The 143,159-nt window shown below is 49.7% G+C and overlaps 6 protein-coding genes across 10 annotated transcripts in view; 3 read left to right on the top strand and 3 right to left on the bottom strand.

The window, feature by feature from the left end:
• The window catches only part of LOC116950602 (ceramide synthase 1-like), a 33,595-nt gene extending 4,842 nt beyond the window's left edge, over window positions 1-28,753 (bottom strand). The window contains exons 1-6 of the mRNA XM_032968507.2: window positions 28,268-28,753; window positions 22,481-22,640; window positions 18,559-18,739; window positions 16,829-16,999; window positions 4,550-4,697; window positions 2,879-3,039 (exon numbers count right to left, since the gene is read on the bottom strand). Of these exons, the coding sequence (XP_032824398.1) occupies window positions 2,879-3,039; window positions 4,550-4,697; window positions 16,829-16,999; window positions 18,559-18,739; window positions 22,481-22,640; window positions 28,268-28,516 (1,070 nt within the window). The 5' untranslated portion in view covers window positions 28,517-28,753. The remainder of the gene's footprint in view (window positions 1-2,878; window positions 3,040-4,549; window positions 4,698-16,828; window positions 17,000-18,558; window positions 18,740-22,480; window positions 22,641-28,267) is intronic.
• A 2,956-nt stretch (window positions 28,754-31,709) lies between these two features.
• On the bottom strand, window positions 31,710-43,307 carry CDK7 (cyclin dependent kinase 7). The gene is made up of 12 exons (XM_032968508.2): window positions 43,149-43,307; window positions 40,557-40,616; window positions 40,177-40,210; window positions 39,943-40,010; window positions 39,718-39,786; window positions 38,808-38,918; window positions 37,057-37,175; window positions 36,512-36,611; window positions 35,882-35,968; window positions 35,375-35,524; window positions 34,362-34,503; window positions 31,710-33,868 (listed from the first exon to the last, which is right to left on the bottom strand). Exons 1-12 carry the CDS (start codon window positions 43,254-43,256, stop codon window positions 33,840-33,842), a joined length of 1,077 nt encoding a protein of 358 aa, XP_032824399.1. The 5' UTR covers window positions 43,257-43,307; the 3' UTR covers window positions 31,710-33,839.
• A 4,603-nt stretch (window positions 43,308-47,910) lies between these two features.
• TENT2 (terminal nucleotidyltransferase 2) lies at window positions 47,911-60,440 on the bottom strand. Its single transcript, XM_032968671.2, has 15 exons — window positions 59,964-60,440; window positions 57,111-57,327; window positions 56,533-56,739; window positions 55,992-56,172; window positions 55,613-55,727; window positions 54,627-54,718; window positions 53,426-53,489; window positions 52,899-52,965; window positions 52,723-52,799; window positions 52,475-52,603; window positions 51,482-51,525; window positions 51,022-51,158; window positions 50,625-50,716; window positions 49,941-50,020; window positions 47,911-48,787 (listed from the first exon to the last, which is right to left on the bottom strand). The coding sequence occupies exons 2-15, from the start codon at window positions 57,284-57,286 to the stop codon at window positions 48,731-48,733; spliced, it is 1,518 nt and encodes a 505-aa protein (XP_032824562.2). The 5' UTR covers window positions 57,287-57,327; window positions 59,964-60,440; the 3' UTR covers window positions 47,911-48,730.
• A 19,407-nt stretch (window positions 60,441-79,847) lies between these two features.
• On the top strand, window positions 79,848-104,104 carry LOC142930501 (uncharacterized). Its single transcript, XM_076072986.1, has 11 exons — window positions 79,848-81,207; window positions 85,555-85,631; window positions 88,675-88,877; window positions 89,489-89,589; window positions 92,135-92,820; window positions 93,439-93,666; window positions 94,908-95,043; window positions 99,099-99,248; window positions 100,736-101,152; window positions 101,789-101,981; window positions 104,075-104,104. The coding sequence occupies exons 2-11, from the start codon at window positions 85,580-85,582 to the stop codon at window positions 104,102-104,104; spliced, it is 2,196 nt and encodes a 731-aa protein (XP_075929101.1). The 5' UTR covers window positions 79,848-81,207; window positions 85,555-85,579.
• Window positions 103,997-109,296, top strand: LOC142930520 (uncharacterized). 2 transcript variants are annotated; one of them, XM_076073038.1, is made up of 4 exons: window positions 103,997-104,567; window positions 104,975-105,951; window positions 107,349-107,651; window positions 108,024-108,318. In XM_076073038.1, exons 1-4 carry the CDS (start codon window positions 104,271-104,273, stop codon window positions 108,316-108,318), a joined length of 1,872 nt encoding a protein of 623 aa, XP_075929153.1. In that variant the 5' UTR covers window positions 103,997-104,270. The 2 variants fall into 2 exon arrangements, with proteins under 2 accessions (XP_075929153.1, XP_075929157.1); XM_076073042.1 differs by lacking the exon at window positions 103,997-104,567 and having other exon boundaries at window positions 105,443-105,951; window positions 108,024-109,296.
• A 795-nt stretch (window positions 109,297-110,091) lies between these two features.
• On the top strand, window positions 110,092-140,879 carry LOC116950683 (homer protein homolog 1-like). Of its 4 annotated transcripts, none has more exons than XM_032968640.2 (9): window positions 110,103-110,595; window positions 114,187-114,343; window positions 120,380-120,511; window positions 123,145-123,237; window positions 123,736-123,863; window positions 127,221-127,377; window positions 135,592-135,702; window positions 136,572-136,652; window positions 139,957-140,879. In XM_032968640.2, the coding sequence occupies exons 1-9, from the start codon at window positions 110,402-110,404 to the stop codon at window positions 140,140-140,142; spliced, it is 1,239 nt and encodes a 412-aa protein (XP_032824531.2). In that variant the 5' UTR covers window positions 110,103-110,401; the 3' UTR covers window positions 140,143-140,879. The 4 variants fall into 4 exon arrangements, with proteins under 4 accessions (XP_032824532.1, XP_032824531.2, XP_032824530.2 ...); XM_032968639.2 differs by having other exon boundaries at window positions 127,218-127,377; XM_076073043.1 differs by lacking the exon at window positions 110,103-110,595 and adding an exon at window positions 112,944-113,192 and having other exon boundaries at window positions 127,218-127,377.
• Window positions 140,880-143,159: the final 2,280 nt, after the last annotated feature.

Here is a 143,159-nt window from a genome sequence, read left to right as displayed (position 1 = left end):
AAGGCCTATGATACCATCAGTAGGCCTGGGCTCTGAGTTGTTCTTCGTGCTTTTGGAGTCACTGACCTTCTGCTCACGATCATTAAGGACCTTCATGATGGTGAGCGGGGCCGGGTAAAACTACGTGGCCGGAAGTCAGAGCCATTCCCTGTACACCTTGGGGTGCGACAGGGATGTCCTCTGGCTCCCACATTATTTAACATCTATTTTGACCACGTAGTTTGTGAAGCCTTCAATAGCTGTACCGGGGGAATCTCCATTTGGTACAGATATAATGGGAGGCTGATCGATGCCCGGGTGCGGTCAAAGGATGGCTCCCTATTGCTAAACCACGTTATGTATGCCGATGATTTGGTAATAGCTGCTCATTCAGAGGAGGAGTTGGAGACGCTGCTGCTGAGACTGGAGCGTGCCACTAAGAGATGGGGCCTTACCATCAGCCCCACCAAAAATAAGCACCTGCCTGGGTATTTTGTACCATCGGACACTCCACCCCCACAACTCCCAATCGGTGATGGGGCAGTTGTGGAGAGAGTGGAGAGTTTCCCATACCTGGGCAGTGTGCTTATGACCGGCTCCAGTTTAACAGCGGAGGTCTCACTCCGAATCAGTCGAGCGGCAATATCTTTTCATCGGTTGCGTAACGCTGTGTGTGGAAGCTACCTGGTCTGTCACTCCGCACTAAGCTTCAGGTCTTCTCAGCCACGGTCATTCCCTCCCTTCTCTACGCTTGCGAAACGTGGACCCCCTTAATGGAACATCTTCGCCGGTTAGAAAAATTTAGGCTAGCCTGCCTACGATCCATCCTGGGTTTAACCAGGCGGGATTGTGTGAGGAGCTCACAAATCTTTGAAAGATCTGGGCAAGGTCCCATTGGTGAGCTCCTCCGGCAGGCAAGGCTGGGTCATGTAGCCCACATGCCCAGCCACCGCATGCCGAAACAGCTTCTGTTCGGCCGGATCAAGGGGGCTAAACGGGCGCGGCACGGGCTAGAGAAGAGATGGAGTGATGTGGTACAGGAGGACGTGGAGGTGAGTGGACTTGCCGATGACTGGTACCAGCGGTGTCAAGATCGGCCTCTGTGGAGGAGGCTCGTGAAAGACGCTACTGGGCAGTTGGAGGCAGTCGCCCTCCAACAACAACGGAGGGCGGAGGAGCGACGCTCACAACAACGAGCGGAGCGCCGGGTGACTAAAGCACAGCAGGTTGGCACAGTAGGGGGCACAGGTGGTGCATCAGCCAGTCATCTCAGTCGACCCGTGGCACCTGGGTCTGCCCCGTGACCTCCTGCCAGCGGGCGTTCGACACTTCACGTGGCCTCAAGGTGCACATGGCCTGGCACAAGCGTCGTGGTGACGTCACCGCCACTTAGTGGCGAATGGCGGTTGTTGTTGTTGTGCGTGCGCGCGCGTGTGTGTGTGCGTGCGTGCGTGCGCGTGTATGCGTGCATGTGTATGCGTGCGTGTATATGCGTGCGTGCGTGTGCATGCGTGTGTACTTCGGGAGGTTATTGAAGGTGGATCGATTTCAAAAATGATGACGTAAGAGCCGGACGAGAGCATATTTGATTGATTTTGGAAAGCTGAACAGGACGGTGCAAAGTAAACATACCATTATCCCTAAAAAAGAGTGTTTAATCAGTGTATATTACTTGCTATGACGTATGAATTGGAAACACTGGACATTGACAAACAAAATGGAAAAAAAGCCGAAATGTGTTTAAAGGAGCGTGGAAAGTGTACGCTTGCGGTTACACCGAAAAACAGACAGAGGGTCGCGTGGATTAGAGAACATTTTTACGAAGGAAGAACGTTTATTTGCACCATACGTAGCCAAGCGTGCTAATAGGAGGAGGTGCGGAGGGGGGAAACAACAAACTAAACACAAAAATCAGTTCGAAAGAAATGAGTTTGCGATCTCGATGATTAAATAATGCGCAGCTGCAGTGGCTTCCTCACATCGGAAGGAGGAGCGTTCCAGACGGCCGCAGAAGCGCACGCGATGCGGCGACCGCCGCCGCCTTTGTTCGATGGCCAGCCAAAAATGCACGTTACAGACGTCGCGTTGGCCAACGAGGAAACAAAGTGGGCTGGGGCAGGACGCGGTGTCGCTGGAGCGGACGATCGACGGCCGGCGACGCGAGACCGACGACAGAGTGGCAGCCAAAGGAGGGAGGACGGACGCCCCGAGGCGACGTCCACCACGGAGTGACGGAGTGGTGAAAACCGCTCGTGCGCTGATGCTCAATCGCTCGCTATATATCGCAGGACCATGGCAGATGGCATTGGCCTGGGGAGGCATTAGTCCAGGGTAATGGAAGAGATCCGGGATGGTCGTGATTTGAATGCAATAATAAACAAACATTCTAAATCGTGACAATCGCAAAACCGGTACGCAGTTTCGGTGCTGTTGTCCAAATAAATAAAACGCGCCTCCACTTTTGGATTGTTCCGATGGCACAGCGGTGACAGCGCGAGTGGAAAAATTCGGGATGGAGGAGGGGGGAGTAAAAAGCCCAAAGACTAAAAAAAATAAGCATGCACATTTGGTATTTGGTCCATTCTGTATTGCGCAACGGCGGGTTTTTACGAGGCCGCTGTGGTCGCACTTTGCAATCTTTGCTCAACATTTCCGTCTCGAGTTGACAAGAGTGAGAAACAAAATCACCAACGGCGATGGGTGGACGTGCGGCCTGCGGTCTTCGGTGCGATCAACCTTCAAACGGAGGTGCGATTTCCTAACCATCACTGCCGATGCGCTCGGCCGATTTTCGCTCGATTCATCGACGGAAAAAACTGGGCAGAGCCGCGCCGGTGGTGCGGAGGAGCGAAAGACGGATTCGGATGGAATCTGCGGCGAAGCGGCCTCGCTCACTCACCCTTTTCCTTCGCCGCGTTTCGCACGAGACCGGCGCTCCCCCTGCTTCGCCGCCCCCCCCTCCGGCCCCGTGCTCACTCGCTCAGCCACGTCGAACTCGCGCAGATCGTCCACCTCCTTCATCTGCCCCGTCAGCACCTTCGCCACGAAGGCCACGATGAACTATGGGGCGAGGGGGCAGGGGTGAGGGCGCCGGTAACAGGGAACAGATCAGAAAATAAAACGACACCTCCGCCACGTGTTTATGGGCTTGGGCAGGTCGGAGTTCGTAGATTACTGTTGCCCCCGCCAACCTTGCGGTTAACTGACAGGCGATTTTCTTTGCTACGGTGTGCCCTTTGTATTTACCCGATAAGCTTATAGATTAATGCTAAATTTCCAGAACGCAACGAAACACCACATTCTGGGAATTCACCGCGAGTCCGTAACCTCGTTGGGTTTATTAGTTTTTTTTTTTCCAGCGCTTTGTCTATCCGCGGCTGCGCCACATCTGTACGGGTAAAATAATTGAGGGTTTTTGTTTCTTTCTCTTTCCACATTTGAGAGCCCAAACGGTTAAAACCGACAGTTATTACGGTCTCTGATTAGATGTTCCGATGTCGGCTGCATGGAGTCTACGCAAGCATGTGTTAGACAAGAAAGTTCAACCGTACATTTGTATCATTACCCACACACACACACACGCAATAGGTATCACGCTATCTACTGGACCGACTGTTCCTGTTAATGATGCAACGTAAAAAAAAGAATATCTATGGTCTATCAGTTTTGCCGTTGCAACAGCTCATTGTTGCATGCAATATTAATGGGGTACAAAGTGTGCCGCGTGTTTATGCATAAATGCTCTGGACACGCCACCCTGAAAATGCCCGATTTCGTCAGAACTCCGAAGCTAAGCTGGACTTGAACCTGGTTAGTTGCTGGACGTGATAGGCTGCGCCTGTGAGGTGGCCAGCAGGTGGCAGTACAGCAATGAATTATTGAATCCATCCGTACAAAGCTCTGCGTGTTACCCCCTGGGATGCACACGCTCGGCCGCCTCGGTCTCCCCAGTGGCGATGTTTACATACCGATCAGCACGGTTGGCTACGTACGGTGCGACAGAAGTTCAACGCGCATACACGCGCCGCACCGGGTACGTATTTAAGGCTGATTTGACCGAGGGAAGGGCCCAGAATCGGTTGAGATAATCGTCGCTGATGTTGGCGGCCGCGATCGGGAATCAAACTCGGGTCGCCCGGGTCCATAGCGCAGCGAGGTAAACAAAGACAGCGGTCACTGCATCGTGCCGCTTTCAGATGTCCTTCTGCGGCCGTCTGGAACGGTCTTCCTTCCGACATTAAGACGCCAATGTGAGCCATGCACTTTTAAATCGTCGTCGTCGTCGTCGAGATGCTTTTCGTGTTTAGTTTGCTGTCCCCGCCCCGCAACTTAGACTAGCGCGGTCGGCTACGTACGCCGCGAAAGAAGTTCTACACGCACACAAATACGTTACTAGCGGACTGCGATTAGGATACCGAGCGTCGCCGGTTCGACTCAATCTCCCGTGCTCGGCAGTTTAAATAATGGGGTGAGTTTATTTTTTATCTGACAAGAACCTGGGGGGGGGGGTGGAGCGGGGTGGTAGGGGGATGGCAAGGTGGGGGGGGGGGGGGGGGGAGCTCCGACTGACCGAGAACCAGTAGACGTTCATGCCGGTGAGTATGATGAGCAGAGAGTTGAACAAGAAGTAGAAGGGAAGGCCCGGGATGATGGCGAGCACCGTGACGGCGGTCGTGTGCACCACCTTGAGCGGGAACCAGTAGAGGCGGCACACGAACCTGCGTGGCCGCGGCACCACCGGGGTGGGTGGAGAGAGTGGGGGGGGGGGAGCGGACGGTGGGCAGAGGAAACGTGCGGCCAAATCCGCCAACCCGGAGGCGCATCGAGAAACTTACCACGGTGGGGGCAGTCGATAAATGTCAAGGTTTTTTAAATAGGGCCCCACGTGAATAAATAAAACGCACAATGCGAAGCGTTTTGTCTCGTAAATATCAATATTAGCAATTATAATAATTGCGTAGCGTCGTTTGTGCAAATTGCATCGCGACGTGCTGCAAGGCGAGAACCACACTGACGTAAAAAAATGGCATGACAACACCACAGAGACACACAACATGAACACAATACAGGGTACACAGGTGAACACAATACGATCCAGCAGGAACACCACAGAGACACACAACATGAACACAATACAGGGTACACAGGTGAACACAACACGATCCAGAGAGAACACCACAGAGACACACAACATGAACACAATACAGGGTACACAGGTGAACACGACACGATCCAGAGAGAACACCACAGAGACACACAATATGAACACAATACAGGGTACACAAGTGAACACAACACGAACCAGAGAGAACACCACAGAGACACACAACATGAACACAATACAGGGTACACAGGTGAACACAACACGATCCAGCAGGAACACTACAGAGACACAGCACGGACACGATCTATCGAACAGCAAGTAGTAATTTTGTCCATAATAAAGGTTTTTGGGTTAGATCGCGTTATTTATAAATGTGTCATAACCCTCCACCACCCGACACGGCCAAACAGTAAAAAAGTGTCACGTTTACAAAGGACAAATAGTTCACTACTTTAGCCCACCAGTGTATTGAAGAGTGAATGAACATCATTTAAAATTTGAGTACAACGTTTCGCTGGTAATTACATCCAGCATCATCGGCTGGATATGTTGTTGTTGTTGTTCTGACTTTATGGGAACGAAAAGACACAAATTCACCCATTTTCTCATTGAAAAGAGGTAAATTTCAAAATATCAGTGTCCTGGTCACAAAAGCAAAGTTTGTGGGGAATAACAGCCATTTTCTGTACTTTTGAGGCATAAGCAATTAGGAAATACCACTTACTACCCAGGAACAAAATGTTTTTGTGACACAGTGTAATGCGCGTCTTGGAACGTGTCACGTAATCCAAGCATCCTGGATGGTCTTTCCGAACACGTTTGCCCTTCTTTTATTGCACGTTGTTTGTTTTTATTCTCTTCTCATTTGGACACAGTTTGGTTCACTCCACGTGTCTACATAAATAACACCCGCGCACTACTTGATTGAAAACGTGCGTAAACTTTTTTTTACACCCTTGACTGCAGGAATTCATATTCTTTGGGTTTTTCGGTAAAGTCACGCAGATAGGTTCAAAGAAAACAACAACAAAAAGTAACAAGAAACTACGACGTTTCGATCACAACGCAAGCGGTCGTCATCAGGAGGAAAAAAAGAGAGGAAAGCTGCCGAGGGAGACTGTTTTAAATGTTTTGAAGGTTTAACCAAAACCTTTAAAACAGTTTTAAATGTTTTGAAGGTTTAACCAAAACCTTTAAAACAGTTTTAAATGTTTTGAAGGTTTAACCAAAACCTTTAAAACAGTTTTAAATGTTTTGAAGGTTTAACCAAATTTTTTAAAACAGTTTTAAATGTTTTGAAGGTTTAACCAAAACCTTTAAAACAGTTTTAAATGTCTTGAAGGTTTAACCAAAACCTTTAAAACAGTTTTAAACGCTTTGAAGGTTTAACCAAAACCTTTAAAACAGTTTTAAATGTTTTGAAGGTTTAACCAAAACCTTTAAAACAGTTTAAAATGTTTTGAAGGTTTAACCAAAACCTTTAAAACAGTTTTAAATGTTTTGAAGGTTTAACCAAAACCTTTAAAACAGTTTTAAATGTCTTGAAGGTTTAACCAAAACCTTTAAAACAGTTTTAAATGTTTTGAAGGTTTAACCAAAACCTTTAAAACAGTTTTAAATGTTTTGAAGGTTTAACCAAAACCTTTAAAACAGTTTTAAATGTTTTGAAGGTTTAACCAAAACCTTTAAAACAGTTTTAAATGTTTAGAAGGTTTAACCAAAACCTTTAAAACAGTTTTAAATGTTTAGAAGGTTTAACCAAAACCTTTAAAACAGTTTAAAATGTTTAGAAGGTTTAACCAAAACCTTTAAAACAGTTTTAAATGTTTAGAAGGTTTAACCAAAACCTTTAAAACAGTTTTAAATGCTTTGAAGGTTTAACCAAAACCTTTAAAACAGTTTTAAATGTTTTGAAGGTTTAACCAAAACCTTTAAAACAGTTTTAAATGTTTTGAAGGTTTAACCAAAACCTTTAAAACAGTTTAAAATGTTTTGAAGGTTTAACCAAAACCTTTAAAACAGTTTAAAATGTTTTGAAGGTTTAACCAAAACCTTTAAAACAGTTTTAAATGTTTTGAAGGTTTAACCAAAACCTTTAAAACAGTTTTAAATGTCTTGAAGGTTTAACCAAAACCTTTAAAACAGTTTTAAATGTCTTGAAGGTTTAACCAAAACCTTTAAAACAGTTTTAAATGTTTTGAAGGTTTAACCAAAACCTTTAAAACAGTTTTAAATGTTTTGAAGGTTTAACCAAAACCTTTAAAACAGTTTTAAATGTTTTGAAGGTTTAACCAAAACCTTTAAAACAGTTTTAAATGTTTAGAAGGTTTAACCAAAACCTTTAAAACAGTTTAAAATGTTTTGAAGGTTTAACCAAAACCTTTAAAACAGTTTTAAATGTTTTGAAGGTTTAACCAAAACCTTTAAAACAGTTTTAAATGTTTTGAAGGTTTAACCAAAACCTTTAAAACAGTTTAAAATGTTTTGAAGGTTTAACCAAAACCTTTAAAACAGTTTAAAATGTTTTGAAGGTTTAACCAAAACCTTTAAAACAGTTTTAAATGTTTTGAAGGTTTAACCAAAACCTTTAAAACAGTTTTAAATGTCTTGAAGGTTTAACCAAAACCTTTAAAACAGTTTTAAATGTTTTGAAGGTTTAACCAAAACCTTTAAAACAGTTTTAAATGTTTTGAAGGTTTAACCAAAACCTTTAAAACAGTTTTAAATGTTTTGAAGGTTTAACCAAAACCTTTAAAACAGTTTTAAATGTTTAGAAGGTTTAACCAAAACCTTTAAAACAGTTTTAAATGTTTAGAAGGTTTAACCAAAACCTTTAAAACAGTTTAAAATGTTTAGAAGGTTTAACCAAAACCTTTAAAACAGTTTTAAATGTTTAGAAGGTTTAACCAAAACCTTTAAAACAGTTTTAAATGCTTTGAAGGTTTAACCAAAACCTTTAAAACAGTTTTAAATGTTTTGAAGGTTTAACCAAAACCTTTAAAACAGTTTTAAATGTTTTGAAGGTTTAACCAAAACCTTTAAAACAGTTTAAAATGTTTTGAAGGTTTAACCAAAACCTTTAAAACAGTTTAAAATGTTTTGAAGGTTTAACCAAAACCTTTAAAACAGTTTTAAATGTTTTGAAGGTTTAACCAAAACCTTTAAAACAGTTTTAAATGTCTTGAAGGTTTAACCAAAACCTTTAAAACAGTTTTAAATGTTTTGAAGGTTTAACCAAAACCTTTAAAACAGTTTTAAATGTTTTGAAGGTTTAACCAAAACCTTTAAAACAGTTTTAAATGTTTAGAAGGTTTAACCAAAACCTTTAAAACAGTTTAAAATGTTTTGAAGGTTTAACCAAAACCTTTAAAACAGTTTTAAATGTTTTGAAGGTTTAACCAAAACCTTTAAAACAGTTTAAAATGTTTTGAAGGTTTAACCAAAACCTTTAAAACAGTTTTAAATGTTTTGAAGGTTTAACCAAAACCTTTAAAACAGTTTTAAATGTTTTGAAGGTTTAACCAAAACCTTTAAAACAGTTTAAAATGTTTTGAAGGTTTAACCAAAACCTTTCAAACGGTTTTAAATGTTTTGAAGGTTTAACCAAAATCTTTAAAACAGTTTTAAATGTTTTGAAGGTTTAACCAAAACCTTTAAAACAGTTTTAAATGGTTTGAAGGTTTAACCAAAACCTGTAAAACAGTTTTAAATGTGTTGAAGGTTTAACCAAAACCTTTAAAACAGTTTTAAATGTTTTGAAGGTTTAACCAAAATCTTTAAAACAGTTTTAAATGCTTTGAAGGTTTAACCAAAACCTTTAAAACGGTTTTAAATGTTTTGAAGGTTTAACCAAAACCTTTAAAACAGTTTTAAATGTTTTGAAGGTTTAACCAAAACCTTTAAAACAGTTTTAAATGTTTTGAAGGTTTAACCAAAACCTTTAAAACGGTTTTAAATGTTTTGAAGGTTTAACGAAAACCTTTAAAACAGTTTTAAATGTTTTGAAGGTTTAACCAAAACCTTTTAAACAGTTTTAAATGTTTTGAATGTTTAACCAAAACCTTTAAAACAGTTTAAAATGTTTTGAAGGTTTAACCAAAACCTTTAAAACAGTTTTAAATGCTTTAAAGGTTTAACCAAAACCTTTAAAACAGTTTTAAATGTTTTGAAGGTTTAACCAAAACCTTTAAAAGTTTTAAATGGTTTGAAGGTTTAACCAAAACATTTAAAACAGTTTTAAATGGTTTGAAGGTTTAACCAAAACCTGTAAAACAGTTTTAAATGTGTTGAAGGTTTAACCAAAACCTTTAAAACAGTTTTAAATGTTTTGAAGGTTTAACCAAAACCTTTAAAACAGTTTAAAATGTTTTGAAGGTTTAACCAAAACCTTTAAAACGGTTTTAAATGTTTTGAAGGTTTAACCAAAACCTTTAAAACAGTTTTAAATGTTTTGAAGGTTTAACCAAAACCTTTAAAACAGTTTTAAATGTTTTGAAGGTTTAACCAAAACCTTTAAAACGGTTTTAAATGTTTTGAAGGTTTAACCAAAACCTTTAAAACAGTTTTAAATGTTTTGAAGGTTTAACCAAAACCTTTAAAACCGTTTTAAATGCTTTGAAGGTTTAACCAAAACCTTTAAAACAGTTTTAAATGTTTTGAAGGTTTAACCAAAACCTTTTAAACAGTTTTAAATGTTTTGAATGTTTAACCAAAACCTTTAAAACAGTTTAAAATGCTTTGAAGGTTTAACCAAAACCTTTAAAACAGTTTTAAATGTTTTGAAGGTTTAACCAAAACCTTTAAAACGGTTTTAAATGTTTTGAAGGTTTAACCAAAACCTTTAAAACAGTTTTAAATGTTTTGAAGGTTTAACCAAAACCTTTAAAACCGTTTTAAATGCTTTGAAGGTTTAACCAAAACCTTTAAAACAGTTTTAAATGTTTTGAAGGTTTAACCAAAACCTTTTAAACAGTTTTAAATGTTTTGAATGTTTAACCAAAACCTTTAAAACAGTTTAAAATGCTTTGAAGGTTTAACCAAAACCTTTAAAACAGTTTTAAATGTTTTGAAGGTTTAACTAAAACCTTTAAAACAGTTTTAAATGTTTTGAAGGTTTAACCAAAATCTTTAAAACAGTTTTAAATGCTTTGAAGGTTTAACCAAAACCTTTAAAACAGTTTAAAATGTTTTGAAGGTTTAACCAAAATCTTTAAAACAGTTTTAAATGCTTTGAACGTTTAACCAAAACTTTTAAAACAGTTTTAAATGTTTTGAAGGTTTAACCAAAACCTTTAAAACAGTTTTAAATGCTTTGCAGGTTTAACCAAAACCTTTAAAACAGTTTTAAATGCTTTCAAGTTTTAACCAAAACCTTTAAAACAGTTTTAAATGTTTTGAAGGTTTAACCAAAACCTTTAAAACAGTTTTAAATGTTTTGAATGTTTAACCACAACCTTTAAAACAGTTTTAAATGTTTTGAAGGTTTAACCAAAACCTTTAAAACAGTTTTAAATGTTTTGAAGGTTTAACCAAAACCTTTAAAACAGTTTTAAATGTTTTGAAGGTTTAACCAAAACCTTTAAAACAGTTTAAAATGTTTTGAAGGTTTAACCAAAACCTTTAAAACAGTTTTAAATGTTTTGAAGGTTTAACCAAAACCTTTAAAACAGTTTAAAATGTTTTGAAGGTTTAACCAAAACCTTTAAAACAGTTTTAAATGTTTTGAAGGTTTAACCAAAACCTTTAAAACAGTTTAAAATGTTTTGAAGGTTTAACCAAAACCTTTAAAACAGTTTTAAATGCTTTGAAGGTTTAACCAAAACCTTTAAAACAGTTTTAAATGCTTTGAAGGTTTAACCAAATCCTTTAAAACAGTCTGCCCTCAGCAGCTTTCCTCTCTTTTTTCCTCCTGATGACGACCGCTTACACCCATTACATTAAAGACGGTCACTCATCGCGCTCTTTCAGATGCGCTTCCACGGCCGTCTGGAACGCTCTTCCTTCCGATATTGGGAAGCAACTGGAGTTCTGCACTTGTAAATCATCATCGAGATTGGAAACTCCTTTCTTTAGAACTCGTTTGTTGTAGGTTTTCCCCTTTATTGCTGGCAACAAAACAGCTGTGTTAAGATGTTACAACACCAAACGGAAACCTTTTACAAGGAATCATGTCTGCATTAACCACAATACTTGTGGTCAGAACGCAAACAAAAAACACTCTGATAATGTATACATTGTCTTTGAAACTGATTGGTCCACACACTTGTTTTGTTGCCAGAAAAAATAGGAAAACCTATTCTCATATTTTGGTACTGGCAAAGGAGGTCCCATGGTCGTTTGTTGTAGTTCATTGATTGGCCTTCCCTGCACCTCTGATTAGCAAGATTGGCTACGTGCGGTGCGAAAAAAGTTCAACATACACACATTATTCAGTTACTTCAAAAGGGCTTTCCCAGAGTTATCGGGGGGGGGGGGGGGTTGTTTAACCATACTTCACACCACGCTGGTCAGTGCAGGTTTAATCAAGAGCGGTGGCGGTGATGGCCAACATTGGTTAATATAGCTCTCGCCGTGGCTGGGAATCCAACCTCAGGTGGCCGGGTTCGTAGCACAGCCGCTAATCACTGCGACACTGCTCCGCTCTAGTCGGTAATGATCTGGACAAATCGTAAAGAAGAATTAGTTCTCACTGGCAACGTTCAATGCAATTTTCTCTTGAGATTAATAATCAATGAGTACGTGAATGTTTACTTGCCTAATCATTACATTCACTCACAGACAAAGATCCCCCATATAGCCTTCAACAGGTTACTTGGGCAAGTGCTGTTTGGCGATCACCCACGATGGCTGGCACGGCACACGAGGGAGTGATGGTGGCCACCTTTGTCTCACCTACTGCTGATGTCTCATACACACCACTCCGAGTACTCATTTAAGGCTGAGTCGATCAAAGGTGTCTCAGGACTGGCTTAGCCAAATCCCCACTCGATGTTGGCTGTGAGCGGGAATTGAACTTGGGTCGCCGCTGGGTCCCACACGCAGTGCGCTAATCACTGCGCCACTATTCCCCACACAAAAATAAAGATCCCCAGTATAGCCTTAACAGACTGTTGGGGTAAGTGCTGTTAGGGAGCACCTATGAAGATCGGCGCGGCACACCAGGGGGTGGGTGGCCAGCGCCAAGCCCGGCCGCCTTTGTCTCCCGAGTGGCGATGTTCACTACACACCGCACCAGGTACTCATTTTTGGCCGAGTCGACCTAGCGGAAGCCCAGGACCGGTTCAGATAATCGTCACCGGTGTTGGCCGTGAACGGGAATTGAACTCGGGTCATCGGGTTCATCGCGCAACGCGCTGACCGTTGCACTACCTCTCCCCACACGTGCACACGTACGCATGCGCACACACACGCGCACACACACATGTACCCATGCGAATCATAAAAAAAAAACTTCTAAGAAGCCGTGCTGGCAGTGGTGTAAAAGTGGTGTACAAGGGTCGGAGAGCTTATCACATCCAAAAGTCAACGTATATAAATATATATTTGCTGTCTTTCCGCTATGAAGTCCATTCCCTGAAAAGTTAACCGAGCATGTGTTTTTTTTTTCCCTACGTAATAAGAGTACATGCCCTTTTGTCAATTCCCTGGTGGGTTGGGCAAGAGACCGGGCCCACGGCCCGTTCGGATATCGCTCGCCACCCATGTCGGCCGGAGCGCAGCGACCACTGCCCCACCGCTTCGCCCCGAATGTGTGATACAAAACAATGATGAAGGTGAATTTTGTTAATTGTATGCAAGCACTTACATACATCAGTTCATATCTAGAAATATATACTAAGCGGTTTCCTGCTCAAATGAAAAATGAAGCGATGCTCAGCTCTCATTTACAGCCCTGAGCCAGTGGTGGAAATTCCACGTTACTTGGGGGGGGGGGGGGCGGCGGGACTTTCCGTAGGACAACCACTGCCAATCTTCCCCCGCATGGTGGTGTTCATTTGATCGACGATCCTGGAGGGTTCAGAATCATCAGAATATTTGTGTGGACTGCAGGAGAAATCCGATGAGCTATGAAGCTCTTTTTCACAGATGTCCAACATGGGCGAGTCATGTCGGGGTTGATCGTCCGAGTCAACCCCTCAACCTGGCGGTGGCTACGCTGCTACTGCTGCCCGTGGCTGCTGCCTGTAACCCAGCACCATGGAGGCAGCAGCAAGGGTTGGTGGATCACCGCACAGATGGGTTGTGAAGCTCCCTTACAGTGGACGTCAACGGGGTGCCATACGCTGGCTCGCCAGGCGAAGGTGCTACAAGCAAGTGAACTAACCCGCCATCTCTGCGGTTGGGGATAGAGCGCTGCCCCCTCGCACAAGGCGTGGGGTTTTTCTCCGGGTGCTCCGGTTTACTATTAAGCCCTTAGTTGGGTCCGCTGTGCCTGATAAAAACGTAAGGTAAGAAATAATAATCATCATTAATTATTTGAAAACATCTTAAGGTAAAAACCCAATTCAGCGTGACCTTCCTATAAATCCGTGTAGCTTCCTGGATATAAAAAAATGTACTTAACCAACCTAACCAGGATTTTAATTCGCAACCTTGCGAGTATAGACTGACATACACGCATGTGCACATACAAACCCATCTATACACACACGTGATAACACGTGATATACGTACAAACATGTCTACACGCACAATGAAAGCTACACTCGGCACAGCCATCAATAACGCTACCGTATAATATATAACTAGATCGTGAGCTGAACGCGTAGTAAGCTTGCGGAGACAATATAACGATTAATAATTGATTTTTGGGTTAGGCCACGCCAACGATCTGGCCATGATTCTTGCCGAGATGCTTGACCACCATTCCACGGGGGCCACCTCCATCCGACGCACCCAGTCACAAAACTGTATCGCGACCTAACAATTGGGGAATGCGGTCCCTTACTACTCAAAGAGGACGATGGGAAGCACGCTCACTGTCCTGACACGCAGGCATCCCCACAAACGTGCAGCAACGTAAGCACGCACGCACGCACGCAACAAACAATACAAAGGTTGTGTGTTTAGCCTCGCGGGCAGTTGGGAATAAGTGCGTTGTGTGAATGCCTGTTTAAGACCGGCACGACACACAAGGGTGGGTGGATGGAGGTGTGGTCAGCGCCACACCTCCGTCTCCCCACTTGCGGATGTTGCAACTTGGGTGGAGAGGTAAATATGTCGGGCCGTTGTCGTGTCCTGTTCGTTCATTTTGTTGGCCCATGTTCTTGACGATGGCGATCCACGGTCGCGTGTTTTGGTATAGTAACGCGTCGATCCATAATCTAACGCAGAGGGTTTCCTTGCCTTACCATATACATCCGGCAATTTTGGCAAAGATTCGTTTAAGCGCAACCAGACGGTTGAGTGAGAGAATGAAATGTTGAAACCGCTCCAAAGGTTGCTGCTTGCGTTAGAACCAAATTCTCCCAGAAGGCCGCGTGGCCTTCGAATGGGATGTTATGGTGGGGGGGGGGGGGGAAAGGGTTCAAGTTTTGAACACGTGGGAAGGGGGCGCACAGTGCACCGTCGGTCATTTTAGTTTACCAAGAAGGTGGCTCACAGCAGGCTCACGTGACAGAATGCCTGCAGTGCGAAAGGAGCCGTGGGGGGGGGGGGGGGGGGATGGTGGGGCTCGGACTGTAACGCAGTGGAGCAAACCACGGCGCCACCACTCCCCTGTACGCAAATATTTGAAATGCCGTCACTCGTCGCACACAAGCGCTCCGACGCCGTTGCCTCAAGGAGCTCGGGGCCCAGAGCTGACCCCTTGGAATGTGGCTCATCAGTGACCCCCCCCCCCCCCCTTAATAGAGGTTTAATTTTGAGTTAGATCAGCGTGAAATTCGAGAGCAGATCCACAACATTTACAATCTCTCCAACACACCGGTGTGCTGGACGAGTAACGACTTGGCATGTTCCCTTTACGTGACAAACCTTACTAATTGGCTGTGTCGGGTGGTGGCGGGTTTAACGACACATTTATATATTTACGCGATCTAACCCAAGAAACCCCCCCCCCCCCGTATTATGAATGATACTGATCGCGAAAGCCTCCTACTAGGTGTTAAACTGAACCCCCCCCCCACCCCCACCACTACCCCGAGAGACACCCCCTGTTGGGAATAGAGACCCCTCTCTCGCGAGACCTCCGGCAGCGGCACAGAGCCCCTCGCATCCACGGTGCTTCAACGACGACGCTGACGACGCTGGGACTCTTTCCACGACGGGGGGGGACGAGGAGACGATGGTTATGGCTGGCGTTTCGGGCGATGGACCTGCTTCAGAGCAGGCGTTTGCTGCACGTATATATACACACACACACACACAAGTCCAGCCGTCTGTGAGTGAGGCCAAACACAGCCTTTGTCTCCCGTCTACGCGTTCCATTAAGACGGGTCATTGACCGAAGTGGCACCTGCTATATGCGCTTCCTTCTAAGGCCCCACATGCGCGCCGCTTTACCGAACCTCCGGTTGGCTACGTGCGGTGCGAAACAAGTTCAACATACATATATAAACGTTATATGGACGTTACATAGACGTTAAGCTTGTTCTTTATTCTTTACTGTGATTGTGCACCACTGCCAACGCAGCAGCAGTAGCAGCAGCAAATGATTTTGTTCTTTTAAGCACCGTACTCTCCGGATTTTTTTTAAGATGCTCCGGAAAGTAAGATGCGTCCCAAACTTGTGCCCGGTGGCAATAAAGTTATGAAAATGTATACTCTCCCCACACACACACACACACGGCTACCGGATTGTAAGACACGATACTCTTTGGTTATTTTGTATAATTAACAGCTCAATCAAAAGTTGACGTACAGAAAGTCGTTTATTCTTGTCGGTCGTGTCTATTGCCTACTGTTTGTGCGTTGTTGTGCTGTACTTCCGTGCATTCCACTTCTTTGACCCATGCCTTCATCACCCTGGCACTGCCCAATGCGGTGAGGTATGTAAACAACATCACAAGGGTTTGGAAAGGCCCTCATCCAGCAGTGGATTGACAAAATGGCTGTAATATATACCCTGTGCAACATCATAACACACGCGGTGCATTTATGGATACTCCACTAAAATAATAGCGTAGCAAATTCGAGCAAACAACATTATATTTCAAAGCCTCTGCCTTAAATTAAATCCTTTTTAACAGCGCTCCTCTCCTGGGTGTGGAGCAATTGCTTAAGGTCAACCGGAATCAGTGGGCCATTGACAAATGGATACAAACACGTGTAACAGGTTCCATCCCTAGGGGGCTCGCATCAAATCGCGTCAGATAATGCCCACCGTATAATTGCATTGTCGCACGTGTCAACGGGAAAAGTCAGCCAAGTGAGTAAAAGCCGCGGGCAAGTGACAGAAACGAGTACCTCACACCCAGTGGGCCGTGGCACGGTTGCCACGGTCCACGGTGAAAATAATGAAGCCGAGGGCCCTCACCTGTCCGACGCCTCCCTTCTTTTGGCAGCCCGGCGCCCGGGCCCCCTCCCTCCGGCTCACGGGCCTCGGTGCGGTTGCCCCGCCTGCGTACTCGACAACTAAACCCCCGGCACGGTGCGGTGGTGGGGGAACCATGTCCTAATTCCCCCGCCGTCTGTAGGTCCGCGCCCGGGCCGCCCCCCCACGAGCCTCGGTGCGGTTGCACCGCCTGCGTACTCGACAGCCCCCCCCCCCCCCCCCCCCGCCAGTCGCGGCCAAGGGCTCCTCACCAGCTGGAGCCGAAGGCGGCGCAGCCGAGGTCGGCGATGCGAGCGTGGACCCAGCGCTGGCGTTCGCTGCCCCCGCCGCGGTGCCGCAGGTAGACGTTGACCTTGGTGAACTCCAGCAGGAAGTCGCTCGTGTCGTGCAGGAAGAGCACCAGCAGCCCGATGTTGTGGAACCTGCGGGGGTGCCAGCGGAGCGTGCACGGATAAATCACGCGCAAGCAAATGCACGCACTCGAATGCACGCACGCACTTACACGAATGCATGCACGCACGCGAATGCACGCACGTGCACGCACGAATGCACGCGAATGCACGCACGTGCACGCACGGATGCACGCGCAGCTTCGCATACTCCGAGCACGCAGAAACACAGAGACAAAGATGCAGCTGAGCCGACTGACCGGTTCAGATACACTGTATTCAGTGTGTACTGTAAAAGTAATCTGAAACCTGTTCCTAGAATACACATACATGTGTACACCGCGGGTGAGTTTTATTATTAATAATTTTTCATTTGTTGGAATTTCGAATTTTTTGGGCCAATTTCAGACATAATTTGCATTTTCCGTATTGAAACGAATGACGACTTTATTTACGTCATGCTTATGGCAGCAAATGTCACGATTTAAATAGTTTTGCGTGTTAAATTGCGGGCTCGTATACATTTACGTAACATTCCAACAGAAACACAATCATTTGATTAAATTTTTTACGCAACTACTTTAAATCATCCATCCACCTTTGCAGGATATGTACGGACGTGATGTCATCCAGTGATATCAGTTCCCATGACATCACGATTTTAAATCAGTTGGAACACATTTTTGTTTCCAGATCTTCCGAAACTTCGCTCCATTTTCGGATAATTTTGGAATGATCTAAAAAAACAGGAACGCATCTTCAGTTGACAACGGAGCCCCTTTGTAAAACCACTGCTGGATGGAGGAGACTCCTCAGGGCGTGCGGGTCATGGGGGGCTATCTTGACAAGATCTCACCACGCCGGTCGGTTGGCCGAGCATAGACGTGGGAGCACTCAAGCACAGAACAACAAGAGACTTTGCCTCACTGCCTCTCTGCTGCCCACGACGTAGCCCCGCAGCAGCCTACAACACCTGTTTTATGCACAGTGGCAGTCAGCCCATCCAAGCACAATCCAGGCTCCATCCCGCTTAGCTTCTGAGCTCTGTACATATGCGCGTTGAACTTCTTTCGCACCGTACGTCGCCAACCGCGCTAACCGGTGGCGCGGGGGGGGGGGGGGGAAGGACAACAAACTAAACGCAAAAGAAACTGAACTCTGATAAGATCGAGCACCTATTGATTGGTTGGTTTGGTCACAGGCGGGCGGCTGTGTTCGCAGGCACTCCATGACCAGGCATGGGACCGGGTGGACGGATGAGGACAGAAGTACGGGGTGGGGTCAACGCTACCGACCGACCGAAAACTATTTTATTTTACCAGGCAAAGGCCACTGAGCTATATTGCTCTTTTTTTCACAAGCGATCTGGTCACAAATGGTAGCTCAAATGAGTGGCTTATCATGTGGCAATTTAGAGCAGCGAAATCATCTCAATGGAAAAATCAGAGGACCCGGAGAAAAATCGACGCGACCACTTGGACAGCACGCAAACTCCAAATATGCGGCAGGCGTCGTCAGGGTCGGGATCGAACTCACGACCTCCTGCAAACCAGGCGAGGTAGTTAACATCTCCGAGCCGCCGATCGACTGACCTGAAGGCGTAGGAGAACCCAATGAGCGACAGGGTGATGATGTGGTGGAGGATCATGACGGGTGAGTCACGGCGCCACGTGTCCAGGCACAGCGTCCCGTACACCGAGTGGAGGTAGAAGCTGCCCTGGAGCATGTAGGCAAGGTGGATGTCGCTGGGCACCTCCATGCCGACGTACCAGCCTGCGCCAGGGAACGAGCCACCGGGTTAAAGTCGATTCCTACGCCCGTAGCGCACATGCAATGCGCGCGTGTGTGCTTTCGTCAAATTGTTTGGCGAGATGAGAATGAGTTATTTAAAAGAAAAATATTTTTTTAATTGTAGAACGCTGAATGGCCATGCACGTGGCCTGTAATCCGGCACAGTGGAGGCAGCAGCGAGGGTTGGTAGATCGCGATAACCTTGCGAAACTGCCTTCTTGTGGGCGTCGAGGGGTTGCCGTACCGTTGCTCGCCATGAGAATGCGGTACAGCAAAGTGCAGGCATCTGTCCCTTCTGCGTGGAATAAAACGTTGCCCCGACGCACGCGTGCGTTTACTCCGGGTTCTCCGCTTTCCTCCCGCGTGTATGAACGCTCGTTAATTGACGGAATTAACAAAGTGTTTATTCTCATTCTACGTGACTTTACCGAAAGAACCAAAGAAGATGTTCATACATATAGAGGACCGCAGACCTTTGGCAATTTTCGGCACCGAGCTCATCGCCTGGCTGTCCGTCCAGCTCGTCTGTGATTCCTCAGCGATTGTGAGATGCAAGTTGCTTGATGAACAATGGAATAACAAATTAAACATGATTCTTTTATGAAGTAGATTTTTTTTTCCTAGAGGAGAATGATTTTGAATGAATGAGACTAAGTTTGACCAACCTCTGAAATACACACCACAAAATATGAGTTGCAAAATAAATAAGCAGACAATATGCCTCCTTCCCATATCTGTCCCTCCACGTATATAACTAATGTGTTTTTTTAAACATCCCATCAGCCACAGGACCTTCTGGGTTTACATCATTTCAGCAGCATTAGCTCAGCACAAGTGAACTCTGGACCGCTTACGACATTCAGCGTCCCCTCATTCAATGATATTAAAAACGGCCGATGTTCAAAAGTATTAAAGGCTCCTTTGAGAAATAAAAAAAATAATAACCAAAAAAAGTCACAACCTCAGGTCCACCTCTGATGACCGCCTATTTCTGTCTAAAAGTAAACCTGCCCACTGTATCGTGCAGCGTCTTGCTCTGCAGTTGCATCTGGGAGACTATTTAAGTCCACATTGTGTTGACTCGCATAGAGACTGACAGACTCACATAGAGACCGGCAGACTCACTTAGAGATTTATAGATGACATAAACCTATGACTAGATACCTATAGACTCTAATAACCAAACTAAAACTTTTTCATTTTACCAGGTAAGGCCCACTGAGCTACGCAGCTTTTTTTCAGAAGCGCCCTGGCCACAAATGACAGCTCAACGAAGTGGCTTATCACCGTGGAAATTTATTGCAGCCAATTAGTCGAAACGCATATCTCTACATGTGGAGGGACCCGGGGGAGCAACATGCAAACTCCATATATATGCAGAAGGCGTCAGGGTTCGGGATTGAACCCACGACCTCCTGTATACCAGGCGAGGTAGTTAACATCTCCTAGCCACCGTGGCGCCCTCACAGAGACCCACAGACTTACATAGAGATCTACGAATGAATACCTCGCTCTATGAAATAAATACACCCACACTGTTTTCACACAGCTGCTATATGAAGACGCAATGTATAAATATTATGCTTTGCTACCGCCCTGCTCGGAACCACATTAATTCACGTCACCACGGCAGGTTTTTCGTAACTAGGTAGAGACTCTATCACGGCTACTGCTAATCGCCGTTGGCGGGCGCCCATTAGCGGTTTTATCGGGTGCGTCGCGTGTGAGCTATCGACGAGCGCTATCTTAGCGAAACGTCCCTGGGGAGTCCATCGTGTCCCGACCGCAGCCACCGCCGGTGAGACTTTGGACACGGCCGACACGAGTCGCGAATCCGCGGCTGCCACTTCGACGATCGCAGCACGGCAGCACAACCACCTCGCCCGTACGTCGCTTTTTTTTTCTTTCCCTCCCTCCCCCAGATTGGGTATCTGTGTGAAAGAGCTCCATAGCTCATCGGATTTCTCCGGAATAAATCAAGATTCTGATTCTGGGTCCCCATTAGCAAATCACCCACAATGCACCCCCCCCACCCCCCCGCCACCCGATCTGGTCAGATATCATTATTCTTTTTTAATGCTAAACGTTATATTTTTGTGACTTGTAAAACTGTAACCATAACTCACAGCCGAGCGGCATCAATTCCTCTGAAAATGAAAGGCACACTGGCCATCGCGGGATGCTTGACTGGTAAAAAATGTCAACTATGGCTGTGGGCGTGCACAGGCAGGTAGGAGTCCAAGGGTGTAAACCACACTCCGAATTACCACCACATCGTTACACTGTGACCAAATCACCCGGAATGCACCCGATTCTGTCATATCGCTGAAGCTAAGCAGGTTTTGAGCCTGGAAATGTATAGCAGCCAAATACTCTAAACGCCGTGACGTTGATTCTAAATGTGGAGGGGAAAACCCAGAGGACCCAGGAGAAAAATCCACGCGACCACGGGGAGAGAAACACCGCAGACTCCAAATATGCAGCAGCAGGCGTGAGGGTCGGGATCGAACCCACAACCTCGGGCATTCCAGGCGAGGTAGTTAATGTCTCCTAGCCACCGTGGCGGACGGTCTTGTTTAGCCGGTTGCCCGGCTATTCTGCGAGGGACATCCGTGGTGTACGAGCACAGCAGCAGCCCACACAGCAACAAAAGACAAACTCGCCCATGGGTGACCGGCCCCATGCCGCGCTGTGCGCTGTGCGCTTACGCGGCGGAGAGCAACATCGCTTGTTGTACTTGACTTCTATGCCCCCCCCTTCCCCCACACACGTCGATGCTCCCGTCTTCACCAACCGGCAATGACCAGTGCGGTGAAGTATGGGTGAGACAAGCCTCCAGACCTGCGCGTGTGGTGGGGGGGAGGCCCTCATCCAGCAGTGGATTGACAAAAAATGGGGCTGTCTGTGTGCATTCTAATTGCCCGCATGGCATCAAGCCAAGAGAACGAAGGAATTCCGTTCTCGAACTCTCACCCAAGGTGGCTGTGCACCACCTTGGGTGAGAGATCGGCTCGGGAAGGTGGCCAACTCCGAATTAACTCGCTTCCATCGGCATCTGGACATCTGTGAAGGAGAGCTTCATAGCTCGTCGGATTCCTCCTGGATAAATAAATATTCTGATTCTGTATCTTCGTTCACACCGTAGATGCATTCCTTTGATATGCACCTCCGATTAACACAGTCGGCTAAAGAAGTTCAACATACACACATACGCCTTCACAGCATTTTGCTGCACGTCCATGAAACCCAAACGTATCATTCCGAGAGCTGGAATTCGACAATTTTTTTTGTTTTCTTTAAATGAGGCGGTGAAAACGAGACTAAAGGGAAAAAGCGGAAATTTTCGAATCAAATTGTGGACCACCAATCGTGGCTCTCGCCGACTCGCGGAGCGGTGGTGACGGCCTGAGTCAGGGGTGGCAACCCAGGGCTCGGGAGCCGCATGCGGTGGCTCCTTCAGGACCGGTGCTTCATGACGTCACTCATCAAGGACCACCTCCGTCTCGTAATTCACACGCATTGGCGGCTCTTGAACCGTTTTGTGTTTTTTTTTTGTTCCCCCCCGAATATCGAAAAAAATGTCTCTTCTTGTTGTTTTGGTTGCCGAACCCCGGCCCAGAGCGAATCGCGAAGATCGCCGACGTTCGCGAAAGTTAACGTCGCGGGAACCGAATCGCCGCAAATCCCCGTCGCGGCGCCGGTTGCGCGAGCGGCCGCGCTCACCGGCGAACGCCGACAGCGGCTGGGAGAAGAAGTTGTAGTCGCGCATGAAGAGCAGGTAGCCGCTGTAGAGCCACGCGCCCAGGTAGAAGACGAGCTTCCACGCGTTCTCCGGGAACTTGGCCACGTCCTGGGGGCGCAGCCGCAGCTTCGCCGCCAGCGGCTGCGACAAAAACACGACGGAGCGGGCGTCATCGTTGAGCGTCACCGCGAGCGGCGTGCGCCGCGGCTACGCGCGTGGCCCGCAATCCGGCACTGTGGACGCCGGCAAGGGTTTGGTGGATCGCTGCGCACATTTTGAGAGACTCCCTTCCCCGTCGTGAGTCCAGGGTGCCACGCCCTGGCTTGCCGGGAGAAGGCGGCGCAGTCAGAGCGTGGACTGATCTCCATCCGTTTCATCGGGATGGGATTTTCCTCCAGGTGTTCCGGTTTCCTCCCGCACGCATAAACACTCGCTAATTGGCTGAAAATTCGTAAATATAAAAACCCAATACAACGCGCCTTAGGAATTGCGACGCGTCCTACCGTTTTTTCAGGATATCTGCAGTCGCATTCAGGGCTTCAGACACGGAAAGCTTCGCCACGCGGGGTCACGTGGGATCACGGGGGGGGATCGTGGTTTACTGGCGTTTGGGGATAAAACAGGAATGCATATAAATTCCACAAGACAGAAACAAGGGCGGTTGTTAAGTGGAGGGCGTAAATGCGGTGCTGTTGAGAGTTCGGGAGCACACAAGAGAGACGTGTGTGTGTCTCTGGCCTAGAAGTCACAAGCAAAACTGTCGAGCACCCGTTTCCTGTTCCACACGCACGCAACCGGCCCCACTGTTCACGCCGGGTTTTTACGCAGAGTCGGCAAATTTGGACAACAACAAGCCAGCCATCCACTTCCGGAGCGCGTGGCCCAAAAATACTTCGTCTAAAACTGTAATCACTTGAAGGGATTTTAATCGACTCCGTTAAAAAAAAACTGCTGTGCCGCTGGGGATTGTTTTAATTGCTATTGTTAGACATGATGTTAACTGTTTCTGCAATGTGCACGGATGGAGTTTTGTAAGGGAGTTCAGAAGGCGGCGTGGATGTTAAGGAACGCAAAGGACTTGCTCTCTGTCCGTCTCCCTTACAGTCGCTCCGTCAGCTACTGCTGCCGCCGCAGAGTCGGAACAAAGTTCAACGTGCTTATCGGCCTGTGTGCCGGTAACCCAAATACTGCGCTGGGGCGAGATAAATCCCTTCGTCCCCGCTTCACCCCTTAAACTCCATCAGCAGCCCCGCGCACCGCATAGCCACACTGCCAGCACGTGTCAAGGAATGATGCAACGTGGCGCGAGGGGGACATTGTCAGTGGTGAGAGGTGGCCGAAATTTGAAGTGGGTTTTTTGTTTTCTTTAAATCGTGACTCTTAACGCTTAGCTCCCCGACGTGTTTTCGGGTATCTGCCTTAGGCACGTGGAGCGAAACGTCAGACAACCCCGGCGAACAACGAGCAGTACCACCCGAAAACAGGGCAGAGAACTACAAAGCTGCACAACCGCAAAAACCTCCAAAGCAGAGTTGTCTCTTTTGTTTGCATTTTGACTGCTTGTGTTGTGGTTATTGCAAACATGATGCCTTGAATAAAGGTCAGTTTTTGTGCCAGTTAAAAGGGTAAAACCTATTTCTATACCAGTGTTTCTGTGTTTAAATTTTATTCAGCATGTTTCACGTGCAGTCCTGATGTGTATCCACTGCTGGATGAGAGCCTTCCTTGACCCCGTGCAGTTGATGGCGGTTATTTGACCATACTTCACCATGCTGGTTCGTGTGGCTTGGTGATTGCAGACAGCAAAGACGTTGATACGGTAATGCAATTACATTTTTGAGTTAGATCGCGTAAATATATAAATGTGCCGTTAAACCCGCCACCACCCGACACAGCCGACTAGTAAGGGTTGTCACGTAAACAGAACGTGCAAATTCGTCACTAGTAAAGCACACCGGTGTGTTGGAGAGCCAAGCCACAACAACCCTTACTAGTTGGCTGTGTCGGGTGGTGGCGGGTTTAACGACACATATTCACGCGATCTAACCCAAAAAACCTTTGTTATGGATGATATTGGTCGCGAAAGCCTACGTGTTAAACTGCAATGAAATTTGTTGCACTGCCCTCTGCCCACAATGTAGGCCCGCAGCAGCCTATAGCACCTGTCTTATGCGTGGCGGTCACCCATCAAAGCAGTGCGTAGGCTCAACTTAGCTTGGCTTGCAGAATATGTCCGCTTCGGGTGCAATCCGGGCGATTTTGTCGTAGGCTGACTACGCCGACACGGTATATTTAATCTTTTAGTAAATACGACAGCAACATAAACACAACGGGGAGGTCAAATGCAGTCGCTTGTCACGTGACAATGAAACCAAATGAGGCAGCAGTCTCCAGCAGAAGAGGTGATTGTGCCTGTGGCCCAACATGCCAGCGGCGCATGTTTTTGCTTTCTGGCAAGCGAACCGCGAGTGAGCCTCTTGGCCTCGTGAGGACAGGGGTCCCGAACACCCCACGGCGTTACGCTTTTTCATAATAAAAGGTTTTTGGGTGAGATCGCGTTAATATAAATGAGTCCGTTAAAACCCACCACCACCCATGACACGGCCAATTGATAAGGTTTGTCACGTGAACAAAACGTGCCAATTAATTGCTACTTCAGCACACCGCTTGCGTGTTTGGAGAGTAAACCCACAACATTTACAATTCGAGTATTGTGACGTTTCGCTGGCGATTACAACAACCACAACAACAACCACAACAACCACCACAACAACCACCTCAACCACAACCACCACAACCACAACCAGCAGTCTCGTCAGGCGATTTGCTTTGTAATCACCAGCGACACGTCACAATACTCAACTTGTAGACGTTGTGGGTTTAATCTCTAACACACCGGTGTAATGGAATAAGTAACTAATTGACACGTTTTATTTACGTGACAAACCTTACTAATTGGCTGTGTCGGGTGGAGGTGGGCAAAGGACATCTTTATATCTACTCGATTTAACACAAAAAACCTTTTATTATGAATAACAGTTGTCGCGAAAGCCTCCTCCTCCTGCGGCTGCTGTGCGTGAAAACACGTGGGCTCTCTGTGGCCGTGCTGTGGGGTCTCTGTGGCCGTGCTGTGGGGCCTCTGTGGCCGTGCTGTGGGGTCTCTGTGGCCGTGCTGTGGGGTCTCTGTGGCCATGCTGTGGGGTCTCTGTGGCCGTGCTGTGGGGTCTCTGTGGCCGTGCTGTGGGGTCTCTGTGGCCGTGCTGTGGGCTCTCTGTGGCCGTGCTGTGGGGTCAGCGCTCTCCGATTGTCTCCTCCTCTTTAGCAGCAGCAGATTGTTTAAGAGTGCCCAATATGAACTTCCGTCTACTGTATATGGGGTAAGCCTTTGGCGGGCCACCCGCCCATGCACTCCTCGTTGGTGGCGTTATCCTCAAGACGGAAAAACAACAACAACAACAATAATAATAATAAACATGCGGGGGTTCTTACGGCCACAGCGGTGCGTGCGCGCGGGCGCTCATCTTATTCGAGACACAACAGCGTTGTTGTTGTTGGTGTTGTCGTCGTTAAATTATTCCCTCTCGACTCCCCAGTTGGTGCTGCTCAGCACTGCCCGCCCGGCACAATAAAACTACAACACGACAGAATCTCTTTCGAGCGAGTGGCCAAGCGCGGTTGGACACGGGGCCCTGGCGCAAGACGCGACTTGGGACACCCCAACCCACCCACACCAAGCCACCCACACCCACACCAACCCACCCACCCACCTCCAACCCACCCACCCACACCAACCCACCCACACCCACACCAACCCACCCACACCCACCCCAACCCACCCACACCACCCACACCAACCCACCCACACCCACACCAACCCACCCACACCCACACCAACCCACCCACACCCACACCAACCCACCCACACCAACCCACCCACACCCACACCAACCCACCCACACCCACACCAACCCACCCACACCCACACCAACCCACCCACACCCACACCAACCCACCCACACCCACACCACCCACACCAACCCACCCACACCCACACCAACCCACCCACAGCCACACCAACCCACCCACACCCACACCAACCCACCCACACCAACCCACCCACACCCACACCAACCCACCCACACCCACACCAACCCACCCACACCCACACCAACCCACCCACACCCACCCACACCCACACCAACCCACCCACACCAACCCACCCACACCCACACCAACCCACCCACACCCACACCAACCCACCCACACCCACACCAACCCACCCACACCCACACCAACCCACACCCACACCAACCCACCCACCCACCTCCAACCCACCCACACCAACCCACCCACACCCACCTCCAACCCACCCACCCACCTCCAACCCACCCATCTCCCTCCAACCCACCCACCCCCCTCCAACCACCACCACCAACCCACCCACCTCCAAACCCTCCAACCCACCCACCCCCCTCCAACCCACCCACCCCCCTCCAACCCACCCACACCCACACCAACCAACCCACCCACACCAACCCACCCATCTCCCTCCAACCACCACCACCCACCCACCTCCAAACCCTCCAACCCACCCCCCTCCAACCCCCCTGCAACCCACCCACCCCCACCCACCCCCAACCCACCCTCCATGTCCAAATTCCATCTCCGGCCCTCCTCCACCGTGACCGCCCCCCCCCCTGCCGCTGCTGCTCCATCGCCTGCGCCCTCGGCGGCGGCGGCACGGGGGGCAGGCAGCGTCGCTGAGCCCCCCAGGGCGAGACAGTGTGGGCACGTCAATCACGAACCCTGAGCCCTACGCGCCCACAATCACCACCCTCGATCCCAACTCTGGCAGCCCTGACCTTGTTCAACCAGGGGTCGGCAAACCGATCACAACAAGATGAGGCTTCTTTTGTTTACGAATTCGGTGTAAAAAAATAAAAATAAACCCTCAATATTGTAAGGGTCTCAGTTGCTCGTGATGAGTACGAGACGGAGCGGGGGGGGGGTCCGTAAATGAAGCCCCGAAGCAGGGGCCTTGACACATCCGCAGGTCGCCAAACCCTGTGGCGAGAAACCTCTCCCCCTCACCTCGTATCACCTCATCCACAGTCTCCTACCCCTCGTATCAGCTCATCCAGTCTCCTACCTCATCCACAGTCTCCCCCTCACCTCGTATCACCTCATCCACAGTCTCCTACCTCCTGGACCCTAAGCGCCCAACCATGGATCAGACGCAGATTTGCTCCGATCTCTTGGCCCCCTCGTCACTTCCACCGCCCTCATGCCTCACCGATCCCTCCACCAGTCCCCCCAGACTCCACATCCCTTCCCCTGCCCCCCCCCTAGACTCCACATCCCTCCGCCAGTCCCCCCTAGACTCCACATCCCTTCACCTGCCCCCCTAGACTCCACATCCCTTCACCTGCCCCCCCCCCCTAGACTCCACATCCCTTCCCCTGCCCCCCATTCCCGTCCGGAACCCTGCCCGCATAACAAAGACATCCCCCGCGTAACCCGAACAGACTGTTGGGGGGGGGGGCAAGTGCTGTTAGCGAGCAGCACCTGTGAGGCTCCCGGCACCTGTGAATGCTCCCGGCACCTGTGAATGCTCCCGGCACCTGTGAAGGCTCCCGGCACCGTAAGCACACGCGAGGGAGTCCGAGTCGACCCGGACGAGGACCCCCACGAGCAGGCTCGCCACGACCCGTCACCGGTACAACAACCCCCCCTCCCCCCCCCCTGCGTGTCACCCCGGGGTTGGCCACCTTGAAGACGTGCGACGTGGCGAGGATGCGCGCCGTGATCCAGGCGAGCGCCAGCACGACCACGATGAGCGCGTCGCGGCGCCCGAACGTGGCCGTGTCCCGCAGCGTGCGAGCCGCCAGCGCGGCCCCGCAGTCCGAGCAGTCGCTCCACTCGCGGCGCATCCTCGAGTAGACGGCCACGGCAGCCTCCGCGTAGTCGGCCAGCAGACCCGAGCCGCCGGCGCCTCCGTCGCCTCCCGCTGCTGCCATCGCCGAGAGACGTTTGCAGCGAGGCTGGGCTGGGCTGAGCGAGAGGCGCGAGAGGGAGCGCGGAGCTCCAGAGCAGCTCCGACCCCGCGCGAGTAACGGGAACAGCTGCGCTGTGTCGAGCGAGGGGGTGTTAGGGAGGAGCGAACATTGGGGCTGGAGCGGGGCGGTGCTGCTCGCTCGTCTCGCCACCACCCCCAACCCCGCGTGTGTGATGGGGCTGTGTGTGTGGGGGGGGGTAGCGCCCCCTAGCAGCTGGTAGGGGGAGCGATGCTCAAGAACGGCTGCCCGCCCCCCCCGGCGAGACGCTCGCGCCGTGTCCTGGTTTGCACTCTTGTGCCACGCGTGCGCTGTGGCAACGCGTGCGGTGGCTGTGTTCCGTTGGTGGTGGTCGGTTGTGGTGCGTGTTAAACAGGGCTTCGTTTCAGCCAGCAGGAGTATTGCCCGGTAGAGATGCAACGTTAGGCCAACGTTAGACCGACAGATTTCCACGTTTTAATGGGGGGGTTGGCGACCCGAAAGATATCTCGATGGCACGCACACAACTCTGATGTTGCCCTCTCGCTGTGGTTACTCGTCACGTGTCACCTCCCGGAGTTTGGTGGTTTCCCCCAAAAACAAATTTTAAGACATTTTAACGTTGACCATGTAGGGGAGCTCTGTCGTGCATTTCATCCGAGTCTGCTAATTTGGTTGCGACCACGTCCAGTATCTACCTCGACGTGGCTCCGTCCAAGTCACATTCCATCTCCCAGAATTGTTCAACGACTTGGACTCTCGCGCCCAGTTGCTCGATTCCCACAGTTTGGTTCAAGGATAATTTTGCGTCTCGGTTTGCACCGTCGCATTGTGAGTGTTTTTGGTTCATTACATTTTGTTTGTGCGACATGTTCACTCCGTGAGCCGAAATGTATTGGAACATTTGCAAACTATATGAAATGCTACAACGTTAAACACGTTGTTTGGTGATGTAGCTGCAGCATTGGCAGTGGTGCACATGTATACATGACAATACACTCACACTAAACTAAAAACAAATATTTTACCAGGTAAGGCCCACCGAGTCATTGCTATTTTTCAGAAGCGACCTGGCCACAAATGATAGCTCAACAAAGTGGCTTATCACGTGGCAAATGTATTGCAGCCAAAATCTAAACGAGTGTTTCTAAATTTGCAAGAAAAACGGGAGGACCCGGAGAAAAATCCACGCGACCACGGGGAGAGATACATCGCAAACTCCAAATACACAGGCATCGGGATCGAACCCACGACCTCCTTTAAACCAGGCGAGGTAGTTAACATCTCACCACGGTGGCATAAAAATAACACCGTAGTCTTAAGCCAAAAACATTGTTGACGTTTCAGGCAATGGCCCTTCTGCGTTTGCCGGAAATGTCATCTACTATATATATTTTTTCATTTTATGACCACTGTTATTGACCGATGTGTTGAGTTTGTATTGTAAATCTAACATAATTTTAAAATAAAAATATGCACATAATTTGCATAAACCAGAATCACTTCGCACGCGATTCAACGATTGTCACGTGAGCGGAAGTTGATGAATCATTGCAGGCCGCGGGTTTAGATAGCACGAGTTCAACACACCATTTCCCAATTGTATGTATAGGTTAATTCATGTTGTAGAGCACTCTTTAGTCGTGTACTGTATAATGGTCTTGGGTCAGGTATAATATTGAGTCATCATACCTCCTTGAAGACGTGTACCCTGCTGCTCACCAGCTGTCTGTTGTATTTAAAACAGCTTAAGGGAATGTTTCCCAGAAGTACCCACGCCGGTATACATTATGCAACATTAGCCCAAACCCCCCAGTGATTTGATTAACTGCCGTTCCCAATGCTTAATGCGTTTTCTCATAACAGATCAATAACTGGGTTTTGCAATGAGCAGAAATCACTCCACTTACATAGACACAATATTATTTATCAGCACACTGATTCATGCAGTGCCATCAACACAGCGACCCGAGTGAAAATCCTGGCCACGACCTCATGCTGCGTATTGATGGCGTGCCTCCCCCAACCCGGACTGACCAGAGTGGTGAGGGGGATGGTTCAACACCCTCGCACGACCAATACGTCGTGGTACGGAATATGCCTTTATCGAACCAGCAGTGGACTCACAAAATTATTTTTCGTTTTAAAGCTTTCGTGACTGCAGGGATTCATATTATTGGTTCTTTGGGTAAAGTCACATTTTATTATTTCCCTTCTACGTGACTACCGAAAGAACCAAGAATGTCTAAATTATGTGCATGGTAATAACCCGTTGAATTAAACACCAAGTATTTCCCCTTCAACTTCGATCGGATGTATTGCCAAAGTGGAAATATCCACTTGAGTTGTCTAAGCAACTTGCTGAGCTTTTGTAAATAAAAACATGTTTATAAAATATATTTTCTGAATACTTGAGGTTTCCCTCGCTATTGCGGATTTGGTTTGTGTGACTTCGGGCTGCACATCCGGCTAACCAAAACATGGCTATATTCACTCAAATGCGACATTGTGCGTACTGTAGGCAGGCAGCCGTCTCGTACGGGTTTGCTTTTTTTCGAGCGTATCAACAGCATACAGCGAGGGAAACTTGTACTCGGCAGTTGATCAAGATGTCAATATCCGATAAGGCTGATTCACACATTTCCCGAAGGAAGTATGTGAAGGTTAATCCCAATCCTGACCTCTCCACTGTTGATCCCATAGCAATCATGCGAGACACATACAGCATAAGTGTGATGTAACAGAGCCTCCGTCTGGTTGAGCAAGGGCCATTAAACCTGAACGTTGTAAACTATTACGGCCTTTATAGTCTAAGAACTTCAAGAATGAATTTTAAACTCAAGAACCACAACTTTATTTTTGTAGTTTAACATCTTGTGACTGAATCGGGGCTTATTTTCCGAAAGATTTTAAATGTACCGAGACCACTTATCTTTTGCACATTTAACACTATAGTATGTCGTAAAACCAAACATCACATACCCACCCGAATTAACCACCAGTTCAATAGTTGCGCATGGACTATCCTACTTTTCTACATATCTGCCCATACCGCAGCCTCCAGTTGAGTTGGATATTCCTTTCACTCTGGAGGCTTCCGATAACACAGCGCACACTCGCAATCACAATCACGTAAATGTACACAATCGACCAGCAAACAAAAACCTTCTGCACGACGTTTGACAAGTGGGTTTGTATTTCATGCTATCCGTACATGGGAATTTATATACAGTACAAAGAGTATTTGCGAATGGATAAAAAAATATACATCTGAACTGCATTCAATATGCGAATTTACTCTTTAAGCTTGTGATTACCAATGCATGTGCTACCGAGTATCCGTATCGTTATTAGAATATATTCATCCAAGCCTAAACCAATCGCTCAACCTTACCGATTACTTGGGGGAGGCAACGGATCAACGTTGACGTCGCGCCACAACATCAGTACCGGGGGGGGGGGGGGCTCCCCCCAGCGACGCTAATGGCCCAACCAGCAGAGACCGAATTATGAAAGCTGGAAGTCTACGGAGGCTCCCGGTCTCAGCCAAGCCTGCAGCTCTTACGTCATGCGCCACCCCACTCTGGTTCCCAAAGCGGGGCCCCGTGCTGCGCGTTCTATAACTCGGCGGGTCTGTGGACAGCCAAGCGCAGCAACTGCTTACGAGACGTAAAAGGTACACTTTTTTAAAGTAATGTTGTTCTGTGAACAACAAAGAAACTCCACCCTCCTTGCTTTTATGAAAAACTTGAAAACTCAATGTGTACAACGCACTATCTACGACAGGGCTTCTCAAACGTCAGTCCTCACAACCCATCGCTATGCAATTTTCATGTGTACCAACCATGAGGGTGTGCGTGCAACGTGTAAAATGCCATGATTTGAATCAGAAAGGAAATAGTTTAGAGCACAACAGCGCAGCGGAGGATACTACAGCAAATCCATTGTTGTGCCGTACACACTTAGAGCTCGCTTAGTGCCCAAGATGTGTATTCTCACCTCGAAGCGCTTTTTAGATTTTAATGTTCAGTAAAAATGTTCTCCAGGACAAGCAGCGTGATAAAGAATCGGCGTTCTGCAGCCATAGCACGAAGTGAGGGGTGCCTGTAGTGTATACGCTCCAGCCACTATGCTCCCCCACCTATACTAACCCTCACACTGATCAAATAATCCGTGTTATCAAGTTAATTGCACGCTGATACAGGTCACCGTTCGTCGATGGTGATTAACTGTGAGCAGCCAATTACAGGAATTGCGATTTTTGGATCCGAAAACGACATAACGTACACACATAATGTATGTTTATTAACTATGAATAACCCAACTAAGAATAGATATTATTGTAATTCATTAACACATTAAACCCCCACCCCTCTGGTCTTCGCAACCATTTGGCTCAAGTGAAGACATCACATTTACCCCCTCTAAGACCGAAACAGGATTTATTCACAATTCTGGCTGTCGCCCGATGATGCTGGTTGTAATTACCGGCGAAACGTTGTACTCGAATGGTAAATGTTGTGGGTTTACTCTCCTACCCAGCGGTGTGCTGAACAAGTAGCTAATTGGCACGTTTTGTTGACGTGACAAACCTTGCTAATTGGCCGTCTGGTGGTGGTTGGTTTAACGACACTTTGATGTCTACGCGATCGAACCCCAAAAAAACCTCTTACAAATAATCCTCAACCGACGAAGGCGTGGGAAAGGCTCTCGTGTCCAGCAGCGGACTGGGCAATCCGGACATCTGTGAGAAATAACCTTACAGCTCGATCGGATTCCTCCAGTATAAATATTCCAATTCTGGACTGACAAAACGGCCGTACGTGCCAAGTGGCAGGATGTGAGGAGTGGAGTCTGCGAAGCTCTGCTCCAAAGCAGAGAATTCACACCGTACCGCGATCCGCTTGAAAATAATTTCTGAAATGCCCCGGACACCAATTAAATTCATCAGACCTTGGAAGCCAATAGGATTCAGCCCGAATGTGTGCGTGGACTGACGACCACCTTGCACTCCGGGTTGCTTATCGGCGGCTGGGGGTCTATGTGGTGGGCAGCGGGGGAGGGCCGTGCAGTAAAAACACATTTTTGTATTGTACTGTCTATGCTGTCATATCTATGCTCCCCACCTTCACCAACCCGCACTGACGGGCATCGTAAAGTATGGGCATATTAACAATCCAGCACTGGATTGACAAAAGGCCTGTGCGTCTTGTGGAGGGGGCTCCCGCAAAAGAATGTACGTTACGCGCTCATTCAAGCACTTCCATCTTCGGCGGTCAGTGGAGGCACCGTGGATCCCCGAGAAGACTCAGAAGATCAGCTTCTTGGCCAGGCACCCTGCAGCACCACCAACACGATGACGACAGTGTGAAGGACGGCCCAGTCAGTGACATTTACACTTCTAGAAGGCATGACAAATGTTAATCAACAGTGTCTAAATATTTGTCTGCTGCACTGCCAAGATGTGTATGGTAAAAGTCTAAGAGAAACCAGATATTGAGAGATATTTTTACAGTATTTATTCAGCACACAGTGTTCTTTACAATTAAAACAAAGCAGAGCACATGGCTAGACCAATTTACATTGCCTGCATTCAAGTTAATATAGACGGTGCACCAATGTCATTCAACATATGCACATTTTAACCACAAGCCAATCAAAATGTGGTCTAACAAGGAACTTACATTTGAAGTCGCTCTGGTGTCGTTTATTCCAAATGACCGTCACATCATTACCCTGAGCCTGCGACCAAATCACCCGGAACGAGCTCGACCTACTCAGATCTCGGACGTTAAGCAGGATTTGGGTGGCGCTGCGGCGGACGCGGTACCTGCTTCAGCGTCTTCGAACCTCTTCCGTTTGATGGTGCCACGCTCGTGCTCCTTCATGATTTCGCGGGCAAAGCTGGGCCGTGGCAGCTGGGCGGGAGGCGTGGGACCCGGCCTGTTGCTGAAGTAGGGCATCTGCATCGCCTGCACGTACGCAGGCGTTGATAAGGTGAACAAAAACGTTAGGAATAAATCGAGCACGAGCGTGGATTATCTAACTCTTTGCAACATGCGCTTGCCTTTGGAAGTGTGAAAGTAACATTCAATTGAATTACTGTTTTGTAAAAACCAATAAAGTAATATTGTTAGCAGAATGATAGCCGATTTGTAGCTATCAAGGTAAAATGCGTTTACATATTTGCAAACAGTCCATTGTGCTGTGGTTTGTGCCTTGATTAAATTGTCAACAATTTAATTGTCAACAATTTAATCAATTTGATCACTTTTCAATACGGTCAGCTTCTACTTGTAACACAACTCTAAACCACAGTTTGGTTGATAATGGATCATTTGTATGAGTTATCATGCACCTCTTATTACGCGTGGACGAACACAGAACTACAGTTTGAGGATGAAAAGTAACATGCAAACCCCAAGCTTGGGGTCGATTTAAAAAAAGGTGTTTTATAAATGGGAGAATGTGGTACTTTTTAGAGCTGATTTCCAGAAGATGATTGTGCCGTTTCCAAATGGGGAGAGATGTCTTCTGGAAGATTATTCTAAACGGCCGGTGGTGGCCTTCTGTTCTCTGTGTGGCAATGTATTGCTATGGAGAACCGTCTTTGGCAAGATGATTCTCAATTCTGCGCCTCCAACTTTTTGATTTTAAAATACTCTGCAGTGAGACAACAGTGTCTCATAATCCGGAAACTACAGTGATACATAAACGATTTAACCCGAGTTGGAAAGCGTGAATAATGAGTTAACACGTTCAACGCAACCAGAGGCAGGCCTTTACAGTCGTTTCACAACGCTCCCGACTAGGCCAGACTGGCCGTGCTGCCGAGGGCATCACCTGCGTGGCAGTGAGGCGGGCAGCAGGGCTGAATGTAAAGAGGCCCTGGAGGAGTTCCAGGAGATCGTCGGTGGCCGCTGTGAAGATGTTCTCGAGCGGGGTGCCCGGGAAGGATTTGTACTCCACATAGTCAGGGAGGTTCGTCATCCCCTAGTGTGCATCACAGCACCGCAAGGCATCACAGCACAGATCGGAAGAGCACACCACAGAGTAAATTAATATTTGATTTTAATACATCAGTTGCTGAGCACAGGCTCACCAGGCACAAAAGACCAAGTGGTCAAACACAAACACCACCGTTAAAGGTGCAGTAGATAAGAGTTAATAGCTAATTGAAGTGAGCGAGGTTGTAAGAGCCTGGGAAAAGGGACGAAGGGATGGAGCAGAAAGCGAAGTGCTTTCACTTGCAGTGTGGTAGTTGAAAGCACCGAATGAGATGCTCCCATGTTATTTGGTGGTTGTTTGTTTGGCATTTGTAAGCAGCGGTTGCGCTTAATGGTAACATACCGGCCACAGCTCCTCCGTGGGTGTTCCAAGCGCTTCAAAGATTTTGCTCAGTTGATCGAGATCCGAATCACCAGGCAAGAACGGTGTCTGAAAAAAAAGAATCAATTTTATGAAAACTTCCAGTGCATTAAAAATGTGCGTAACTGGAATAGTGTACACTGGGTGGTAACGGTGATGTGATTGTTTAAGCATTACACTCTGAATTCAACAACTGGAGTTCGATTCCCAGCCATGGCTAACATGAGTGGCAAGAGATTTCTGAACTAGTCCTGGGCCTCTTCCTTCACCAATCCACCCCTGACCAGCATGAACAAGTATGATCTAACCCCAATGACCGAAAAAGCATGGGGAGGCCTTCATCTAGCAGTATACTGACCAACGGCTGGACATACATAGCAATCAGAGAACCGGTCCAGTCACTGTCAATAAATATCCAACTTGCAGGCAGAGGATGTCAAGCATCTAACTGAAATAAAAACACAAAGACCGTCACTAAACTATTGCAAGCCCCCACTTGTGTAAGGGTGTGCGTCATGGGCAGTGAGATGCACACTGACGCAAGTAGAATCGTGAGATTCATGAGCGAGGTGAACCGCGTGCGAGTATCGTACGCGCTCGCAAAATGCGTACCCGGAGCAGCAGCTCGGCGAGGATGCAGCCGACGGCCCACATGTCCACCCCGACTCCGTACATCCGAGCTCCAAAGAGCAGCTCCGGAGAGCGGTACCACCTGACAAGGGCGCACACATATACACATTTATCCGAAACTTGCAAATGGTAGGCACGCACACATGCAATTCTTTTTTTTGTCATTATATACAACAGCACTTAGAAATTCTAGCTGGTAAGCAACATAACAGTTCAGATCTTGCCATCATTACAGAAACCCCCCTACCATAAACTACTCCTGGAGTTTTATCCATATGCATTTCAGTTTCAAATGGAAACCTGGGGAAATATAAAGTCACTTTTTCAGAACCATATCCAGTTTCACATGATTATCCTTCAGGCTACTGATATGATTTTCTGTGGCTAGCCAGTGTCTGAGCGTTTCTATTTTTCAAATGTCAGGCAATGTCTTGGCAAGTCGTAGCCTGACACTCGGCATTCTGTAACTTAAAGCTGCAAAGCAGCTCCACGTTCCCACAGCAAGAGACAAATGTCATTTCATTTACCGCGTCACCACCTGGTGGGTGTACACTCTGCTTGGACTGCCGAAGGACTTGGCCAAACCAAAGTCGGCCAGTTTGAGCACCCCCTGCTCATCCAGCAGAAGATTGTTGGGCTTCATATCCTGCAAATATTACAAATGAACCAGTCAATTCTCCATTTTCCACGGTAATGGGGGGGGGGGGGGACAGCCCAGATAAAACAAAAGCACAGACAATGCAAAGCATATTTAAATTATCATTACAATATGCGTACATGAATCAATTTCTCATCTGTAGAGGGAAGGTGATTCTCGATTAATATATCTTATATTTGCGCACGAAGGTCTTCAAAACTTAACTGGACATATAACCACTCTGTTGGCAAGGCTCTGCCCTTTATTCAGATGTCTTTTTGTGTTTGTTGGTTGAGCACATGACGTTGATCCACAAGAACGGACTCCTCCGTACGTAGCCAACCGATTGCCACAGTGCGCAAATAAGTCCAACACACATTAAATTAATAGCAGACTTTTCTGATGTAGTGGTAACGTTATGATCACACAAACACGGAAGCCACAAATTCTTCCCAGAACGCCCCGTGGCGATGTGTCGGGGTTTCTGTTAGCTGAAGCCATGCGGCCCTTCATGGCGTCTGGCAAAGTTGAATGTCTCCTTTATTTTTGTGCAAGTGGCGAACTTAATTTTAAGGCCAAATTCTCACCTGTAGCTCGGAGAGGCGATTCGTGTTTAAAAACATACGTACAAAGCGGGTGAAAACGTAGAATGTGCCACCGTTTTATTGTTTCTTAAAGCAATTGGTTTGTATACGGTCACATGGGCCTCTGAGTCGCTGACCATCGATAAATGAGGAACAGCTGATAATTGAATCAAGGTGCGCAGTGAGCATGGTTAATCCACAACTCGGATAATCCACCCACAGATAGAGCATTAACTTTGTTATTTAAAATTAATTTTAATATAAATTCCTAAATGTTTTGTCAATGCTGCAATAAAGAGTTTAGGTTTGCCAGTTTTGGTACTGTGAAATTATTCAACGATTTATGTATGTATTATATCTGTCACCATTAAAATGTAAATAAGCCGCCCTATCTTGAATATAACTGTCAAGTTCACGTCTCAGTAGTTAAACATTCCATGGCAAAAAATGTGAATAACCTGCAGAAGAGCTATACACACAATTCCAGTTTTATTTGTATTAATTACACAACTGCATGAATAGAAAAGTACTATGCAATTAATGTTGTTCAAAAAGTAAACACACCTCTCCCATACAGTGTGCAATATAGGTTACAAAAGATACCCACTAAATACAACAAATGTATAACCTTACACAAGCCTTAGGGCATACCAGGCCAGGAGTTCACCTAAATGTTGTGACGAGTGACCTGTTTGCGTCCCGTTTTAACTTTCAAACGAAAGCTGAAATTGTTTCTGCATTAGCCCTGTCCATCTGTCTTTTAAAGATGATCTAATAAGAGTTAAAACTATTATATAAATTTAACATAGCAGCAAATAAAAATAAGAAACAAAATTAGTTTTACATTTTAAGTGTAACAGAACATTAATATTTTAATTTGGTTGCTATAATGAGCATGCCGGGCATAACATATCATCTCTGTTGAAATGGATATTTGATCGCAAGCAAGTATGCATTAATATTTTATACAAAATTAGTGTTGCTATTTTTGTTTAATGCACAGTATGAAGATAGTACTGCATTGCAGGACAACAAAGCACAAGCATGAGCCACCTACCCTGTGTAAAATCCAGTGCATGTGCAAGTATTCCAGGCCCTGGAGGGTCATCACCATGAAGGACTTGATGTTCGCAGGACTCAGAACCAGGCTTGTATCCTTAACAATTACCTGTAAACATATCGCTCGCATTAATATTTAATTAGAAACCATTCACAAGTTGAAATGTTTGCAAACAAGTGTGGCGAGGCACACGATTGGAAAATATACTGAGATAGGAAGAAAAAGAACATCGATTTAGCGGATGTAAGCAGCTTAGAGGCATCATCAGCTTAATGTAGGCTTTCGCGACCAATATTATTCATATTAGAGGTTTTTCGCTTAGATCACGTGAACATGAATGTGTCGTTAAACCCACCACCACCCAACAGGCAATTAGTAAGGTTTGTTGTGGGTTTACACTCTTCAACACACTGGTGTGCTGTACTCGTAATTGATTGGCATGTTTTGTTCACACGACAAAGCTTACCAATTGGCTGTAGCGGGTGGTGGCGGGTTTAACGACACATTTATATTTACACAATCTAACCCCAAAGAAACCTCTATTATGGAGAGACATCGTGTTGACTTCAGAAAATTGAGAGGTCTTGGGCACAACACCTTTCTGGAAGGGATTACGGCTGGTGGTTAAAAATAAATGATAATTTCTGCGAGCGCAGAGGTCATGATGAGCAATGAATCATCTCAAGTTCTAGGTGGATCGTTACATCGCAGGAGCATGAGAGATGGAAACAGCTTGGGAAGGCCTTCATCCTGCAACGGGAGGCCGATGATAATGAAAACGATGCAAATAATGGTGAACATGATATCTGTTTGAATTACAATTTAAGCAAAACCACCTTCAGAATTAAACACCTAAAAATAAAAATTACCCTTCAACAGTATAGTGTTCATGTCTTTTTTGCCTTACCTCGAGGTCAGTGTCCATGAAGTCAAACACCAAGCTGATGTTTGACTTGTGGCCAAAGGCATCTAAGAGCTAAATAAAACAAAGAATTTGAGTACGAAATAACATCTTGCTCATGCGCACAGTGCAATATGACCGAGAACTCATACTGGTCATGTGCTGCATTTAAAAAAATGAATGCTCTTTCACAAAAGTGCATTTTGTCACTTAAATATTTCCACCACTTACTCCTATGATGTTGGGGTGGTTCAATTCCTGCAGCAATTTGATTTCCCGTAGGGCAGTCCTGTTAATGCCTGCGAAAGAAGCATTCAAAATATGCATCAACATGTGCAAGTTACGGCAATGGAACTGTTAAGATGCAGCCAAAGAATAGTGATATTGAGCATACATTTAACATTTAAATAGACCTAAATACACAATGTACCTATTAATTGTTTAATTACTGCAATAATTACTTACCATCCTTTGCCTCTGTTCTGTGTCCCAGTTTTATCTGCAGCAATCAAGCACAGATCAAACATATAAAGTAATGATTGGGTTGGTACGCAACTTTTGTTATTGTGCTACACAATGGCAAAACAGAACATTACATAAACTACAGCGGTGTAGATAAAGATATTATTAGGATTAAGTTCCAAATTGAATAAACGAATCAGGCCTTAAACATCGGGAACAGATGTGTTTGTTTGATATACAGAATGTTAATCGTCTCTCTTACCACGCTAAGTAGGCTCTGAGCCATTATACTATCCATTGCGTTGTATGCAAAAATCTTCATAAAATCAAACAACAGAGAACAAACCAAGTATTTGCAAAGCAATGGGCATTAATGAACCAACCTTTTTTATTGCAACAATTTTGTTCGTTACTTTGTCCATGGCCTTGTAGACCGTGGCAAACTGGGATGAAAGGGGGTGGGGGGAGGGAGCCAGTTCAAACACTCACACATTTCAAACAACGCAATCACCAAGGCAACAACAACTAATAGGGTTATGCATCTGCACGAATGCTTTTAACTGGACCTATGAAATGCTCCTATGAGCCTGAGCACTCTACTAAAATGCCATCTATCCCACGAATTATATCAGAGTAATCATTTACAGCCATGTCAATTCACTGCTGTGTTAGCCATGGGGGTTTGTGAGCATACTTCATCATGCTGGTCTGTGTGGGTTGTAACGCAGCTGGGGGTGGAACTTTATATACAGTACTAGCTGTACTACCCGGTTTTGCCCGGGACTTGGATCCACCACGCGCGGCCGCCTTTGTCTCCCCAGTGGCGATGTTCACACACCACAGCAGTTACTCGTTTGAGGCTGAGCCGACCTAGGGGAGGCCCAGGACTGGTTGAAATAATCGTCACCGGTGGTGGCCGTGAGCAGGAATCGAACTCGGGTCGCCGGGTTCGTAGCGCAGCGCGCTAACCGCTACACTACAATGCGTTACGCTTCCACACACACACAGACACACTACAATGCGTTACGCTTCCACACACACACAGACACACACACAGACACACACAGACACATACACAGCGCGCTAACCACTACATTACAATGCGTTACGCTTCCACACACAGACACATAGACACACACACACACAGATACACACACAGCGCGCTAACCGCTACACTACAGTGCGTTACGCTTCCACATGCGAGGGTCACGTGACAGATTTGACGTCACAGCTCACTTGCCGTGCAAAAAATAAATGCATTATTGAGCTCCCCCCCCCAAAACAAACAAAAGTGTATTTTTATGTTTGCATGGTGTACAGTCTGGAAAGTACCCACATGGCAAATTTCAAGTTTGTTGCATGTCGGGAAGTACGCTAAACATTTTGAACAGACACACATATTCACAACTTTGCCTTTTATATATATGGAGATATAAATAACTTTTATTTTTGCAGGAATTTTTTTTTAGATGGGTCCTAAATGGTGATATTTGGCAAATGTATTGATAATTTTCCTTCACGATAATGTGTCTCCATGCCAAAAACAACACTGCAGAACAGCTGCTAATTTTCCTTTCGTGGCCCTATACCGAGAGTGGCAACTCCACATTCTCGTGACAGAGGCCGGTCCCTTCATTTTTGTTTTAACTTCAAAGTCGTACTTATTTTCTCGAGCCCGATAGACAGAGTCGATTTAAACGGACACGTGGGCACAGCGCCACCTGGTAAATTATAATGAAAGTACGTGTGTTTGTTGTAAGCTCGGCAGAGATTAGCATTAGCCTGCTGGATTCGTGCTTGATGGCAATGCAAACCTTTGCAGGTTGCAATGGACTGAGCAGCAAAATTAATTATTGTATTAATGTACAGTACTGTTACGTCAATGTTGCTGCGTCTACTACTCGCAATGACCAGCGTGGTGAAGTATGACCGAACAACCCTCATGACCGGGCAGCGTGTGGATTGGCAGCGGCGTTTTTTGGCGTCTTTTAACAGTTGAATTCGCAAGCACTGTATTTACACTTGCAAATGTTCCACACTTCATGGCAAACTGAAATGAAACAACAAAAAATCACGACGTTTTGGCCACAACACAAGGGGCCTTCATCAGGTGAAGGGATCAGGCTGTCTCGAGGACAGCGCTGTCCTGATCCCTTCACCTGACGAAGGCCGCTTGTGTTGTGGCCGAAACGTCGTGATTTTTTGTTATTTTATTTTTTTACCTACGCGACTTTACCGAATAGAACCAAAGAGTATGGATCCTAGCAGTCACGAAAGCTTCAAATCTAAAACTGAAATGACATCATTATCAACATTTTCCCTTCTACTACTAATAATTGACAATAATTTTGACGTACATTGCATCACAAAAATAAACTTTTATCGAAGTAAATACATTGTAAAGCAAATCGATTATGCATAAAAATATTAAAGGAGCGCCGCACGGTTTTATGTTTTAGTTACAAATGTCGAAAAATATTGTGATCAGCTGGTGACTGCTGAACAAAAAAATGCATTTTTCACTTTTAAGTGCACTTAAAAATAAAACCGTTGTTTAAAGAAAAAAATCATTTTTTCCCAGGATTTTTTTCCCCCCGTACGTTTTTCCCCAATGTGGCATATAAAGGGCAACTCAATCGCGAATGACCTTTTTGGTCCATCACCACGTAAAATCCCGTACACAGAATACGCAATCTTCTCCGCGTTGGATTAGCGAAAGAGCCCCCAACGACTCACAACTACTTAGCGTGACTTTACCCAACAGAACCAAAGAGTACTTAGCGCGAGTCGCTGCGGCTGTTTCGTGCACGGAGCGACGTCGTTACGGTCGCCCACCCGCCCTGGGCCCTCCCAACAAAACACGGCGATGGACAGGGCCTCCGCTTCAAGCCTGCGGGGGCCCTGCGAGTGCCAAGGACGACGACGAGCCCCGGGGGGGGAGTGTGTGAGGGGAAAGCAAGGAGCTTGGCTCGTACCTGTCCCTCGCCAAGGAAGTCGATCTTGTCGTAGCGCTTCGCTCGACTCTTCGCCGCCGCTGCCATAGCCGCCGAACCATTTAAAGCGGCGCTTGCTGCCGCAGCCATCGCTGCCTCGGATTCCCTACAGCGGATGGTGGCGGCGGCGGGACGCACACGCCGCTTTCTATTGGCCCGGAGCCGCCGCGCCGACCAATGGGAGGCGCCGAGACAGGAGCGGTCGGCTAATCCGCGCTAGGGAATGTGAGAGGGGGGTGGGGTCCCAATCACGTGGTCGGCCCGTTGGGGAGCTGTCGCGTGGCCAAGTTTATGACAATTTTAATATCGCGACCGTGCATTTAAAATGTTTAAATGGTGGCGATTTAAGAGAAAACGGAGACACGCGCGCGCACGCACGCCCCTACTTGTTTGTCGCCGAGACAACCCAGATGACCCCGATGCTGCCCACTCGAATTGGCCGCTTTGAAGCGTTAAACAAACGCGGGGCTGACTTGTCGACAATCCGAGGTCGTTGAGTTGCCATGGCGACGGGATGCAGGCCCCAACGGCCCATTGACAACCCGATTAAGTTGATGTCAGCGCTGCTCCCCTCACGACAAACCATCTTCAACGTTCAATTTTGACTTAAAACTTTCGCGACCGCAGGAATTCATATTCTATGGTTCTTTCGGTAAAGTCACGTAGATAGAAAAAAATAACAATAAATACATAGTTCATAGATATTGATTTAAAGCTTTCGTGACTGCAGTAATTCATATTACTAATTCATATTACTGCAGTCAGTAATAATATATATATATTTTATTATTTTGTTGTTTCTCTTCAACGTGACTTTACCAAAAAAACTAAGAATATAGTTCATAGATAGTTCATAGTTCATTTATTTGGTATAGCTCTGTGAGCCATTCGGCTCTTGAATCGGGTACAACCGCAACAAACAAAAAATATGAACAAGAAAACATCTTAAAGTGATTATGTGACTGTGCAAACAGAAAATCCAGGAAAAAAATATCAAAATATTCCTGAAATAGTACCGTACACCAACGCTGTGTGCAAAAATCCCAGTGGGATGCAAGTCAAATAACAACAAACACAAGAGAACTAAGATTAAGGCCATCAGTCTAACTCCGTACTACAATAAACAAAAACATGGCCAAAACAAAAAAACGTTTTCGAAATCACAAAAATAAAAGCCATGCATGCAATGTAACAGTGATCATAGGGACTGTGACCGAATTTTTAACAATAAACTACATAAATAAATTATAACACCAAAATCTAGAGCCATATTTTAGGCCACTGAATAGCAGTGGCAGCTAGGGGTGTACAACTCCTTTAGAGCAGTTTTGAGTGAAGATCTCATAGGTAGTGATTCAAGTTGCAGTTTATTGGCAATAGCATTCCAGACCCTGGGGACATCAATAGCAAAGGCCCTTCCTCCAGTTTTTGTACGGCAATAGGGAATGTGAAGCTGGTAAATGAGCGAAGACCTGAGGTCAAATTTGTTCTTTGAAACAGAGAGGAGATCCAGCAGGTAGTCTGCGGAATTTTTTGTAAGTACATCGTGAATAAATAAGATAAAATACAAAAGTGAATAAAAAATATCACGACGTTTCGATCGCAACACAAGCGGTCTTCATCAGGACGGTGACGACCGCTTGTGTTGCGATTGAAACGTCGTGATATTTGTATTCACTTTATTTTTATTATTTTATTGTTATTTTTTTTTCTATCTACGTAACTTTACCGAAAGAACCATAGAATACATCTTCAACGTTACCGTATATTTTGTTTATTCCCCTACCCCACCCCCCCCCAAATGATAAAAGATGCTCTGGAAATAAATAAAAAGTCCTCGAAACTCAACACATTCTCCTGCGGAGGGAGCTGGTAAGAACGTTGGGTTGCTCGGTCAATGGCCAGGGTCAACAACGGCGGCACCACGTGGTGTATTCCGCAAATATGCCCGACTGTGGGGGCGGGCACAAGCCGGCGTGAGTAGGTTAAACGTTGAGTTTTATAAGGGCACCACGGGGTGACCAGCCCCTCCCCACCCAGCCCCACCCCTCCCACCCCCCACCCAGCCCCTCCCCACCCTCCCCACCCAGCCCCTCTCCACCCCTCCCACCCCCCACCCAGCCCCACCCCTCCCCTCCCCACCCTCCCCACTCAGCCCCTCCCCACCCCTCCCACCCTCCCCTCTGCACCCAGCCCCACCCCTCCCATTTTTGGATGCACGACGGACGGACGGACACAATAATCCCCTGTGGGCTGGTGGTGTAACCAGGAGGTTCCTACCAGTATAAAAGTGTTATTTCTAGATACGGGCACAAGTACACGGCGATAACCGGATTATAAGACGCTCCCTCCAACTTTTGTGTGAACAGTGCTGCAATGTTAATGTGACAAGATGTCGCGATGGCGGATGTCGACTGTGTCGTAATCCCTCCACCACCTGACACAGCCGATGATACATTGTGGCAACTGCCTAATTGATGCTTGTTACACCCTTTCATTTAACTCACTGTCTGTTGTTGTTGTCGTTGTTGTTGTATCCTCAAATCTTGTAACTTAATTTTAATCCACTTCCCAATGTGGTATCGACTGCAAACTTGGTATACTTATGTAAAAAACATTTTTAAACAATATTTTTTATATGTTATGTTTCGGCTTTGGTCTAATTGTCCACGCTCAACTAACGTTGGCTGTAATTGGCCAGAGTCCCTTACGTTATGGGCAAACTTCGGGGCCACTTCCTGGAGTTGTGGAGTTCTTCCATTACTAGTACGGTACATTTTATGAAAGCGTGTTTTAATTTTTTTTAAATATTACTTATTTTTTTAACTGCCAACGAAAAGGTCGAATCCCAATCGTTAAATGTGGGTGGCTCTCCCAACACATACCCCGGTGGTGCTGAATCAGGGATTGGCACGTTTTGTTCATGTGTCAACTTGATTAATCGGCTGTCGGGTGGAGGAGGGTTTACGACACACAGGGAGTCTTATAAGCCAGTTATCCATCAACTGGTATGGGGTTTCGGAACGTATAGTTTTACTAATTTCGGGTAGGAACGATTGGCCGCCTAAGTAGTATGACGGATATGTGTGGACTGGCCTGTGTACATGCAGTGTGCTTCAATTTTTTAAAACACGTGTAATGACATGATGCCACCTGCTGGCTAGAAAAGGGAAGCACTGGTACAGGCACTGCTTAAAAACATCCAATCTGAAAGGGAGAGGTATCTGGGGCAAAGGTAATGGGCGGGGTTGGGCGAGCTCGAAGGTTCCACGGTAGGGCGTGGCCAGGGGCGGAGCCTAGCCGCGCCTAGGGGTGATATAAGCGGGGGCAGACGAGGGCTTGGGGTTCGCGTGTGGAGTCTTGGGTCCGGACTGCGTCGCTGCTCGCCGTCATCTCTCTCAGTCGTCCGGTCACGTGGAAGATCTTCTTGCGGGCTTCCATCACCCTCCTCGGCACGGCGCCGGTCAGCGGCGTGGCCGAGTGTGGACGGTGGAACCGCGCCGAGTGATCGGCCGTGTGTGTGTTGCCAGTAGAGACGCTTACATGCTAATGTTGTACTCAAGAGTGAGGAGATAAGGTTGGCCCGTGTTGTGCCCGTATAAGAATAAAGAAGAAGTACCCTCTACACGACGTGTCGCGGAAGTCGCTCATTACACTTGTGTAGTGACATCGCGGACGTCACTGTGTAATGCCGGCCCCGGAGAGGCACGGCGTGCGATGGACTCAGATTGCGGACACCCCGTATATGTGGGTGTAGTACCGACCCTAGAGGGGCTCGGTGAGCGCTGAGTCATAGCACTGAGTGGCACCACGCTCGGTGTGCAGTGCCGACCCCTACAGGATGGGGTGTGTCAGCCATGGAATGGGGTTACTAAGGGCCGTGGCACTTTGGTTGACCCCGGAGGACACGTGCCAGGCAAATTCTACACAGGGGCCCCAAGTGGGGGCTAGGGGTGGTCACGTGTCGGGGCGAGATCCTGCGAGAGGATTCGAGGTGGTCGTGGCCAGCCTGTTGTCATCTGAAGATCTAAGTTCGACGTCCGTTTAGAGTCACCAACACGTGGACCGGGACCCAAGCTGGGGTCCTGTCCGTTGTAGCTACTCCCAGTGTAATTAGTGTAGTTAGCCTGGTGGTTACGTAGCTATTTACGGTGTAATTAGTGTAGTTAGCCTGGTGGTCCACCACCATAGGTTGGTATCTGAAGGGGCAGTTACCCCTTTGTGTTGGTATCAATAAATGTGTTTCCTCCAAAGAGTACGTCCGACACAGTTGAACTCACTACACTTGCAACAATACCACAAGAAATGTGCCTCCGGTCTCTGGAGACCACCTGGAGAAGATTCCAGGCCATGTGATAATGATGGTGAACAAGTGGATACTCTGACGTTTTGAAGCTATTAACAAACATTTGTTATGTTAGTGTATTATCCGTTGTTTCCATTAAAAATTAAAGTCCCATAAAAAGTGTACAAATGTTTTGAACCACTCTGTACATACCTCAACTCGCAGGGGTGTGTGCATACCCACACTTTAACCCACCATCATACAAGACATGCCGTTGTGGTGTACCTCATTTATAACTGCTAGGTGCACAGGATACTTTAATATATTTGATAAACTTTCGTGTTTATAACTGCCACGCCATAAGATGGAATGGAACCAGCGACCTCTACTTTGTACGTCCAAGCTGCTAACCATTACAGCACGGGCAGCTCCCAAGTATGAGTGAAGTATACAATGCTAGAGTGTTGACGTTTTTATTTAAAAAAATAAATGATCACGAGTTGGGTGTCTTTTAAATTTACTATCATTTGTAAAAGTTTTTACGCAAGACATCTGTCAAAGGGAGTCTTGGAAACTATAAAGTTAAAACATACATCATACTGTACGGTGTAATATGGCATTGCCTTAATTTCCTGGTAATTGTTTATTTATATCTGCAGGATTAAAATGTTTTATAGCATTACAAAGTAAAACTTAAACTTGAAATAAAACACCTCTGCTCATTTTAAAACAAAGAATCTCTCAAATTGACATTATTTACATTTGCAATCAGCGCTGTCCAATATATTAATACAAAAACAAATGCTCCTTTTTGTGAATATATTTGCGCCGTATTTAGATGTTTATGTTTTATTAAACAAGATATCAAGACATCAAGAAAAAAACTACTGGAAATTTTCCCAATCATACCTCATACAGCTGACATCACTTTTTGCACACAAAAGTCATATGAGCATAGACTTACCAATTCAATGCTGCTGAATGGTATATAAAATATGTACAAACAATGCACCATTTATTTATGTACAATACAAAATGTTAACCGAAAACAACTTTTCAAGTCTAAGAATATCAGAAAATAAAGCCTGCGTATAATGTCGATCTGGTATAAAGAGCAGAATTTAAATAAAATGATCATGAGAGATTAACTCGGCAGAAAGTTATCAGGTGTGCAATGCCTCATCAGTCATTATTGTGGGCTGGCAGCTTCCTCTTGACCCAAGAACAGTGTAAGAGTGTCCTGCTGCACGCCGAGACCTCCATTGTCAACGTTCTGCCATTAGCTCGCCAGCAGAATTTTGTCAATATTCTTGCCGTCTTCGAGCAACGTCGATGCCTGCAGGAAACAAAACATTTGTCAGAGATGTAGCCTCTCCCTGTACAAAAGCAGCTCGATATTAGCAAGCCTAACACAAGGTTCTTATATGATAAACAAAATCTTGTATTACCCTGGTGGTGGAAGCAAAGGATAACTTACAATGCAAGTACACTACTTTGCATATAAGGACAGTTGGACTTGCTTCCAAGGAGAGTGTGATGACATCGAGCTCCTACTCTCCTTTATTTACACATTTAAAATACTGAGTAGAAATAAAAAGTGTGCATGCAGTGATGCGCTTACACAGTGCTAAGCGTATAACCAAATTCTAAGTCAAGAGCATTTGAAGATTCCGAAACATTACTTATTTACAAACATGTTTTATTTACAATCAATTAGCTAAGCCTGTAACCAAACCACACGGCACGTGCCCGATTTCGTGAGATCTCAGAAACTTAAGCAGCCCTGGAGGCTGGATAGTGCTTGGTCAATCACCCTTCATAAAACAAGCAACTGCAGGCACATGCGGTGGGCAGCAAGGTACGGTGGAGCAAATGTTTAAAGTTGTACCGAACTATGTTCCCACATATATGCTCTCCACCTTTACCAGCCTGCACTAACCAGCTTGGTACAATATGATAAAAAAAAAACTACAACCTGCATGATATTGGCAGCCCCCTCATCCAGTGGATTGATAAAAGGGCTGTGCATGTACACTACTGTCTGAAACCTGGCTAATTTGTGAAAAAAGGGATTAAGACAAAAATGAAAGGATAACATCACAACACAACCGTACACACTAGAATTGTTGGGAAAACTTACGTTGTTTATATAACATTGTTTTAGTAAGTTTTAGAGGCACTTGGTTTGGCCCGATTTTAGCATAGATTTATACATAAAATCTTTATCTGTATTGTATTATGATTGTTATTAGGATCAAACATAGAAATGGAATTGTTTGCATTTTTTGTACGCAGCATGGACGGGTGGTGCTTTTTCTGTAGGATTTTATTGTTTATGTATGTGATGTTTAAAATTATCTACAATGAATTTTAGGTGTATCTTGTAATTTTATTGTTTGTTGCGGTTGCACCCAAATCAAGAGCCAAATGGCTCACAGGGTAAATCTTAATACATTAAACTGAAAAACTGATGTGAAAGAAAGCCTCACCTTCCTGAATTCTTCCTTTATCTTGTCAAACCGACATTTCTCATACACGGCCCTGGCAGTGTTGCTCTGGTCAAAAGGTTCTGAGAAAACATTAAAATTATTCAGGACAGAATAAAATTTTACCTTGAGTATAAAGTAAAAAAAAAATACATTTGTCAAAAGTAATGTATATGTCAATAATGGCAGATGTGAAATCTTTATTTCGTTTATAATATTTGCAACTCTATGAACATTTCCAAAACAAGTTTTTTTAATGATATTACATATTCCTGCGGAGGGAGCTGGTAGGAATGTTGGGTTGCTCGGTCAATGGCCAGGGTCAACGGCGGCGTGGTGTATTCCGCAAATATTCCCGACTGTGAGGGTGGGCACAAGCCGGCTTGAGTAGGTTAAACGTTGAGTTTTATAAGGGCACCACGGGGTGACCAGCCCCTCCCCACCCAGCCCCACCCCTCCCACCCCCCACCCAGCCCCTCCCCACCCAGCCCCTCTCCACCCTCCCCACCCTCCCCACCCAGCCCCTCCCCACCTAGCCCTTCCCCACCCTCCCCACCCAGCCCCACCCTCTCCACCCAGCCCCTCCCCGCTAACCTTTTGGTTACATTAATGTCTGCATATAAGCTTGGATTCAGAAATTCAGAAACAAAACAAATAAAAGGGATATTAACAGTTACAGCAATGCACCTTCAATGCAAATGTACTTGTTTCTCCACTCATCATCCAGGGTTCTGTTGATGATCCTGCCTTCCCTCAGCGAAATGATCGAGTGCTCCCAACTGCACACACACACACATCAGTCAATTTAAGTCCACATGCTAACACAAACAACTTGAGAATGACTTCTGTTAAAAAAATGTGACTCAAAACATTTCCTTGTGAGAAGTGCATATGTGAAAAATTATTAAGTAATACAAATTAACAGTACCTTTTCTGCAGTTCAAATCTACACAACTATGAAAATACATTGTTCAAATAAAACACGTCAAAATTGTAATAACTATTTTATAGAGCAGATGTAATTGTCATAACATCAATCAATGTAAAAATTAATGCTGAAGAGGAAGCTACAGCAATTGCTCACTCAAACGTGGTGGTGTAGTACTTGAAGAAGCCAAGCAGGAGCTCGCCCAGGGTGAGTTTGCTTTTTGAAGTGAAGGTCGGCACGCTGTTGGCACTGATTGGTATCTGCCAGATTTGGAGCCTTGAGTTGAAGAGGCCCTAGGGAAATCGCATCGCAAACGACGCCGTGTTACAATACGCATGCTTTGCTAAAAACTGAGCTGATTGGGGAGCGAGGGGGGATAATGTGAAGGCATCCAACACATTTGAGTGCTTTTCATTTGAGCCACGATTGCACCTTAGCTCATGCAAATAAACACGTGGTGTATTTCACTGTATAGGTATATTTATATAAAAACATTTTGGACAAACGTTACAAGGGTGAGAATACATCTCCGAAGATAAATGTGATAATTGAGAATAAATTATGTCGTAGACTGGAGGATACTAAAACAAGAAGCTTGTATTGTTGCATATCCTACCGGGTATTCTTTTTGCAGACAGGGCACTACTGGCTCTGGAAGAGCTGTAAAATGTACACAAAAAGTTGATCAAATAGCTTTCTTCAAAATCAATGATAGCCTAGCAAATCGATGCTGTCCCCTGCTAGTGCTCCATGCTAAAATATTCAGTGTTGTATCTTAAGGGGTTCTCTCTAAACTATTTTTTTAAATTTTACCAGGTATGGCCCCACTGAGCGATATAGCTCATTGTGAGAAGCGACCTGGCCACAAGTGATAGCTCAATAAAATGGCTTATCATGTGGAAATTAATAGCAGTCAAATATTATCAAAGCATGTTTCGAAATGTGGAGGGAAAAACCGGAGGACCCGGAAAAAAATCCACAGACCACGGGGGAGAACATGCACACTCCAAATATACAGGCATCAGGGTCGACATTGAACCCAGAACCTCCTGTATACCTAGCGAGGTAGTTAACATCTCACCACCGTGGCGCATTATAGTTGTCATACAGATTCAGCATTTCAGCCGTTGTCAAGTTGCCAATGGACAGTTACACAGCTCGCAAGACAGCAAAGCCTGTACACTGCTCACGGTAAACATGCTCATCTCCATGCTCATGCACAATTAAAAACTAAAAAGCTCCAAAACATGGAACGGATTTTATCGTTTTCATAAAAACACATTTCCCCCACATTTATTTTCTTCAATACTTTTAAAGCGACACTTAAAAGGAATGATCGTTTATTTCAACAGCGAACCACATCGACTGGCAATGAGAGTGCTTGCAGCTTGCAACGACTCGTACATTGCTTCTGTGGGTGGCCATGCGACCTCCCCACTGCAGCCTAAGAAGCGATTACAGTGTGAAGATGCACTAATCACATCTGGATCCAAGGAACTTAACCGCACTTGGGGCGTTGCCAACATCACAGCTGTGATACAGTCTCGCTTGACAATTCTAACGGCTTGGTTAGACTTTCACTTGGTCGCAGAAATAAAAAAGCGCTTACTCTGCAGGAAGTGCAGCACCATAAGCACGAGGCTGTAGCTACTCAGGGTGCCCTGGCTGGCATCGTTGATGCTCCTCTGCATTGCCCATTGCTTGATGACCAGGATTAGCGGCTTCACTCGCTGGTCGACTGCGGCGTCAAGCAAAACAAAAGGCGAGAATTAAAGGTCTACCGTGCAACTCCTCATACAAACAGCTTACATGAATGCTCTGCACAATGTTAATTAATCAATTGTACATGAGGCTTACCTTTCGAATAGGCCTGAAGCAAGAATGTGTTTCTGATTCCAATAATGTTGTTGGCATTGAGGTCAAACTCCACCCTACTTCAGGTGCAAGAAATAACAAAACAAACTTAAGTTTTCACGGAACTTATAATCGGTCAAAATAAATGCAAGAAATTTGAGAGGAAGTTAGAAACTAACCTTGTCTTGTCCCTGAACTTCACAATTGGAACCTTTGCACGGATCAGTTGCATTTTTTCCATATACGCTGTGAATAGAACGCAACATATTATGGCTTTTTAAATGCTGAAAACATTACGTTAGAATCTGCTCACATTGCAAGTCCGGAGAGACCATATGTGGAAGTGTTAATACAGGTGAACTTGTTACTTTAGCTTTGTGTGCATGGGGACATTTTTTTACCACCCTTCTGTCCAGCCAGCTGTTCCCCAAAATGTACAGCAATGGATATGAATTGAAGTCAAAGATTAATTGAAGGAGATTCTGGATAAAATGAATATCAATAGCCTTGGATAGGGGGATGGGTTCCATTTTCAATTTGAGACACCTCTTCCCATGCACCATACACACACTGGCATTTACCCTGCATTCAGGTACAGCAATAAGTCCACGACCGATGTGCGAGCTGGTGTCAAACCAGAGGCATCTACACATATGCCTCTTGTTACTGGAACTCTCATGGCACAAACTACAGGATGGACACTTACGCAGCCTCCACATGATTCTTAGCACTTGCTGGAGGAGCTGCAGAGCTTCTGTCCGTTGGTTTATCTGCCATGTGCACAGAAACATATTGTTGATGTAAGTATTGCTTATTTGAATGGTGAAGTTTTATGTACAGTCAATTCTCAATGAGAGGAAAGATAAATTTAAAAAACATGGATATTACAAAAAACATGCACATTAATTTATAAACATATTTATTGCTTATGTAGTGACTGTGTGGTGCCAGGCTTACGAAGCCACGGCAGATAATGTTGGCATTGTGTAGCCCGCTTACTGGGCGTAGTACCAGCCCTAGCGGGGCTTGGGTGAGCGTTGGTCAGCGCGGAGGCACCATGTACCGTGTGCAGTGCAGGCTACCGGTGAGGGAGCGAGAGGGAGTGTCAGCCAGACAGGGTTACGTTGGGGCATGATACGCTGGTTGACCTGCCAACATGTGACCGGATGATATTGGAGGGGGGCCACCGGTGGACGGGGGCCGCTGGGCGGTCACGTGGTATAAAAGCGCTCTCAGGAGCCTTCGGGAAAGAGCTCGAGAGATCTAGAAGGTGGGCAGGGCAAGGGGCGGAGCCAGCCCCAGCCCCAGGCCGATATAACGGGGGCCCCGTAAGGGGCTCGGGGTTCTTCGGGTTGCTAGTGAAGAAGATCCACGTCAAGTTGAAGAAGCCTCTAGCCACGTGGTCCGGGACCCAGCTCGTGGTCCGGGCCGGGATAGCGAACCGTGTCTAGTTCTGCCGTAGCGTGGCTAGATGGGAATTCAACATCCAAGTGTAGGTTGTGCTATGTTATGTTGAGTTGGTGAAATAGTGTTGCTCCAAAGACAACGTCTGCGACTCAGTTGGACTCACTACACTTACTTATATTGAATGGGAGCGAGGATATATGTGTCGCCTGTTTTTAATGTATCTTGGAGTAACTGGTCACCGAGCTACAAGTGAACAGCGAATAACTAGCACGTGTAAATTGCGTAAATGAGCGTGTCATTGTATATATTTCATGATTTCCCCCAGCTCTTGTCCCAAGCAAGGCTAATCCACAATCCAGATAGTCCACATGCCAGATAACTCAGCGTTAACTATATGCATCTCTAAAATAATTGGTCGATAAGTGTAGTTGTCCCAAATATATATACACACACAGGCTGTGGGATGAACTCTGGAAACTATTCCAGTTGCTGCGTCTCACCTGTTGTTCTCTGAGTACGAGGCAAAGGTCCCCATCACTGGTTCTGCTCCCAAAACCATTGACTGTGGACCCAACTAAGAAGATATTGCAATCTGTGTGAAATATGAAATAACAGCATGCAGTTTTGTTGCATCGTGCTCTGAACACAAAATAATGAATGCACTGTTTAACACGTAGGCTTTCGCGACCAATATCATCCATAATCGAGGTTTTTGGGTTAGATCGCGTAAATATATAAATGTGTCGTTAAAACCCGCCACCACCCGACACAGCCCAACTAGTAAGGGTTGTCACGTAAACAGAACGTGGCCAATTCGTCACTTGTACAGCACACCGGTGTGTTGGAGAGCCAAGCCACAACATTTACAATCTGAGTACGAGGTTTCGCCAGTAATTACAATGATGAAGCTAGTTGTAATTACTGGCAAAATGTTGTACTCAGATTGTAAATGTTGTGGCTTGGCTCTCCAACACACCAGTGTGCTGTACGAGTGACAAATTGGCCACGTTCTGTTTACGTGACAACCGTTACTAGTTGGCAGTGTCGGGTTTTTACAACACATTTATATATTTACGCGATCTAACCCAAAAACCTCTATTATGAATGAATGCACTGTTTATAAATTTGATATCTTTTAACAGTTCGTTCAACAAAAAATTCACAGATATAGTACATTCGATAAAGTGTGGTCCTCCCATGCTAGGCCTTCATGTCGAGCATATCTTCTCTCAAGCTTTCACTACGCAATTACTGTGGGCATCTTCAACTCCAAAGATCTTCAATTCTAAAGATGCCCGCATTAGTGCGTGGCGAAAGCTCGTCAGAAGAAATTCCTACAAGCGACCTAACTGGGAAAACCACAATTGTATTACGAGTGGCTGCTAAAACCGGTGTGATAAAAATGATACATTTAGTGGAATATTTTCAAAGTAAAAACGGACTATGCTTAAGCAAAGAACTCTGTGAAATCGGCATGTTTACTTACAGGGGAACAATTTCCGAATCTCACACTGCAAGCTCTCACGCAGCTGGTCCTTCTGCTGGAAAAGCCTTGCCTGCTGTTGGCAGTTTTGGTACAGGTCTAGGATTTGCTGGCTTAGCTGAAAACAAGACAAAACAAGATTTAGAAAACACCATTAATTTAGAGGAAAATTTAATTTTACGTCTGTTCACAAGCTCAGACAGAATGGGAGAGTGATTTTAAGCTTTGAGATGACCAACTCTATTATAGCACACCAATGCTACGACTGTTTTGGCATTAACATTGCAAAACTATTATTCCTCGGCCGAGAAAAAGCCATTATCACTGCCTCTTCATCTCCGCTGCCGAAATTCCATGCCGCCGACTGGGTGGCCTTGCTCACCTCGTCAGGCACGCTCCGGGTAGACGTTTCGCTGGACGCCTTCAGATGTAGGAGAGCGGGCGAGAGAGTGGGCAAGGGCAGGACCCGCCTGGCGAGGTCGTTTGCAGAGGTGTGCGCACTGTTTGTGGGCTGAACACACGGCTTCTTCCCCTCAAAGTTGGTCGAATCATCGTGAACACGCCTGCACACAGGTAATAATTTTCATATAAATACAGAAAAATTTACATGACAGCTCTGCGGTGTGTATTTCAGGTTGTACAGTGAGTTGTATGGCCACGATGTCTAATGTTTCGCTCCACGTGTTGGAATCTTCTTCAGGAACTGAATTTGCGCTGAAGAAGCTCCCGACCATGTGCAGCGAAACGCCAAAGACACCAACTCGGAAACATAGTGGACAGTTATACAGTACAACCGCGAAAACCTATGCAGCAGTACATTCCATTGTTATTCATTAATAAAAAGTGCACATACGAAGTAACCAAAAAATATTATGTTTTGTCATTACTGGTGTCTCAGTGATGAGTAATTATACTGCTCTTACTTGCGGTTGATCCTGGGTGACTCCAGAACCCTGGAGCCATAGAGGGGAGTCGCAGGAAACCTCACAGGGACCATCGCCGTCCTCTGGCCCATGTGCATGTTCTGAACAGCGCTCATGCCAGGCACAGCACGCTCACCGTTTACCATGCTCACAGTGGCTGCTGACGGTAAGATGCCTGGCGCAGCGCCCACCACTTTGATGAAAGGGCTTCACGAGGAGAAATACAAACATTTAAAATAAGCATCATCGTTTAATGTTTTTTTTTACCGCACCTTCCGTGCGGTTGCAGCGCACCCCGAGGTGCCAGAACAAATGGGTATGAGAGATAATAACCAAGGTGATCACTCAGCCAGGAAGTGATTTCATACCAAATTCAACGTGCTAAAACAATGCGGTAATTAGACAACATGCACAAACAGTGATTGAAATTACGATTCTGTCCACTTCATCTAAGATGTTCACATGCGTTTTGAACATGTCTTTCAGTTCAATTAAATTGTTGGAATTTACAATAGAGATGTGCCACAGCATAAGACGAAGTGTTGTTTTTGAACAAGCTTGCCTACACGTGGTTGTACCTGGGATTGCCGGTCCCATTGGGGAAGATGTGGTTCTGGGGATGAGCTCTGTCATTGTAATTGACGTTGTTGTAGATAAATCTTGTGGCTGGTCGCTGCAAGAGGTGGTTGCCTGGCTGCGTGCTGGATGCAAACCTCTGATTGTGAGGGTTATTGTTGAGAGAAGTGGGATACATCGCTTTTCTCCACTTCACCGGGGCCCCAAAAGCATTAGTAACTGTGAAGGTACAAAGTAACACAACAGCATTGTGAGAAACGTGGACGCTCAGGCGTTTGGTCAATCCACACTGCTGGATGAAGATAACCCCGCCACGCCATGCGGGTACAACTTCCCCTCACGCTCAGTGCACGTGAGAGTATTGTAGTACAACGGTGGATTTTTTTATGCTGCAGTGCCATCTGCTGACCACAAAGCAGCCCCGCAGGCTATAACATTGCGAAAGCTGATCTCCCATCCAAGTACTATGCAGGCTGAAATGCCTGTTTAGCCTCCGGGATATGAAACGTTCAGACGCATTTCGGGCGATATTTTTGTTTAGGGTAAAAAGCCAATGTCTTTGTTCAGCCATTAACCCTTTCATAAGCCGATGTCCGTTACCAAATGCCAATGAAACGTTTCATAATTGGGAGCACAATATTCTTGGTTCTTTCAGTAAAGTGACGTAGAAGGGAAATAATAAATAATATATTTTATTATTTCCCTTCTACGCGACTTTACTGAAAGAACCAAGAATATGAATCCCTGCAGTGACGAAAGCTTTAAATGTGAGCACAATTTTGATTTAAAGCTTTCGTGACTGCAGTAATTCATATTCTTAGCTCTTTCGGTAAAGTCACGTTGAAGGGAAACAATAAAATAATAAAATATATATAAAACAATAAAAATTCTCACGACGTTTCGACCATAGCACAAACGGTCGTCATCAGGTGTGTCGGTTTGCATAAATTGATTTATTTTCAAAGGTGTATTTATTTATTAAAAAACGTTAGCGCCACGCGCAGCGATTTGGCAGTTTATTTAGAAGGACGAGTCCATCTATGTTCTGAAAAGAGGAGGGGGGAGACGAAAAATTAATGTATGCTGTCTGAAAGCCACTGTAAGCGTGAACAATCAATTAAGACCTGAAATGGTTTATCAAATCTTTCCAATGATTGCTAAGCCAGAATCCATCTTCTCGGTTGAAATTGTCTCTGTGCTTGTATATGTGGATAGCCTCATGAACGAATCTCTCATGGTAGCCAGATGGCTTACAAAGAACCTCTGTCTTGGAAAAGTCAATGTCATGTGAGCCTACTGACTTATAACAATGATCTGCCATGGCCGAGGTGTTGGTCCTACCGTGTTTAAGGTCTGCTTTGTGTTCACGAATGCGGTCCGAGACATGGCGTTTGGTTTCTCCAATGTAACTACTACCACAGAGGCAACTTAGCTTGTAGACACCAGGGTACTGTACGTCCGGAATCACATCTTTTACAGACGGGAACCAGATCACGGATTTTATGTAATGTGTTGAAACGTATCTGGATCTTGTGAGATCTTTTTTGTGATCCCCGCAATGTAGGGTAAAGTGATGGTTTTGAAAGGCTCCTCAAGAGGGTCCTTCTTCATGGTTTGAGTGATAGCTTTGCGGATTGTATAGTCGGAGTAACCATTAGCCTTAAGAGCTTGGCGTACGTGCTTGAGTTCAGTGCCTATGTGTTCCTGGTCGGATATGCATTGGGCTCTATGATACAGAGTCTTGATGAGAGAATTTGGGAATCCGGTTTCAGATAAGCTACCCATACGGATGCTTATCTGAAACCGGATTCCCACCACCATCGATTGCGCCGAAACCGTGAACGCACTCGTACGCTTCCACAGTGCATCGTGAGTACAGCTCGTCGACTAAAAAATGACTGCTTCACGGACATTATGCGAGAGCCGTAAGGTTCAAATGTTCAATTAGACGGCGATGCGATCATGAAGTTGCAACACAAAACTCACGCTCTGTACATCGACTCCGAAAGTGAGAATCTGATAGCAACACTACTGAAGACGTCATAGCAAGCATTGAAAACACGGAAGCAGAACTCATTGGTGAGGATGTTCGCTTGATACAAAGACGATGCATGTGACGATGACAATAAAGGGGTTGGAATGAGGCTGTTCTCACCCAGAGTGCACCGCACTACCGCCGGCATCTCTAACTTAACCTCATTTTCGCCTTCAAGTCAGCCGTTGTTGACGATTATCAACAAGTAGGTGGCAAGGAAGAGAGAGAGAGAGACAGACGCGTTCACGTTTCTAGATTTAAAGCTTTCGTGACTGCAAGGAACCATACTCTTTGGTTCTATTCGGTAAAGTCACGTAGGTAAAAAAACAAAACAACAAAAATCACGACGTTTCGTTTGTGTCGTGGCCGAAACGTCGTGATTTTTTTTTTTTACCTGCGTTCACGTTTCACAAAGAAACACCGCCGATGACGACAAAGTGGCCGTGGTTCGCGGCTTCACACTAACACGGCCGCACTCATTACACACAAAGCGCTGGCCACAAACGAGCCACAACACCTCGCTGCTCATCTCAAGGAGCATACACACCATCCAGCAAACTACCTCGCTGAAGCGGCTTTTGGCTCTTGCCATCGAAACACCGCGCGCTTTCGGATGCGCTTCTGCGGCCGTCTGGAACGCTCTCCCGATATTTGGAAGGTACGCGCTTTTTAACATCCGGATTGTAAACTCACTTGTTCGTAACTGCCTTTTGGCATTTGGTTTGTCGTCCTCCCCCCGCACCTCCGATTAGCACGGTTTGGCTACGTGCGGCGCGAAAGAAGTTCGAGCGTACTGTACTCGCGCGCACACTGTACTCACTCGCAACCGGACGTCACCGCTCCACACTCTCGCCTCAAGACGCGAAGCGGCTCCGTCGGCCCACGCTTGCAACGAGCAACAAGCAGAGGCGGTAGAGGACAGGCAGCTCCACGCTCATGGCTTTGCAAGTCCACGCAAAGCGAACGCGGAGCGCGACCCGCCGGACGACGAGGAGGAGGAGGCGCCGCCTCGCTCCGAGCGGGCACAGGGGAAGGCCTCAGGCTCGGCTTGCGCCTTCCGCTTCCGTCTCTCGGCACGGCGGCGCAGCGAGGCTCCCTCCTGTTTAATCTGTCGTTAAATCCGCAATCTTGCCGCACAACGACGACGACGACAAAACGCCTCACAAAAGCCGCGACGGAGCGCGTTATGCAGCGCCGCCGAGTACGCGAAAGCGGCCGCCGCCACCACCACCACTGAAGTTTGTCCGGCGCGCGGTGACGTCACGGCTCCCAGCAGTGACGAGCCGGGCTGTAAACAAATGACGCCTTCGAGCGGTGATGACGTTTGTGCAGTTACGTCATTTGACGTCGAGCATTTGCCTTCGAGCGATAATGACGTTGGTGCAGTGACGTCATTTTACGGGAACGTCGTGACGTCACGCCAAACCCAGATGCCATTTTACATAATCACAATTCGTATTGATTGTATCTTGACTTAAAGCTTTCGTGACTGCAGGAATTCATATTCTTTGGGTCTTTCGGTGAAGCCACGTAGATAGAAAAAATAATACAATTAGTAACAATATCACGACGTTTCGATCGCAACACGAGCAATCGTCATCAGGTGAAAAAAAGAGGGGGAAAGCTGCTGAGGCAGCTGAGGCTGTCTGTTTATAAAGGTTTAGAGATGGGCGGGGCAGTTAATGTTAATGTGGAGAGCGCTCCGTCACCTGCAGTAGGTCTACACCAATCAGAGAGCTGTTTGTAAAGGTTTAGAGGTGGGCGGGGCAGCTAATGTTAATGTGGGAGAGGGCTCCGTCACCTGCAGTAGGTCTACACCAATCAGAGAGCTGTTTATAAAGGTTTAGAGGTGGGCGGGGCAGCTAATGTTAATGTTGGATAGGTCTCCACACCGGCAGGAGCTCTACACCAATCAGAGAGCTGTTTATAAAGGTTTAGAGATGGGCGGGGCAGCTAATATTAATGTAGGAGAGGGCTCCGTCACCTGCAGTAGGTCTACACCAATCAGAGAGCTGTTTATAAAGGTTTAGAGGTGGGCGGGGCAGCTAATGTTAATGTAGGAGAGGTCTCCGTCACCTGCAGTAAATGGCGGCTTGCATTCCTTTTCCACCTCCATGTGGCGATGGCTCTTTCCAAGCTCTCTCCGAGCTTACATTCACAAGCGTCTCTAAACCTTTGTAAACAGCTCTCTGATTGGTGTAGACCTACTGCCGGTGTCGAGACCTCGCCTACATTAACATTAGCTGCCCCGCCCATCTCTAAACCTTTGTAAACAGCTCTTTAATTACACTTTGGTTTTATTCGGTAAAGTCACGTAGATAAAATAAAACAAATTAAAAGAAAATAATTAAATCACGACGTTTCGGAGGCAACACAAGCTTCCGTCTTCAGGTGGAAAAGTCAACGCAGAATATCTGTGTCAGGAACACAGTTCAGAGACAACAGGGATTATATACAGGTTCGGGGGGGGGGGGGGGGGAGGAGTCAGTAAGGGGGCGTGGGTGGGTGGGAGGGCTGGGTGAAGCAGCCTTTTGATAGGCTGCTGCGGGTAACAACCACTTTGCACTGCACGGGAGTGGGTAAAAAACCCACCTTTTGTATGCTACGTGTGGGGTCGGGGAGATTTTGAAAGCGGGTGCAAACGGCTGTTCAATTATAAGGTAGCTGAAGTTTGATATACAACCATTGCGAAAAGGAAATGGCCGTACAAAAAATTGAGAGGCAGCTAACGTTTGACTTGATTTATAGCATATTTCCAGTGATTGCTCAATTTGAAACCATCCTCTCGGTTGAAGTTGTGTTTGTGTTTGTAAATCTGGATGGCCTCGTGGACAAATCTCTGATATAAACCGGTAGGTTTGCAGAGTACCTTGGTATCGGGAGTGGGTAAAAAACCCACCTTTTGTATGCTACGTGTGGGGTCGGGGAGATTTTGAAAGCGGGTGCAAACGGCTGTTCATTTATAAGGTAGCTGAAGTTTGATATACAACCATTGCGAAAAGGAAATGGCCGTACAAAAAATTGAGAGGCAGCTAACGTTTGACTTGATTTATAGCATATTTCCAGTGATTGCTCAATTTGAAACCATCCTCTCGGTTGAAGTTGTGTTTGTGTTTGTAAATCTGGATGGCCTCGAGGACAAATCTCTGATATAAACCGGTAGGTTTGCAGAGTACCTTGGTATCGGAGAAAATATCATGATCACCCACATCGTTGCAACAATGATCAGCCACGGCAGAAGAATTAGTTCTGCCGTGTTTCAAATCTGATTTGTGCTCGCGAATTCGGTCAGAGATATGTCGCTTCGTCTCCCCGATATAAAAGTCCCCGCAGGTACAACTCAATTTGTAAACACCGGGGTACTGTAAGTCAGGAATAACATCCTTTACTGATGGGATCAGATCACAGATTTTGTGCACTGTGTTGAACCGGACCTGGATCTTGTGTTTGTTTAGAATTTTGAAAATCTTTTTAATAGCGCCTGCTATGTATGGTAACGTGATGATTTTAATCGGAGTGTCAAGTGGTTGTTTCTGTATGGTGGGAGAAACAGCTTGGCGGATGGTACGGTCAGAGTAACCGTTCATCTTGAGGGCCAAATGTACATGTTTTAATTCACTGGTCAGGTGGTGTTTGTCAGAAACGCAATGAGCCCTATGGATTAACGTTTTGATGAGAGAATTCTTCTGAGTTGGGTGGTGGTGGGAATCAGGTTTCAAGTAGGAATCTGTGTGGGTGGGCTTCCTGTAAACAGAATGTCCCAAAGAGCCATCAGGCCTTCTCTCAAACAGGACATCCAAGAATGGTAGCTTGCCATCTTTCTCCACTTCCATGGTGAATTTGATGGAAGGGTGTCTGGAATTGATGTGGTCTAGGAAAAGGTTCAAAGCTGGGAGGCCATGTGGCCAAATGACGAACGTGTCATCCACATATCTCTTCCACAGGGAAGGGCTGAGCTCTGAACTCGCGAATTTAAAAAAGAGAGATGATATAGTCATCCTCTCGGCTGACAAAGGCAATGCCACTAATTATGGATAACAACTCATACAACAACAAAATCCAGGACCTACTCAATGATGGGAGTTACTCAAAAATTAAAAATGACACTACTAACAGCCTAATGATAAAAACCAACAAGATCATCACTAGTTCAACTTCCCTAATTGAACCAACCAAACGTCCCTCCCTAAAACCCTCCGCTGCAAGACCTCCCAGATTCTATGGTCTTCCCAAGATCCAAAAAGAAGGTACCCCACTACGACCCATCGTGTCCACTATCAACTCATCTACATACAAGCTGGCCCGTTTTCTGTCAGATACTCTGCTTCCCTTCACTGGCAAGGCCAGCTCAGCAGTAATTAACTCAACCCAATTGGTCTCTATGGTTAAGGGCATTGTACTTCTGCCGTGGTTGATCATTGTTACAACGCTGTGGGTGATCATGATATTGTTTTCTCCGATACGAAGGTGCTCTGCAAACCTACCGGTTATTATCAGAGATTTGTCCACGAGGCCATCCAGATTTACAAACACAGACACAACTTCAACCGAGAGGATGGTTTCAAATTGAGCAATCACTGGAAATATGTTATAAATCAAGTCAAACGTTAGCTGACTCTCAATTTTTTGTACAGCCATTTCCTTTTCTCAGTGGTTGTATATCAAACTTCAGCTACCTTATAATTTAACAGCCATTTGCACCCGCTTTCAAAATCCCCCCGACCCCCCACGCAGCATCAGCCGTTTGCACCCGCTTTCAAAATCTCCCCGACCCCACACGCAGCATACAAAAGGTGGGTTTTTTACCCACTCCCATGCAGTGCGAAATGGTGGTTGTTACCCGCAGCAGCCTATCAAAAGGCTGCTTCACCCAGCCCTCCCACCCACCCACGCCCCCTTACTGACTCCTCCCCCCCCCCTGAACCTGTATATAATCCCTGTTGTCTCTGAACTGTGCTCCTGACACAGATATTCTGCGTTGACTTTTCCACCTGAAGACGGAAGCTTGTGTTGCCTCCGAAACGTCATGATTTAATTATTTTCTTTTAATTTGTTTAATTTTATCTACGTGACTTTACCGAATAAAACCAAAGAGTATGAATCCGTGCAGTCACGAAAGCTTCAAATCTAGCTCTTTGATTGGTGTAGACCTTCAGCCGATATCAGAGACCTCTCCTACATTAACATTAGCTGCCCCGTCCATCTCTAAACCTTTATAAACAGCTCTCTGATTGGTGTAGACCTACTCCCGGTGTCGGAGACCTCTCCCACATTAACATTAGCTGCCCCGCCCACCTCTAAACCTTTATAAACAGCTCTTTGATTGGTGTAGACCTACTGCAGGTGACAGAGACCTCTCCCACATTAACATTTGCTGCTCCGCCCACCTCTAAACCTTTATAAACAGCCTGCCTCAGCAGCTTCCCCCTCTTTTTTCACCTGATGGCGATTGCTTGTGTTGCGATCGAAACGTCGTGATATTGTATTAATTGTGCAGGAGGAATCCGATGAGCTATTAAGCTCTTTTTCGCAGATGTCTAGTTGGGGCACGGCGTCAGAACGTTGCAACAACTCGCAATACAAAAACACGATAGAGTGCAGAGTTACATGTTATTTATGGAGTTTATTGTTCATAATTCGGTCACAGTCCCTATGATCACTGTTACATTGCATTTATGGCTTCATTTGGTGATTTCGAAAACGTTTTTTGGTTTGGCCATGTTTTTGTTTATTGTAGTACGGAGTTAGACTGATGGCCTTAATCTTAGTTGTCTTGTGGTTGTTGTTGTTTGACTTGCATCCCACTGGGATTTTTGCACACTGCGTTGATGTACAGTGCTTTTTCAGGAATATTTAGATATTTTTTTCCTGGATTTTCTGTTTGCACAGTCACACAAAGTCACTTTAAGATGTTTTCTTGTTCGTGTTTTTGTTTTTTGTTTGTTGCGGTTGCACCCGATTCAAGAGCCGAATGGCTCACAGGGCTATACCAAATAAATGGAACTATGGAACTATGGGAAAGGAGAACAAGTCACTTAAAAATATATACCAATACAATTAAACTATTTTTATATTCCCAGGTAAAGCCCACTGAGGTATTAACTTATTTTCCAGAAATGATAGCTCAACAAAGTGGCTTAGCAAGTGGAAATGTATAGCAGCCGTCAATGAGACCATATACTAGTGAATGGTGTGTAATGACATTCAGAAATCCATTACAGTGTTGTACTACCTTTTATTTAAGTTGTCTAGGTTTACTTGCTTGTGATTAAACCTAAATTGTTATTATGTACATGGTCGGAAATAACCCATTCACATTCTAGGTGCGTGATTAGAACACTACTGAATGACATTTGAAACTAGACCAGTGGAAATTATAGAATTACAATCTTTATAACATTGTGTAAAGGCATTACTCGAACGCAGTGTTTCTCAAACATTTCCACGGACCACCCAGCCCCCTACCCCCGGTGACAAAACGCATTCACTTATCTTTCTAAATACCGATAATACAACATTATTCATATTATCGGAGCATGAAAAAAAATAAAAGTAGCTATCAGCTTGTTTTTGTTTGGGGGTATTAGATTCGTAGGGTTAGGGTAGTTGAATCAGGGTAGTTTACGGAACTTCGTTTTTAAATTAAATATCACGAGTTAACGATTAATTAAGGGGCCGTCCATAAATGACGTCACGCACCTGGGGGGGGGGGGGGTCAGACATTTGTGACGATGTGTGACGAGGAGGGGGGAGGGTTGAGAAATGTGACGTCACATCAAAATGCGCAACTTTAAATAAATATAGACATCACGTTCTACTTAATTAAATAGACTTTTTAATAAATGTTTTCTCCTACAACATCAGAGTGCAGCGCCACATTAAATACGCACTACAATGACAATAGTTTAAAGCGATTTGAAGCATGTTTTTATATATATTTTTTGGGGGGGGAGGCAGAGCTTTGTGGCGTCATATTTGAGGGGGAGGTCTGAGTTTTTGTGACGCCATGTGACGAAGGGGGGGGGGGGGTCAAAAAATAGTCCAAAATCGCGTGACGTCATTTATGGACGGCCCCTAATGTCTGAAACAAAAGGTATAAACGTCATTATTTCCGGATCAACCACCTGGAGGAGCGTCGCGGACCACTCACTGCTGCTTTCACCATTGTTGCAATAAATACTGCACGGTACAGTATGCACCCAAAGGAAAACCTCGTCCTATAAAAAACATTACTTGACGAAAAGGGGTTCCACAGGGTTCCATCCTCGGCTCCCTTTTGTTCTCTCTTTATGTCAATGACTTGGGCACTGACCTGGATCATTCCAGGGTAAATCTTTTTGCAGATGACACGATACTGATTACTGCTGGCTGCTCTCCGGATGACGTGATTGCTAAGCTACAGGGTGATTTCAACAAACTACAACATCAGCTAGTTGCTCTTAAACTAGTCCTGAATACCTCCAAAACCAAGGTGCTATGCTTCTCACCAGGACTAAAGCAGGAAGTTATTTTTCCCCAATTACATTCTTTAAATAATTATCAAATAGAGCAAGTCAAGATCTATAAGTATCTTGGGGTTATCCTGGATTCAAAACTGAATTTTGAAGATCACATTGCTTGTATTGGTAAAAAGACAAAAAATAAAAATTGGTTTTCTGTATCGACACAAGCACTGCTTCCCCCCAATGTTCCGTTTGGAATTGATAAAAGCTACCCTACTGCCTCTACTTGACTACTGTGACATCTTGTATAAATCAGCCCCAAGTACTGTACTGAAGAAGCTTGATTCCATCTATCACTCGGCCTTAAGATTTACATTGAACTGCCCATATAGGACTCACCACTGTGATCTCTACATTGGGTCAAACTTAACATCTCTTAATGTTCGACGGCTTGTGCACCAGATCTTATTTATTCACAATGTACTTACAAAAAAATCCGCAGACTACCTGCTGGATCTCCTCTCTGTTTCAAAGAACAAATTTGACCTCAGGTCTTCGCTCATTTACCAGCTTCACATTCCCTATTGCCGTACAAAAACTGGAGGAAGGGCCTTTGCTATTGATGCCCCTAGGGTCTGGAATGCTATTGCCAATAAACTGCAACTTGAATCACTACCTATGAGATCTTCTCTCAAAACTGCTCTAGAGGAGTTATACACCCCTAGCTGCCACTGCTATTCATTGGCGTAAAATAAAAGAAAATGTTTTCGCTCTGGATGACGCAGCAAAGTATAATCTGTATTTTGATTTAGCGTGCTGATCTTAAAGGTGCATTGAAAATTTGATACTGAGTAACTCATGCAGCCAGCTATGGCTCTAGGATTTGGTGTTACATGTTAGTTATGTAGTTTATTGTAAAAATCCGGTCACAGTCCCTATGACCACTGTTACGTTGTAATTATGGCTTTATTTTTTGGTGATTTCGAAAAGTTTTTTGGTTTGGACATGTTTGTTTTGTTGTAGTACGGAGTTAGACTGATGGCCTTAATCTAAGTTTTTTGTGGTTGTTGTTGTTTGACTTGCATCCCACTGGGATTTTTTTGCACACAGCGTTGGTGTACGGTGCTTTTTTCAGGAATATTTTAGCTGTTTTTTTTACATGGATTTTCTGTTTGCAATGTGACATAGTCACTTTAAGATGTTTTTCTTGTTCGTGTTTTTGTTTTTTTGTTTGTTGTGGTTGCACCCGATTCAACAACCGAATGGCTCACAGCCCTATACCAAAATAAATGAAACTGAAACTGAGTATTTAATTTGGCAGCCATTCCCTCACAAGTGTCATCCACCGGCCACTGTCGTGGAAAGATAACTTTCTACGACAGTCAACATTCTCTGGTTTTCATGGTTACCTATTAGCAGACTGAGACCCACACATCCCAATTCCTGGCTCTGAAATCACTCGAAGGCCGCTGGTGCACTGCCAACCGCATCAGCACGCCGATGTGCACATCTCCGTCATGAATGGAAAATGAAAGACACCAGTCACAGCAGTGCGTCTGTGGCCATGAAACCACAAACTATGGACCACACAGAGAACCACTGCAGTCTGTGCTCCCTCGACGGAGGAGGAACAGCAACATTACACGAAAACTCTCTCCTGAAGCCCTCTCGTGGCTAGCAACGCTCGACACTGACATTCAGCTCCCGAACGATGCCACGTGCAAACAATGGAAGACTTCCATTGTTGCACGTGATCATCAAAGTGATCGTCGTGGTGGTGGTACTGCTGGAGACGATGGTAGTTGATGGCTATGACGACAGGTAGGAGATGCTTGCCCGCTGCTTGTCAGCCTCTGGCGTGATTCACGCAGGGAAAGAAAACACAAAACACACGCACGCAAGCGCGTGGCCCAACACGCCACCCTCTCAAGCACACCTGGCACCAACAAAAGGCACGGTTGTTGGCGATTGTCAAGAGAAGTGAATCAGCATTGTGTCTCGGCAAGGGCCTGACACCAGGTGCGGGGTAACGGCCTTCGTGGAGGCGCACGGCCCCGCACTTGCCCGCACTCCTCCAGGACCGCAGGGATTGACTGAACCGACGGATCCAGGTGCGAACGAGATTCATGCATCAGGCGTTAATACATCTTTACAGGGATTCATAATGGTGGGGGTCCATACTCTCTCTTTGGTTCTTTCGGTAAAGTCACGTAGGTATAAAAGATATTTTTTAATTTTTATTTTGTTATTTATTTTTATTTTATACCTACGTGACTTTTTTCCGAAAGAACCATGGATCCCTGCAGTCACGAAAACTTCAAATCTAGAATGAATGGTGGGGGTGTGGCATGATAGGGAGCGGTGGCGCAGTGGTTAGCACGCTCCACCATGAATTTGCAGACGTGAGTTTGATTGTCAGCCGTGACTATCATCGATGTCGAGTGATCTCCGAACCGGTTCGGGATAACCCCCTCTTCACCAAGCCACGTTGACCATCAATAGTGAAGTTTGGTATGGCGGGACAGGTGTGGGGATGTCTTCATCCAGCAGTGTATTGACAAAGGTTTGTGAATGCTTAATTTATTATTCATTATTTTTTTGACTAGCCATCGCACAAAGATGGTGACTGCATCGCGCGCTTTCAGATGCCCTTCCCCGAACGTCTGGAACGCTCTTCCTTCCAACGTTAGGGAAACACTGGAACTATGCATTTTTAAATATAGATTGAAAACGAATTTCTTTAGAACTGCTTTTTGTGTTTAGTTTGTTGTATTTTCCTTGCACCTGTGATTAGCATGTGTTTATTAGATACGGTGTGAACGGTCAGCATACATACATTATTTTAAAACGTTGATTTGTTAAGTAAAAAACGGAAGACTAAAACGCTTAAGATTGGTAAAAATAATGAAGGTGAAACGGTCACTTCAACAAAAACAATATTAAGTGGTTGAGGAGTTTAGTTGTGCTGAACTGCCAGGATTGTCGATGCAGGTTTCCTAAATATAATTCACATATAGGGACAAATACCACACTCAGGGATAAATCCTGAAATGTCTCTCAAGAATTAATTGTTCAGATGACAACTTCATTTATTTGGTTGTATCAGTTGGAGGATGATGGACGACATACACATTGGCATTTTACTCAAGCGGCAAATCTGACCCAAAAATAATTATGAGTGTTAAAATTATTTGATAGTCGGAGTGCCATTTATCCTTAATAATAAAACTCTGTACATGAGTAGCTAAACTCTGTCTGCGAGCATAGGCGAGACGCTTGGCGTTTTTATTCAGCACACCAGGTGCCGAGGGACATTTTAATTTAGTGATAGTTCATCTTCCCATATGCCTCACAATGAACTATATTTTGAATGAATGTGTGATATTTATGTTTTCATCCAGAACTGTTTTTTTTGTCTGTACAATGCGCTCGCTTTTTTCATGTTTTTTTTCTCTCCATACGATCGTATCCCACATTTCCCAATTTTCCACGGGTCATGCTTCCGAAAAGATAAGGGCAAAATGCAGTTGAGAGCGAGAGAATGGGACGCGTAATTGTACAGCAGAAGTTTGGGGAAATTACGCCGTCCAAAACCGCGGATCATTTCAGGACGTTTACAAAACACGTGCAGATTTTTAAAGGCCCCTGTGCATGGACATGTACAAAGCATGGTGGGCTTGGAGTGGCACAATCATATGAAATTCTGTTAATGTCACGCAATTGACCGAGGCTTGTCAGATGGCTTCTTAACCACTCCGTTTGGCTTTATGTACCATGTTCATTACCTTCTACGAGAATATGCTGCCACTGTGTACACGTATTCATATGAATGCGCATTGCTTGCAAATACAACATTTAGGAACACCGTGTTTCCAATCATGTACAAGCACTATTAGGGCTTTGAATTAATGTCGTGTTAACCAAATTCATTGGTGGGTTTTGATATTTTGGTTTTCCTTGGCAAGCATTAAGCCACCTTTACTCACCACCAGCAGCACACAGGCAAGTGTTAAGGACTTCAACATCTCAATTGCCGACACTGCTTTACGCTTTTTCTAGTCCGGATTTCTAGAAATTTCCAAATGTTGTACTGTGCGAGAGGGACTTTTAATTAAACAGGCACGCGTAGCTTAATGGTACCAATCCAAATAATCACAAAGATGAATAATTTACCAGCTTGTCTTTCTGCCGAGTTGGAGAGGGCAGTGCGGTAACATCCATCGTTGTCATTCACTTGCCTGCACACCACTACACTCACCAGCATGCTGAAATGTGATCAAAACAATCCCTACGGCTCGCTATGGCACAGGGAGGCCTTCATCCAGCAGTAGATTTGACTCGGGATGTACATGCTACACGTGTCTTTCTCAAAGGGTTGCACAAGCTGGGCTTTTTATTTAAAAGCCACCCACGATATTTAGTATTTTAAGCATTTTGCGTGCTAGCTTGTCACAGCAGCTCAGTCATCAAACGAAATCAGGGAAGGGGCTGCTCCAATGAACAACAGTTTTTAGCCCTCAAAATAAAACATGCTCTCCGATCGTCACGCCTGCTGTTTTGAGTCAGGTGTGCTTCCCTGTGTTGTGTGCACTGCCCGGCGAGCGGATATTTGATTCTGACCGTCGTCTTGGATGCCATGTGCGTGGGCCACACCGGAACTGCCGTCCGTTGCGCACGAAGCGTCTGTGCGTGACTCATCTTTTTCCATCCGTCTTCTGACCTGTACCGTGCCGTGCCAAGCACGGGTTTGCGGAACAGAATGCAAAACAGAACGAATGAATGTTCCGGAACGATTGAAATTCACGAAACGGAACAATACATGGAACTAAATGTATGTATATTTTAAAAAAAATTTGATTAAATTAAAACAAATTACATTGTATACTCAATTGTTATTTTGTTCCATGACTTTCTTTGGAACGCTCCAAAATGTTCCAGAATCGATTCTGAACGTTCCGCTAAACATTGATTGACATCACTTGCTGTGCACATAATTGTATATGTTCAACTTCGTCATTAGTGTTAACATAAGCAGTTTTTTTTATTTTTTTTACGAGCGTCACGACATTACGTCTCGAAGTGCAAGCAAATGTCGTCTAACAAGTGAACCCACAGATCTATAAACACAACGAACAATTGCTGTACGAAAAGAAACATACAATACAATCCTGTATGACGAAATAAACATTCATAAGCTGTCTCTTTCTTCGTACGAAAATAAACAAATAGGTATTGTTCGTGGCTAAGAGTAAATCATGAGTCTTTTCTTGAATTGACGATGCAAGCTCATTGGTGCAGCGCAACGGTTAGCCAAACCAGCTCACACCGTCACGTCTCACAACATTTGGGTCACATTTAAAATGTTTTATTTTAAATGAATGATGCTGGTGCAACAACCATTGGCAGTCAATATCTCATGAATAAGCAGAGTTCTGTGAAAAAAATAGGGCTGGATATTAAGGCCATTCAACGGACAAGTGCAGACGATATGAATGTTAATAATTTACTGAGAAAAATTACGCATCCGGCCGAAATATTACACAGCCCACGAAGCAACTCTTACCCACCTAATAAAGTTACTCGGCCGTGTTACGGCTGCCTATAAAACCCAAGGACACCCATAAGATGCTGGCCATCGAGTTTACGACTGACCCAGACGACTGGTTTGTGGAAGGGCAGAGAGGTTGGCTTCTGGTCTTGTGAGACCCGAAGCCATTCGATGTCAAGCCCCGGCTGTGACCAGACGGGATCGTGGCACAGTCCTCGTGGGCATCGTCCGCCACTCGCAGCTCCACGAGACATGAGCCGCCCAGCGAGCCACGATGGCCGGTGCGTAACGCGCAGGCACACGAACCATCCGCTCCTCCGTGAGTCGCTCTCTCTCTGTGGCCCGGAGATTCTCGCCCTGCAGAGGTGAGAATATGGTTGTGCCAAGGCTGTAATTATAATATATATTGGGGCGGGGGACACAAATCCCCCCCCAATATTCAAATATGCTCAAAATGTCCCTCCCAATATATTGCTATAAAACTAATTGCTATGCTACGTAAATAAAACAACAATTTGCTAAACCTTGGCCACAATATCTGGACTTGTCTTCATATAAATCAATGCATAGATTTATGTTTATATTATTGTGGCTATGGTTGTACTTTATTAATCCCTATTCTCTGTCATTACATACAATGAAACAAGAAATGGTAAAACAGTTAAAACAGAGCAATGTAATACAATACACTATTAGACATTATTGTAAAAAATAAATAAAATGTCCATCCCATGTGTTAGTGACTTTTTAAATATTTTAGGCAGGAAGTTAGTTTTCAAATTTAGATATTTTTTCTGGGTTGGGACCCCCAATGTTGACTCCATGGCTACGGCCTTGGGCTGTGCCATCCGTGGCTGTTGAGCGCGCAAGCCGTGCAACTGCACCAGGACCCACGGGGCAGATAGGGGCCCAGGCACTTGGCTATGGAGAGAAAGGGGCAGGGGGGGTGTTAGCTCGGGGTCGCAGGGTCAAGTCTCGCACCAGGGTTCGTGTCAACCACGCTACACCACTGACTGTGAGCTAGGAGTTGTTTGCTGCTAATTGTCCGCGGCTCGACCAACGTATCACCTTGAAATGTGTGACGGTCACAGTGGACGCCCTTTGATGCGGGCGCGCGAAGAACGCACCATACCCACGTTTTTTTTCCGCGTAAATCATTCATTGTGTCCGAGGTCAAGGTAGATGCTGCGCCGCTCGACGGCACAGCTGATGGTGTCGCCGTGCGTGACCCGCCGTGCCGATGCGAACGACCCCGTGGGCGAGCAGGAACAAGGGACCCCGGCCGGGCCTCCTGGCGGTGGCGCTTGCGGTGCGGGAAGCGTCTCGGGGTCGCGTCGCCCCCTCGTCCGCACCGCCCTCGGCTCTGAGGGGCACGGGGAGCCCTCGCCGTGCCGAGGTTGGTTCGCGACATCGCTAAACGCACAAAGACCGGCGCGCCAAACGTCGGGCGGCTAGCGGGACGCCGGCAAGCGCGTCGCGGGGACGTTCGCGGTGACGTCTCGCGCACGACGCGTCGGGCTTTTTTGTTCTAGCGCGCATCACGGTTGGATGGACAGATTAGTTGGCCACGGAATGGTCCCAGAGCATCGCTTCATTGCCCGCCGATGGCTTCATTCGGTGAGTTCGTGTTGGTTGACCAGCGTGTGGTCGGTCGCCCTTGCCGACTCATAGAAGTCTCACCGAAGAGACTCGTTGATGTACGCAAGAGACTCGTAGACCCCCCCAACGCGAATGTTGGGGATTCAGAACGGCCCACGACTGCCAGCTCGGTGTTTCTGCACTCGTGGGGGGGGGCACCGTGGGGGGCTCTGCCCTTGCCACGTGCGGATTCTCTTTGCGTGTGGTTGTTTTTCAAGGTAGTGGTGGTGTACGGTGCCGTCCATATATGACGTCACAAAGCTCTGCCCCCCCCCCCCAAAACCATATTTCCATTTTGAAAATAAAACACGCTTCAAATCGCTTTAAACTATTGTCATTGTAGTGCGTATTTAACGTGGCGCTGCACTCTGATGTTGTAGGAGTGTTGTTACAACAATTCTATATTTATTTAAAGTTGCGCATTTTGATGTGACGTCACATTTCCCCCCCCCTCCCCTCGTCACACACATCGTCACAAATGTCTGAACCCCCCCCCCCCCCAGGTGCGTGACGTCATTTATGGACGGCCCCTTAGCCGGCTCTGAACGGCACTGCCGCTTGCCTCAAATGTAAACGCGCGTTTGGGGAACGGCGTTAGTGCGAAATGACAGCAGTTCAACACGTCGGCCTCCGCGACCAATGTCATCCATAATTATAAGTAGCCTCATTAAGCGACAGCCAGATGTGTGGAGAAATCCTCCTCTTTCGTTCCTTAAATAAGGGGGGGTGGGGGGGGGTAAAGATGTGAAGACGTCACTTGTGAGCCCTTCACGTTCAAACGGGGGGCGGGGGGATTTCATGAATGAATATCAATTACAATGGTTATTCATATGGGTAATCAACGTACACTCTGCATGTGCATTATGCATGCACATTGCACTTGTACCTCCTGTCGTTTGCGTGCAATTAAAACACATTCTCCTGCAGGAGGGAGCTGGTAGGAACGTTGGGTTGCTCGGTCAATGGCCAGAGTCAACGGCGGCACCACGTGGTGCATTCAGCAAATATGCCCGACTGTGAGGGCGGGCACAAGCCGGCGTGAGTAGGTTAAATGTTGAGTTTTATAAGGGCACCACGGGGTGACCAGCCCCTCCCCACCCAGCCCCTCCCCTCCCACCCCCCACCCAGCCCCACCCTCCCCACCCAGCCCCTCCCCACCCTCCCCTCTGCACCCAGCCCCACCCCTCCCATTTCTGGATGCACGACGGACGGACGGACACAATAATCCCCTGTGGGCTGGTGGTGTAACCAGGAGGTTCATACCAGTAATAGCAATACTTGTTTTTTGTCTGCGTACACGAAACGTCGTACTCAAGATTGTAAATGTTGTGGATTTGCTCTACCACACACCGGTGTGTTGTACCAGTAACGAATTGTCATGTTTTGTTGATGTGACAAACCTTAATCGTTGGTTGTGTGACTGGCCACTGGGCTCTGCTTGGGATGTTTGGTCAGTGTTGAAGGTTGTTATTATTATTATTACACGCTTTTATTTAACTCACTCTGTCTGTTGTTGTTGTATCCCCAAATCTTGTAACTCAATTTTAACCCACTTCCCAATGTGGTGTATCGACTGCAAACTTGGTATACTTATGTCATATTGATGACAATACTATATTCTATCATTAAAAATAAAACAAATATTTTTAAACCATCTTTTTTATATGTTATGTTTCGGCTTGGGTCTAATTGTCCACGCTCAACTCACGTTGGCTGTGAATCACCACGGTCCTCTTACGTTGTGGCAAGCTTCGGGGCCACTTCCTGGAGTCGTGGTGGAGTTCTTCCATTACTAGTATGGTACATTTCATTAAAGCGTCTTTTAAAAAAAGTTTTTTTTAATATTACTTTTTTAAATGTAAACTCGCGATGTCGTCCCAAACTTGCCAGCGATCGCAATCCTTGTTCATAGCAAATACGCTTCCCTCCTCAAGGCTTAAAAACCCATCACCGTCGTAAGCTGTTCATTGCTCTTCACCCAAAAGTGTGCAGTTAATGGGTAACACCCACCGTTAGTGGATTGACAAGATTATGTTGGGTGGGGTAAAATAGAGAGGAACTCCCACCTCTTCCAAGACGTCTGGCCAGCGAGGAAGATTAGGCCAAAAGTAACCTTATTTGGGGTGACTTTCTGGAGCTCCACCTAGCAGGTGCCCTCCGCCAGCAGTGGCGTACGAGCGAACAATTGCAGGGCTGCACCTCCTGTCCATTATACAGCCTGTTCTCCTCCTATCATGTGCTGTCTGTGTTCCTGAAGAACACCGCGTTATGGGAAAAAATCGCGTTATAATAAATAATATATCATATGGGGTAAAGCACAGTCCACGATAACACGGACTGTGCAAAGACTGAGGCACGTGGGTCGCATCGAGAAGCATCCAGCAGCATCCCAATGCCCCTGTGCGACGCTACGCCGAGGCAGCCGCACGACCGCTTATTCCTACTCGCGCGACGTCGTTCCATTTGCTCGATCGCGTTATATCCAATTTTGATTTAAAGCTTTCGTGACTGCAAGGATTCATCTTCTTTGGTTCTTTCGGTAAAGTCACGTAGAATGAGAATAAAACGTCGTGAGAATATTATTGTGTTATTTTATTTTATCAATTTATTATTTTATTCTCATTCTACGTGACTTTACCGAAAGAACCAAAGAAGACGCGTTATATCCAGTTCGCATCCGCGTTACTGAAAAATAAAGTGTCCCCTAATGCATTCATCGCGTTGCATCCAATTCGCGTTATTAAAACACGCGGCGTTCTAAGGGAACGGAATGTACACTGATACGGTCGTTGTCGTCGTCTGCTCCGTGGGGCAGCGCGCTGCGGGGAGACCCACGCTGCACCACAAGAGGACTCCGGTGTTAGCGCTGCACGTGCGCCGCGCGGTTCCCTGGAGACCCTCCCGTCCGCCCGCCGGCCGTCTGCACGCCGCGCGTGGCACGGCGACCCCACCGCACTTGGACGCCCGCTCGCTCGGCTGGACCGGTGAGAGGCTCGCCGGCCGTGGGCACCGCGTCTGGCACCGCGTCTGGCACTTTAAGCCGCCGCAGTAGACGAACACGGCGCACGGACACCGACGCACGATGCGCTCGCGCCTGCTCCGCGCTCCTTTCTCCAATGTCAGCCTGAATGGTTCCACTGCCACGCTATTATTAGTTTAAACAATTATTCGATTTTTCCCAATTACACTTGTCGATGTCACGATACGAGACGAAGGCGTTAATGTCTCACGGAAAGCAAAGTAATATTGCTTTTTTAGAGAACGATCTGTGGACTATGACAATGCAGGACTACTTCTGAGACACATTCAGTTGCCTCCTTATTTACACTGATTTGTAATGTGAGTTTTTTTGGAGCAGTCATTAGTTACCGACTTATAGGATGGACTTCTTCCACGGGATAATTTGGTATACAGGAGGTCGTGGGTTCGATCCCGACCCCTGATGCCTGTATATTTGCAGTTTGCATGTTCTCCCTGTGGTCGCGTGTATTTTTCTCTGGGTCCCCCGGTTTTTCTCTCCACATTAAGCAACATAAGTTTGGAGTATTTGACTGATATAAATTTCCACTTAATAAGCAACTTCGTTGAGCTATGATTTGTGATAGCCAGATCGCTACTGGAAAATAGCTAAAGAGCTCAGAGGGCCTTACCTGGTAAAATACTTTTTTAAAATAGTTTGTGGGTGCCACATATTTCGGGTAATTTTAAATGGGCTTTGTTTGCTTAAATAATGAGGCACATTGCTCAAAAACGTTAACTGCGTATTTTCTCTCCTGTTTTAAGATGGCATTGATGATGGTGGTGGTGGGATTCATCAGCACTGCCATTATCAAATTAATGACCAATGTTAAAATGTTTCGCTAAATATGAAACTGGCAGAAGAGTCTTCACACCTTGACATTGTAACTTTCTGACCCGCCCCCGTTGGACATCTATGAAAAATTGCTTTATAGCTCATCGGATTCCTCCAGTATAAATATTCTGATTCTGACACTTTTAGCCTGAAGGACATAAAGAACGCATGAGGAAGAAAACAATTGGATAAAAAAAATCACTGCAAGATGTCTCAAATTTCCCACTGTTCAATCCCGGCACAGAAGAGGCCGAGGGCGACCTGCCGGACCCGTCCAGCAGGGCGCAGGGCGTCGCGATAAAGGGCGAATGACCGTCACGGTGTGGAGCTCCTCTCATCAGATGTCACCCGGTTATACATAGCGTGGTGGAGTGGCGGTGCAGTATGTAGGGCATTTGGCTATGAACCTCGCGTACCCGAGTTCAATCCTCGTTAACGAGAATGGGCGGTGCATTGCGCTCTGAACCCCGTGTACCCGAGTTCAACCCCTGGTAACCAGCATTGCGATATGAACTCCGTGATCACACTTCAATCTTTGCTAGCTAACACCTATTAATTATCATTGGCGAGAGACAATGACATATATAACAGATCCCGGGCAAGTGTCGCACGTTGAAGTACGGTCAAACAACCCGTAGCACTAACGCGGCGTGTGAAGGCCTTCGTCCAGCAGTGGATTGACCTTGTGTCGAAAACTCTGATTCTGGTTACGACTGTAAAGACTACGAAAGCTCTGCCTTGGCTGCGGGTGTCGCACGCCGTGACAGACCGCATGCAGCGAAGGGGACGCCATCACGGCGGCGGTGGCGGTCACGGCGGTAGCGACGGCACGGCGTTGGATGACGCGGTGGCCTGGAGCCCCGAGGAGGTCGGCGTGGAGGTGGAGCGAGAGCTGCTGGAGCTGCTGGTGCCTCAGCTGGAACCGTACAGCCGCCAACGCCTGCGCTGCCTCGTGTGGGCCCTGCAGCGGCACGCGGAGGCCCGCGACGGCATCCTCACCAGCGACGAGCTCACGTCAGCCTCGCCGCTGCCTCGTGGCACGCACGGCCCACTACACAGAGCTCACTATACAGGGGTCACTGTGCACAGGGCTCACTATACATAGAGATCACTCCACAGGGCTCACTATACATGCAGATCACTCCACAGGGCTCACTATACAGATGTAGTGGAGTACGAAAGTGTGTTGTGGAAACTGCGCGATTGCATGATCACACGGACAGTGTGGGGTTATTTGGGGTCAGCCTGTGGAGAAGGCGAAAACAGCGTGGGTCGTGTTAGGACAGCCAGGTGCAAAGGCTGGGGCGATGAGGTAACGGTTGGGCCAATTAAGCCAGAGGATCAGCAACGGCGGTGATTGGTTGGTACTGTTGCCGGGGCTGGAGAGGCGTCGAGAAATCTGGCGAGAAACAGGTGCGATGGTCACGCGGAGCGCCGGTTGAGACGCGGGTTTATTAATTGGGGGTGTAATGAGAGCGGATATAAGAGCGGGAGTCGGAGTCAACAGAAGGAGGTGGTTGAATGGTGAAGAGCTTGGAGATGGGTTGAAGTTGAAGAGCTTAGGGGAGCTGGAGTGAGGAGTTGGAGTTGGGAGCTGGACGAGGAAGACGTGGAGTTTGGATACAGAGTAGAAACAGAGTTTGGAAACAGAGTTTGGAAACAGAGTTTGGAGACAGAGTGGGAAACGGAGTTGGAACAGAGTGTGAAGCAAGACGAAGTAGTTAGCAGTGGAGTGAGCATAGCGATAGCGAAGCTGAAGCAAGATGAAGTAGTTAGCAGTGGAGTGAGCGTAGCGATAGCGGAACTGAAGACGCTGTGTGCGGGGTGTGCGAAGTCGCTGTGTGCGAAGACGCTGTGTGCGGAGTTGCTGAACGGGGAGTCGCTGAGTGCGAAGCAAGTGAAGTGCTAGGTGGGGAACAAGGTGGTGAGCGAGACGAGCGGAGCACGGCGAGCGAGCCGTGGTGACCAGGATACAGTGGAGTGTGGAGGACATGTTGAATGTTGTAAATAAAGCGGTGTTCGAAGAAAGACAGAAGTTGCCCACGTAAAGTCGAACACTACACATAGAGATCACTATACAGGGCTCACTACACAGGCCTCACTACACACCAAGCTCACTACACACATGCACGCACAGCGCTTTTGCCGGTCCACTGTTTGATGAGCGCCTCTGGGGGTGATTGGGGCACAATACTCAGGGCGGGTGGGCAAAGGCAGGGGGAGCATAGACGTTGGGGGCATAGAAGTACAGTACAATGGATATCGCTCACTGCCACCTCATAAACATAGCCCCACAGCGGCCCACAACACGCAGGATAGCCACCCGTAGGCCCACAAGACGCACGGTGGCCACCCGTAGGCCCACAACACGCACGGTGGCCACCCATAGGCCCACAACACGCACGGTGGCCGCCCATAGGCCCACAACACGCAGGATGGCCACCCATAGGCCCACAACACGCACGGTGGCCACCCATAGGCCCACAACACGCACGGTGGGGTTCCATCTCCCGTCTCGTGTTCTCCCCACCTCCTCCTACAACCCCGCCTGCCCCCCCCCAGGTCGTGTCTGCAGGAGTGCCAGCTCGCTCTGTCCGAGCGAGCGGTGCGCATGCTGGCCGAGCGATTCAGGTAACGAGCTCGGAGGAGAGGGTGTCCCCTGCTTCGCCATCCGAGATCCTCCCTGATGCACCGCAGGGGCAATCCACTTGTAAAGGTTGCACACTGACTCCGAAATGACGCCTCGTTGCGTCTCTGTCTTTTAAACGGGTGATTTAATTCAAGGCCCCTTTCTCTCCATAGCCGAGTGCCTGGGCCCCTATCTGCCCCGTGGGTCCTGGTGCAGTTGCATGGCTTGCGCGCTCAACAGCCACGGATGGCACAACCCAAAGCCGTAGCCATGGAGTCAACATTGTGGGGGACCAAATCTTCCAGGATGTTTGGGGGTCCCAACCCAGAAAAAAAAATCTAAATTTGAAAAAAACTCATTTCCTGGCTAAATTATAAAAAAGTCACTAACACATGGGATGGACTTTTTATTTATTTTTACAATAATGTCTAATAGTGTATTGTATTACATTGCACTGTTTTTACTTTTGTACCATTTCTTGTTTCATTGTATGTAGTGGCAGAGATTAGGGATTAATAAAGTACAACCATAACCACAATCATATAAACAGAAATCTATGCATTGATTTATATGAAGACAAGTCCAGATATTGTGGCCAAGGTTTATCAAATTGTTGTTTTTATTTACATAGCATAGCAATTATTTTTTATAGCAATATATTGTGGGGGGGAGGGGACATTTTGAGCATATTTGAATATTAGGGCGGGGTGTATCTCCCCCAATTTATATTATAATTACGGCCTTGGATTTAATTACCCGATTGTGAAAGCAATTTGCTCCGTGCCAGAGCGAGCGAGGAGGAGGAGCGGCTGTTAAGTAATATTAAAAAAATACTTTTATAAAAACACGCTTTAATGAAATGTACCGTGCTAGTAATGGAAAAACTCCACGACTCCAGGAAGTGGCCCCGAAGCTCGCCACGACGTAAGGGGACCGTGGTGATTTACAGCCAACGTGAGTTGACCGTGGACAATTAGACCCAAGCCGAAACATAACATATAAAAAAGAATGTTTAAAAATATTGCATTTTTATGATAGAATATGGTATTGTCATCAGTATGACATAAGTATACCAAGTTTGCAGTCGATACCACATTGGGAAGTGGGTTACAATTGAGTTACAAGATTTGAGGATACGACAACAGAGTGAGTTAAATAAAAGCGTGCAATAAAAAGAAAATCACTCTAATTCACTGCAGCCGGATTTGAAACACAACGGTGTTTGTCTCCGTCATTAATTCTTAGAGTACGTGTGTAGTACACAGGTACATGTATAACACACACGTACATGTGTAGTACACAGGTACATGTATAACACACACACGTACATGTGTAGTACACAGGTACATGTATAACACACACACGTACATGTGTAGTACACAGGTATATGTATAACACACACACGCACATGTGTAGTACACAGGTACATGTATAACACACACACGTACATGTGTAGTACACAAGTACATGTATAACACACACACGTACATGTGTAGTACACAGGTACATGCGTGTAACTGCTGGATGAGGGATCTCTCATCGCCGTGCGAGTCGTGTTGGGGGGGGGGGGTGACCATACTTCACCACGCTGGGCGGTGCTAGTTTGGTGAAAGCGTGGAGCATGTGACTGAAGTGCAACAATGGATTTCCGTGCACTGCCCTCTGCTGTCCACAACGTATCTCCCGTAGGAAATCAACAACACACACACACGTTGTGTGTTGTTGATTACCTATGTAGTAGTATGTAGCAGTGTGTGTGTTGATTACCTATGTAGTATCATGTAGTAGTGTGTGTGTTGTTAATTACCTATGTAGTAGTATGTAGTAGTGTGTGTTGATTACCTATGTAGTATTATGTAGTAGTGTGTGTGTGTTGATTACCTATGTAGTAGTATGTAGTAGTGTGTGTTGTTGATTACCTATGTAGTAGTATGTAGTGTGTGTTGATTACCTATGTAGTAGCATGTAGTAGTGTGTGTGTTGATTACCTATGTAGTAGTATGTAGTAGTGTGTGTTGTTGATTACCTATGTAGTAGTATGTAGTGTGTGTTGATTACCTATGTAGTAGTATGTAGTAGTGTGTGTGTTGATTACCTATGTAGTAGTATGTAGTAGTGTGTGTTGATTACCTATGTAGTAGTGTGTGTTGATTACCTATGTAGTAGTATGTAGTAGCGTGTTTGTTGATTACCTATGTAGTAGTATGTAGTAGTGTGTGTGTTGATTACCTATGTAGTAGTATGTAGTAGTGTGTGTGTTGATTACCTATGTAGTAGTATGTAGTAGTGTGTGTGTGTTGATTACCTATGTAGTAGTATGTAGTAGTGTGTGTGTTGATTACCTATGTAGTAGTATGTAGTAGTGTGTGTGTGTTGATTACCTATGTAGTAGTATGTAGTAGTGTGTGTGTTGATTACCTATGTAGTATTATGTAGTAGTGTGTGTGTGTTGATTACCTATGTAGTAGTATGTAGTAGTGTGTGTGTTGTTGATTACCTATGTAGTAGTATGTAGTAGTGTGTGTTGATTACCTATGTAGTAGTATGTAGTAGTGTGTGTGTTGATTACCTATGTAGTAGTATGTAGTAGTGTGTGTGTTGATTACCTATGTAGTAGTATGTAGTAGTGTGTGTTGTTGATTACCTATGTAGTAGTATGTAGTAGTGTGTGTTGTTGATTACCTATGTAGTAGTATGTAGTGTGTGTTGATTACCTATGTAGTAGCATGTAGTAGTGTGTGTGTTGATTACCTATGTAGTAGTATGTAGTAGTGTGTGTTGTTGATTACCTATGTAGTAGTATGTAGTGTGTGTTGATTACCTATGTAGTAGTATGTAGTAGTGTGTGTTGATTACCTATGTAGTAGTATGTAGTAGTGTGTTGATTACCTATGTAGTAGTGTGTGTTGATTACCTATGTAGTAGTATGTAGTAGCGTGTTTGTTGATTACCTATGTAGTAGTATGTAGTAGTGTGTGTGTTGATTACCTATGTAGTAGTATGTAGTAGTGTGTGTGTTGATTACCTATGTAGTAGTATGTAGTAGTGTGTGTGTGTTGATTACCTATGTAGTAGTATGTAGTAGTGTGTGTGTTGATTACCTATGTAGTAGTATGTAGTAGTGTGTGTGTGTTGATTACCTATGTAGTAGTATGTAGTAGTGTGTGTGTTGATTACCTATGTAGTATTATGTAGTAGTGTGTGTGTGTTGATTACCTATGTAGTAGTATGTAGTAGTGTGTGTGTTGTTGATTACCTATGTAGTAGTATGTAGTAGTGTGTGTTGATTACCTATGTAGTAGTATGTAGTAGTGTGTGTGTTGATTACCTATGTAGTAGTATGTAGTAGTGTGTGTGTGTTGATTACCTATGTAGTAGTATGTAGTAGTGTGTGTTGTTGATTACCTATGTAGTAGTATGTAGTAGTGTGTGTTGTTGATTACCTATGTAGTAGTATGTAGTAGTGTGTGTTGTTGATTACCTATGTAGTAGTATGTAGTAGTGTGTGTGTTGATTACCTATGTAGTAGTATGTAGTAGTGTGTGTTGTTGATTACCTATGTAGTAGTATGTAGTAGTGTGTGTGTTGATTACCTATGTAGTAGTATGTAGTAGTGTGTGTTGTTGATTACCTATGTAGTAGTATGCAGTAGTGTGTGTGTTGACTACCTATGTAGTAGTATGTAGTAGTGTGTGTGTTAATTACCTATGTAGTAGTATGTAGTAGTGTGTGTGTTGTTGATTACCTATGTAGTAGTATGTAGTAGTGTGTGTGTTGATTACCTATGTAGTAGTATGTAGTAGTGTGTGTTGATTACCTATGTAGTAGTATGTAGTAGTGTGTGTTGATTACCTATGTAGTAGTATGTAGTAGTGTGTGTGTTGATTACCTATGTAGTAGTATGTAGTAGTGTGTGTGTTGATTACCTATGTAGTAGTATGTAGTAGTGTGTGTTGATTACCTATGTAGTAGTATGTAGTAGTGTGTGTGTTGATTACCTATGTAGTAGTATGTAGTAGTGTGTGTGTTGATTACCTATGTAGTAGTATGTAGTAGTGTGTGTGTGTGGCCGCCCATAGGTGTGACAAGTCACACTGCGGGCTCCTCCCGCCCCCTACAACGCCTTCACACTAAACCGGCTGCGTTAATTACGCCTGGCAGCGTGCAGCGTGGAAGTGCGAGGCCCCTTAAAGCGCGGGTCCCAGGGCGGTCGCTCCGAATCGCTGCCGCCGCCGCACGCCAGAGTGCCAGTGCCGGATGAAGCTAGTGTGCGGGGCCTGTAGGATATGTTATGAAGGGGCCCTAAATAAAACTTTAATATTAAAACACACATTTTTTTACTTGCACAGTAAAGTAATTGTATTTTTTTTATTCGCTATACAGACAGATAATACGACAATTCGCTAACCTTAAACACCCAGTCGTTCATAAAAGTCGAAGGCGGTATAGTACTATAGTAATCGAGCAAGTGCAGAATCACTGAACCGGAATTGATAGCTTGAAAGCGTTTAGCGTGGGGCCCTTTAAAGTGCGGGGCCCGTAGCTATTACACGTGTAGCTACAACACGTGTAGTAGCAGCTACACGTGTTGTAGTAGCAGCTACACGTGTTGTAGTAGCTACTACACGTGTTGTAGTAGCTACTACACGTGTTGTAGTAGCTACTACTACACGTGTTGTAGTAGCTACTACAACACGTGTAGTAGTATGTAGTAGCTACCTGTGCTACGAGGATAATCCGGCACTGCAGAGGACGGTCTTTCTGATGGTGTTGGTGGTGGTGATGGTGTTGGTGGTGGTGTTGGTGGTGGTGATGGTGTTGGTGGTGGTGTTGGTGGTGGTGATGGTGGTGGTGTTGGTGGTGTTAGTGATGTTGTTGGTGGTGTTGGTGATGGTGTTGGTGGTGTTGTTGATGGTGTTGGTGGTGTTGGTGATGGTGTTGGTGGTGTTGGTGATGGTGGTGATGGTGTTGGTGGTGTTGGTGGTGGTGGTGTTGGTGGTGGTGTTGGTGATGGTGGTGATGGTGATGGTGGTGTTGATGATGGTGGTGGTGATGGTGTTGGTGGTGGTGTTGGTGGTGTTGATGGTGGTGGTGATGGTGTTGGTGGTGGTGGTGTTGGTGATGGTGGTGTTGATGATGGTGGTGGTGATGGTGGTGTTGATGATGGTGGTGGTGATGGTGTTGGTGGTGGTGTTGGTGGTGTTGATGATGGTGGTGGTGATGGTGTTGGTGGTGGTGGTGTTGGTGATGGTGGTGTTGGTGGTGGGAGATTTAACGGTGGGCCGACGTCGTCCTCCCCAGGTGCCACGATCCTCACGCCCAGGGGATGCGATCGCAGCCGCTCGGGGCCTTCCTGCAGCAGGCCCAGCTGAGGACCGGTAAATTTCCCCCCCCATAGCCTTAACACCAGATACCCATTTGAGGCTGAGTCGACCTAGGGGAGGCCCAGCATTGGTTCAGATAATCGTCACCGGTGTTGGCCGTGAGTTGGGAATTGAATTCGGGTCACCGTGTTCGTAGCGCTATCCACGCTGGAAGAGTGGGACCCCCCACGGTGGTGGAGGGGTTCACGACACATTCATATATTTACGGGATCTAACCCAACAAAAAATTGTATTATGCCTTGACAGGCTGTTGGGGGCAAGTGCTGTTAGCGAGTAGCAGCACCTGCGAGAGGGCTGGAACAGTACACGACGGGGTGGCGGGCCAACACAACGCCCGGCCGCCTTTGTCTCCCCAGTGGCGATGTTCATTCATCGTACATGGTGCTTATTTGAGGCTGGGTCGACCTAGGGGAGGAGGCCCAGGACCGGTTCAGACAATCGTCACCGGTGTTGTTGGTGGCCGTGAGCGGGAATCTAACTCCGGTCCCCGGTACACGCAGGCGACTTACACACGCAGCAGGCGACGACTTACACACACAGCAGGCGACTTACACACACAGGCGATGACTTACACACGCAGGTGACTTACACACGCAGGCCACTTACACACGCAGCAGGTGACTTACACACGCAGCAGGCGACTTACACACGCAGGCGACTTACACACGCAGCAGGCGACTTACACACGCAGGCGACGACTTACACACGCAGGCGACTTACACACGCAGGTGACGACTTACACACGCAGCAGGCGACCTACACACGCAGCAGGTGACTTACACACGCAGCAGGTGACTTACACACACAGGCGACAGAATATCCGTCGTGTAGCAGGACGTTTGGGCCAAGTGCTGCTTGCAATGAAGGCGGGCGGCGTCCCTGGCACCACAAGGCGTCGTTCGCCACTAAGTAAGGCTGGCGTCACCACATCGCTCGCTCGTGCCAGGCTGGGTGCACATCGAGACCACGTGAAGCGTGCGAGGCTCTTGAGCAGTAGGTGACGGGACAAACCCAGGTGTTGTGGGCCAGATGACTCGAGATGACCGGCTGATGCTCCACTCTCGCGTCCAAACTGTGCCTCCTTGCTGTGCTGTGGCCGGACCTGCGATTTGGCTCGTTGTTGCGTGAGAAACTAAAATACACAGATCCCCCGTGTAGCCTTAACAGACTGCTGGGCCAAGTGCTGATAGCGAGCATTTGTGAAGGCTGGCACGGCACATGGGTGGGTGAGTGACCAGCACCACACCCAACCACCTTTGTCTCCCGAGTGGCGATGTTTACACACCGCACCAGGTACTCATTTGAGGCTGAGTAATCCTAGGGGAGGCCCAGGACCGGTTCAGATAATCGTCATTCGTGTTGGCCATAAGTGGGAATTTAACTTATGGCCAACACGAATGACGATTTTCTGGGTGACCGGGCTCGTAGCGGAGTACACGCTAACCGCTACATTACCCCTCGAAACACACTCGCACACACACACACACACTCGGACGCACACACACACACTTGCATGCACGCACACCCATCATGTATGACATCTTCTCCCACCCCAGCTGGACAGCACTTCCATGCGGACGTCCCACTTGGCCAGGCATCACTCCCCGGCCAAATGGCTTCCTCTCCCAGCCACATGTCCCTCCCAGCCAGATGAACCCCTAGGGTGTACGCCACCCTGACCACCATATGCTGGATGCCACCAAGACCATAATCGAGACTTTATTTTATTCACACGATCGCCAAGATTCCCGATATGAATGGCATCTCGTTTGTTTTCTTGAATATAAAGAACATTTGTTTTTGAATATTATTATAATTTCATTTTATATGACGTCATTAATGCTAATTGCATCCCACAACGCTGTAAATTATTGATATATAAAGGCCAAATCCGATATATAACTACTACCAAGCAAATGAACACCCTCATAAAATCTAAAATTAATCCACAAATAAAGAAATCGCACGAAAGAGAAATCGGCACAAACAACAAAAAGTGATCACAACAGAGAAATTCGCCCATTAAGTCAAATCTCAGACCGCAACGCCGACTTCTGACACATTTCAAGTTGTTATCCGCTCAACGGACGGATGATTGTTTTTTTTATCACCCACAGTCCGTAGTAAATTATGATAATTTAGAATTGAGAACGTACAGGGTTTTTGTTCATACTCATAAAAAAAAACCGAGAGAATGATTCAGGGTCAGCGGGTCACGGAAAACCACAGACAAGAGGCAGCCAGAACCAGTGACAACAATTGCTGCCCAAGTTCTGTGGTCCTACATTGGGATGTTTGTAACCGCACTGCATCTTTAGGCTTCACAGGAAGACAGCGCTGACGTGTGAGATTATTGGTCAAGGAATGTTTTTTTTTACCTAGGTCAAAGGACAGACGTAACTCTCATCAACCCCATACGTCCCAGGTTGTTGCAGTAAGAATGAGGCGTTGCTCTACCACAAAAAAAATGGCTCAATTGTCCTGTCACTGTCAGAAGTTTCTTATAGATATGGACGAGTTTTTTGGATGCCCGGTGGTCGAGACTAACAGTGGAGCAACAGCCAAAGGCAGAAACACCCAATAGTAATACATCCACAACGGAGATGGATCAATGAAATGAGCTTGTGTGCAGGTGCCACGTGGTTTGTTATATTGCAGAGGCCTTCATCTAGCAGCAGATTGGTCCAGGCTGATGATGATGATGATGATCACGTGTATTGGTTAATTATACAAGTCATAATGACTTAGTACATTTTGCACTTTCGGCATTCTTGCAGCGCAAGGATATCAGTAGGGGGCAACGTTGCCACGTGGTTTTATCCGTGAAAGTGATTTAGGGGTAATTTTCAAATTTGTCAAATTGGAGTGAATGTACCTCTACCACCAACGCACTCACCTGGATGTTATCATTGGCATCAGCGCGGGTTTAAAGAATGTTTATTTGAACAACGCGAGAGCGTAACTTGAGGGAGAAGAGGCCTTCACCCAGCAGTGGATGACGACAACGGCGTGCGCCCCCCCCCGCCCGCTGCTCCAGGTCGTGACAGCGTGCGCGCCGCGCTGCGCGCGAGGACCCAGCAGGCGCCGGGGTGCCACGGCGCTCGGGACGCCGCCGACCGGGCCCTGCTGGCCTCGCTGGGTGCCGCGCTGCTCCGCCACTCGTCGCACTTCCAGCCGGAGGAGCTGCGCGAGATCCTCGTGGAGCGGGCCAGAGGGCGCCGCATCATCGCCCACAGAGAGGTGGGCGCTTTCGCCGCCACGGAAGGGGTTTTCGGAGGGAGGCATGAAAGGGTCAAGGAGCAGGCCGTGCCGATTGCCGTCGCATGCCGCTGCTGGTGGAAGGGCCCTCCGGCTCAGGGAGCCTGCCTCCAGAGGGTATTTTTTTGGCCTAGCTACGTCTTGAAACGTTTGTTTTGTTGCGCGCGATGTTATATCGCTTGGTGGACAGAGGCTGGGGGAATTTAAGAAAATTTGCCCATTTCAACCGGCACGTTGAGAGACTGAACTGGAAACCTGCAGTGCGCTCACCAAAACCACCACTGAAGCCCCTTGGCCTTTTACGAAGTCCTTTCAGATCTGGGGCCCATGGCAAACTGCCCCAAGTAACCCCTCCCATCCTGCGGCCTTGGGTTCATCACGGACATAATGGGCATGGTGAAGCATGGCTAAGACCACAAATAAAAACCAGTATTCGATGAATTCCGAGTAAAGTCGGCGTATTCCAGCACCGCGAACGTAGGCTTTGCTCACCAACTGACAAAGCGATGCCGTGCACACATACACAAAGCGTGCCGCCTATTTATATCCGGTGAGCAGGTGCGACGCGTTGTTGTCCATCCCCCGCCGCGCAGATGATCGCGTCGTGCCGCGAGGCTCGCCTGCCCGTGCACGGCCCCCTCCTGGGCCGCCTGATGGCGCGGTGCAGCCAGCAGGAACGCGGCGCCGGGATCCGGTAAAAGCAATCGCGGTGGGGGGGGGGGGCGAACGAGCGCTGCGCGCCGCTGGCGAGCAGGAGGAGATGACCCAACCCAGCCCGCCGCTGTCGTTCTCACGAACAAAGCCGCCAGTTCCTTGGAGGGAACGGGGGGGGGGGTGGTGGGGGGCCTTAATGCCGCTCACGAAAACTCGCCATTCGAGATGTTCGTCGACGAAGTTGCTTCGGTCGACGGTGGCTGTGAGCGGGACAGAAATGAGGCAAGCGGGAGGGAGGGTGGTCGCGATGACCGCGCGGACGTAAAGACCGCGCGGCGCGACGCACTGTGGACGAGACGAATTTAACGAGAGTCTTGAACGAGGACGCAGACTCAAGAGCGTTCAAGTCGCGTTGCTGGAGACCGCGGTGCACTGAGCAGGACCCACATTGGCAATTGGCCACTTGTGTGCATGCAATATTTAGCGAGTTCGACAATTTTCTGACAATATTGAATACCTTTGGGCGGGGGGAAATTGCGCACCCCCTCACACCAACATGTCACCACTGTGAGTGATTGACTAATTTTAATTAACTCGACCGAGACTAACAATGATGACTTGGTAGCAACCAAGGGTGGGGGCAACGGGGCGGGCAGCAGAAGGCAGCAGCGGGCAGCGCAGAACAAATTCAACCGTTGTACCGTACCTCTGTGGTCCCCGTCTTCAACCCGCACTGACCTGCGTGGTGAAGTATGGCCAGATAACTGTCTCACAACCTGCACGGCATTCGGAGGCACTCATCCAGCAGTGGATTGACAAAGAGCTGTGCACGTACACGTGTGCAAGAAGCCAGCGGTGGCGGAGCGATGGTAAAGTGGTCGGCGCACTGCGCCATAAACTTGGCCACACGAGTGAGATTGGCGGCCTCGGCTACATCTCTTGGTGAGTGGTAGCGGCCGTTCTAGCCGGGTCGCCGTTGAAAAAAAGCTTCTGAGCTCAATGGGCCTGAGTACCAGGGGCAGAGCCAGGTGGGGTGACAGGGGCAGAGCCAGGGGGGGGTGACAGGGGCAGAGCCAGGGGGGGTGACAGGGGCAGAGCCAGCGGGGGTGACAGGGGTGACATTCTGCGTGTAAGTGTACGACACTCGGTCTGGCGGACTCCGTGCAACTGCATTGTCAGAGTGTGTCGCCAACCGATGGCGTCTAGTTCAACAGCCTGACTCTCTAATCATTCTTGAAATTAACATTTGTTGAATGTCACCCCGGGCTGAAAATCCTGGCTTCGCCCCTGGGTCTGACCAGGATTAATAATGAATATACAGTGAAACCTTGGATTGCGAGCATAATTCGTTTTCTGGAAACGTGCTCGTAATCCAAAGTACTCGTATATCAAAGCTAATTTCCCCAAAAGGAATAATGGAAACTCGAGATGATTCGTTCCACAACCCAAAAATACTGTATTCATATAAAAATGATTAATACAAAATTCCTTTTTATTATTTAAATTTAATATAAAGTAATCACATTTATTAATTACATTTAATCGTGGCTGGTGTGAGGGAGAGGAGGAGAAGGAGGGTTATTGTGTAGGACGACTTTCACTTGCAGTACAGTTACTAAAGAACAGTCACTACACTTGGACACAAAATAACAAAAATGCTTTACGCACACACACGTGGTCACAACACTATACTGTAGTAAACAGTATACACGTGGTCACTATACTGTAGTTAACAGTATACACGTGGTCACTATACTGTAGTAAACAGTATACACGTGGTCACTATACTGTAGTAAACAGTATACACGTGGTCACTATACTGTAGTAAACAGTATACGCTCGCACGGATGTTGACTATACTAGTGAGGCACGCCGACTGAGACCGAGCATGGGAGATGATTACCCACAATCCCGCAGCGAGAGAGAGAGAATAACTATTGGCTCAGTTGTGATCACATGACACTCGGCAGACAAAGCGTATACGTACTGCTCGTATTGCAAGACCTCGCTCGTTTATCAAATTAATATTTAGTTACAAATTTTGCTCGTCTTGCAAAACACTCGCACACCAAGTTACTTGCAATCCAAGGTTTCACTGTATATACATTTTTATTATTTTACAAACATGAAACAGTCTTGGGCTCTTCCTTCACCACACTGTCCAGTGTGTTCTCCGTCTTCTTATTCTTCTTGTCGTACGGCTGCTGATGTAGAAGCAGAGCAAGAATGACAATTGCACATTCAGGCGGTCCAGCCGCGTCAGGAGCGGCGGAGCAGTGTAATCGCTGTGATGTCCGGTATGGCGGAGTATGGCTCAACAACCGCCCAATACGAACAGCGGCGTATTGGAAGGCCTCAGTTCAGCAGTGAATTGGCGAGGGGCTCCCAGGCAGATTTGCTCTCACTCTCGGCTTGTGTGGTTGCTTTTTGGTTGTTCTGCGCTTTTACACTATGGCCCATGGAGTCCATGAACTCCTCCGTCACTTTACCAAGACCTTTCATAAAAGTAAAACGACAGCGCTGAAACATCACGATGTTATTGAGGATCTGCAATAGAACCGCCCTTGTGTGTTTTCTCAACGCAGCTGGCCCGATTTCCTGGAGTTTCTCTCCGAAGCTCTGCAGAGCGACGCCACCGAGGACCCGGCTGAGACGGCAGCGCCAGGCTCCGCTCTCATGCCGGCGCCGATTTACGCCACGGCGCCAGCACCGGGCTCCAGCACAACGCCAGCTCCAAGCTCCGATGCGCCCAGCTCCACCACGACACGGGCGCCAGCGGCGACACCGTCCGACGAGCGGAGCGCGATGCCACCGCCCGAACCTGGCCCCGGTGCGATGGCGCGGCAAGCGGGACCGCCTCGCCTCGACCGTCAACCGATGCCGACAGACGCAGCAGCGTCCGACGAGCGAGGAGCCACCGTCCGCTCGAGCCCTCAAATCAGCGCGAGGGCGAGGGCGAGCGCGAGCGCGTCCACCGAGGGGAGATGCGCGGTCACGACGGCGCCGGGGCGTGCCGACCGCGCCGCAAAGGCTCTCGCCGGACGCGTGCAGCCGAGCGTCGGCGATGGTGGCGGTAGCGGCAGCAGGAACGTCGTCGCGGGCGCGTGGCCCGGCACGGAGCGGCAGATGGAGCAGCTGCGGGCACCGGCGAGGGTCCCAGGGGTCACGGCGCAGAGCGGGGCAGACGCGACCTTTGAACCCATGCCGCTAGGGTCGAAGGTCATCGTCTCTGATGTCGGATCGGCATCTGAGCGGCAGGCTGTGCCTCTAAGTAAGAGCGCAGCAGCAAAACATTTTGAAGGGATTTTCACTATGAGCGTAAAGCTGTCATCGTGTGTAAAGTTAGTACACTCTGATGTGGTTGAGTTGCAAGTTGTTGAAAATTCGTGATGTAATTATTAATCAAGCACAGTAGAAAGTCTACTGGCCCCTTAAAAATATTAAATGAGAGCTCGTGATGCCGCAACTCTTTTATTCTAATAAATCACCATCTCTGTTTTTTTATCTTCAGCAGCAACTACAAATGTAACTCCTGGTTGATAACGCTAATATTTTACTTTACCGAAAGAACGAAGAATAAGGACAGACCCCTGAGATTCACATCTCGTTTCCAAGGGGGTTCTGACATACTCTCACATAGCTCAGGTCTAATTTAGCCGTGTGGTTTAAGGGCGTTAACGGGGTTACAGCACCGAGCCGACACCACTCATTCAACAGCGGATCAACAAAGGAGTATAACGACACATATATTTACCCGCTCTCACCCAAAAAAAACCTGTATTATGGATATTGGTTGCGTAAGCCGACGTGTTAAACTGAAGGAGAGAGAATATAAACAAACGAACGAAAATAAAACGTAAACTTCTCCTCTGCTCCGCCGCTACCACAGGTGGTAAAACCAGACTGCCACCGTCTCGTCAAGTTGAGCTGCAGCCGCCCAAAGCCCCCACGAAGACGACGAGAGGTTTCTTCAGCGCACTGAGGGCGGCGCTGTCGGGCGCGCCCAAGGAGCCGATAGACGCCCCAGGCGGGGGGTCCTCGCGGGGGCTCGGCCCGGATGGCTCCCACGCAGCCGCCCCTCTCCCGAGCCGCCCGCTCAGCGCCAAAGATGAAACCCGTAAAAAATGTTTTTGTCCTTTATGGTTTTTATTCTTTCATCCCTCTACGGGTGACTCACGTCGGCCGCGAGGCTGACGAAGTCTCCGGTTCATGTTCAGTTGGGATTGCGGTGCATATTTCATGATAGTTATCGATATCACGGCCTCACTTTGATGCACACTTTGCCCTCCCGACCCTACGTTTGCATTTGCACACTTTACAAATGCAGATACTATTTTTTTCGATACCATATGCAAGGGTTTTCTATTTTAGCAATGGCTTGGATAGCCCATCATCGGAGAGTGGGTTAATCACGGTGGCTGCTGATGAGAAGTATTTCCTTAAAAAGAGTGATATCTTGGCGCATTGCTGCTCAGAAACAGTCGCACAAAGGCATTTTTTATCCACTGCAGAAGCCAAGTCGTGCAATTTTCACACGCAATAAATGAGCCGATACGCATCTAGGTGGCAATGTGACGCTGTGTCCTCACAGTGTACTGACTCGCGTCACGCGCAACGAAGGCCCGCTGTCCCTGGCCCTGCTTGGCCCCGAGCCAGATTCAGACGCCTTGTGAGGCCAACGTTTCATGGTTTTGTTCTGGCTTGGCACGGTGAATAGCCAGTGTAAGAAACCACCCATGCCGTGATGGTCCTATGCTGGCATGGCTCTTGTGGCAGTGGAAATAGAGGAAAATGAGTGTTACGTAACACATCTGACTTCTCAGTAAAATTGGACAGCAAAGGCTAAAAACGCACTCAAATAAAACTAGTTTTTCAATTGTATAATACATATCCAAGGTTTTTTTTTAGATTCAGGAGTTTTAGACCTTACTCTTTTAGACCTTCTCTAATCCTATTAAGATGACAGTTTGGCCCAAGAATGCATCACCAAGTTTATTATGCTCATGATGTTTCCATGGACCTTGCCACAGCAGGTCGACTCATATCTATGCGATTTAATACAGCCGCGTGTTATTTTGTAACAAACAAGGGTTTGTCTGTTACTCAAGAGCTCCTTATATGTAACTATTCATGCCTATTTAAACAGTTCATCAAGATTCGTTTTAAAAATGTAACTCTCGCAAGGCGTCAGCGTAAAGTGAAGTCTCCAACTCCGTTTATCCATTCTGTCTCTCTTCTGACCTTTTTATTTACGCGCCATCAAAAAAGAACCATGGCCCGAAACGTCGCCTATTAACCTATCAACGCTGTTAAGGCCACAGTGGATATTGACGTGGAGCGGCTGCGCTTGCTTTGCAGTGGACTTCTCGCGCACGGAGAGCGTCGCGGTGACGGTGAACGGGAAGGCGCTCACGTACCGCGTGGACGAGCGGCACAGGAGGGTCGCGGCGTTCCCCGGGGATCCGCCGGCGTCCGCCCCGGTGCTCGAGTGGGTGTACGTGTCGCACGGGCGAGGGGCACGTCAACCGTCACGTTACAAAACGGTCACGTGCCGTCCGGCTGGGTGGCGCCGTGGATCTTGGTTGAGGTTTTATTTTGCCACAGGGTCGACAGTGGTCATTGGGACCTGGTTACACCATAGAAACCTGGTTACACCATAGAAACCTGGTTACACCATAGAAACCTGGTTACACCATAGAAACCTGGTTACACCATAGAAACCTGGTTACACCATAGAATCCTGGTTACACCATAGAAACCTGGTTACACCATAGAAACCTGGTTACACCATAGAAACCTGGTTACACCATAGAAACCTGGTTACACCATAGAAACCTGGCTTCACCATAGAAACCTGGTTACACCATAGAAACCTGGTTACACCATAGAAACCTGGTTACACCATAGAAACCTGGTTACTCAATAGAAACCTGGTTACGCAATAGAAACCTGATTATACCATAGAAACCTGGTTACACCATAGAAACCTGGTTACACCATAGAAACCTGGTTACACCATAGAAACCTGATTACAACATAGAAACCTGGTTACACCATAGAAACCTGCTTACACCATAGAAACCTGGTTACACCATAGAAACCTGATTACAACATAGAAACCTGGTTACACCATAGAAACCTGGTTACTCAATAGAAACCTGGTTACTACAGATAATATGAACGCCATCCAAAAACGACTGTGCAGGGTCAGGTTTCCGGATGGCAAGGCCGTGCATCAACTTGGTGCGACGGGGGGCAGCCGACTCGCAATAGGAAGGGTATGAGCTTGATGACGACTCGGCCAATCATAACCCCCGGGGCTGGAGAAATAATAATAATAATAAGTGTCACTTTGTAGTGACATGGGCCTGTCGCCAAATAGCAAGGATATTTTTCCGGATCTAAAAAAAGCCTGAGCCTAGACCGTGCTTGCATGGGTGACCACCAAGCACGGGCCGGTTGTTATCTGCTGACAATCTCACCTGGTATACAGGTGGTAGTGGGTTCAATCCTGACCCCGATGCCTGTATATTTTGAGCTTGCACGTTCTCCGCGTGGTCACGTGGATTTTTCTCTGGGTCCTCCGGTTTTTCCTTCAACATTTAGAATCAGCATCAGGGTGTTTAGAGTATTTGGCTGCTATACACTTCCACATGAAAAAGCCACTTCGCTGAGCTGTTATTTGCGGCCAGGTCGCTTCTGAAATGAGCTACAGAGAGAGCTCAGTGGACCTTACCTGGTAAAAAAATGTTTGTTTATTTTTACTTACGTGGTGGGCAGGAGAGAGCAGTTCAGCAAGACCCATAGCTATTGCGTCCTGCTGCCACACTTTCACGCTTCACGCCTTCACCAACCCGCAGTGAGCAGGCGTGGTGGAGTGCGCTCCATAAACCCCACGGTCCATTCGGCACAGGGGACGTGCTCATCCAGCAGTGGACTGATAAAAAATGGCCGTACGCGTACGCACGTGCTATCGTGGATAAAATGACCGCGAGTCGTAGGACTGTGGAATTTATGGCGCTGGATTAGGGCTAATGGAGGTGATAGCGGCACCACGGGCCCAGCGCTCGTTTGATCACTGGGGCCGCTGTGGCTTCTGACTCGAGTTTAATGCAAGCGCAGACGAGCATCTAATGGGAGTCACAACATGGGCCGATGCCTACGGTATTCTCTTGAGATTCGAGATTAAAAGAGAGGGGAAGCGGTGGTGAACCCAGCGGCCTTCGGTGCGGTTCCCGCACCCGGCTGAAATCAGTGGCAAGTGATATCTGTACTGGTATTGGGCGACCCCCTTCCACCAACACATGTCGATCGGTGTGGTGAAGTATGGTCAAAGAACCCCCCATGACTGGCAGAGCAAGCACGGAATGACTTTGCCCAGCAGTGGATTGGCAACAGGCTGCAATCTTGCACACGTACAGGGGCGTTTGTCAGTCCACTGCTGGATGACGGCCTCGCCACTCCGCGCAGTCTGCGAGGGTGTTTGGACCATACTTCACCGGTCAGTGCTGGTTCGTGAAAGTCGAGGAGGGGAGTAAGTGGCAGGAGTACAGAACAACGATCGATTATGCTGTACCGTTTTATGAAGGTTATTTTTTCGTTGTTAAAATCAGCACAACATTTTAAAAGGCTGGGTTGGCGTGCAAAGGCTAGAATGAAAGGCTCCACACACACACACACACTTCACCACCGTCATCGTCACAATTAACAAACGCCGCTTTGTCGTAACTGAATATAAAATATAACGAGCTCAAGTTTCCACACGGCGGGTCACGACCCCGGCGGGCGGGGGGGGGGGTCACAAAGGGGCCCAGAGGGCGGCGAGGAAGGAGCCTCGAATTACTCCGTGAAGGAGAATGTCTAATTAGAAACAGTGCCGGTGGCCTCGCGCGCACGCGCACTTGACAATGGCTTTGAGTGCATGTCGCGATTCCAGAGCGCGAGAGGGAAACCCCCGGAATGAGATCAACATTCCGAGCCAAGGCACCTTCGCTCGTGCCGCGGACTTAAAAAAAAAATCGCCTGTTCGTTCTCGCGAAATCCCGCCACCGCCCGCGCCGAAGACCAAATCGTGCAGAATGCGCGCAATGTTGCCGGCATGGCAGGGAGCGAAGCCACTCCGAGGCTGCACGGCGCTGGGATGGGCGACCGCCGTGCACCACGCAGCGTACGCCGGGGGCTGTCGCACTGCGTTGTTGTTGCAGAATCTGTTGTTGTACTGTACCTCGAGACTCGCAACGTTCTATGCTCCCGAATACAGGTTTTTTTTTTGGGTAAGATCGCGTAAATATATCAATGTGTCGTTAAAGTCGCCACCACCCGACACAGCCAATAAGTAAGGTTTGTCGCGTAAATACAGGGTGTTTAAAAATGAATGGACACGATTTGAAATCGCTATATCTCTGCAACCACGAACCGTCCATGAATGAAACTCTTACCACTTGAAAGGGTGGGGCATAGAGTTTCAAATGATGACCGCTAGATGCCCCTCCCAGCGCACAAACAGCCCCTAGCCTCAGTCATTTGCAAGACAACACTGCCTCAACGCTGGATAGGTACCACGCGACCCCAAGACCTGGCGCTACACTCTTGGCCCCCAAGATCCCCAGACATCACCACAGCCTGCGACTTTTTCTTGTGGGGATACGTCAAAGACCGTGGTGTTTTTGTGCCACCATTAGTGACTAATTTGGATGACCTCAAAAACAGAATCACGGCTGCGATGACTTCAGTGGAAGAAGACACTTTGAGAGGCGTTTGGGACGAATTCAACTATCGTCTTGATGTTGTTCGTACAGCAGGTGGAGGGCACATAGAGCATTTATAAAATGGTTCGTAAAATATACTGAATTGAAATTGGGTCCATCTTTTTCAAACACCGTGTATAAACGACACATTTATATTTACATGATCTAACCCAAAAAAAACACTATTTATGGATGATATTGGTCGCGAAAGCCTATTACGTGTTAAACTGTCTATGCCCCCTGCCTTCAGCCACCCGCACTGATCAGCGTGGTGAAAGTTTGCATACGAATATCATTATATTTGAATCCATCGGTCCGTTGGCTTTCCAGATGGATATTATCAAAGCAGCATTCAAGCAAGCAAACTCTGGAGTGGTTTCAACCTTCTGTGTCTCTCAACGGCAGTCAGGCGTGTGAATGAAATGTTGGTGGATTTGCCAGACGTCACTGGAACCCCGTTCCGCTCGAACAGCAACAGAGTACGCAGACTCATTGCGCGTCGCCGTGGAGCGTTGCGCTGTTTGAGTGGACGCGTGGTCAGACGTCGCCCACGACCTGCGCTGCATCGTGGGGCAGGCCCTCATCCAGCAGTGGATCGGCGAAAGGGCCGCCCGTGTACGTCCCCCCCCCCCCAAGCCCTCCCCCCTGTCGCTTCTTAACGCTCGAGGTTGCCGACGCCAAACAGTCGCCCGCTGCTCCGGCGCCGCAGCCGGGCCAACTCCCTCTCGCGGCGACGCGCGCGGCGGGGAGGCCCTCATCCAGCGGTGGCTGCACGTGATGCACGCGCGGCCTCTGCCCACAGATACGGCCACAGCGGCCGTGACTGCCGGGGAGGCCTGGTGCTCACGGGCGACGCCAAGCTCGTGTACCCCGTGGGGCTGCTCGCCGTCGTCCTCAACCCCGCGCGGCGCACGCAGAACATCTACAGCGAGCACACGGCGGACATCACCAGGTGACTCGCACAGCGACACGCTGGCATGGGTGGGGCGGCGTGGGGGGCAGTCTAGAGGAGGGGTCAAGGTGGGCGTGGCTCCAGTCTAGAGGAGGGGTCAAGGTGGGCGTGGCTCCAGTTTAGAGGAGGGGTCAAGGTGGGCATGGCTCCAGTCTAGAGGGGTCAAGGTAGAGGTGGCTCCAGTCTAGAGGAGGGGTCAAGGTGGGCGTGGCTCCAGTCTAGAGGAGGGGTCGAGGTGGGCGTGGCTTCAGTCTAGAGGAGGGGTCAAGGTGGGCGTGGCTCCAGTCTAGAGGAGGGGTCAAGGTGGGCGTGGCTCCAGTCTAGAGGAGGGGTCAAGGTAGAGGTGGCTCCAGTCTAGAGGAGGGGTCAAGGTGGGCGTGGCTCCAGTCTAGAGGAGGGGTCAAGATGGGCGTGGCTCCAGTCTAGAGGAGGGGTCAAGGTGGAGGTGGCTCCAGTCTAGAGGAGGGGTCAAGGTGGGCGTGGCTCCAGTCTAGAGGAAGAGTCACAGTGGAGGTGGCTCCAGTCTAGAGGAGGGGTCAAGGTGGGCGTGGATCCAGTCTGGAGGAGGGGTCAAGGTGGGCGTGGCTCCAGTCTAGAGGAGGGGTCAAGGTGGAGGTGGCTCCAGTCTAGAGGAGGGGTCAAGGTGGGCGTGGCTCCAGTCTAGAGGTGGGCGTGGCTCCAGTCTAGAGAAGGGGTCAAGGTGGGCGTGGCTCCAGTCTAGAGAATCAAGGTGGAAGATGATCAAGTTTCGAACAATGAGTCAAGGTGTGGGGTGGCGGCAGCAGCTCCACATCTCTCAAACAGGGGCAATGCATCACCCCATGCTACAGAAACACTTTCATGAAATGTGGTATTATAAGAGAACTACATCTGAGATCTCTTCCGTTGCATCGCATCCACAAAGTCGCTGAGCTTCTCACATGTCCTGCGACGGAGACGTTCGTTACACGGCAATAAGCCTAATATGCATGGGGCTGTTTTTGTGCGCTCATCGATTACCACGCTAAGACCCTGAACCCACGACACTTGGGAACCCGGTTTAATCACACCCGCCTGCTTTCCTGAATTAAAACGCTGGAATCCGCCAGTGATGTTCAAGTCGTGAACTGGGCCTCTAGCACTGCTATAATGTTACCTCACGACTTGGGGAAGTCTTCACTCAGTGGTGGATAGGGTATGGCTGATGATGACGATGACGGAGTAACGTTTAACTTGGCATTCACGAGGTCGTGGGTTTGATCCCGACCCTGACGCCTGCTGTGTATATCAGGAGTTTGCGGTGTTTCTCTCCCCGTGGTCGCGTGGATTTTTCTACGGGTCCTCCGGCTTTTCCCTCCACGTTTAGAATCAACATCACGGCGTTTAGAGTATTTGGCCACTATACATTTCCACGTGATGAGCCGCTCAGTTGGGCTATCATTTCTGAAAAAGAGCTATATAGCTCAGTGGGCCTTAAACGAGTAGAATGCCAACGCTTCGTGTCCCAGCATGGCGCTCCACCCGGACGAGCGCACGATGGCGACGGCGCAGGGAGACGAGGTCAGCGCCATCGACGACGACGACGAGCGTGACGACGAGCCGAACGCGGGGCGTAGCCGGGCCGAAGGCGGAGCGGGACACGTCGGGGCGCCGAGCGCGCGCCCACGGAGCGCCCACGTGCGCCTGTGGCGGAGCGACTCGCTGCAGACGCTGCTGGTCCTGGGCGCCGGCCTGCTCGGGCCCGGGCCAGTCATCAGCCTGGACTTCAGCGGCGCGGCGGCGGCGGCGGTGCCGCCGCTGCTGCTGGCGGCGGGGGGCGGCCCGGCGCACGCGCTGGTGGTGTGGGAGCTCGGGGCGGAGCACCGGCGCCTGCTGAGCGCCACGCTCTCGCAGCACGAGAGTCGGCTCCGCCTCACCTGCGTCAGGTGAGGCCGCAGATGGATTCGCACCCCGGGTGGCTCCCAAGAGGCTCAAGGCTGAGCTCTCTCAAACAAGGTTCTGTTTTGGGATGTCGGGCAATTTCCTTTTTTGTTTTTTTTTTTGCTCGTGGGAAGAGACCGGAGTATCTGTAAATAAAACCCAGGCATACGTTGGAACGACGTGCCAAGGTCCCCACAGATGAGCGGCGTTCACTGAAAACTCACGCCGAGGGCAAAGCGCGCAAGGTGGCACTGTGAACCCGCTTGCTGCACTGCCGTCGACTTGCCACCTCACATTCCAGCTGGTTTGCAGTTCCAGAAATGTCGGCAAAACGAACCCACCGCCGCCACCAGAGTGCTGGATCACAACAGTCAGGGCTCGATTTCCCATTCAACGGTCGCTGGGTCACCGGTAGTCTGGAGTAGACCCGTCGCGAGAAGCCACAGCCATAGTCGCAGGTATACTGGATGCGGTGTGACGAGTGCAGAAATATTTCCCGGACCGCTGACCCAGACGAACCCGACATGAGATTAAGCCCTGACGGCCGCGCGCCACCACGCCCCCGACTCACCTCCTTCACCCTCTCGTCCGCCCGTCCCGGCCGCCGCCGCCGCCGCCGCCGCCGCCGTCGGCACCGCCAGGTTCTCACGCCGCGACCGGAACTCCGTGGTGTCGGGAGGCCGGCAGCACCTGGCGTGGTGGCGCCTCCAGCCGGAGGAGGGCACCGTCCGCCTGGAGGCGCGCGCAAACTACGGCGCCCACTTCCTGCCGCGCGCCGTCACCTGCATGGCCTTCTCCAGCAGGGGCGAGCTGCTCACCGGCAAGAGGCGCCCTGCACGGCTACACACAACCACACCCTGCACAGATATACACAACCACAGCAATACACAACTGTACACAACCACAGCTATACACAACCACAATCTACACAACTATACACAACCACAGCAATACACAGCTATACACAACCACAGATATACACAACCAGACTCTACACAACTATACACAACCACAGCTATACACAACTATACACAACCACAGCTATACACAACTATACACAACCACACCCTGCACAGATATACACAACCACAGATATACACAACCACAGCAATACACAACTATACACAACCACAGCTAAACACAACTATACACAACCACACCCTGCACAGATATACACAACCACAGCAAAACACAACTATACACAACCACAGCTATACACAACCACACCCTGCACAGATATACACAACCACAGCAAAACACAACTATACACAACCACAGCTATACACAACCACACTCTACACAACTATACACAACCACAGCAATACACAGCTATACACAACCACAGATATACACAACCACAGATATACACAACCACACCCTGCACAGATATACACAACCACAGCAATACACAACTATACACACCACAGCTACACACAACCACACCCTGCACAGATATACACAACCACAGATATACACAACCACACTCTACACAACTATACACAACCACAGCAATACACAACTATACACAACCACAGCTACACACAACCACACCCTGCACAGATATACACAACCACAGATATACACAATCACACCCTGCACAGATATACACAACCACAGCTATACACAACCACACCCTGCACAGATATACACAACCACATATATACACAACCACACTCTGCACAGATATACACAACTACAGATATACACAACTATACACAACCACAGCTATACACAACTATACACAACCACACCCTGCACAGATATACACAACCACAGCTATACACAACCACACTCTGCACAGATATACACAACTACAGATATACACAACTATACACAACCACAGCCATACACAACTGTACAAAACCACAGCTATACACAACCACAACTATACACAACCACACCCTGCACAGATATACACAACCACAGCTATACACAACCACACTCTGTACAGATATACACAACTACAGATATACACAACTATACACAACTACAGCCATACACAACTGTACAAAACCACAGCTATACACAACCACAACTATACACAACCACACTCTGCACAGATATACACAACCAGAGCTATACACACCCATGCCCTGCACAGCTACACACCACCACGCCCTGCACAACTACACACCTGTATAAGTAGACCCCTGTATAAGTATACACCACAACACCCTGAACACCTATACACCTTTATACCCTGGTCACCTTCACCCCTGCACGTGGCCTCCTGCGTGCGGTCCACACAGCGTACATTGTCGTCGGTGAGCTCCACGGACGTTGAGTCTCGATGTTCTTGTTGTGCTGTACGATGATGGGGAGTTGATTGGTAGCGCGTGGCGAGCGTGTTCGTGTCGAGGTGGCGGGTGAGCCGGTGCGTGGAGCAGCCTCGTGGCGAATACCGCAAGAACGCTGCCCGGCGAACGGTCGAAGCGTCCGGTGGTGTTTAGTTTCAGATGGGTGAGCACGGTCGCACCGTGGACTGATCCCATTGTCTTCGCTTGACGCTGCTGATGACAGCCCGGAGCGCTTGCTCCTGACTGGAGACAATGGTTAAGAGGGAAGCGGTCACAAAGGAAGCCCCAACAGGACCACATTCATCGTTAAACAACGATAATGAGATTATCGGGGGCAATGGATTCAGCGCTCACGTCGCCCTCCCCCCTTCGTCCGTACCCGGGCCTCCCGCGGGGAGGCGAACGATCCAGTCGGTGGTGACAGAAGTCTGCGAGCTTCAACTCAAATTCGACACCTGGTCTCAAAACGCACGCGCTCAATAAATCGTGGATAAATAACGTACGCGATTTTCCCGTCTAACGTGCGCAAGCGTGTATGTGTGCGTTTCTACGGGGAAAGGCAGTGCAGTGGTTAGCGCATGGCATTAGGAACCCGGTGACCTGTGTTTGACTCCTGCTTTTTGTGTTTAGTTTGTTGTCCTTCCCCCGCATCTCCACTGAGCACGGTTGTCTATGTATGATGCGAAAGAAGCTTAACATGCATGCAGCTAACATCGGTGACGAATATTTGAACTGGTCCTGGGCCTGCCCTAGATGGACTCAGCCTTATACGGGTACCTGGTCCAGTGTGTAAATATCAGAACTCTGGAGACGAAGGCGGCCGGGAATGGTGCTGACCCCCCCCCCCCCCCTCGTGTGCCATGCCGGCCTTCGTAGTTGCTACTCACTAGCAGCACCTCGTTTGTTCACGGCTGCTTGTGTTTATACCGCAGGAGACTCGAACGGCACGGTGTTCGTGTGGGCCGAGGGCGGCGGTGCCGTGAGTCAGCTGATCCAGCACGCGCACGACGCGCCGCTTCTCGCGCTGCTGCCCCTGCGCGGAGCGCTGCTCACGGCCGCCCGCGACCACTCCGTGTCCGCGTGGAGCTGGGGCCGCAACTTCCAGCAGGCCGGCACCCTGCAGGTGTGCAGGGTGCGTCTGCAGTCGCACCCCCGGCGGCGGCAGCCTACTTGGACTAGGCAACTCTTTACAACATGCGTCTTGTCTTCAGGACTGTGGAGGCCTACAAAGAGAATGCATTTGCCATTTGCAAGTTGCCCTTTTTGATCGGATCTGCATCTCCCAAGTTTTGGGAAAGCATTGAATCAATTTTGCCGGTATTCTAACGATGAGTCCTTAACAGCAACATGACTCTGTACTCCAGTTTGGTTCACATTGGATCATCGTTATGAGAATTGGTTCCCGCCCCCCGTCCCCCATTGCTACAGAGAGAGACGACGCAGAAAGCACGTATGAAAGGAATTAAAATGATCGTCACCGCTCTCGGTCTGATCTTCGTCTCCTCCCTCGACGGCGCCGGGCGCCCACAGATTCCGGAGTGCGAGGGCGGTGCGGTGGCGCTGGCGATGAGCGGCGGTGGCGGCGGCGGCGTGCTCTATCTCGCCACCCTCGGCTGCTCCGTGCTCTGGGCTCCTCTCGGCGGCGGCGACGCCGGCGCCGGCGTTTCCCTCGCGGGGGTCGCGCTGGGCCACCCGGCCGTCACGCACGGGCACCGGCGGCCCCAGCGAGCCGCCCGCACAAAGACGACCGCCTCGGCACAGCGGCTGAAGGGGGCGAGTCGGGAGCCGGAGGAGAGGGAGGAAGAGGAGGCCTGGGCCGCCCTGGGTATCCACCGCGGTCTCGCGGGAGAGGGGCTCTTTGTGACGGCCGGGCGAGACGGTTTCCTGCAGCTGTGCGACAGCAAGGAGAGGAGCTGCCTGCTTCGTCACGCGCTGCCCGGCACCGCCTTCGCGTGCGTGGACGTGGGCCCTGCCGGGTGGCTCATCGACCAGGGGCGAGTAGCCGCACACATTCGCGGAAAGCCACTCGGCGTCTCCGCGTGTAAATGCAAGCCTCATTTTTTAGCCCGGCCTATCGGCTTTCGGGACCAGCGTTATGCAGCAGCAAGCCGCACGCGCGCGTCAGCGCCGCCGATGTCTTTGCGAGTGGCGGTTAACGCGCGGTCCCGCGCCGGGTGCCGAATCGGCCTCCGTTCTCAGAATCCTGCCCGAGGACCTCGGCGGCGACGACGACGATCGCTCGGCGCGGCACGGCACCCCCGAGCACCTCGTCGCCGCCGCCACCGACGACGCCACCGTTGCGCTGCTGTGCGCGGGCAGCGGTCGCGGCGGGGGGCAGCTGCCGTGGGCGCGGGTGCTGTGCCGCGCTCCCCGCGTGGCCCCGGCGAGCCCCACCGCTCTGCGTCTCTCGCCGACGGGGCGCCACGTGGCGCTGGCGTGCGCCGACGCCGCCGTCTACGTGCTGCTCGTCGGACGGCCGCCGGCCGCGCCTCGAGGCCGTCGACACGGTCAGAGCCCGGGGGCCCCCGGCCCTCCGCCCCGGCGTCCGGACGCGCTCGCGGTACCGCTTGCGCTCGCCGTCGCGCCCTCCCTACGTTCGTTCGTGCGCGCCGGGGTTTTAGCCCACGGGCGCGACTGTGGTCACCGATCTCAAACTATGCGCCGCGCGGTGACAACACTGCACGCTTCGATAGTTCGCCGGGCTGCGTTTCAGCCATGAGGCAGCGGCTCACGCGCCAACCTCGACACGAACATGTATGGCACGCGCCATCGGTCAACTCATCGTGCAGCAGAAGTTGATTTTTCCGTTGGGTTTTGTAATGTCATGGCGTCGCTTGTACGGCTGGTGTGACGTCGCATGTGCGGCTGGTGTGACGTCGCTTGTACGGCTGGTGTGACGTCGCATGTACGGCTGGTGTGACGTCGCATGTACGGCTGGTGTGACGTCGCTTGTACGGCTGGTGTGACGTCGCATGTACGGCTGGTGTGACGTCACATGTACGGCTGGTGTGACGTCGCTTGTACGGCTGGTGTGACGTCGCATGTACGGCTGGTGTGACGTCGCATGTACGGCTGGTGTGACGTCGCATGTACGGCTGGTGTGACGTCGCATGTACGGCTGGTGTGACGTCGCATGTACGGCTGGTGTGACGTCGCATGTACGGCTGGTGTGACGTCGCACGCAGCCGCGACGCCGCGGCGTCTGTACGTGTGACTGCTATTTTTTTTCTTCTAGCCTTCGGCGCTCTCACGTTTCGCTTGCCCTCCTTGCCGTAGTCGCATATGCATCGCGTGTAATTGGCTAACGACAGTGGCTGCCACGTCCACCCGCCCCTACTGGACATCCCATCGGATTTATCCACGACAGGCAAAGATTCTGATTCCGTTGACAAAACCATCGATTTTCAAGTCGAATGGCGACCCCGAAACGCGGACAAGATATATTGCATCGCGAGGGGGGCGAATGAGAACTTTCCTCGGCATTTGTGCAACGTCTTGGGATGCATCGGCATGTGGACGCTCTGTCAGTCTAAACTGACATTGTTGGATATAAATGCATTCGTAAAAACGGCTCATTCTAGAGCCAGACCCCATCGTCCCCATTGCTGGCACTCCGGCGTAATGGTGGCGAGATGTCAACTCCTTCGCCTGGTATACAGGTCGTGGGTTCCATCCCGACCCTGTATATTTGGAGTTTGCATGTTCTCTCCGTGATCGCGTGGATTTTTCTCCGAATCCTCTGGTTTTTCCTTCAACGTGATAAGCCACTTCGTTGAGCTATTATTTGTGGCCAGGTAGCGTCTGAAAAAGAGCTATACAGTATAGCTCAGTGGGCCTTACCTGGTAAAATAGAAAATTGTTTCAAATAGTTTAATTAGTACAAACGCTCGCTCTCACCTTCCAGACAGACGCCCGGCCGCAGCGGCACCTCCGGCGTCACCGACAGCGGCCGCGGACCACGGCGCCGCCTTGGTGGGCCTGTCCGTCGCGGCCGTGTGCCGCACGGGCTGCCCCGGCCCCATCACGGGCCTGGACTGGTCGAGCGAGCCAACACGGGGAGGGCGGCACCTGCTGAGGGCCAGCACGGGCGAGGGTGGCGACGCGATGGTGTGGGACACCGCTTCCGGGGAGCGGCTCGCGGACGCGGCCGCCTGGGGGAATGCGGCCTGGGACTCGGACACCTGCACGGGGGGGTTCGCCAAGATGGGTGAGTGGCCGGGGGGGGGGGGTGGCGGCGAGGGGGGTCGAGGGGGGGCGCGGGAGTAATGCGCGCGTGGAGTCCGCGGTGACCGCGGGTACGGCAGGGTTCGAATGCTCAAATGAAACGCGAGGGACCGCGTTGCTGCAACTGAAGAACCGCGAATTGGAAATGTTTAGCCGCGGCTTGTAGCGGAAGAGTCAATGGCGTAGCTTTTGAAATACGTGGCGACCGTCTGGGGTATTGGGGCAGGGTTGCCCGGACGGTTCACACAAACCACAAACCTTCATCCAGTAAACTCACCCCAGCTTCCACGCTCGCCCCTCATCGTGAACCCTCACCCCTGCCTCCCGCCCCTGGCCCGCCCCCACCGCGCTACAGGCGCCCTGCAGGCCGGCGCCCCCGCCGCGTGCGACGTGTCCCCCGACGGCGCGCTGCTGCTGTGGACGGCGACGCTGCCCGCGCCCCGCTCGCTGCTCTTCCGCCACCCGTGCGTGCGCGCCGGCGCCGGGTGGCGCACCGTGCCGGTCGCGGGTGCCCACGCCGCCCGCTTCGAGCGGTCGGGTCGCGCCCTCGTCACCGTCGCGGCCAACGTGTCCCAGTGGCGGCTGGCGCCGTCGCCGCCGCCGTCGCCGGCGCCGTCGCCGGCGGCGGCGGCGGCGGCGGCGGAAGTTAACGGCGCGGGCCGCGACGAGGAGTGGACGTGGGGTCGATTGCGGCACTCCCGCGCGGCGGGGCTTTCCTGCGAAACGCAAGGGGCGCGAAGATAAACGTCGTTACGTTAGAGAAAGCCGAGGAACGACGACGGGCATCGTGGCTCGGACAGGCTACCCTCAGACGGGGCTGCGTGAATGAGCTGCACAGGATCCCGTACTTGAGGAGGCTGCACGTGAAAGTGGAAGGGATCGAGAGTGATTTGTTGTCGATGTAGGGCCATATTCGTCGGGGCGTCTCGCGGCGCTTTACATCGCGCGTCTCGGCTCAAAGCATTTAAGAAAGGGCACCCCCCCCCCCCAGGGCACCCCCCCCCAGGGCACCCCCAACAGCGCACCCCCCCACACACCCCCCCCAGGGCACCCCCCCACAGCGCGCCCCCCCACACCCCCCCCCCCAGGGCACCCCCCCACAGCGCACCCCCCCACACTCCCGCCCCCCAGTGGCAGCTGTCCCTGTGGGCACGACGCGACTTGGATATCTGACCTGCAAATGGGCAAGTAAGGGGGGCAATGATCGCTGCTGTGTGTAGTCCCAATTTCTAAATTGGAAGGAAATTGGACCCTGCCGCCGGCACACAACGGCCACCTCTTGTGACTGACATCAGGGGATCTTTATCGTTCGCTGTGACGCGGGCGGTGTGTAGGAATGTTATTGTTACTACGGTCGATACGCACCGCGGTATTAATCAGGGCGGGCCGATTGATGCGAACCGTGAACCTCTGCAACGACACGAGCGAGGAACGCGCGACCGCGTTGGGTAGACCCAGCGATAAACGAGCTGTAAGAGAGAGGACTGAGGTCGAGTGAAGCAGTGGTGCTGGTTAAAGAGAACCATGATCTCATTGACGCTTCCGAGCTGACCGGAGGGACATATGACGATGACGATGCTCGTTCGGAACGTTTTCATTGGCCACTTCATTCGCTGGAGGCACCTGCTGTGTAGCTCGCTCGCATCTCTCTCCTCTTCGGAGCGGTCCGCGTGTTTTGCAACCGACGCGGTGTTTGTCGTGGAATCTTCAATCCATCACGTGCAGATTTTCTCCGACACGAAGCCAAACCACTCCTTAAACGAAACTGGCCAAATGTCCCAAAGTAGCAGCACCTGCCTGAAAAAAGAGTCTTGACACTCTGAGATATCCAGTCATACAAGGGAATTATTGTTATCACTTATTATTACGCGGTAAGTAGAAAGCTTCATTATCTAGAAATGAATATTGCGTCCACACTAAATGAATGATGCGTGCATTTCCTTAACAGTTGTTGTGTTTGCGGGTTTCCCATTTAGATTTCGTGATGGTCTGGTTTCATCGTAAAGGTCGTGTCTGTTTATGTAAATAAGCACGCGTAAACAAATACACAAACACACACACACTGTACTGCTTCCGTTATTTCCCCAGGCCTTGCTTGTGTAACAGACTCGTAGTCTTGCTGGGCCTTCACCTCGTTCGTAAATAAACGCAGGGTGCGTTCGCACGCACGCCGTACGCAAACGTCCTACGCGATTATTGTCACCGATTCTAAGACCCAGACAGAAAAGTGCGCGCGGGTTATAAAACGAATAAATCATGTACTACACACGAATTAGAAGTCACCCTTTGTGCGAGTATTATTACCCTTGTGACACGCAATTACGCGGCACGCGTGCGCGCGATCGCGAAATAGCTCGCCAATTAAAATAAAAACCACCACCAGGCGAAAGAACGACCAAGTCACTTTGCTGCCAAACGCTGCAGCCGATCGCTCGCTTCGCGGTCGCTCGCTCTGCGAACTGCGGGACCGCCAACTCGTCCCCGTCGCGACTCGGAGCCGCGGATTCCTCCCGAGGATTCGCGACGCTCGCGAGAAAGTGCCCTCGTGATGCAGACCGGGGCTCGGGGCGTTTGGCGCCTGCCGGAGGAGAGGAGGGGGAGAGGAGAGAAAAAGAATCCCGGGCGATAGAGACGTGTGTCGTGTCTTGTTTTTTTCTAACGCCACATACAGCACCACCCCTCCCGTCAGCAGCCCTCCCATCCCCGTGCCAGCGTGGCCCCCGTCCACCTCTGATGTTTCCCGAAATACGACCGAGCCGATATAGCCACCGCTGCCGCCGCCGCAGCAGCCACCGGCGTCACCGCAAGCCAGCAGCCTCCACGGACTCCCCTCGCAGGAGGCTTCGTCGGAGGGCGGACGGAAGAGGAGCGGCGACCGAGAGAGATCCTGAGAGTCGTGGATCCAAGCGTCGGGCGCCGATCATGGGGTAAGTTCACGGTCGCGAGTCTGCGTGTGGTTGTGCGTGTGTGCGAGGTGTGCATGTGAAGTGTGTGAGGTGTGTGTGTGCATTCACAATGCACTGGACATGTCTCTTATTACGAGGAAAGGTTTATATAACACGGGACATTAAAGAAATAAAAAAAATGCATTGTGGATGTATGTGGGTCAGCTATTTTTGTCTACGAGACGTGTTCAAAAATCCTTGACACTTCTTCCCCTCGGGCGCGATGTTTCGTTTAATAATAATGCAGTGCTTGGCAAAGTGCCACATTCATCGGTTTAAATTATTGAGCGCGATGATCCCGGTTATTTTTGCAGATTAAAACTGTCTGTTTACATGTCACATTATAATTATACACCGCGAGTAACCGTCAGTGATACTTAAATAAATTTGTATTAACCTTGTTCGATTAAAATGTACGTTTTACTGAGGGATGCAAAGCATTGCTGCGTCCGTATCATTATCAACACCGACGGCTTCTAAAAACACTCGGCGACGTCCTGGAGAGAGAAAATTCCGACGGACTGAACGTCATTTTTCGTATTTATATCTGGAGAAAACACAACACAGTTCCGATCGCAAACGCTCCTACCCATAATGCTCCAGAAGAACGCACGACGGGGTCACGTGGAGGAGGTTTGAGGCTCACGTTTCTATCTGAATTGAACCGTGCCGGTCAACCGCAGCCACCACGATGCGCCATCGGCGAGCTCCACAGCTGTGACGCTTTTGTACCGCAGGCTCGGTGCACGCATGTGCCACGGTGGCGAGATGTTAACTACCTTGCCTGGTATACAGGAGGTCGTGGGTTCGAATCCGAACGCTGATTCCTGTATATTTGGAGTCTGCGGTGTATCTCTCCTTGTGGTTGCGTGGATTTCTCTCCGGGTCCTCCGGTTTTTCCCTCCACATTTAGAATCAACATCACGGCGTTTAGAGTATTTGGCCGCTATACATTTCCACGTGATGACGAGCCACTTCGTTGAGCTACCATTTGTGGCCAGGTCACTTCTGAAAAAGAGCTACATAGCTCAGTGGGTCTTACGTGGTAAAACATTTTTTGTTAGTTTGAATAAGTACCACAGGTGCAACAGGTGCAGCAGCTTTAGCAGCAGCTTTAGCAGCGAGCAGCAGGAGCGGCGGCGTGTTCACTGGGCCCGCACGGAGCCGCATGAACGCCCTTCATGCTCACGGGGGGCCGCCGCGGGCAGGCCAAACGATTGCGAGCCGTGCGTGCGTGAGCGCGTGCGTGCGCGGACACACGCGCCCCTCGAAAAGGAATTCGCACTGCCGTGCGCGTGGAAAATGCTTTTCACACAAGGTCCCACGGGGTCCCTCGTAGTGGGCGGCTGCTGTCTCCCTTCTCTCGGTCATGTGACACAGCAGCAGCGGTGGTGGTGGTGTTGTCGCCCCTGTCTCGGTCATGTGACAGCAGCCCGTAGCTGCTGCTGCTGCTGTCACAGCCACCCTACCTTTCTCTCTCTGCTGTGCAGCGCGGTGACCCTGCGGTCTTCTCCACAATCTTATTCACAAGACGCGGCAATGTCTGCTCGCCGTCCCTGATTGGACTGCGAGCCCCCTAACGCTTGTGCGAGCTTCCCGCCGCCCCTCGTTTTAGATCCCTGGTGTGGGAGGCGACATCCTAGCTCGTCCCACGCAATGCGCACATCCCGCTTTTTGGTCTCGTAATCGCCGACGTCTCCGCTGTCATCCCCCTCGCGTGCGCGAGCAACAGCTGTGTGCCTGTTGTCGTCCGTCCGTGCCCGTGCCTGTCACGGCTCCGCCGTCCACGAGCGCGGCGAGCGTCCGTGCGGTTTCCCCATCGCCGCCGCCCCGCACGGCGGCTGCCCCTCCCGCCGCTATTTATTGCGCGCCGGCGTGCGCCGCACCGATCGGGGGGAACGTGGCCAAGCAAGGGTCGGAGGGGAACGGGACGTGGGAGGTAGAGAGAGAGAGGTGGGGGGGAGGACGGTGGAGAGGGGGGGGGCTACTTTATTTTAGGGAACCGCGAGGTCATAAATCCGCGTCGAGCCGGGGGGTTTTGTTTTACAGGAGTTAGCGGCAGCGCCGCTCTTTGTGGAAGGGGGCAAGCGCCTCCAAACGACCGCTGTGGTGCCGGCGCCGATGGCGGTCGCGTCCCGACGCTTCGTCTGCGGTGCCCGTGGCCGGCGGCGCTCAGTGCGTCGACTCAGCTTTAGTTTGGGCACCTGACCAGCAGCGGAGGGGAGAGGGGTGGGGTGGTGTTGGGGGAGACTTTGGGGGTGGTAGCGTTGGGTGGAGGGGGTACCGTTGGGGGGGGGGGGGGTCATGTCCCCGTGGTGGGGCCCTGCGTCGGGAAAGCCACACGCTTCCGCTAACCAACCTCGGCCGGTGCCCCCGTACCCCCTGCGGCTTACGGAGGCTTTGCCGCTGTCGGTGGCACCGCACGGTGCTCTGTGCCGGTCGGGTCTTTATTTCCCCCAGCCTGGAGGGAGGCGACAGCCAGAAGTCGACCCACACTCTTTGGTTCTTTTGGTAAAGTCACGTAGGTAGAAAATAATAGATCACGACGTTTCGATGGGAACACAAGCGACCGTCATCAGGTGAGACCAACACAGCAGGGGAAATGCCGCTCCGTCGCCCGTCTCAGTCACCGACCGCCAACCCTTCGAGCAACGTGACCTCCCCATGCCCACTTACTTTTCTCAACAGTCAGCGTGAGATGTCTCCACCTCGCACGCGCTGCCCTTTCCATCTCGAGGCAGCACTTCTTGGGCTGTCCATCGCGGACGACGCTGACTGCGCAGAACAGCAAGCAGCAGCAGCAGAAGCAGCAGCAGCAGCAGTAGAAGCAGCAGCAGCAGAAGCAGCAGCAGTAGAAGCAGCAGCAGAAGCAGCAGCGGCAGCAGCAGCAGAAGCAGCAGCAGCAGCAGTATAAGCAGCAGCAGCAGCGGCAGCAGCAGCAGCAGCAGTAGAAGCAGCAGTAGCAGCAGCAGCAGAAGCGGCAGCGTTTTCTTGCACGCCTGTGGGACGAGAGGCCCGGCCCTTGAGCGGAATCATCGGCCGCACTGCGGGAAAGAGGAGTTGCCGCTCGTCTGCTGGATGGGATTTGTGCTGTGCCGTTGCTTTAAGCAGCACTTTCTGTATATGCACAGCATGTTTGTCGATCTGCTGCTGGATGTGTGCCCCCCCACCCCCACCCCACGCATTTATGGCCCTGAGGGATATTTGCCCATACTTCACGTTGGTCAATGCAGGCTGGCGAAAGACGGAGGCCGGTGGAGCGCAGAACAGATTTTTTTGTATTCTTCTGCACTGAACTCTGCTGCCCACGACGCCTATTGCGCCTGCCTCTTATGCATGACGGTGCTGGTCGCCCACCCAAACGCTCTCCGGGCTCAAGCCTGCTTAGCTTCGGACGAGATCGGGCACACGCCAGGCGAGTTGGTCACAGGCAGCGCTCGCCGTATGAACGTTATAAACGAAAGAGTTAATTGGTAAAATGTGTGTCTCCTGTGTCCCGACAGCTCGGAACTGTCGCACCAATTGCGGCCACACGCGCTAAAGGTGGCCGGCCCACCGTGTGTGCGTCCGCAGGGAACAGCCGGTGTTCACCACCAGGGCCCACGTGTTCCAGATAGACCCGGCCACCAAGAAGGCCTGGATGCCGGTGAGCAAGCAGGCCATCGTGGTGGCCTACTACCACCACGCGGCCAGGAACAGCTTCAGGATCGTCGCCGTGGAAGGGCCGAGGGTAAGGGACTCTCCAGTGTTGCCCTCTTGTTGGGTTTGCCCATCCTGGGAAGCCTGTAAGTCTTTCAGGTAATGCCGACAATAATCAAATCTGTACATCACGTTAAAAATCCATCTTTTAAAAACAAAAAACGAGAGCAGGCCGGAAATCCATGAGTCTCAAACAACACAGAAATTGGCAAAAAGCGCACAGCCTTTGTGCATTATAAAAAAAACACATCAGCATTTCATAAAGAAGTTCATTGTGCTCCTTTTGTCTTAGGTCACCGTCAAAATATGTTTTTTGCTAACCCGTTCAACTGACAGCAGCAGCAGTGATGCACTTCTTCAAGAAGTGCTGATGGTGTTTTGCACGTGCATAGAGGCTGCGTACTCGTGTTTTTTTTTCCGTGTTGTTTGAATCTGAAAGTCTTTTATGGACATTTAAGAGTCCTGGATTTTGTCAGTTGCATTGTAGTTACGATAGCGCCACTCGAGGCAAGGCACGCACAATGCAGTTGAACCCCTCCTCTACCCTGAGACACTCTTCTTCCTTGCCTCGATACGTCCTACGGTCGTTGTGCACCACAGAGGTGACGACCCTTCCGACACCCCGCTAACGACCACCTTGGCTCCCCGCATCCCTAGGAACTTGGCTCCGAGGGCCCACGACTCGCGGAGTGCCAAAGTACACACACGCACACGCACGCACGCACGCTTGCGTACGCACGCTTGCGTGCGTGCGCGTTGGCTGTAAATCGCACGTTGATAGAGGCGGCCGGCCGGCTCGCACTGTCAACTGCCAGGGCGCCTCCCGCGCGTGCCGACTTTTCCATTTGACTCCGCCAAAGACGGAGCCGTCCGCCAGGCTTAAAATGGCTCTTGCGCAAAACACACGCGCGCACACACGCACACACACATACACGCACACGCGCACACACACACGCACACACACACACGTGCGACGCACACGTACACACACACGCGCGCACACACACTCACGCACACACACGCGCACGCACACTTACACGCACACGCGTGCACACACACACACGTGCATGCACACACGCGTGCACACACACACGCACACACGCACGCGCGCACACGCACGCACACACGCACACACACGCGCCCACACGCACGCACGCGCACACACGCACGCACGCACACACTCACACACACACGCGCACGCGCGCACACACTCACACACACAACAACAACCGCCATTCGCCACTAAGTGGCGGTGACATCACCACGACGCTTGTGCCAGGCCATGTGCACCTTGAGGCCATGTGAAGTGTCGATGGCAGAAGGTCACGGGGCAGACCCAGGTGCCACGGGTCGACTGACTGAGATGACTGGCTGGTGCACCACCTGTGCCCCCTACTGTGCCAACCTGCTGTGCTTTAGCCACCCGGCGCTCCGCTCGTTGTTGTGATCGTCGCTCCTCCGCCCTCCGTTGTTGTTGGAGGGCGACTGCCTCCAACTGCCCAATAGCGTCCTTCACGAGCCTCCTCCACAGAGGCCGATCTTGACACCGCTGGTACCAGTCATCGGCAAGTCCACTCAGCTCCACGTCCTCCTGTACCACATCACTCCATCTCTTCTCTAGCCCGTGCCGCGCCCATTTAGCCCCCTCGATCCGGCCGAACAAAAACTGTTTTGGCATGCGGTGGCTGGGCATGCGGGCTACATGACCCAGCTAACGCAGCCTTGCCTGCCGGAGGAGCTCACCGATGGGACCTTGCCCAGATCTTTCAAGGATTTTTGAGCTCCTCACACAATCCAGCCTGGTTAAACCCAGGATGGATGGTAGGCAGGCCAGCCTAAATGTTTCCAACCGGCGCAGATGCTCCATTAAGAGGGTCCACGTTTCGCAAGCGTAGAGAAGGGAGGGAATTACCGTGGCCGAGAAGACCTGAAGCTTAGTGTGGAGCGACAGACCAGGTAGCTTCCACACAGCGTTACGCAACCGACGAAAAGATATTGCTGCTCGACTGATTCTGAGTGAGACCTCTGCTGTTAAACTGGAGCCGGTCATAAGCACACTGCCCAGGTATGGGAAATTCTCCACTCTCTCCACAACTGCCCCATCACCGATTGGGAGTTGTGGGGGTGGAGTGTCCGATGGTACAAAATACCCAGGCAGGTGCTTAGTTTTGGTGGGGCTGATGGTAAGGCCCCATCTCTTAGTGGCACGCTCCAGTCTCAGCAGCAGCGTCTCCAACTCCTCCTCTGAATGAGCAGCTATTACCAAATCATCAGCATACATAATGTGGTTGAGCAATAGGGAGCCATCCCTTGACCGCACCCGGGCATCGATCAGCCTCCCATTATATCTGTACCAAATGGAGATTCCCCCGGTACAGCTATTGAAGGCTTCATGAACTACGTGGTCAAAATAGATGTTAAATAATGTGGGAGCCAGAGGACATCCCTGTCGCACCCCAAGGTGTACAGGGAATGGCTCTGACTCCCGGCCGCGTAGTTTTACCCGGGCCCGCTCACCATCATGAAGGTCGTTAATGATCGTGAGCAGAGGGTCAGGGACTCCAAAAGCACGAAGAACAACCCAGAGCTCAGGCCTACTGATGGTATCTTAGGCCTTGACCAGGTCAATAAAGCAGAGATGTAGGTCTTGTTGGAATTCCCTACACCTCTGCTGTAGCAGACAGACAGAAAATATGGCATCTGTGCAGGACCACCCTTTCCTGAAACCACATTGGGGCTCTGCAAGCCTCTCCTCAGCGTGCCTGGCGAGGCGATGTTGAATAATCCTTGCCAGGACCTTTCCCGGCACACTGAGGAGTGAGATGCCCCTGTAGTTGTTACAGTCTGTGCGGTCCCCCTTCTTAAAGAGGGGGACCACCAGGGCATCCTTCCAATCCTGTGGAACCCGTCCAGTGGTCCAGACTGTTGTTATGCCCATTTACCCTCGACATCAGGAGGAGTGGGGGACGATGCCAATCCCAGCCGCAAGCGATGATGAAATTCTCGCTTGCAACTTTCATCAGATAACTGAGACCAGGCCACTTTAGGTTGGAATGGGGTCCTGGGTGTACACCCACCACCGGAGTGGAAGAATGGCAGGCGCATCTTACAGATGACTAGTTGATGGTCAGAGGGCAGATCAGCTCCATGGTAGGTCCTGGTGTCAAGGACATGGGCTCGCATCCGCTGGTCCCTCACTACGTAGTCAGGCAGATGTTCTTGCTTGGACCCGGCATGCATCCATGATGTTGTGTGGATGCGCTGATGCCGGAACAGCGTGTTGGTAATTACAAGTCCATGGGCTGCACAAAAATCTAGCAGCCTCCTACCATTGTTATTAAGCTGATCCGGCCCATGCCCTCCAATCACTCCAGGCCAGGTGCCAGCATCATGACCAACTCGGGCATTGAAGTCACCCAACAAGATGACTCTATCCCGAGGGCCACTTTAGCCAGCATCTGTGACAGGAGGTCATAGAAGGCATCTGACTCATCGGCTTTGCCTGCATCCTTCCACGGATGTTCGTCTTCGGTGGGGGCATAAGTAACTATGACCACCAATCCTCGCCTCCGATTGATGAGAAGGCGAGCCCAAAGTAGACTGGGGCTTACAGCTTCCCACACCTTACCGCCACGCTCCCACGCCCCCTTCATTCTTTTGTTCAAAAGAAGAGCCACACCCTGTTGTTTGGCAGTCTGCTGCCCCGAGTAGAGGACTTTCCACCCCTCATGGTGGCAGGAGCCAGAACCAGTCCACCGGACCTCCTGAATGCCACAGAGATCCAGGTGGTACCGGTTCAGCTCCACTGTGGTGGACAAAGACGCCAGGAGGGGAGGAGCCAATCGGAATTGGCTCTCCCCCCACAGCACTGTACACGACAGAGTTGCCCGTCCGGCACCGCGAGGAGGTAGGGGGTTATTTTGCCGGACACAAAGATCCCCCATATAGCCTGTAACAGACTGTAGGGGCAAGTGCTGTTAGCGAGCACCTATGAAGGCCAGAACGGTACACGAGGGGGTGGGTGGCCAGCACCACGCCCGACCGCCTTTGTCTCCCTAGTAGCGATGTTTACACACCACACCAGGTACTCATTTGAGGCTGAGTCGACCTAGGGGAGGCCCGGGACCGGTTCAGATAATCGTCACTGGTGTTGGCCGTGAGCGGGAATCGAACCCGGGTCGCCAGGTTCATAGCGCAGCGCGCTAACCGCTACACTATCGCTCCCCATTTGCCGGACACACACACACACGCACATACACACACGCGCGCGTCAGTGGTGACTGAGCGCGGCCTGAGGGCAGCTCACGCTGCTTTTGCAAGTGAATGTATCATTTGTTGTTTTCGTTGTTGTTGTTGTCCTTGATAGCTCATTGGGACCCCTCCAGTGTAAATAAATATTCTGATTCTGAAAATAGAGAAGCGGACAATGTCCCCTTCACAAAGCTGTTTGTCTGCATATATCGATAACGTCATATCTGATGTGGGTCTTGCTGGGATTCTCGACTGCAAATTAAAATGGGGCTGGTCGAGCGACTCCATTCAGCCGTGCCGAACGCGCCTCCGATTATCACGGTTGACTACGTACGGTGCGAAAGAAGTTCAGCATGCGTACGTGGAACGTGGTAGATTAGCCCCTGCTCTCAAGAGGAAGGATCATTGCCTGAACTGCTAATCTGCTTTATATTTACATGTATTCGTATATGTAGCAGGTTAACAGTTAGCCTGATTGCTATTGTGGAAGAAAGCCAACTTTTATGTAGAGAGCCAGGTACACCTGCTACAGTCCATGTGCATTTAAAAGGGCGAAGTGTCCAGTACGCTCTCATTCTCCGTCTAGATGGTTACAGAGAAACTTGTTCGTAACAAGAGGCTTGTCCCGACTCTACGCAGCCCAGAGACCACGTGTATGTGCATACCTCCAGCAGCTTCTTGCTGTTTAATTCGGTGCCATGTCAAGGCCCCCTCTGCGGCCCATCATCCTCGACGGCTTTAGCGGAGGTAACTGCAGCACTTTTTACGTCTCAGAAACCGACCAAACCGCCACTGTTGACTACGTAAATCATTCTCGAGCACGGCCAATGGCCTTGGTAAATTTGGACTTCAGCACCTGCTCGGCGGGATGGCGACGGATTTGGGGCGAACGCCAAACACAACCCAAAGTAAGCGCCGGAGACGCCGACCCAATTAAAGAATCTCCGGGATTTAATCTCCCGCCTCAAAACCCACGGTCCGCGTTGAGTCAAATCCACGTGTCTCAGCAGATCCGCCCACGCGAGCTTCGTGGTAATCATCGACGAAACCATCGCCCCGTTATACGAGCAGCGAACTCCGAAAAATGGAACAGAAGCAATCGCGATTTTCGTCTGATGGCTCACGGTGGCGCGGTAAGGGGGGCAAGCGAAAGGGTGGGCGCGCGATGACGACGCGCGGGACACGAGGGGTCGGGGTGAGAGAGAGAGAGGGGGGTGGTGGTGTCGTCGTTGCGAGGAATAACAAAGTTAGCGTTGCGCCGCAGCATCGCGCGGCTCCGGTCGCCGGGAGATGAACTCGCGGTACGCAGCACAAGCAATGTGCCTGTCCCCGGCCACGTTGATTGAGTCGGCGTGGTTTAACAACAACAGCCCGTGGAGTCTTCAGTTAAGTCTCGGCGTGCAGAAGTAAATTGGTCACGCTCGGTCATTCTCACCGCGTGGCATCCACGCTCAGTTATTCAACGTTGGCCCCGGGGGGTTCTCCATTTGTCCCCCCAAAAACCGAACGCGCGCGTCGGCACCTGCCCGTGGTAGCGTAGCGGTCCGCGCGCTGCGCTCCGGACCCAGCGACCCGAGTTCGATTCCCGCTCACGGCCACCACCGGCGACGATTATCTGAACCGGTACCTGGGACTCCCCAAGGTCGACTCGGCCTCAATTGATTACCTGGTGCGATGTGTAAAAACATTGCCACTGGCCACCCACCCAACTCGTGTGCCATTGCTCGCTGACAGCACTTGTCCCAACAGCGTTTTCAGGTGACACGGGGGATCCTTGTCTTTGTTTGTCCCACCGCTGCCGCCCCCGCGATCGCAGGTGGTGGTGAACAGCGCCGTGGCGCCCGGCATGAGCTTCACCAAGACGTCGCACAAGTTCGGCCAGTGGGTGGACGGGCGAGCCAACACCGTCTATGGCCTGGGCTTCGGCTCCGAGCAGCTCCTGGAGCAGGTGGCGGTGGCTCGCGGCTTGAGAGACACGCACGCACGGGGATCATCGTCGTCATTATTATCATCGTCGTCATTATCATCGTCGTCGTCATTATCATCGTCGTCATCCTAGTCATTATCGTCATTATTGTCATCATCATTGTCATCATCATTGTCATCATCATTGTCATCATCGTCGTCGTCATCGTCCCAATTATGAACTATCCAGTGGTCGGTCTGGAATATCGAGGGTGTCTCTGCTACGGGCCCTATCCGTCCTGCAGCCCACGTTCCCTGGTGGTTCCCCTCTGTGGAGACATCGCACAGTGGAGGAACACGCCAGCGTTGTGAAAGTGCCGGCACACACAAGTTTTGTGTTTTGCGAAGGGCGTCGTGAAGTTGTACGTGTGCATGCTGAACTTCTTTCGCACCGTACGTGATAATCGGAGGCGCGTTTGGCACGGCTGAATGGAGTCGCTCCACCAGCCCCATTCCATTTTCAGTCGAGAACCCCAGCAAGGCCCACATCAGATATGACGTTATCAGTACACGGACAAACAGCTAAGTGAAGGAGACACTGTCCGCTTCTCTCTTTTCAGAATCAGAATATTTATTTATACTCCGAGGAATCCGATGAGCTATGAAGCTCTTTTTCACGTATGTCCAGAAGTTCTATGCACGGTGGCTGCCCATGCAAACACTTATCCAGGTTCAAAACCTGCTGAGCTTCTGAGATCTGACCAGCTCGGGTGCATTCCGGATGATTTCAGGTCACCGGCGGCAGGGTGGGGAAGGGTTGTGTAATCCTTACACGTCTGTAATGCACTACGGGGGACACTGCCATTCATACTTTCATCGATCGGTGACGTGCAAGCACCTTCAAAAATCCCACCTACGCAGGCGGACTGAGTCACCACTTGGTGCGTCACTTGGACCACAATACCGGGCTGATCGCGTCAAGGAGCGTTCACCGTCATCACGCAAACTCGGCTCGTCCTCGCAGCAGCTTTTGGCGAACCATCAAAGACGTCTTGAACGCTCTTCCCAGCAATATTAGGAAGCCAATGGGCCTATGCACTTTGAAATCATCCAGACTGAAAACCTTTTCCTTTAGAACTGCTTTTTGTGTTTAGTTTGTGGTCCTTCCCCCGCGCCTCTGATTAGCGCGGTTCGGCTATGTACGGTGCGAAAGAAGTTCAAGGTACATACGTACATTGTAACCGTGTCCGATAGCGGGGCCACATTTCTGAGCGCTGTGACACGGCACGCGCGGCCAAATGAACGGAGGAACGAAGCAGCGTCATCGATTCTCGCTATACCCCGAGGGCACAGCCTTTCTCTCCGCGCGCAAAACAACAGTCGATGCAGGTAATGCGGAATCGTGCGCTCAATTAGCCATTCAATTACTCGTATTGACCACACCTGGGGTGGTGGTAGTGGTGGTGGTGGTGGCTCCACGGTGGCGAGATGTTAACTACCTCGCCTGGTATAAAGGAGGTCGTGGGTTCGAACCCGAACCTGGCGCCTGCTGTATATTTGGAGTTTGCACGTTTCTGACCCTCGGTCCTCCGCTTTTTCCCTCCACATTTAAAAACACGCGTTTGGAGTATTTGGCTGCTAGAAATTTCCACGTGATGAGCCGCTTCGTCAAGCCACCATTTGTGATGGCCAGGTCGCTACTGAAAAAGAGCTACGTAGCTCAGTGGGCCTTACCTGGTAAAATAAAATAAAAAAAATCGTTTCAAACAGTTTCATTAGTAACGGCCACGAATTAAATTTGTTTCTTGCACTTAACGTGGCTAAATTCCAGCTCGAAGAATGCGATGTACGTCGGTCTCAGTGGCGGAGGTGGGTGGGAAAGCGCCGTCCCTCTACTTTGTGGACCAGAGGTCGCTGTAAGGAGTCTCAGAGGTGGCTCTGTGGTGTCCACTTCCCGTGGACAGTTCTCACACACAGAGGGTTTGCGCCGCTCTGCGAGGGATCCGAACGGATTCTTCGTCTCGCGATGTGCACCGAGACTACACATGAGATCGAATCGTGGAAAAAGTCAAATGTACATTTTTAATACGTGAGCTGAGCCGGAGTCGAATTCCTCCGCCATCCCTCCACCCCCACCCAAGCTTTGCGATCCTATTTATATTGAGGTATTTAATTTTTTTGAACTTTAAATAATTGAATTCACCCAAAATTTGTATTTCCTATTTCGCTTTGAGCCACACTTGTTAAGTTGGGTCATTAACACGCACACACAAAGACAAAGATCCTCCATATAGCTAAACAGTCTTTTGGGGCAAGTGCTGTTAGCGAGCACCTATGTAGGCCAGCACAGCACACGAGGGGGTGGGTGGTCAACACCACGCCCGGCCGCCTTTGTCTCTCCAGTGGCGATGTTTACACACCGCACCGGGTACTCATTTTGGGTTGAGTTCACCTAGGAGAGGCTCAGGACCGCTTCAGATAATCGTCACTGGTACTGGCCGGGAGCGGGAATCAATCTCGGGTCGCCGGGTTCATAGTGCAGCGTGCTAACCGCTACACTACCACTCCATACACGCACGCACGCACGCGCCTTTAACTCGCCCCTTCACACGCGCCGCTCCCCGCCGCACCGCTGCGATCTCAAACAGCTGCTGCTGCCACTTTCCGCGTTCCCAGTTTGCGGACAAATTCGAGGAAGTGAAGGCAGCGATGCTGAGGACAAAATACAAACCCCACAGCAGCCCCGACATCGCCATCGCGGCCGCCCAGGTGAGAAGTATACAATTCTGTTCATCAAATAATTCGGATTTTCCTCCTTTTAACGCTTTCCAACGAAGGTTAAAAGTGTTTATGCACTAGCTCAGTCAGTCGGTCCGTTTGCCTGTACGTTAGTGTGTAACAGTGGCCACGGTACCTCTCGTAACGATGATTTAATATGAACCGAACTTTAGTGGCCGGTTTGTGCTGCTGTCGAGGACTTGCCCTGTATATAAATGACCAAATTGACCAAAGGTGTTGCCTACAAACGGAGAGAGATACAAACCGGCGCCAAGAGCACCTGGCTCAGCCAGCATAGCTGCCTCCTCCGAGTGCCGTTATCTCATCGCCACACGGGAAACGCTCCGCTTCCTGGGCGCCTGCCACGAGCGCTGCCCGTTGCTATCGCCAATTTATTATTTCCAAGGACGAAAAACGCGCATACGCACGGCCAGGTTTTATTCTCGTCCGCACCGTTTTCGCCTGGCCGCTGTCTCTTTCTGCCCTCAGGGCCTGCGACGCGGCCAGTCCAGGCGATCGGCGCGACCTCCCGCACCCGACGAGACGTTTGGAGCCCTCCCTGGCCAGGTGGCGCTGCCCGAGAACGAGTCGACGGGCAGGAGACCGCCCCCGCACAGGTTCCCAGATCCGGCGTGTCCGGCGGCGTGCGCGGCGACCTCGCTCTTTTCCCAGCGTGTCGCGTGCGTGCCCAGCCGGCCCGTGCCGCTGACGTCGCGCACAACAAATGCGCCGTTAGCCCCGCCCCCGGCCCTGCTTGGCCCCCCGAGTCAGATTCAGATGCCTTGTGCGTGAGGCCGGCGAATCAGAGTTTGGCTCCGGCTGGGCACAGCAAGGAGCCAGCGGTAAAGCCACGTGCGCAGTGGGGACTCCACGCTGGCTCGGCTCGGACGTGGCACAGTGGAAAATAGGTACAAGCAGTCCAGCGCAGTAGAGATCCGGTGTCCGAATCCCCCTGCAGTCAGCGACGGACGCGTGGCGTCGCGAATAATGAAAGATCTACGGAGCTGCCGCGGGGTGTTCCGCACGTGACGGAGCGATGCGGACGAGGGGAGGGTCACAAAGCCGAGTGGTTGCTGGATCCTGCGAGGGCAGGTCGGGTCTTGACTTGGCAACATCTGCTGCATCTGGAAGATGGCTGAAAGCAGCATATTTCACGATGGCAACATGTTACATTTACACAAAAAGTTACAAGAGGTTGATTGAGTTATTAAGTTTTACTAACCATTTTATAAATGCTCTATGTGCCCTCCACCTGCTGTACGGACAACATCGAGACGATAGTTGAATTCGTCCCAAACGCCTCTCAAAGTGTCTTCTTCCACTGAAGTCACCGCAGCCGTGATTCTGTGTTTGAGGTCATCCAGATTAGTCGCTAATGGTGGCACAAAAACACCACGGTCTTTGATGTATCCCCACAAGAAAAAGTCGCAGGGTGTGGTGATGTCTGTGGGTGATCTTGGGGGCCAAGAGTGTAGCGCCAAGTCTTGGGGTCCCGTGTGACCTGTCCAACGTTGAGGCAGTGTTGTCTTGCGAATGACTGAGGCTAGGGGCTGTTTGTGCACTGTGAGAGGCATCTAGCGGTAATCATTTGAAACTCTATGCCCCACCCTTTAAAGTGGTAAGAGTTTCATTCATGGGCGGTTCGTGGTTGCAGAGATATAGCGATTTCAAATCGGGCCCATTCATTTTGAAACACCCTGTAGTACGGGTCGCGATATGGAAGACATCAACAATTTACAGCAGTCGGGAGGGCGGGCGGCCCGAGGGTACAAGTGAATAACGGGCGCTTTCAGCGGCGCTCTGCCACGTTCAACGAAGGCGGCAGCGTTCCGTCCGTCTCCGCCGATGCCAGAGCGGGCGGCGGACTCCGGCGACGTCAGATCCCCGCCGCTCGCTCCGCCTCCACCTGCGGCGGCCTCCGGCTACGCGGCGGCGCGCGGCTCCGGGATCACCTCGGTGTCGCTAGGCCCCAGATTCGTCCGACATACGAGAGGGCCTCCGCCGAGTAACACGATTCCCTTTTGTTCCGCGCGATGAATGCCGAGGCTCGCATCCAAGCAAGGAGAAGAAAGGGGAGCTCCACCGCAACCCCCTGACCTTTGGCAAATCAATCGCGACCTTCAGAAGCAACGCGAGCCCACGCAGAGCGACGGACTGGGTTCACCTCCCCCCCCCCACCGCCCCACGGAATAAGGCCTTCGTCAAAATAATCGTCGTCGTAATCATCGTAGTGATTTACTCGTCCGGCAAAGTCTCACCGAGTCTGACTTCCCCCCACTCTCCCCCGTCTCGTGAGATGGAGGAGGTGGTGGGTGAGGGGCTGTGGCGGAGCACGAGGCGCCACCAAGACAAGAATCAACGACCCGATTAGCACGGTTGGTTACGTACAGTGCAAAAGAAGTTCAACATACATACGTCCTTACAACATTAAAACAACATTAAAATATATAAATATAAACAATAAGCTAACGTTTTAGGCAATAGCCCTGTATCAGTGACGATTCTGAATTTGGCCTCTTTTCAATGTCAACTTTTTTCAATTTCAGATATTTCTTTCTGCGTTTGGAAAAATGTTTGTTGTTGTAAACTTTATTAGGTTGGTGGTAATTAAGGCTAAAAAATTGCGGAATTAATCGTGAATCAGAGTGGTCGAGACTGAGGATGGAGTAGCAGCCAAAGGAGGGAAACACGCCAGAGAGCGGCACCTCCAGCACAGAGACGCAGCGATCAAATCGGCTCCTTCGGAATCGACATCGCAACCATCTCCCCCTACTGCGCACAACTAGGCAGGACCCTCCTGTGAAACAGTCGTGAGACTCCGGGGTGAACAAGCGTCGTCATCATCATCATAATACAATGTTGAGAATCGCGACACCGAGAGATGGCGACGCTTTCGAAAAGCCTTCATCCGGTAGTCGATAGGTCAGCGGTCGGCAACCAAAATAACAAGGGGAGACATTTTTTTCGAATCCGCTGCAAAACTCAAAACGTTTCAAGAGCCGCAAGGTGAATAAACACACGCGGCACGTCACGAAGCAAGCAGAAAGATTCGCATGCGGCGCCGGAGCCGCAGGCCGCCGACCCCTGGAATAGATCATGACCGACGACGACGACGACGACGATCATTATGAAATTCAACCGCTTCACGCGTTGTTGTTGGGCCTCGCTGTTGCGAAAGGGCACGACCCGTGGGGACGGCCGCTTGCGCTACCGCGACAGGTGACCCCACGTCGGCATGGCTACCACGCGGAGATCGCGTCCGCGGTCTGCGCTTCACGTGTCGGCAAAGAGGATCGCGTCGCGACGAGCGAGCGCGTGGACGGAAGGCTGGGCGGGCGTGTGGGTAACCGAGTGCCTGAGCGAGCGGGCCGGCGGGCAAGTGAGTGCGTGAGTGAGCGGCTGGGTGAGTCGATGCGTGGATGAGCGAGTGGGTGTGTAGTCTGTGAAGAGGTAGGAGGTTGAGTGAGTGCTCAGGCAGTCAAACGAGTGTGAATGTGTTTGAGTGACTTCGTGAGTGAGTGAATGCATGGGTGCATAGGTGATTGAGTGTGCAGGCGAGTGAGTCAGCGGGACATGAGTGAGTGGTTGCATGAGTGGGTTGCATGGGTGATCGATTGACTGATTGAGGGCTTGCGTAGGTGAGTAAGTTAGTGGAACGCGAGTAAATGGCCGAGTGAGAGAGCGAGAGCGAGCGCGAGTAACCGTTCGTCCGGCACGTAATTCCCACCGCTGAAATCGCTCCAGCGGCATCAGGAATCTCCTCACATCCCCCCCCCCCACCGACAGCCATCGCCGCGCGCGTGACCTCTGCCGGGCGTGACCTCTCCCGAGCGTCACCTCTCCCCAGCGTGACCTCTCCCGAGCGTGACCTCTGCCGAGCTTGACCTCTCCCGAGCGTCACCTCTCCCCAGCGTGACCTCTCCCGAGCGTGACCTCTCCCCAGCGTGACCCCTCCCGTGCGCCTCTCCCAGCAGCTTGGTGAACGGCCAGGAGTTGGAGGCGGAGCTGGCCGCCCTGCGGGGAGTGAACGCCGAGCTCAAGGCCTCGCTGGAGACCGCCGACAGTGCCACGGAGGCGAGCATGAGGGAGACGGCCACCTGCCGGCAGGAGTGCGAGGCCCTGCTGGCCAAGGTGAGCTGGCGACTCGCACATCCACCACGATCCACAGAGCATGAGCGGATGTCGTTGCTTCATCTCCGCGGTGGACGTGATCTCGGGCGTGTTGGTCTCCTTTGGCTGCCACTCTGCCGTTGGTCTCGGGCCACTGGTCATCATCATCCCTTCCAGTGCGGTGTCCTCCCCACGCACACTTATATTTTTTACTACTCCTGTACTACTATTATTACTATTAACGGTCATTGCCGTCGATTTCGTAAGACGGAGGGGAAAATCCATCGTGAGAAAAGAGAGTGCCACGGAAAAATAGCGCGGGCCCGGAAGAAAAACACCAGCTTTAAACAACGCGTAACAACGCGCAACAACGCGCAACAACGCACAACAACGTGCAACAACGCGCAACAACGTGAAACAACGTGTAACAACGTGTAACAACGTGAAACAACGTGTAACAACGTGTAACAACGCACAACAACGTGTAACAACGCGTAACAACGCGTACTGCAAGTCAAGAAGACGTCTCTAACCGGCGCACGTTCTCCAATCGTCCGGTTTCTCTTTTCCCGGCTCTCAGACCAAATCCGTGGGTGCCGCTCTCCGTGCTCCCACTCGGCTTTCTTTGTCACGCTCGTCGCGTGCTTCTGATCCACACGCCAGAGCGGGTCACGTACGGCGTCTCAGAGACGCCGCGGCAAAAACACGTTTTGCAATGTACGCGCGGTGACGAGCTTCTCCAAAAAAGACTCGGCACGTTCGTCAACAGCACAGCGTGTGGCCTTAAAAGGGAAAATTATATAACGGGCGACGTTTTGGGCAACGGCTCTTCTTCAGGGCACGAAGGACCACGAAGATGGGCCATCGGCTGAGACGTGATCGGTTACGGTGTTTAACCGGAAAAAAAAAATGAGTTGACAATTTTTTCTTTTTTTCAACTCCGTGCAACTGCTGATCTGTTTTTTTTCAAAGGAGGCTTGCTTTTAATGCGAGGGGGGCAATGTTCGAGCATGTTTGAATGTTCGAGGGTTTTTGAAGGTGAGTTTGGTCGAGCCACGGAATGGACTGGGTATCTAACAATTTATTGATTCGAGTTAAAATCAATTCCTACACCGATGGCACACGCACACACGCACGGAATTAACTGTAAGAATCAATTACTTTGCAATTCGTGCAAATTATATTTAAAGGTCACCTTTGGGTCAATGGAAAAGACAAGACAGAATACAGAAGAAGACAGCACGCAGGAGACAAACAGCACAAACGAGACCAAGAGCACCGTCAGGTCTTCTTGAATCGACTTAGTGACCCCAAATTGTGACCCTAAATCGTGACCCCAAATCGTGATAATTCTTCGAATGGCAATCGGGGCTCCATCCTTGGGTGCACACAGCGCACGGTGGCTCCCGACGAGGAAACCCATTCACCGGGCCTTTACGATGGACTTTGTGGCAGATGCCTGTGACCAAATCGGTGGGAATGCAGCCGATCTCGGCAGATCTCGAAAGCTAAGCAGGGTTTTTTGAGCCTGGACATCGCTTTGATGGGCGACGATCATCGTAACAAATTATGTGGTGCTGCTGCTACGTTGGCAGTGGTGCACAGGCACAGGTAACAACGACAAATACTCGACACATTCGTCAATAACACTGAAAATAAATAGGAGACGTTTTGGTAAATGGGCCTTCTTCATAGCAACGTAAATAGAGAGGCCAGAGAGTTGGAGTGAACAATAAGAGCTGCACTTTACACCATGGGGTCTCATAAGAGTTACATTTTTATTTTTTTCTAATAACCAGCTATTAATTGGGCATATTAATATTTACATAATAGTACAAATCCTTAACTATTCAAACAGCTCACTGTAGGCTGCTGCTGAGCTGTGTGCTGGACAGCGAAGGACAGTGCAGTTAAACCCAACCGTTGTACCGTACTCGTCCGCTCCCCGTCCAAGCGCCCCACATCCACCAAACCCACGCTGGCCGGCATTGCAACACGCACGTCGTGGGGAGGCCCTCGTCCAGCAGCGGGCTGACACGGTTGGCTGCCCAGGTCGCAGCCGATGGACACGCCGCTGGGGCCAAGCTCCCCACGGCGGCGACCCAGTCGTGCCAACCCCTGACCACCCCCCCTCCCCGTCCTCCCCTCGCTCGCCGCCCCACGTGATCGCCCGCCCGCCCGCCCACACGCTGGCCGGACTGCCGCTTTTGAACTTCAAAGGCGGACGACATCCATCGAACGCGGGGCGCGCTTTGGACCGAAAGGGCTTTTTGAGAAGGCCGCGGCAGAGCGCGCCGGCGTCTGGCGGGACCGGCGCGGCCAGCGCGTTCTCGGGGAGCGGTTTAATCCCGCGTAATCCCCGCGTTTGAAATCCCACATCCCGGCGACCGCCAACTCAAAAAGGTCACTCGCGGGGAGAGCGTCCGCGCACGAAGAGGCGCGTGCGTTAACGAGCGAGCCGCGCCCGCCACCTACCCGGCGCCGGGACACCCCAGAACCTCCAGCGAGGACCGGTGCGACAGTTCTCGAGAGTTTCTTCGTGCAAACGACCCTTGCGCCCAACATTCGGCCATGGACGCTTAGAATCTTCGTGCGGCCCACGCGGGAAATCCACGTGGCAAGCGGCGCAACGCAACGCGTGCCAAAGCTCAGCGAACTGTTCGTGAGAAGGGGCTCGCGATGGGAAAGTGTTGAGTTCAAATCCGGGTTGGTTGTTGTCTCAGCCCACCATCCCTCCGGGGGTGGATAAAGTACGTGCCACTTTGTCGGGAAGCCAACAGACAGTTGGGTTATCGCTAGGAAAGACTCGTGGAAAATCCACCACTGCCTCATGGCTGCAAATAGGAGACGCCTCAATGTTCATTTGAGCAATACATCATTTAGAATAATTAACTACTTTTATTCACCACCACCACCACCACCACAGGAATCACAAGCATGAGAGCAAAGACAAAGGGCCCTTACGGGGGCTTCCACGCGTTATCCCCGCATTATTAAAGGCCGCAACTTTGCAAGGTGGACCGTGTACATCCCTGCAATGACACGATCCATTGTGCTCCTAGCACACACACCGTCACGCCTTCCAAGGGAGGCCCTCATCCAGCAGTGGAGAGAAAATGGCTGCAGTTGCTGATTTTTTAAATTTTAACCATGGTTGCTGAGAAGAGGCACAAAGGTCCACAATCCTCAGCGGCCAGCAACAAACAGCATTTATCAAAGCTGTAATCGTTAAAAAAAAGAGTGTAATGCATCTCTTGGAATGAGCGAGGTTATTGTAATAGCTTTGGAAAATTAGACCACGGGAGGGAATTCCAGAGTGGAGCAGTGCGAGGGAAGAAGTGTAAACATTCTGGAGACTTGTGGTGTGGCGGTTGAGTGGGTGGGTGAGTGAGTGAGTGTGGTGAGTGAGTGAGTGGGTGAGTGAGTGTGGTGAGTGAGTGGATGAGTGAGTGAGTGTGGTGAGTGAGTGGATGAGTGAGTGAGCGTTGTGAGTGGATGAGTGAGTGGGTGGGTGAGTGAGTGGATGAGTGAGTGTGGTGAGTGAGTGTGGTGAGTGGGTGAGTGAGTGAGCGTTGTGAGTGAATGAGTGAGTGTGGTGTGACGGTTGAGTGGGTGAGTGAGTGAGTGTGGTGAGTGAGTGGATGAGTGAGTGAGCGTTGTGAGTGGATGAGTGAGTGTGGTGAGTGAGTGAGTGGATGAGTGGATGAGTGAGTGAGTGTTGTGAGTGAGTGGATGAGTGAGTGAGCGTTGTGAGTGGATGAGTGAGTGTGGTGAGTGTGGTGAGTGAGCGTTGTGAGTGGATGAGTGAGTGTGGTGAGTGTGGTGAGTGAGCGTTGTGAGTGGATGAGTGAGTGTGGTGAGTGAGTGGAGGAGTGGATGAGTGAGTGAGTGTTGTGAGTGAGTGGATGAGTGAGTGTGGTGAGTAAGTGGGTGAGTGAGTGTTGTTGTTGTGAGTGAATGAGTGTGGTGAGTGAGTGGATGAGTGAGTGTGGTGAATGAGTGAGTGGATCAGTGAGTGTGGTGAGTGTGGTGAGTGAGTGAGTGGATGAGTGAGTGTGGTGAGTGAGTGAGTGGATGAGTGATTGTGGTGAGTGAGTGGATGAGTGAGTGAGTGTGGTGAGTGAGTGAGTTTGGTGAGTGTGGTGAGTGAATGTGGTGAGTGAGTGAGTGGATGAGTGAGTGAGTGGATGAGTGAGTGTGGTGAGTGAGTGAGTGGATGAGTGAGTGTGGTGAGTGAGTGGATGAGTGAGTGTGGTGAGTGAGTGAGTGGATGAGTGAGTGTGGTGAGTGAGTGAGTGAGTGGATGAGTGAGTGTGGTGAGTGAGTGAGTGAGTGGATGAGTGAGTGTGGTGAGTGAATGTGGTGAGTGAGTGTGGATGAGTGAGTGTGGTGAGTGAGTGTGTTGTTGTTGTGACCTGCGGTGTCGTGATTGAAAGCAGTACGGACGATACAAAACAGTTAAACTAAAAACTATTGAAACTATTTTATTTACCAGGTAAAGCTCACCGAGTTATACAGCTCTTTTTCAGAAGCAACCTGTTCACAAATGATAGCTAAACGGAGTGCCTTATCGCATGTGAGAATTTACAGCAGCCGAATACTCTAAACGCGTGACGTTGGTTCTAAATGTGGAGGGAACAACTGGAGGACCTGGAGAAAAAATCCACGCGACCACGAGGAGAGAGAGACACCGCAGACTCCAAATACAGGCGATCTCCAGTTTATGGTGGTCGGGTTTATGACGATCCACATTCATGACGTTTATACAACACCACGATGGATCGATTTACGGCGACGAAACTTCATTTACGGCTAAGAAACTTCATTTACGGCGAAGAAACTTCATTTACGGCGTAGAAACTTAATTTACGGTGCATCTTTCGACATTACCCCGAACGCATTAGAACAGAGACGGTCTGATTTTCCGATCCGACTTGGCGTGGAGCTTTTGTTATTCTCAAGTGTTGTTGTGGATGTTTCCCTGTGAAACCCCGTTAGATATGTCCGATAAAAGGAAAGGGACATTGGCAAGGGATGTTTCTACTGTGCCCACTGTCTATGGGAAAGCACGGTCCCATGTGTGACCGTCAGATTTACGACGGAGCTTCCAGGAACGCATCCTGTCGTTAAAGCGAGGACCGCCTGTGTACTGTACAGGGGTCGGGACCGCACCCGCGACCTCCTGCACACCGGGCGAGGGAGATAACACCTCGCCGCCGCGAGATGGCGAGACGTAGACCAAGGTGATGATGACCCCGAGCGATTCTGCGTACATTCCACGTTCCCATGACGGAGCTCAGGCCATCCACGTGACAGGTCCCCCGCTGCGCGCATATTGAGCGGTTGCCACGGCAGTGACGAGGCAAAAGATACCTTCTCCTCCACAATATGGCACAGCAAGGCGCATGACACTGCGCAGGCAGCAATTCCATCGCCTGAATCGTTGCGATGGAGAAGGGCGGTTTGCCCGACGCGCCACCTGCCCTGCACGTCCTCGCTTCGGGGCGGCGTTATTGACGAGGGCTGAGTTGTCGTTATTCCAGGGACGCCAGTAGTCGACTTCGCGTCCTCTGCAAGGAGGGACGCTCGCCGCAAAATTCACGTTCAGCTTTGCGCGACGCGCGAGCGAGCGAGCGAGCGAGCGAGCGGGCGGGCGGCCGCGTGCCACTGTCCGTAAGCGATGGCCGCGACCTATCGGTGGGATTAGCGTCGGGGGTCAGGTCGAGCGGCCGCGACCTATGGATCGGGTTGTCCTTTACGGGCGGGATTAGGCTTCAGATTAGCGGTAATGACTTTTTTCCACTTCCCGCGGGGGCGCAGTAAAGACACGCACGCGCGCACAGTTTACCGCCAAGCACACAAAGGTCGCGGACGCCACAGTTGCGGAATTCGGTGAGACGTGCGCCGTAGCCGGGCGACTTATTGCACGGCCGCCTTTCTTTCGCCAAATTCCTTCTCCGCCACGGCGGTGGCGGCGGTCTCCACAAGAGGGCCCCCATTGTGGCTGGCGCACTCCGCCGAGGTAGCGCGCGCGGGCGCACAACCACCGCCTTTTAACACATCCCCGCCGAAATAAATGAACCGAGGGGGGCAAAGCCGGGGGTAGATAAATAGCGGGGGGGGGGGGGGCACGCGACGGGTCGGCCGTTCGCCGCCACTCCCAAACCCCACTCGTGTCCTCGTTCACGGCCGAGTGGCCCCTGGAGGAGGGGTCAGGTTCAGTGCTCACCCCCCCCGCCCCCCCCCCTTGTTCCTGCCAAACACGGGGGTGGGGTGGCGGGGGGGGGGCAGGAGGGACATCTGGGCACGTGGTCCCCAATTCCTGTGCACAATTTGTGCAACGGGCGTATTGGCAAAGTGCTGTGAGATGCCGTCGTGTGAAGGGCGATGCTGTCATCGTCGTCGTCGTCACCATCATCGTCATCGTCGTCGTCATCGTCGTCGTCGTCACCATCATCGTCGTCATCGTCGTCATCGTCGTCGTCATCATCGTCATCGTCGTCATCGTTGTCGTCGTCGTCATCGTCGTCGTCATCGTCGTCGTCATCGTCGTCGTCATCATCGTGGTCGTCGTGATTGTCGTGAGCGTGGCACCCTACGCGACTATTCCCGGTGGAGCCCAGGGCAGCGCTCGTCTTCTCTTTACAGCCCCGAGGCAGTGGTGGGGATTTTTCTTCCACATTCTCACGGCAAGAAGAGAAGAGCTATCGATATGGCAAATCCAGTATTTACTTCCTCACAGTGTATTACTCATTTTATCGACCCCCCCCCCCCCCTCGCTTCTTAGAATGACGATGGGCAGATTTGACCTCCCGCCGGAGATTTGTGATTGCGAGTGGCGGTGCGCGCTCTAATGGCAGCGGTGCACGGCTCGCGTTTTGTGAAGTGAAAGGGGCGTCGTGGTCACGTGATGTTAACTCCCTCGCCTGGTACGCAGGAGCTCGTTGGGCTCGATCCGACCCTGATGCCTGCTGTATATTTGGAGTTTGCACGTTCTCTCCGTGGTCGCTTGGATTTTTCTCAAGATCCTCCGGTTTCTCTCTAGAATCAACATCACACGTTTTAAGAGTATTTGGCTGCTATAAATTTCCACGTGACGATAAGCCACTTCGACGAGCTATCATTTGTGGCCAAGCCACTTCTCAAAAAGAGCCGCGTAGCTCAGTGGGCCTTGCCTGGTAACATAAAAAATGCAGTTAGAGAGAAGAAGATCGACCCTTGGCAGGGGTCACTAACATGCTCGAGATGGGTCGGGAGACGTAGTATGGTAAAATAAACAAAGATAAAGATCCCCGTCATAGCATTAACAGACCGTTGGGGCAAGCGATGTCAGCGAGTAGCACCTACGAAGGCACACGAGGGGAGGTGGCCAACCACGCCCGGCTGCCTTTGTCTCCCGAGTGGCAATGTTTACACATCACACCAGGTACTCATTTGAGGCTAAGTCGACCTAAGGGAGGCCCAGGACTGGTTCAGATAATTTTCACTGGTGAGAGGGAATTGAATCCGGGTCACTCACCCACCGCACTGCAAGTCACAACAACAGACTCACGCGCTCACCCACTCACTCACTCACCCACTCACTCACCCACCCACCCACCCACTCACCCACCCACCCACTCACTCACCCACTCACTCACTCACCCACTCACTCACTCACCCACCTACCCACCCACTCACCCACCCACTCACCCACCCACTCACTCACTCACTCACCCACTCACTCACCCACCCACCCACCCTTCACTCACTCAATCACCCACTCACTCACCCACCCACCCACCCACTCACCCACCCACTCACTCACTCACCCACTCACTCACCCACCCACCCACTCACCCACCCACCCACCCACTTCATCTATTTTCCCAAAGTTGTTACCGCAACGTTGCTCAAGTCAAGATACACGTTCCATTCTTAGATATATTATAGTGCTGTTTGTTGCTGGCCACGTGGGGTATTGTGTCTTTCCGGCCTGCATTAAGATACCGCGATAACAAACAAAGTCCCGTAAACTTCCCGCTACTACGAGCCACGTGCCTATGCCAGTCTACCGGCAGCCTGGTAAATATTCCCACACCCCGCACACCAGATCCCGTATGCCCCCCGCTACGGCGGCCGCTATAGTCGCCGCGTGCCACCTACTCCGGGTCTGGCGGCGAGCCGGCAAAAACGTTCGGCGGGTAACGAGGCCCTAAGGGATCCTGAACGACGGTGGCATTGGCGCCTGCGCAGGTGAACGAGCTGGAGCGGCGACGCGCGGAGGCCGACCGCCTGCTGGCGAGCAACGCGCAGCTGAGCCGGCACGCGCAGGAGCTGGAGTTCCAGATCAGCGAGAGGGAGCAGGTACGCGACGCCGGGCGAACCCGACGCCTTCGGCCACCAGCGCCACGCTCAAGAGCGCAGGCGGCTGCCTCGCGAAGGCGCTGCCGCGCTTCCCGGCACGGGTAGACGGCCCGGCACGGGCGACGACGTGGCCCAGCGGCAGCGCGTTCCCCGCTTACCTGGTAAAATATATATATATTTTTAGTATATAGTTTGTTGGGGAGGTTCGCGGCTCGAATCCGGCAGGCGGCACCGGTTAATGCTGCGTGTGCACCGACCGTGAAATACGCGTCGCCTGCGGACGTTGAAACAAAAAGAAAACGTGACGTCGTTTGAAGGGTAGGCCATTGCGTGCGAGCACACCACGAGCCAAATTTGCGAAATGGGAAAAATTACACCCGTAAATTAATCCGTTGGGGAAAACTCGTCGCGATCGCTACCTCCTACCGCGAAAACCGAGCGGGAGCAGGATCCTGCTGAAGAAGAGGCCTTGAGCCTCGGCGAGACCTTACCGGGTAAACAAGTTGCAATAACAATAATAATAATTCACACGAAAGCCATCGGCTCATTTGCTATCCGCGCCGTTCTCGTAGCGCAAGGCTGTATCACGAAGGCGCTTCGCTTCACCGACGGCCACGGCTTGCGGTAGCTTCACAGTTAGGGGGTGATGTTGCTGCATGGCTTTACCCAATGTCAGTAAATCTGCGAGTCCTTTTACTAAGGACTATTGGGGGGGGGGGGGGGGGTGAAGAGATATGCGGGTTGGTGAAGTGGCCCACCCGATGCGTGGAACACCGCACCACCCCCCACGCTCGGGGGACCCGGCCACCCCACCCAACCTGCACCACCACCACAACGCAGCGTGCGTGCGACACGTGGCCCTCTCGCAGGAGCGAGCGCTGCTCACGCAGAGACACGAGGAGGTGAAGGAGATGAAGGAGGAGGCTGAGAGGAATCTGCAAAAGATCAAGGTGAGAACGTCCTCCTCCTCCCCCCCTCCTCCTCCTCCTCTCTCCCCCCCCTCACTTCTCCTCATCCTCCACCTCCCCTGCCTGGACGAGGCTGCCTCACCTGTAGCGGACGACGAGGAGGGAACCCCCCGCCGGGTACGGCAGCTTCCCCCACGTGGCTGAGACGACGACCGAGGAGGCCTCGGGGCAGGCTGGGGGGCAATCGCGGAGTGTCTGCTGGCGGCTGCTTCGCTCGGCGATGGACATTCCGTCTGCAATAGTTGGAGGGGATCGGACCAAATCGCACAGAAAATGCGTACAGTTAAGGAGTGGCCGTCGCAGCCGTTCCACGTAGACGGGGGGGGGGGGGGGGGGGGGGTGTGAGCTGGAGTCGAACGCACGACGGACGTGAGCAGATGTTGTGGAGAACAGCAGAAGCCACGTCGCAGGAAACGGACAATTCGCCTCCTTCACATAACTGTCCTTCCACACAACAACAACAACAAATTAAAGTATTTTTCGATTTAAAGCTTTCGTGACTGCAATGATTCATCTTCTTTGGTTCTTTCGGTAAAGTCACGTAGAATGAGAATAAAATAATAAATTGATAAAATAAAATAACACAATAATATTCTCACGACGTTTCGGCCACAACACAAGCGGCCTTCATCAGGTGAAGGGACGAGACTGTCTGGTAGGACAGCACTGTGAAGGGACGAGACTGTCTGGTAGGACAGCACTGTCCTACCAGACAGTCTCGTCCCTTCACCTGATGAAGGCCACTTGTGTTGTGGCCGAAACGTCGTGAGAATATTATTGTTATTTTATTTTATCAATTAATTATTTTATTCTCATTCTACGTGACTTTACCGAAAGAACCAAAGAAGATAAAGTATTTTTCACACATCCCATCGGCCACACGACCTTCTGCTTGGAGTGCAAAAGTTCATCGGCATTTGTTCGATGCAAGCAAAACTCTGCGACACTGAATGGCGAAGCCGGTACAGAGTGTTGCTTGTGCTGAACCCAATGCTGCTGATATGAAGCACTCCCAGAAGGCCGCGTGGTTAATGGGATGTGTGAAAAACACTTAACATTTTTAGGGGTGGAATGACATGTATAGGTGAAAGAGGCTTACTGGTGCCAAGATGTTAACTACCTCGCCTGGTATACAGGAGGTCGTGGGTTCAATGCCAACGCTGTATATTTGCATGTTCTCCCCATAATTGCGTGGATTTATCTCCGGGGTCCTCTGGTTTTTCCCTCCACATTTAGAAACTAGCCCACGATGCAGTTCACGAGAGAGCGCAACCCGCTATGCGCCGGTGTTGATAACAGCAAGGGCATCGTGGTGGCCTGGAGACTCGGATCAGAGCGTTGAGGCTGGCAACGGCTGAGTTCCGTGGTTGTGAGTTGATGGTCTCAGCCCGGTCACCAATGACTGCACGTGAAAAACAGTTAAACTTTCCCGATCATATTCGCTTTGGTTTTGTAACACACTGCGGCCGAGTTCCAGCTCTGAGAATTAAAAAATGATCGAATTGGCCATTATTCTTAGCGGCAAACCGGGTGGGACAGCGCTGGCCCCTATCATTCACAGCGTGCTGGCTGAGCTGCCGTAGATTCTTCCTCCGAGGGTTCGACATCCCAGGGCCAACATCTCCCTGAGGCCAGGGACGTGGGTAGCCCATTAGCGTGTGGATAGAGGTCACGGCAAGGGAACTCGGAAGTAGTTCTGTGATGTCACCTTCCATGAGTTTTCGTCTACCGCAGAGGCGATGCACAAGTAGACACTTTGTCCCATGAGCGACGCCGATGGTACAATCGGCAGAGCACTGGGAAGAAGTGCTAAAATAATTAAATAAAAAAGTTCCCTTACGTGCAGAAAAGGATCACGCAGCATGAAAAAAATGCATCGATTGAAATTGATTATTATGCCAATGAACCTCGCATCAAATCATTAATCAATCCATGTTTGGGAATGTAAACAAATTACCTGCCAGTGCACCATTAAGCTGACAGAACGCACAAGACGGGACACAAAAAAGACACGACATGCAAGGCGAAGAATAACAAAGCAGTACGCAAGAGACGTTAAAAACAATGAGGATCCACCCTTGAATCGTGAAAAGCAATCGAATCGCTGGTGGGGATGTAATTATTACACCTCAAATCCCTACGTCAAAAATCCTTACGACAACGTGGGTCTTCGCGGCTGCGCTATACAGTCTGTTCTATAATGTGGTGTTCTTCAGGAACGCAACTACCGTGTTACAGAACAACCGGCTGTGTTTATCCTTGCGATAAGTTTCCAGGTGGTACCGCGCGTGGTTCGGCATCACGCCCCGACGTTTTGCTCCGCGGACTGGGAGCATCTTCGGGATTTGAATTCAATGCTCCTATCTCAATTCAGTGATTCAAACTGTATTTCTTGAAAAAGGCCCCCAGCAAGTGCAGCGAATCGTCGGGCATCGCGACTGGACCCAAGCGTTTGATCGTCAGCTCGGTTCGTGTTTGTGGGTTAAACTTGGAATTTTCTCCAGGCGCTCAATTCAATTCCCTCGCGACTCTCGATCGAAGGGACGTGCGAACGAACCCGCGCCACCGCCGCCGCCTCTGAGGGTCCGGCGTGGCCAGGGGCGGGGCCAGGATTTCAGGCCGGGGTGACATTCAACAAATGTTAATTTCAAGAATGATTTAGAGTCAGGCTGTTGAACTAGACGCCATCGGTTGGCGACACACTCTGACAATGCAGTTGCACGGAGTCCGCCAGACCGAGTGTCGTACACTAACACGCAGAATGTAACCCCTGTCACCCCCCCCCTGGCTCCGCCCCTGGGCGTGGCTATCGAATACGCAGGCGGTGCAACTGCACAGGGGCGCCCGTGGGCCGGAGGGTCCCAAGCGGAGGCCTACGAGGGAAACGGGAACTGGGCCTCGTTTACTTCTCGAGCTTGGGGCGATTGGTCGATGAAGTCGATGAATCGACAAAAAATTGGTGACGAGCGGGAGCAGAGGGGAGATCGATTTTCCACAACCGCAGAATGTCCGAGTTAGTCAGACGCAGTAATCGTCAGCCGTAATCCATCACGTCAATTCTAATCAGATAGCAGGGCCACAGCTGTCGAGTGTGCAAGCGGTGTGGCTGCACCGGAGCCCACGGGCCAGAAGGGGGTCCCACACGCTGGGCCACAAAGAGAGGGAGCGGGAAATTAGACGGGGGGGGGGGGGGGCCCTGTTTAATTCCGTGTAACCAGGACCGCCCGTGCCACCCTCGCCACCGGCGTCAACCGCTCTCTGCCACCGGCGTGCTCGCTTTGCTCAGGAGACGGAGCAGAAGAACGCGGAGCTGCAGAAGCGAGCGAGCGCGCTGAAGGAGGAGCTCTCGGAGAGGCAGAGGAAGAAGGAGGCCGCCGGACGGGAGATTGACGGATGGCTCCGCACGCTGGACGGGAACATCGCCGAGTTGGTCGAATTCCGTGACTGCCTCGCCAAAATCGGGCAGCTGTGATTCCTTATTTTGTCTCATTTCTTATTATTTTGTGGTCGCACGCGTCCGAGATGGTTGAGCGGGGTGGGGGTGGGGGGGAGGAGGGCGACCGCCAGGGAGGAGACGGAGCGATGAAATCGGCTCTCGTGCGGGCGCTGGGTGGATTGTGACACTGCGACATCGTGCGTGCGAGATCGTGGCAGCTTTGAGACGCCTTCAGTCGAGCGGTGGATTGACCACGGTTGAAGATGGTGTTGATAACGAACGATTGTAATTTACAGCTGTTTGTCAATCAACTGCCCGATGAAGGCCTCGTGCTGGTCATGGGGGTTGTTTGACCATACTTCACCACGCTGGTGAGTGCGGTTTGGTGAAGAGGGGGGAGGGTATCGCTCAACAGCCATTGATGTATAGATGTTAGCCGTGCCTGGGAATCGAACTCAGGTGGCCGAGGTTAATGGTGCAGTGCAATAACCACTGCGCCACAAATACTTACATATGTTAACAAACGAAAAAAACCTCACGCACAAACAAGCCTCACACGCACGCAAAAAACTGACACGCACACACAAACCTCATACGCACAAACCTCAGAAACGCACGCACGCACACACAAACCTCACACACACGTTTAAAAGATGTAAGCTGCGGCACAAGTACAATTTTGATATTCGTGGCAGGTCGTGATATTTTAAAAAAAAGTTACGTTGCAATTCATACAATTAACGAAAAGGAAATAAACTGTCTGGCCAACCTTCTCGAAGTCTGTTGGGTGCGTGCGGCGAGGCTCTGGGGGGAGGGGGATCGTCGTGGGCACGGACGGAGCGGCCCAAACAGCACAAAAGAGATTCAACAAACGCGCCTCGTCAGTACACGTGGGCCAGTCCGTGCCTGCGGCGCTACCAGGCTCGCCGTACGTCCGTGCAGTCGCGTCCGGCCTCGGCTCAATCCTTCACCCCCCCACCACCTTCCTCACATCTCTCCACCGATATCAGCCGCTGGAATGAAGAACAAACGAAGAACAATCCGCAATGTGACCGCGGTTACCAGAGCCAGACCATGGGTCACGCGATCTCACACTGCCCGCTTCAAGCGCCAATTCACAGACCGTGGATCACGTGATCCCACACGGCCCCCGTGCGCCACCAACTAAGGCGCAATTATCACCGACATTCGCCAAGCCTCCAGAGAGCCTCCTGAACGGCTTAATCGCCACAATATCCGCACAGATAACGTTGCTAAGTTCATCTTGCCATACGAAAGAGGAAGAACAAGAGGAAGGAGAAGAAGCCGCTGGAAGCCTACGAGCCAACCGCTCGCCAGGAAAAGGCAACCGAGCTGCACCGCACTCTTCGTCGTGCCGAGGTGGCAGGGCTTTGCCGTTACAACCCAAAAACACACCGGAGAGCCGTGTGACACAACCGTGACAAGCCGACTCGGCGTCTGCACCCGTACTGCGCTGCCCAATGTAGCCACGGGAAACTTGCACCCATCCTCCTCGACGGCCCCAAGGAAATGGGAAATTGTTTGACGAACTTTAACTTCTGAATGCAGAACTGGTCACCATGCGAGTTCCTAATTCCCCCTGCACTTTACTTCCAAACTGCTGAAATTATTTACGACCCGTGTGTTACCTCTCTAATTGCAATGCACAATTATTTAAAGATGTTAAGGCTTAGTCGGACAACCAGCGCAATAGCTCACCAGCTCTTGAGCCGCCTATTTTGATCGCCCACCCACTATCCCATCATCCAACCACTTCACCATCCAACCATTCATCCACCCCCACTTTCCATCCATCCCACCGCATACCTGTCAACCCCTTGTCAGTGCCCTGCCTTATTACAGACAAATTCGGACCTTATTGGTCACCCCGTGCCCTTATAGATCTCAACATTCATCCTACAAAGTCCCAACACAAGGGAGAATCACAAATAGGCGACAAATATTTTTCATAATAAAAAAATATATTTTGCGCGTATTGAAACGGCTGCAACGCCGTATGGATCTGAAAACGAAATTTCCCTGTACAAGAATACGGGCTAAACCGTGTGGGTTGACACGGTATAGTAGTGTAGTGTATAGTGTAGTGTACAAGAATACGGGGTACACTGTATGGGTTGACACGGTATGCCACCCGTTCAACCATCGCACTATCTCACCCCCCCCCCCAATTCTATCCTCCCAAACCAGTCTTCCTCCCATGGTCACGATTCTGGTTCCCAGAGGCATTCGCTTAATACTCGATACCTCCGCGTCCACAAGAGGGAGACGTAACGACGTGTGAGCTCACCCAACCGCGAACAAACAGCGTGCCGTACATATGCCATTTATCGTATCCAATACACGTGTGGAACATATCAATTACACACACACACACACACGAGCAATGCAACGGTTGAAAGGGATTTCTCACCCGCACGAAACATTTAGGAGCAGCTAGGACTTGGAAAACACTGCCACGGTTATTCCATTCGCGATAATTGCTCGGCCGAGTGAGCAGACGTGCGTGGGAAGGTCGCTCTTTAAAATGGCACGTCACATGTACAATCGTACAGAATATTTGACATTCCATTTTTGAGAGAGAGAGAATCATGGCATTTTGTTATCTGCCACTGGCAAACGCGCGTGCACCACGTGCCCGTGACGTGCCGAGAGGGCCCTGCAAGCGAAGTCTCCGGTTGCAGCCGCACCCATCGAGTGCAACAGGCACCGTCGTCTCAATTAACAACCACCAACACAACCACCACCAAAAACAATAACAAGAAGACAAAGATTACCCCGTGTAGTCTTTAACAGACTGTTGGGGCAAGGTGCTGTTCACGAGTAGCACCTATGAAGGCCGGCACGGCACGCCCGGCCGCCTTTGTCTCCCCCAGTGGCGATGCTCACACATCGCACCAGGTACTCGTTTTTGAGGCTGAGTAGACCTAGGGGGGAGGCCCGGGTCCCGTTCAGATAATCGTCACTGGTGTTGGCCGTAAGCGGTAATCGAACTCGGGTAGCTCGTAAGGAACTCGGGTAGTTCGTAAGGCAGC

Source organism: Petromyzon marinus, chromosome 40, assembly GCF_048934315.1.
Source record: "Petromyzon marinus isolate PM22_M1 ecotype Great Lakes invasive population chromosome 40, UKy_Petmar_22M1.pri1.0, whole genome shotgun sequence".
Lineage (NCBI taxonomy): Eukaryota > Metazoa > Chordata > Hyperoartia > Petromyzontiformes > Petromyzontidae > Petromyzon > Petromyzon marinus.
This window is presented reverse-complemented; position numbering and strand designations above follow the sequence as displayed.

Excerpts from the sequence above, each read along its gene's own strand:
- CDK7 (XM_032968508.2), bottom strand. The coding sequence starts at position 43,256 with ATGGCTGCGGCAGCAAGCGCCGCTTTAAATGGTTCGGCGGCTATGGCA. Across the intron at positions 37,176-38,807 it reads TGCACTGGATTTTACACAGG|GATATGAAGCCCAACAATCT; the intron begins GTAGGTGGCTCA and ends TAATATTTGCAG. Across the intron at positions 35,525-35,881 it reads CCACGGAGGAGCTGTGGCCG|GGGATGACGAACCTCCCTGA; the intron begins GTATGTTACCAT and ends GATGCACACTAG.
- TENT2 (XM_032968671.2), bottom strand. The coding sequence starts at position 57,286 with ATGTATCCCACTTCTCTCAACAATAACCCTCACAATCAGAGGTTTGCA. Across the intron at positions 56,740-57,110 it reads AATGGGACCGGCAATCCCAG|CCCTTTCATCAAAGTGGTGG; the intron begins GTACAACCACGT and ends CTCCTCGTGAAG. Across the intron at positions 52,604-52,722 it reads GCTTCAGGCCTATTCGAAAG|TCGACCAGCGAGTGAAGCCG; the intron begins GTAAGCCTCATG and ends TTGACGCCGCAG.
- LOC142930501 (XM_076072986.1), top strand. The coding sequence starts at position 85,580 with ATGCGATCGCAGCCGCTCGGGGCCTTCCTGCAGCAGGCCCAGCTGAGG. Across the intron at positions 89,590-92,134 it reads GAACGCGGCGCCGGGATCCG|CTGGCCCGATTTCCTGGAGT; the intron begins GTAAAAGCAATC and ends TTCTCAACGCAG. Across the intron at positions 99,249-100,735 it reads CACACGGCGGACATCACCAG|CATGGCGCTCCACCCGGACG; the intron begins GTGACTCGCACA and ends TTCGTGTCCCAG.
- LOC142930520 (XM_076073038.1), top strand. The coding sequence starts at position 104,271 with ATGGTGCTGACCCCCCCCCCCCCCCTCGTGTGCCATGCCGGCCTTCGT. Across the intron at positions 104,568-104,974 it reads AGCAGGCCGGCACCCTGCAG|ATTCCGGAGTGCGAGGGCGG; the intron begins GTGTGCAGGGTG and ends GGGCGCCCACAG. Across the intron at positions 105,952-107,348 it reads GCCTCGAGGCCGTCGACACG|ACAGACGCCCGGCCGCAGCG; the intron begins GTCAGAGCCCGG and ends CTCACCTTCCAG.
- LOC116950683 (XM_032968639.2), top strand. The coding sequence starts at position 110,402 with ATGTTTCCCGAAATACGACCGAGCCGATATAGCCACCGCTGCCGCCGC. Across the intron at positions 120,512-123,144 it reads CCGAGCAGCTCCTGGAGCAG|TTTGCGGACAAATTCGAGGA; the intron begins GTGGCGGTGGCT and ends CCGCGTTCCCAG. Across the intron at positions 136,653-139,956 it reads GGAATCTGCAAAAGATCAAG|GAGACGGAGCAGAAGAACGC; the intron begins GTGAGAACGTCC and ends CGCTTTGCTCAG.